Consider the following 139,180-nt stretch of genomic DNA (forward strand, 5'->3'; position numbering starts at 1 on the left):
AGAAGTAAACAGCAGTTTATTGGAACTGATATGAGCCTGGAATTGGGAAGAGTGCAAGTCATGCTTTAGAAATCTAGGGAGAAATGCAACGAATCTGGAGTGTCCAATGGCCTTAGAAGATAATATTTTAAAATGAATTTCTATTTTTATCTGTACATGGTTATTGAGAAATCAAATAATCAAAGCTTAGAATAAAATATAACAATCCCCTCCCCTCATTTTTCTCATTCTACTTTCAAGTCTTTTGGCATTTACCTCTGAATATCTAAAAATATGCCTATAATGCATATTTCTGGGTTTGTCAATTTTAGACATGACCTATTGATTTTTTCTTATAGTAAAGACTTAAGTATTATACACCCGCCCCTACTACTCCCACTGCATCCTCCCAAGATAGTAACAATAACTTTGTGTTAAATCAATAGTGGTTACCTAATGATGACTATGTAAATATGCTCACTACACAGCCAAGCAGTGTACCATGATTAGATTTGCTTTCTTGAACAACTTTCTGTTTTTCCTGTTGTTAATCATTTTCCTCCTTCACTTATTTTTCTATCTTCCTTTCCTTAGCTTTTTTCCCCTAAATAAGCAATCAGATCTGACAAATATCTGTTCATGTTATTTCCCAAAAAGTTAACTCAGTTAATGTATAATTTCATTTCTTCCCTGGAGACCTGCCTCCCAGCCATTTGTCTTCCTCTTTCAACCTGGACAGGTTGCTTTCTAAGCCTGCTGCACAGTTGTCAGCCTAGGACTCCTATTGCTGCTCCTTTATTAGATCCCCTGGTTCCCGAATATCATGTCTTCCCCTTTCATATTTTACCCCCTTGTTTTGCTGGAGCACATCCTCTAGTAGTATCCCTAGAAACGGGTGCATGAGAAGTAAAAATATATTTAGTCCTTATATGTATGAGAATGTCCTTAATTTGCCCTCACACTTTATTATATAATTCTTCTATGGAAATAATTTTCCCACAACTTTTGAAGGCCTGGCTTCACTATTTTATGGCATCCAGTGTTATTGCTAAAAAGTCTGAGGATATTCTGATTATTGAGTCTTTGTGTTGACTATTTTTGTTTTTTTGGGTCCCCCCCAACCAAAGCTTTTAGGATCTTCTCTTTTTCTTTAGTATTCTGAAATTTCACAATGACTTGCATTGGTGTGTTCTTCTGGCTTTTTATTGTGTCTTTTTAATCTGGAGACTCCTGTGCTTTGGTTTGGGAAATATTCTTGGATTATTTATTTAATAATTTCCTTCTGTCTATATTCTCTTTTCTCTCTTATGGAGCTCTTATTAGTCTGGTGACTTCCTGGATCAATCTTCTGATTTTTCTTTTCCTTTTTTTTTTTCTTCCACTGTCTATCTCTTTGATTTGTGTTCTATTTTTCTGGGAGAATTCCTCAACTCTATCTTCTGACCTTTCTCTTAAATTCTTAATTTCAAAAAGTGCATTCTAATTCTCTGAATGCTTCTTTTTTAATTGTGTCTTGTTCCTGCTTCAATTCATTTTTTATCTCTTTGAGGATATTATAGTTTCTTCTGTTACCTGTGAGCACTTTCTCTCTCAATTTTGGACTCTGCCTTTTATGTGGGAGACTTTTGCCAGTGTCTGGTGATCTTTTAATATTTAGGAGTGAGGCACTAAAACACCATTTGGAAGTTCTGTGTGCGTGGGGGGCAGTAGCCTGATTGACCTCAATGGAGGGTGGTCAGATGGGGAGCCAGCTGTTTTGAGGCCTCCAGATGTCACTATCTGTGGTTCTTTTCTCCGGGACAGCTCATTTAGTTCAGAGGCAGATCCTCTGCTTCCTGCCTCGGGATTATTACTTGGAGACAGTGTTCTGTGAACTCGAGTGGGAAGGGGCTGAGGAGGGCCTCACAGGTTAATGGGAAGACTTTCACTTGGTTCTACTGTTTTCAGTTGGGTGCCTCATCCCTGTTCTACTTGGGCCTAGTGCCCCTGGGGTGGAAGCCTTTCAGTTCAGTTTCCAGAAAATAAACCCCTGGTCGGCCACAGTGAGGGAGGACTTGTCACTGGCTTAGACTATGAACAGGGGACAGGAGATATAAATTCTCCTTATACAAACTTTAAATTAATCCTCCTAGGATTTTTTTTCCCCCAATGTGTGTGTGTGTGTGTGTGTGTGTGTGTGTGTTTGTGTGTGTGGTAAAATACACATAATATAAAATTTATCATCTTAACCATTTTTAAGTGTACAGTTAAGTAGCATTAAGCACATTCATTTATATTGTCATGCAACCATCACCACTACCCATTCAGAACTCTTTTCATCTTGCAGAACTGAACTTGTACACCCATTAAACAGCAATGCTCCATTACTGAGTCTTTGCCTTGCGTTCTTGGCACATCCAGCAGGAACATGCAGGGACACTCAAGGTCTGTGGCAGATGACCATATCCCACACCACCACACCCCTGCCTTCAGAGACTCCCCATACCTCTAGCTCCTAAGACTTGGCAGGGCTCTAAGGCAGGGATTGGCAAATGTTTTCTGTATAAGGGTCAGATAATAAATATTTTAGGCTTTACAGGTAATTACTCAACTCTGCTATTGTATGAAATCAGCCATAGACAATATGCAAACAAACGAGTATGACTGTACTCCAGTAAAACTTTATTTACAAAAACAATTTACAAAAACAAGTTGTGAGTCCGATGTGGCCCATGGGCTATAGCTGAATGATCTCTGCAAGACTAGGGCAAGAATCTGCTTGCTTCTGGTTGTAGAAAGGTTTTTAGCTTTATCTGTTCTGCTAAGTCAATCATCATCTGACTTTTCATCTTACAAAAATCTGTTGACATTTCTCCTCTGCTGTTATCTTTTCTCCCAATCACTTTCTCCTGGTGGAATTTATAGCTTTTCTACCCCTCTGTAGTTATTTTCACGGCGTTTTCAGTAGGGAACTGAGATAAATGTACATGTTTATTTAACCCACATTTTTAAAAACTTTTAATTTCAAAATAATTTCAAACTTAACAGCAAAGTTGTTGCAAGAATAGTATAAGGAATTCCCATATATGCTTTACCCAGAGTTACTAATTGTTAACGTTTTGTTGCATTTGCTTTGTAATTCTCTCTCTCCATATATATATATATGTGTGTGTGTGTGTGTAGAGTATATATAGTGTATGAAATGGAAGGACATTTCAGCCATGACTCCTTAAATAATTCAGTGTGTATTTTCTGAGATCAAGGATATTCACTTAGAATTCATTCTCAAAATCAAGATATTTAACATTAATATAATACTATTATTTAATTTATAGACTTTCCTCAAATGTCCCCAGTAGTCTCAATAATATTCTTCATAGAAATGGTTTCTGGTCCAGGATCCAGTCTAGGATAGAGCGTTGCGATTTGTTTTTATGACTCTTTAGTCTCCTTTCATCATGAACGTTTTTATCTGCCTTTCCTTTCCTTTCATGACATTGACTTTTCTGACATTGACATCTTTGAAAAGTACAGGCCAGTTATTTTGTAGAATGTTACTTAATCTGGGTTTTGGTTTTTTTTTTTCCTGATGTTTCCTCATGATTAGATTCATATTATGCATTTTTGGCATAAAAGATGTTGTTTCCTTCCAGTGACTCAGGAATTGATCTACAATTTTTAGCCAAGATTGTTCCCCCCAACACATTATTCTTCATTCTCCCTGATGTACCTGGAAACTGTCCAGAAGTCTGTACAGAAGAACAGCCTTTGTTCTGACTTTTTAAAAATACATAGTTTATTCTAGAGATCACTTTATACCCATTCTTTCACTCCATAAACCTTTCAACAGCTTTTGACCAAAAGCTGAAATCTGATTGTCTAAATTTTGCCCTGCTGAGTTGGACTCAGTGTTTTATTTATTTACTGACTGTGTATATATAGACTGTACTTTGAAATATCTTGCACTGTCCTGGATTTCATAGTCTAACACTGGATGAATATCTAACCAAGGAGGAGGATATTAGGATACAGGAGTGAGGAGTGAGGTTACAACCTCAGTGCAGTTTTTTAATATAAAAATAACAGTTTTCTTGAGATATAATTCACATACCATAAAATTCATCCTTTTAAAGTGAACAGTTCAGGGCTTCCCCGGTGGCGCTGTGGTTAAGAATCTGCCTGGCAATGCAGGGGACACGGGTTGGAGCCCGGGAAGATCCCACATGCCACGGAGCAACTAAGCCCATGAGCCCGCGAGCCACAACTACTGAAGTCCGCCCACCTAGAGCCCGTGCTCCGCAACAAGAGAAGCCACCGCAAGGAGAAGCCCGCGCCCCGCAAGGAAGAGTAGCCCCCGCTCTCCGCAACTAGAAAAAGCCCGCGCGCAGCAACGAAGACCCAACGCAGCCAAAAATAAATTTTAAAATTTATATAAAAAAATAAAGTGTACAATTCAGTAGTTTTTAGTATATTAACAGAGTTGTGGTGATACACCATCCTCAATATCTAATTTTAGAATGTTTTCATCATCACTGCAGTTTGAAGAGTAACAAATTTGAGTCCCTTGGTAAAATGGCCAGAGGCAGAGCAGCTTCTGTCTGAAAGATGTGGGGGAGGGATGGAGGGATCTCACAGGCTGCACGTTTTCAAGGAGCACAGAGATGCCAGAGACTGCAGGGATGAGAGAAGGCTTTTGTAGGAGGGTGTGGAATTCAAGAACAGTAGGATTTCATGTTTGGATGCAGGAGAGCATCCTTTCCAGGCATGCTGCACGAGCAAAGTTTGGAGATGTGATTGAATTGAGTGTGTTTGTTAGCCAGGAACAGCCTCTCTTCATTGAAATGGAGAGTTCTTGGGCCAGGGTGAGCAGTAAGTTTGGAGGCCAAGGGGGTGAACTTTATCCTGAAGTTGTATGCAGGGTGACAGTCAGAAGCTTAATATCCCTGTAACAGGCCCTGGTTCTGGTCTGCCGGCTGTGATCTTGAGGATCTCGGGTGTTGAAACTGCATCTGTGAGCACATAAAAGCGGTGTCGGAGGAGTTGTGAGGCGGTGACGAGGAGCGATGACGGAGGTGACAGGGTAGGTTTCCAAAGGATGAAGATCTGGGGATTAACGGTTGTTGCAGAAGTCAAGAGCCAAGCATCCACCGGCCTGAGCGCCCAGCTTCTGCTGAACGGAAGTGGATTGATTAAGTGCTACTCTCCAGGGGTTGAACTACCCGTTGTAGACCTCATCCTCACCATGAAGACCTCTTTGGGTTTTGTTTGTTTGTTTTTGTTTTTACATCTTTATTGGAGTATAATGGCTTTACAATGTTGTGTTAGTTTCTGCTGCACAACAAAGTGAATCAGCTATACATATACATATATCCCCATATCCCCTCCCTCTTGAACCTCCCGCCCACCCTCCCTATCCCAACCCTCTAGGTTTTCGCAAAGCACCGAGCTGATCTCCCTGTGCTATGCGGCTCCTTCCCACTAGCTATCTATTTTACATTTGGTAGTGTATATACGTCAGTGCTACTCTCTCACTTCGTCCCAGCTTCCCCTTCGCCCCATCCGTGCCCTCACGTCCGTTCTCTACGAGTGCGATGAAGACCTCTTTGAATGGGTCGTACTTTCACCCAGACTAATGCTTCTCAGACTCTTTGTGTTGAAAGACAGATTTGTTTGTTTTTAAATTTCCCAATCTGTCCTGGACCAATACACGTGTAAAATACAATAGCAATGAACGGCTAGAAATATGAAACAAGTCATACAACGTGCAACCTTGGGGTTTGTTTGTTTTTTGATTCAGTGGACAAAGTTACTGCCTGAGTTACTAAACACTTCGGCTTCGTTTCTCTCCTCGGGTCAGCGGACAGCACTTTGAGAGCCCTCTTCCAAAGCAGAGGCAGAGCTTAGGGAGGTGCAGAGATTCGCCCGGGTCGCTCAGGTAACAGGGGCGGAGCGCGACTGAACCCGGGTCGCCCCGCCGCCCTGGGCCCGGCCCCGGCCCGCCCCTCTGGGAGGCCGAGCCGGGGCGGGGTCAGCGCGGGGTTGGTAGGGGACGTGCGGATAGGGAGACGGGGAACCCGGGGAGCCAGAGCCGGAGGGACCGCGTACCTGCTGCCGCCGAGCCCGGGAGCCAGGAGCAGACGACCGTAAGCGCCCGGGGGCGTCGTGCGCAGTTTCCGGGGCCCGGGCGGCCGTGACCGCGCTCCCAGGGTGCAGGGGCGGATCGCGATCCCGCGGGCTGGGGGACGCTGTCGGCCGGCGCCGTCCGGCCAGGGCTCCAGGGAGACTTCCAGACAGGCCTCCGCTCCCGCCCGCTTCCCCGCAGCCCGCAGCTCCGTCCAGACCTAGGCTCCGAGCGCGCCGCTCGGTCCCCGCCCCCTCTGGCCCGCAAGCGCTCCGGACTCCGGGAGAGGCCCGCGTGAGCCCTGCGAGCGGGCTCGGGCCAGCGGGGGAGAGCAGCGGGGCCCCGTTGCCTAGTTCTCCTGGGGAGTACTGCTTCCAGGGTGCGTCTGGCTCACGCAGTGCAGCTGCACTTGTTTGTCACCGGTGCACTAAAACCGATCTCAAGTCTCTTAGCTGAGACGTGCTCTCTCGCCATCTCTGTGCGCCGCCCCAGTTTTTCTCTCCCTCCCCTTGCTCTTCTCTCGGGAGAGAAGGCCAGCCTGCTCAGCTCAGCGCACAGGAGAGGAAACCTGGGCCCGGGGTTAAGAGTTCACCATGTAGCAGGAGCCCAGGGATGTGATCAGTGTAAGCGCAGCAGAGACCCGAGACTCCTTTAGCCTCCCTCCCCGCAGGAAGCTGGGGAACTTAAGCCTCCGGCCCCTCACTTGCCCGGCCCTTCTGACGCCTTCGGGGTGGAGGCGCGGTCAGAGACTCTAGCGATGTTGTGATCCTAGTTTTGACTTCTTTTAAAGCTTCGTCTCCCACCCCCTTCACTCTCCTCCACTATATAAACTTCAGGCTCCACAAAGCCTGGGTGGGCCCCTGGCGCCCGGATGCGCAGACAGCCTTCTCTCTGCCCTGCCCGCCTCCCCGCGCTGCAGCTCGGTGCCGGCTCCGCCGTGGAGTAGGGGGGGGACCTCTGCATTCGGCACCTCAGCACCCAGTACATCGGATTTACGAGCTGTTGCGGGAAATTGCTGAGAGCATTGGGATTTATGCCTGTCTCAGTGCCGCTCTGCAGACTCCTCTGAATTCAGCATTAAAAATAAACTTTGGCAAGAAGCGGTACCGCTCTGGGAAGTAGCATTGTCTTCTGGTATGGTGGTTGCTTCCTTCAGGGAGTGGGGGCTTGCGGACGTTGTAGGAGCCTTTCACTAGCCCCAGCAGGTTTGATTTAGCAAAAAGCAGTTTTTTCCTTCCCACCTAGGCGTGGGCAATGCGAGCAGACTGACCACTGTGTGCAGGCTCTGCCCCGGCTCGGGGGCTCAGCAGGGAGCATGCCTTCACGGAGTCTACGTTCTGCTGGGGGAAAGATGGATGATACGCACAATAAATTTGTAAAATATAAACTATGTTAGAAAGCGATGTGGGAGCAAAATACAGCACTGAAAAGAGAAGTGGGGGGGGCGGGTAAAAGAAGGCCCCCCTGAGAGGGGATATTTGAATAATACTGAGGAGTAAGGGGGTGGCAGACTGCTATCTGGAGTGATGGTGCACAGGTCAAGCAAGTGCAAAGGCCCCATGGCAGGCATGTGGCTGGCATGGATGAACTTTATATCTGTGTTTGCTGAGTGTGGGCCAAGCTGCCACCAGGGTCCTTTGGTGTGAGTGAGCTACTGGATAAACGTAACTGGCTCAGCCTGAGAACAAGAGGCTCCCCCCACATCCAGTTCCAGGAAAGGAAAGTCTTCCATGGGAAATAACTGCTCAGCAAGGCCACCAGGGTGAACTTCAACACCACCTGCTCCAACCCACATGCTCCCTGTGTGATCCCACCAGCCTCCCGGCTATCCCTTAAGTGCATGGGCTGGTACAGACTTATGGGAGTGGGATATCCGTGGTAAGAGACTGAATGGGGCCTCTTTGGGCAGAGGGACCTTTAGAGAAAGGGCATCGGATCACTGGAGGAAGTGGAGTGCCTCCCCCAGCCCCCTCCTGTGGTGTCCTCATTCATGTCTGAGGTCTAAATCCAGCACCAGCTGGAGGGCACAGGAGGCCCCCCTGTTATCAATACACGGTGACCCTCCCATTGACATAACCCAACTCCCAGGCTTAGTCATTGCTGACTTGCACCTTGACTTTCCTTCCAGCATCCTGGCCTAGCCCAGACATGGAAAGGCAGGGGCTGCTCAGATTCCAGTTCTCCATCCTTGAGCTGAGATACTCAAAGACATGGAACCCAGCTGGGCTTACAAAATAAGGCAGGGCTCAGTGTGAGCTGCTCACTACTGCCGAAGAAGGAGCCCAGAGCATACCCACTCAGGCTGGAGTGGACACAGACAGAGCAGGCCTGTGGTGACTTGAGGGGTCTCTAGGATCCCATGCTCAAAACCCACCTCTGATAGGACCCTACATCCCATCATAATGATTCATTCCTTTGAGAGGTGATACAGTGATGTGGAAAGAGAATTGGCATAGGAAGAATATCTGGCTGGTGTCCCAGCTCTGCCAGTAAGTTCCCCTCTGGGGACCTCATCCATGAAATGAGGTTGGGCTATATAATCTGCAAGGCTTCTTACAGATCTAATATGTGATGATTCTGCGGTTAAGAGTCCAAAGGGATCTTCAGAAAAGGAAAGAGGTTAGTGGGGAGCTGTCAGCTTTGATGGGGCCTGGGTGGTCCTGCAGCCTACGCCGGGTTCGCTGCGGGCAGCGTCAAATAGAGTGAAGGGCCTGGCCAGGGTGTAGGGGGCAAAACCCCAGGCAGAGGTCGAGGGCCCAGGGTTGAGGCAGAAGTGTCACTGCCCAGGCCAGCTGGCCCCATGGGTCACCTGTGGGCTGCTGGTGGGTGGTTCTTGGCCTGAGCCCAGTGGTTTAGGAGCAGAGGCTCCAGGGGCTGTATGGTCAGGTGGGGAGGTTGCAGCAGGGAGATGGCACCCCAGCAGTTCCCCCAAGAGGGAACCAAAGCTTTGCCAAGGATCCAGCACCCCCCCACCCCCTTCCCTGAGGAGGGAGTGCTGGACGCTGTCTTGTCAAGGAGAGAACGGTACGATCCTGCCCTTGGTTGCCTAACTGAACACGCCATTGTGCAAACCAGGTTCAAACTGAAACACAGCCTCTTCTGCCATCAAGGTTACAGTTGGCCCTCCGTATCCCTAGGCTTTGAGGCCGTGGATGTGGAACCCAGCCATGTGGAGGGCAGACTGCACTCTGCCATTTTATATAAGGGACCTGAGCATCCACCGATTTTGGTATCCGGAGGGTGCTGGGACCAATCCCCCACGGATACTGAGGAATGACTCTATGTTTACTTCCTGAGGGAGGTCATAGTTCATCCTTTGTCACCAGAGAGCAGCTGTTTTCACTGTCTAAAGTCTAGCCTGTGAACGTTCCTCTAGACAGGCTCAAGGACCTGGAGTGGAGTCTTCCTGTCCACTGGAACCCATTGTCTGTCTTGGCTTTGCTGTCAGGCAGTGGGCGCTGTTCCCATGAGGAGCCATTTGAGTGCACGGTCCAACTACTGCAAAGCCACACCTGTTAGGCTCAACTGAAAGTGCTTGCATTAGGAAAAAAAAAATGCTCTTCTATTTGGGGATCTCAAGGACTCTCTGGAGGAATCTATAGCTAACTCACAAATGGGAACCATGGGTCTTGTCCCGAGTCAGGAGCAGGAGTTTTTACTACCTTTAGCGTTTGGGAAGATTGATAAACAGACTGAATTAAAATATCTTCTTGGCACTTGCAAGCTGGGTTAACTTGGGCAAACTGTTTAGCCTCTTGGAGCTTCATTTTTTTAAATTTTTTTATTTTTGACTGTGTTGGGTCTTCGATTCTGTGCGAGGGCTTTCTCTAGTTGTGGCAAGCGGGGGCCACCCTTCATCGTGGTGCGCGGGCCTCTCACTATCGCGGCCTCTCTTGTTGCGGAGCACAGGCTCCAGACGCGCAGGCTCAGTAGTTGTGGCTCACGGGCCCAGTTGCTCCGCGGCATGTGGGATCTTCCCAGACCAGGGCTCGAACCCGTGTCCCCTGCATTGGCAGGCAGATTCTCAACCACTGCGCCACCAGGGAAGCCCTGGAGCTTCATTTTTAAATCGCTTTAAAACAGAAAACAACTCCGCCTTACTTCTTAGGGTTATCGTAGCACAGGGGATGATGTGCTTATGGAGTCGTCCCACCACCATGCCCCGGTCCAGGGCTTCGTTGGGCTTCCTCAGAGGAGGTGGTGCTGCCCAGACGTGTCCTCATGTTCTGGAAGGGTTCTGAGCGTCCCCGCCGTGGGCCTATCGGGCTGGCTCTAGCCAGGCTGTGGCCTGCAGTGAGCCGTGAGGGCTGCAGGAAGCCAATGACCAGGAGCGGGAGGCCAGGTGCCTCCGTGTCAGAGACCCGCGTGGTGCTTCTCAGTGGCTGGGCGTGGGCCTACACCCTTCCCCGAGGACCACCACCTCAGGGTGTCCCCCCAGCGGCTCAACCTGGGACGTGGCTTTCCAGGTGGCATGAGTGACCTTTGCGATACTGGGGGCGACTTTCCGATTGTACTACCCTTCTCGTTAGAACTGGAGAGACTTGGGCCTTTTGGAAAATAAGAGAAACGCTGATTCCAGCACCAAGCTCCGTGATTAACCCCTGAGTGCCAAGGGCTCAGGGAAATCTGACGCTGTTACCAACTCTTAGGGAGAAAATGGATGTATTTTCCTGCTCTCCAGGTTTTCTGCCTGTGAACCAAGTTGTCGCTGTGAGGAGGCCGGAGCCGGCAGGCTGGCCACCGGGTGGGGGAAGGCGGCCCCCTGCCCTCGGCCGGTTCTGTGCCCCCTTCCCACAGGTGGGTCTCAGGGTCACAGTGATACTGTCAAGATGGAACACCTTAATTTCAGAGTTGAGCCCTGGACCTTTGGTTGAACTTCAGAAGTATTTTTAGCCTTTTTTGACTTTTTATTTCTTTTTGCAACCTAGACATTTCCACAAGCAAACTGACCCCACCAAGACACCAGCAACCCAGAATATTCCTCTGAACTCAGACCCTAGTCCTTAGGGCTGCAGTATTTGAAGCACAGGGACCCTTTCAGTGCGTTTCAGACAATAAAGCCAGCTCAGGTGACTGTGCTGTGGCCCAGCTCGCAGTGCTATCCTGTTACACACTATTGAGGAAGCTTCCAGACCGGGAGCACATTGCTGAGGAAAAGCAGGCTTGGGGAGGGGAGGGAGGAGAGAGAGTGTGGTTAATGGTGGAAAGGAAATCAAATAGGTGTATTATATGGCCCACGCCTATTATCTCCTGAAATAGGAGTCTTTCTCTCCTCAAGTAGAGAATGCCACGTATTGAAATTCCAGGAAGGTAATGTTTTTTCCTCATAGGCAGTGAACTGTGTTCCACTTGGGTTTTTTCTCTGGTAATTTAGAACCAGTGGACAACCTGACAGAATTCGAGATGGAAAGGATTCAAGTGAAACTCCCAGAGCGTGAGTGTGTGAACCCTGCAGGGTGGAGAGAGTCTGCTCCCCGCTTGTGTTGTTTAACTAAAAGTCTGCATGGCAGCTTGTGTAAATGAGTTTGTGGTGGCCCCTGCTCCCCCAGCTCAGGGGCATTTAAAATCTGTGGAGGTCAGCATCCCCTCTCTGAAGGTGCTCTGGGCCAGCCAGCCCACCCATATGATTCCCCCCCTTCACCCATCCAGACCCTCCAGGCAGGTGCTGAGGCTGCCTTCACTCAGGCCCCAGAGCCCAGAGCCCCCTCCTTATCCTAGGCCGCGCTTCCCTCACTTTCTGCCTTCCAGCCACACTGGCCTTCAGGCATCCTATCTGCCCTGGAACCCTCTGCCCTTCCCTCTTTCAACTTTTCAACTCCTAACTTCCCTTCTTGGTTCAGGTAACACTTCCTCAGGGAAGGTTCCCTCAGCTTCAGGGTGGGCCTCTCTCCCCGACCTTTAGTGTCCTCAGGATTTAAAAACAAAACGCGAACGCCTGTGACAGCTGTTCCCTGTGCGGCCACTTTCCCTGCATTCATTCAGTAAGGGATGTACTTTACTCCACCCATTTTGCAGGTGTGGAGACTGAGGCTTGGAGAAATGAAAGCACTGGTCTAAGTTTACCTAGGCTATGGCTGGTAAGGGATAGGGCCAGGATTCAAAGCAGGCCCTGAGGGCCTGACCACCAGCCAAACTGGCTCCTGAGTCCATGAAGATTTTCATCAGATCAGATTAGCAGTCAGTAATTGTATTCTTTCTGTCTGTCTATACAGGTGTGTGTATGTGTGTGTGTGCATATATATATATATATATATATATATATATATATATATATATATATATCTCGTTGGGGGCATGGGAATGCAGGCAGGGGGCGGGTATGACCCTCCAGGGCACACAGCGATGTGCCTTCACTCAGGCCCCGGAACAGGGTTCCCCATAAGAAGGCTGCCCCCCACACTGTTTTTACGTTTTTACCTCCCTTTGTTTTTGCCTACAAACGTCATGTTTCTTTTCCTGCCAGGCTGCTCTCCCGGGGCTTGGCTCCAGATCTTTCAGGGAGATAAACATGGCCCTTGTCCCAAGTGCAGAACATTCTAATCTGTCCAGCCCAGCTGACCTTGCCCATGGGCCTCGTCCACCCCAGCACCGCTGGCCACTGGGGTTCCGGGAAAGGCCTGTGGGTGGAGAGGCTGGTCGCGTGCTGGGCTGTGCAGAGTTGGGGAGGCCCTTCACCCAGGGTTTTCCCCCATCCATCCTGGGCCAGAGCGGTCTCTGCTACAGTGAGCTTGCCTGGGAGTTTCGGGCATCACTGTTGGGGAGCCCCTGGGAGCCCCAGGCTTTGGCCGGCCTTCGGTGCACGTTGCTGGAGGGACGTTCCTGGTCTGGGCGGCCTTCCTTGGCATGCCCACCTGGAGTGGAAGGGAAGCCATCTGTTTTCCCCTTTCTGCTGGATATGCCTCTCCCCAGGAAGGAGCAGCAAGGCTGGGTAGGGCGGCGAGGGGCCGAGGCTGAGGAAGCACACAGACCCCCAGCCCCACCTTTCTCTGGCCTGGAGTCTGGGGGCACACAGTGTACCCCTCTGCCCCGCGGTTGTGGACCGCTGGCCGACTACTTCCCCAGAAGGAACACGAGGTTATCACGCTCCTGAGTCTGAATCCCTGTCAGGAAGACGTCAGACAACAGGGTGGAGGGAGGAATCCCCCGTGCAGGCCACAGGTGGGCCTTCTCCTCGGGCTCAGATCTGTGTCCACCCTCTTCGGCCTCTTCTCTTGAAGGACATTTGGGCATCCAGCCCAAGGCCAGGTACGTGGTAAGAGTTGGAGTTAGCTAGTAGCTTTCTATAACTTGGGGAGCATTTTCAGATTGTGAGGTCCTCACCACCTGCCTGGGTCCGAGGGAGGAGACTCTCCGAGGGCAGGCTGGCCGACCCGCCCCTCCCCCCATTGTATTCAGCAGGATCCTGAGGCTGATCGTCATCTTTCTAGGTCCCAAACCCTGACATGTACAGTGCGCCTGGGATACAGGCCCATCTCTACAAACTAGGCTCAGCAGTAGGTCGTCTATAATCCCTCAAGGAGAATTCAGCCATCTTTCTGTTCAAAAGGTCTGATAATGTTCAACGCTGTCATTCAAAGAACTTTTAAATTCATTCATTCAACAAATTTTTTTTTATCACAAGTTGTCAACAGCACTTTATTTTGTTCTAATGCTTCTTGTTGGCAGCTGCCACTTGTCCAGCGATTCTGTCCAGATCTGTCTGTCCCTGAGGTGTGCGTTTGTAGCTCCCATCTTGGTCCTTCCCACCTTTTTCAGCCCCTCCAGGGCTTGGAGAACCCGACGGGCCATGCTCTTGGAGCCTCTGCCGAAGTGGCTGGGCATGACACCCTTTCCCTGACGCCCACCATAGATCTTGGTCATGGAGCCCCGCCCCGCGCTGCCCCGGAGGTACAGGTGCCGTGCTGTGGAAGCAGCTCGTGTGTAGAACCAGTTCTTTTTTTTTTTTTTAATTCATTCATTCATTTATTTATTTTTGGCTGTGTTGGGCCTTCGTTTCTGTGCGAGGGCTTTCTCTAGTTGCAGCAAGCAGGGGCCACTCTTCATCGCGGTGCACGGGCCTCTCACTATCGCGGCCTCTCTTGTTGCGGAGCACAGGCTCCAGACACGCGGGCTCAGTAGTTGTGGCTCACGGGCCTAGTTGCTCCGCGGCATGTGGGATCCTCCCAGACCAGGGCTCGAACCCGTGCCCCCTGCATTAGCAGGCAGACTCTCAACCACTGCGCCACCAGGGAAGCCCTAGAACCAATTCTTATCGTAGGGAGTGAGCTCTTTGTGCTTGGCCAGCTTGACAGTGTCCACCCATTCAGGGACTTTCAGCTTCCTGGACTTTTTGAGGAAGACAGCCAGAGCTCTGACGAACTCCCGCTGGTTCACGTCTTTTACAGTAACTCCAAGCATTGTGTGGCCTGCGAGCTGCCGGCCGGGGGAAAAGGCCATTCAACAAATATTTACCGAGCATCCAATAAGTGCCAGGCACTGGGGACCCAGGGGAGCCAAAGCAGCCCTAGTCTCTACCCTCAAAGAGCTTCCTTCCGGGGGGGAGACCCCTACCAGTCACACAACCTCATGGACAAACGTGACAGTGACAAGGGGTAGGAAGGAGGGGTGCATGGTGCTGAAATAGGCTTGGAGGAGGGACACGATCTGAAATCGGAAGGATGAACACAAGTTAAGGAGCTGAGAGAGGACGGGAAGAGCATTGCAGACGGAGGGAACCAGCATTTCCGCGAAGCCCTGCAGCAGGAGGGAGCAGGTGAGCACACAGGCCTGAAAGGACATGGGGGTCGGGGCTGAAGCCTGGGAGGGGTGTGGGCAGGTCAGACCACACAGGCCTTGAAGGTCCCCTTAACCAGTGTTGCTTTGTCCCCAGAGTAGCAGGAAGCTATTTAAGAGTTTTAGCAGGGGGCGCGACAGGGCCAGATTTGCATTGCCAAAAGATCGCTGTGGCTACAGAGTGTATTGGAGGGGGCAGAGCAGGGGTGAGTGGACCAGCTGTAGTCCAGGGAGAGACGGGCACCTGGGCACCTGGGCGGGGTGGTGGTGGTGGAGAAGGATTGGGGATATAATTTGGGAGGTAGAGCTGCCGGAACTTGCCGAGAGATTGGATGTGGATGAAATGGAGGAGGGGGGTTTCAAGGACATCGCCTGGGTTTTTGGCTTGGCAGATGGAAGGTGGCTACTGCCAGCTACAGTGAGAGGGAACCCCAGAAGGAGACAAAGCTTAGGGAGACAAGTGCAACTTCAGATGCACTGGAGGAGGTTTTGAGACATTGAGGAACTATCGAGTTGGCAGGTGGGTGCCTGGGTCTGGAGCTCAGAGGAGGTCTGGGTTAGAGATGCTCACGTCCGTCATCTGTCCAGAGGTGGCAGCGGGAGCCATGTGCACAGAAAGGACAGCCCCGTTTGGACACCAGTTCTTCGGCAGCCAGTGTTTCTCCCACAGCCCAGCCAGCTTTCTTCACCCTGTTTCATATGTTCGCCAGGGCCCCAGCCCCCAGATGCCCATGGGTTTCTGAGTTTCTGGATTCACCTTTGTCTCCAGGGCTTCTTGGCCACTGGGAGGTCACACCTCAGCTGCTGAGTGCGTTTGCGCAGTTCTGGTGCTGCGAGGTGTCTGACTCACTGTTGGAGCCGGATCACAGGGAAGACTCACTCTTGTGGTTGTCCATATTTTTTAAATGTATAATTATTTTGTTTTGGGGTAGATAGTACATGCATTTGGTTAAAAAAATTTTTTTTTCAACATGCAAAAGCATATTCAGTGAAAGTTTGTTTCCTCTTTGCTGTCTTTTGAGAACATACCTTTATGTGATTGGGGCAGCAGGAAAATGTTTATTTATCATATAAATGTTCCAGAGACGGAACAGTAATAGAGCATTGAAAATTTTGAAGACTGGGCATTTGTTCTTAAGAGTGTGTGCCCTGGGGGAACTTGATATATTTTCTTTCCCCCCTGACTTTCTCAATTAGTTGGGATTATGTTAGGCTTTATATAATAGAAAACTCAAAATAACAATGGATTAAACAATATAGAAGTTTATTTTCCTGTCATACAAAGGAAGTTTGGGAGTAAGCAGTCCAGGCCTGGGCTGGTGGCTTCGTGGTGAATGCAAGATCCTTCCATCATCTCTGATTTCCATCCTCAAGATCACTTCATGGTCCAAAATGACTACCAGGGTCCAGCCATCATGTCTGTGTCCCAGGAGGCATGAAAAGAAAGGGGAAGGGCAAAAGGGTGTGCTTCCCAGCTGAGTCAGGGCTCTCTACATAGTCTTCCACACACATGCAGGACCCATGTACTCTTGTGTAGGTTGTTCACTGGACAAGGATGCCATTCATATCATCAACATGGATTTATATTTTATTTACAAGTGCTTTCTAGCATATGGCAAAGCAGTATATTAGGTTCATCTTCTGATGGTATTTTGAAGAATGGATGCCTTTTCCTAATTCACACAAAGGTTCTGTCTGGGTCACAGATGGCTCTGCCTCAAATACACTTCCAGCTCTTTGTCAGCACCTAATCACCCTGTCATACTGAGTTGCAAAGAGGGCCAAGAAATGTAGTGTTTAGCTGCGCTTCTCCAACTAAAATAAAAATTCCAGTGCTGAGAACAAAGAGGAAAACATAGCTGGCAGTCTGCCACACTATCAATCTGAGGGCATATTTGCTGGAGAATCCCAATCACTAAGGGCAGCTGGGGTGGAATGTTGGTTTTGAGTAATCTCCTGCCCTGGCCACCTTTTTCTCATGCAACCATGAAATACTCACCTCCCAAGTATATTTCCTTTCCTCACTCTCCTTGGCATCTAATTTACAGAAGGGTCATCTGAATTGCAAACACAATTTCTAAGTTAAACTCCTGGGTCAGCTTCAACATGATGAAGTAACAATTCATAAAAGAGATAAGGTAGGGACTCCTTTCAGCTAAATAGAAAGAAATTAAATGACTACACTCCAAAGTTTGTAATCATCAACTCTACACTGAACATGGATGTAGATTCTTGTGTTTCTTTGCTTACACCACGCACTTTCTTACTTCCATGCCTTTGCACATGTTCTCTTTTCTCCCTAGATTTATCCCCATTCCACCATTATTTTCTGCCTGGTAAACTCCTATTCATCCTTAAAAACCCTACTCAGTGACACCCTCCTCTGTGAAACCTTTGTGGCAGACTTACCACTCTAACTTTGCACACTTCTCTTCCATCTGTGCAGATATATTGTATCTATCATTAGAAAGGTGTTATTTGTTCATCTGTTTATCTGTCCTACTAGAGCATAAACTTCAGCAGGTACAAGACTGTGTCTTCTTCCTTGTGCCTGCAAAGACCCCAGCTCATAGTCATGGGTAGCGTCTACTAAACTGCCCTTTGATCCAAAAGCAAGTTTATACTTACTTTTCCAGCACCAATACAAATCTCTTATTTACTTTAAACGAACAAAATGACTTCTTGATACTTTACATATTCAAATTACAAGAAAAGAGTTTTCACTTGAACTTTCAGTATCAATCTAAAAGTGAATCGTGGGTTTCCCTGGTGGCGCAGTGGTTAAGAATCTGCCTGCCAATGCAGGGGACACAGGTTCGAACCCTGGTCCAGGAAGATCCCACATGCCGCGGAGCGGCTAAGCCCGTGCGCCACAACTACTGAGCCTCCGCTCTAGAGCCCACGTGCCACAGCTATTGAGCCCGTGCGCCTAGAGCCCGTGCTCTGCAACAAAAGTAGCCACCGCAGTGAGAAGCCCGTGCACCGCAACGAAGAGTAGCCCCTGCTTGCCGCAACTAGAGAAAGCCCATGCACAGCAACAAAGACCCAACACAGCCAAAAATAAAATAAGATAAATAAATTAAAGAAAAAAAATAAAAGTGAATCGTATGTTTTTAATTCCATTGGTATTTTTATTTATTTATTTATTTATTATTTTTGGCTGCCTTAGGTCTTCGTTGCTGCGCACGGGCATTCTCTAATTGCGGCGAGCGGGGGCTACTCTTCGTTGCGGTGCGTGGGCTTCTCACTGTGGTGGCTTCTCTTGTGGAGCACGGGCTCTAGGTGTGTGGGCTTCAGTAGTTGTGGCATATGGGCTCAGTAGTTGTGGCTCATGGGCTCTGCAGCACAGGCTCAGTAGTTGTGGTGCACAGGCTTGGACCAGGGCTCGAACCCATGTCCCCTGCATTGGCAGGTGGATTCTTAACCACTGTGCCACCAGGGAAGTCCCAATTGTATGATTTAAAACTTGTGTTTTTGCCCCAAGCATAACAGAAATACTATACAGTCAGTGAAATTATTAGACTGGGTTTCCTTTTAGCAATCTTAGAGAACTAAGCACCCCTTTTACTTGATCTCCTATATTTAAAATTGTCCTTTGTGAGTAAGACCCAGAAAGACAAAAGAAAAGTAAAATAATAAATTGCTCTATTTGCATCTTTTAAGGGTAAAGGTCACCATATTGCACAACTGACTTCTTCAACTTGAACTAATTCCTAATTTTTTCCCAAGTTTCAGAAGTGCATGCTCAAAGCTTCAATATAGAATGTGGGGACTTGACTTAAACTTCATATAATCCCATTTCTTATCAGAGTAGTCAACTGCTGCTCAGATTTACCTCTAAGCTCAACATTTTAGAACTAAATGACCACTGTCCTCCAGTTACTGTGTCTTTAAAAAACTTAGGCTAGTTTACAACAAAAACTGCATTTTCCTTACTAGACAAACTAATCATTTTTTAAGGAAGGGTACTGTGGCTCCAAGAAAAAAATGCTTTCATTCTGAAAGGCTACTCCCCGCTCTCCAATTCCCTCAGCAAAGTATTTTGCCAGTATTCTGGAAAAGTGCATTACAAACAAAACAAAACAAAACAACAACTTAATCAGATAAAATATATTTTCTGAACTTTTGGAGTAGATGAATTAACCTCCAGTTTCAGGTGCTAGCATAATAAAGCAGGCACTCTTGTTTTGCATTGTATTACTTCTGAATTTTTCATGGTGTCTCCTAAATATTGATGTTTTGACATAGATAGAATATTTTCTACACCAGCAGGAGCGGACCACACAGAAGAGATAAATATAGCTTTCCTTGGAAACGGGAAGGCTTAGTAAACAGAATTCTGCTCTCTAACGCTGAGAATGTAACTTCTCAGAAGAGTGGGGACTACCCAGGTACACGTACTGCAAAACACTGGTAGCCAAGATGTATGTGGCCTTGTGCTTTCCTTATCCTTCAAGTCCGTCCTTGGTGAGGGCACATGGGGAGGCCAGCAGACGCCCACGCCATGCACTTTCCTGCTCCCAGCCTGCTTATACCTAAGTCATCTAATAGGGATAGGGGTCCTCTGGGGTCTCTTCCTGCATGAAGATTCTGCACAGTAATAAGGGCTTTGGGGGAAGGGGAAGGAACACACGTTGGTAGAGTACCTGTTTTGAGCCTGTGAGGTCGGCGTTATCCCCATTTTACAGAGGAGGCCACAGATGGTCAGAGCAGTTTGGTAACTTGTCCAAAGCCCCTCAGCTGGTAAATGGCAGAGCTGGGCTTTTTTTTTTTTTTAAATATTTTCTCATATCATAACTTTTTCTTTGATCCATGGCTATGTAGAGATGTGTTTCTTTTTTAAAAAAATTTATTTATTATCTATTATTTATTTTTGGCTGTGTTGGGTCTTCGTTTCTGTGTGAGGGCTTTCTCTAGTTGTGGCAAGTGGGGGCCACTCTTCATCACGGTGCGCGGGCCTCTCACTATCGCGGCCTCTCTTGTTGCGGAGCACAGGCTCCAGACACGCAGGCTCAGTAGTTGTGGCTCACGGGCCTAGTTGCTCCGCGGCATGTGGGATCTTCCCAGACCAGGGCTCGAACCCGTGTCCCCTGCATTGGCAGGCAGATTCTCAACCACTGCGCCACCAGGGAAGCCCAGAGCTGGGCTTTGAACTACTCAAACAGGGAAGCAAGCTAGAAGATCCTTTACTGTAAACTCCAAAACGTTCCCGGTTCTTAAAATCAAAGGTAGTCCAAGTTGCTGTTGGTGGGGCGATGTCTCATGGAATGGGGGTTCTCCAGGAAAGCCAGGCTGGCTGTTCAAATGGGAACACCCAAGTGGGCCACCAGGCTTCCCCAAACTCACAGGGTGTATGCATTTCCTTGATGTATGGCAGGATGGGGTGACACCTTGTTCCCGGGGACCCAGTGACTAGGTCTGCCCTCTAATGTCCCACCCTCCTCCAGCAATCAGGCTTACCTGCGGCTGACTTCTGAGTCAGTAGTTCTCACTGAGTAGAGAACCAGAGCCCGGGTGGGGTGCCACAGTTGAGGGGAAGCATACAGGCTTATGGGGAGGCCTGTGACCGTGGCCACCCCACACTCGTGACTGCTCAGTGCACCCCTGCATTGTTGAGGCACATGCCCAAGTCTTGCTCTTGAGGCCTCTCTTTTCTGGGCTACATACGGACCTGTCCCCTGTCTGCGCACTGTGTTCACTGGGGAGTTTAAAAAATAGCGCTTGGGCTCCAGCCCCCATACCAAAGGAAAGCGCTATTCTCAAGTCTCTTACTATAGATTCGTTTTGCTTGTCTTTGTCCTTTATGTAAGTGGAGTCATGCGGTGTGTGCTCTTTTGTGTCTGGCATCTTTGGCCCAGCACTGTTTGTGGGATTGATCCCTGTCACTGTGTGTAGTTACAGATTGTCTGTTCTCATTGTATGGTGTTCCCTTGTGTCAAGAGACCATCATCTGTGGTGGAAGGACATCTGGATTGTTTCTAGTTTTTGGCTTCTACAGATCGGATTGGATCGTGCTGTTACGGACATTCTCGTTTGTGACTTTTGGTAAACACGTGGACACATCTTCGTTGGATCTATACCTAGGAATGAATTGCTGAGTCACAGCGTTTGTATCTGCCCAGTTTTAGTAGATTCTGCCAAACAGTCTTCCAGAGTGACTGTATGAAAGTCTCCTGTTACATTTTGATTCATCCTAGTTTCTCTCTAGCACTGTTACCTCAGTTCCAATTTTGAGGGGACCCTCCACATACGCTTCCATCTTAAAGGTCAACGTCTTACCTGAGTCCAGTGGTAGGACTGAGGCCCACCAGCCACCCCAGCCCTGCAGCTTCAAGTGTGTGCCTGCGCTGACACTGAGCGCCTGTGTGGGCAGAGCCCCGTGCTTGGAGCCAAGGGGAAGACCGAAGAAACAGAAGATCGCATTCTAGCTGGAGGGGGCGGAGGGGTCAGGGGAAGATAGGAAAGACGCCTGCAAGGAAGGTGACTTGGACAGCACGGCAGCGTCTCCCAGCTTCCTTACAAGCTCTCAGCAGTCCCCCTGCCCCAAGCAGGCCTGAGCTAGCTCATAACCCCCGGTGACCTTGAGCAGAGCCATGTGGTCTCCCTGAGCCTCCGCCCTGCTCTCTTTGTCACAACGGGCTTGGCTATTACAGTATTCAGTTCTGTGGTTTATCGGCCTCCTGTTACAAACAAGGCATGGTGGGGATTTGGGGCTGAAAAGGACAGAATCCCTGCCTTTGAGAAGCACACAGTTTCATCGTACAGAAAAATCCTCCCCAAGTAACAAAGCATAAGGAATAGAGGTGGTCTGGGGAAGGGTGGGTTGTGGGTCTGGCTGTCTGCATTAGAATCCTGCCACATTTCCCCTCCAACCCCACCCCCTTTACTGGCTGTGATCTCAGACAAGTTACACAACCTTGGTTTTCTCATCTGTAAAGTGGGACTGTTGTGAGGATTAATGGGTCAGATGATACAAACTGCTCACAGCAGTGTCCGAGGAAGCCCTCCCTAAGATACCTGTTACCCTCAGACCTTGAGCCCACTGGGGTGAGAGTTCAGGGGCGAGCATAAATACACACTGCCATGGGGGCAAGGGCGGCTCACGGACAAGAGATTTTGCTGACTCCTGAGGAGGGAAGAGCAGGGTTCTGATAGGGAAAATGGAGGGTTGTCCCAGGATTTGGAGGTCTGTTTTTGGGGGACAGAGAAACTGCTTTGTATGGCTTCAGGCTCCAGAGTCGGGGTGCCTCCTGGGGCTGACTAGGAGTTTAGCCTGTAGCTTGCAGGCTGTGCGAAGGACAGATTATGGAATTTCTCCTCCCTAGGAAAAGAGAGTTGGTAAAATGTGAGAGTTGGGCTGTTGAGACTTTCACAGGCCTGGCTGGGGGCAGCAGGCCCCTGGAACTGTAGCATTTTCTTCAAATTTCTACTGGGATCTTGGACACCATGGATGTGGAGTCATGGGTCCACCCTTCCCCCTGAGGGTTACAACCAGGAGGGCAGCTTGGGGAATCCAGCTTTCTGCACGGGACCAACTTACCAGTCTGTGCGCGGAGAGAGGCTCTGGGATTGTCTGCTCACCTGTTATCTTGGAGATGGCATTTTCTCTTTGCTTCTTGATGCTACAGAAGGGCCACAGTCCCTCCCACCTCAGTCAGGCCCAAGTGTTTATTAAACAGCTGTTGGTGAGATTCCTGCATCTGCCGGAACTGGGCTCAGTGCTCACTGGGATACCTTGGGGAGCAAGACAGATAGCCAGCCTTCTTAGAGTTTATAATCCAGTCTAGAGCAAGGGTTCTCAAAGTGTGGTCCCCGGACCACCAGCAGCAGCATTACCTGGGAACTAGTTAGAAATGCAGATTCTCCGGCCTTACCCCAGATCCCTTGAATCGTTTAACAGCTTCTCAGGTGATTCTAACACATCCTGAAGTTGGAACCGCTGATCTGCAGCATGGGTTCTGCACTGAGGGCAATTTCCCTCCCAGGGAACACTCGGCCATATCTGGAGATATGTTTGGTTGTCACACGGGGGGTGGCGGGGGTGGGGGGGGTAGGGGAGGAGGTGGAGCTGGTATTACTGGGTAGAGGCCAGGGATGCTGTTAAACACCCTACAATGCACAGGACAGGCCTCATAACAAAGAATTATCTGGTCCAAAATGTCAGTTGTGCTGAGATTGAGAAGCCCTGCCCTAGAGCAGTTACCACAGAGGGCAGGGAGGGCAGTGGTCCTTTTCTCCCTTTGTTCCAGATGCGTTGCTCCCTGGCCACATGACCTGGGGGGAGTCACGGCCACCCCCGGCCTCAGTTTCCCCAGCTATGAAGTGAGGGGGGTGAACTCACGTTGCTGAGTTCCTCTTTAGCCTGGAGGTTCAGTGGTTCCAACCTAGCAACTGGCCGACCCAGGGAGGTTGGGCTGATGCAGCCCTACTCTTCCTCTCAGGTGCCAACTGGCCTAGAGAGGCCTTGGGGGAGGGGAGGCAGGTAAGGGCTGTGTCATCTGCCTAGTGCTACCGCCTTCCCAACCCAGGCTGCGGCAGCCAGAGTCCAGTTGGCCTTGGGTTTCCCGGTGAACAGCGCTTCTCCCCATTGGGGGAGATGGGGAGCCCAGCCCCAAGGAGCCCGCCCTGGGGAGGAGAGTCACCAGCTAGCTCCACGCCCTCGCCTGCACTGTGCAGGGAGCTGGGCAGGCAGAGCGGCGCCTTCTCTCCTGAGCCTCAAACTTCCACTTTCCTCATACTCTAAGTAAACCAGCAGTCCTGGCCAGGGAGGGCCGGAGGCCTGAGAATAGCCGCGGCACCCTGGTGGCCGTCCCGCCGGCGCCCGGAACGCCCAGACTCTCCACGCCCCGGGGGTGGGCGCCTCGGCTCTCCCTCCCTACCAGGGAGCGTGGGGGCGGAGTTAAACCCAAGGACGCAGGGGGCCCGTGAGCTCTGATTGGTCGGACTCTGAGGCCCCGCCTCTTCTTGGAGCTCGCTGACCTTCTTCATGGACCTGCAGCTCCTGTGCACCAGGAAGGGGAAGGTCTTGTTTATTATTATTTAATTTTTCGGAAAAAAAATGTGCAGGCCTGAGAGACCCACTCGGGTAGACGGCCGCGGCCCGCGTGCAGTCGTGGCTCGCCTGTGCTCTGAGGGTCGCAAAGAACAGGTATGAAGGCTTGAGGCTGAAAACATGCTGAAGGGAGACAAGATGGGCTGGGGGCGGGGTTGGCAGGAGCAACATGCCCAATGACAGACAGGGAATGAATGCTTTGACTACAAATTCTAATCCTCATAAGTGAGATGCGATTTGGGGCAAGTCCCTTGCCTGCTCTGATTCTTACCTTAAGTGAAAAGGAAAGTCAAGTTCAATGAACTTTGACTCCTTAGTGGGTGGATTTGCATGGGCCATGGTTTATCATATCCCTGGAAAACCCACCTGCAGACAGTCAATGCCTGTTACACCTGGCTAACCTAGAGCGCCCTACTTCGTGTGCATTTAGGACCCGCTATTAAATAAAGGGCGGTTAATAGGTGGCAGATTAACACACTGCAGTAAAGCTTGCTTTGTAATCTGAGATCAGTGGCTCTAAAGCGCCCTCCTTGAACCAAGGACTAATATTCTTATTATCTTAATTAGGATGCAAGAGAAAGGACTTTAAACTTTCTCCTTGAATCTGTTATTTTGCCCTGGGCCGTGGCCCATCATGGTGCCCCTTGTCCTGGTTCCCTCAGTTTAGATGCAGTGCTTGAACACTGATCATTTCAACATTCTCTCTCGTGGTTCTGTTTGCTGTCCAAGTCCGGGGACATAACTACGCTGCACACACATCGGATCTGCTAAGTTGGTAGAACCCAGCAATTGTTAAAAGGCAGTGGGGGGGCTTCCCTGGTGGTGCAGTGGTTAAGAATCCGCCTGCCAATGCAGGGAACACGGGTTCGATCCCTGGTCCGGGAAGATCCCACATGCCGCGGAGCAACTAAGCCTGTGCGCCACAGCTACTGAGCCCACATGCCACAACTACTGAAGCCCGTGTGCCTAGAGCCCGTGCTCCGCAGCAAGAGAAGCCCCCTCAATGAGAAGCCCGCTCACTGCAACAAAGTGTAGCCCCCGCTCGCCGCAACTAGATAAAGCCCGTGCGCAGCAACGAAGATCCAATGCAAACAAAAATAAATAACTAAAAAACAAACAAACAAAAAAAGGCAGTGGGGAGTAAGGGTGGCGCCTGTAGCGCCCCTAGCATGTGTCTGGGTGCAGAACTCCACCGCTCTGCTTCCCTGGCTGCTTCCCAAGGAGCTGATCAAAGGGTGAGAACTCAGAGCTCATGTGGACAAGTGAAAGCACTGGGATAATTCTATGCAGAAAAGGGAAAGTTGGTCATTTATATCCCAGCAGGAAGTGACAGCCGTGCTCTTGGCCTCTCTGTGCTTGACAACATCCTGCACAATTTATCTTATTTGCTTCTACCGCGTATGCTGATTTCACAAATATTGGCAAAGTGCCTTTCTGGGCAGGCATTATACTGGGCACTGGGGTCAGGGCAGGGACCAGGATAGACACGGTCCTTGCCTTCCCAGCTCCAGACTATTGTGTTGTGACCCTTCCACCGGGTGAACTGTGTCCATCTGCTCCTGCTGCTGGGGGCAGCTCTGCTCTCTGCCTTCTGCCTTTTCCCACATGCTCCCCAGTGCCCCACAATCCCTAAGCCTAGTCCTGCCTTCCAATACCACAGAGACTAGCAGCTGGCTTTTCTCCATCTTCTCAAGGGGTAGGATTTCCTGGCAGGGACAGAGCGTCTCTCTGTGGGAGGTGGGAGAAGCCTGTGCATGTTTTCTTTTCTTGGCAGGAGCAAACCTCAGAGCCTCAGCAAGCCCCCAGCAGAGCCCTGTGGCAGATAGAGGGCACCCTAGGGTGGGTTTGCTAGCAGCGTCCTCCTCCTGCCCCAGCTTTCCAAGAGAGAGTCTGGATGGGCCTGGGAAGCGGGTCTGCTGAGGCCTCACCTGAGATCCATGCTTTCTCCTCCGGTTGGGTCCTGACTGGCCTGCGTCCAGCAGACCCTCTGCTGGCTCAGGCCCGAGGACGGTGCCCGTATTCACGCACATTTCTCTGAATGTGAACCTCCGGGGGGTTACTTCCCTGGGAATGTGCAAGATGAGGAGCTAGATGATAATGCTGGGCCAGCCTGGAACTGGTTTGCAGGAACTAAGTTCTTCTTTCTTGCCCTTCTGAGAAAAAAGCAGGGGAATCAGACAAATGAGGGTTAAAAGAGCTGAGCTGATATGAAATGTAATAGGCAAGTCTATAGAGACAGAAGGTAGGTTAGTGGTTGCTTGGGGCCTGGGGTGGTGTGAGGGACAAAGCGGGGTGATAGCTAAAGGGTACAGGGTTCCTCTTTGTGGTGATGAAAATGTTCTAAAATTGTGGTCATGGTTGCACATATCTGTGAATATACTAAAAACCACCGGGTTGTACACCTTAAACAAGTGAATTACATGGTATATGAATTATATCTCAATAAAGCTGTTGACAGCCAGCTGAGATATGTGGCCATGTTTGGGCCACTGAACACTCCCCCACCCCGAATGAACTTAGCCTCCCAGCTCTTCAGACCTCCCCTCGTACCCCTTATGTGTACCCTGAGGACAGGCCCCCCTCAGAGAGAGCCAGCAAGGGGCAAGCATGGCCCCATCTCCTCTCCTGAGCCCACCACTCAGAGAAGCCCCTGCGCCTCCCGTTGCGGAGGGTGTCACGAGAGCGGAGAGAAGCTTCTCCGAAGCGTCTGGAGCCAGAGGCCCCTCAGAGAACCATGAGGCCTCAGAAACGCAGCCCCACCACCCAGGGCTGTGCGGAAGCCAACGCAGCTTCATCTTTTCCAAATTTGATTCATGAATTTCATAGCTCAGTAGGATCATGGGTGATTTTTGTGTCTTTTTCTGTTGTTTTCCAGTTTTTCCATACTATGCTTATATTATTTTTTTCAGGTCAAAAGTACCTAAAGTCGAGGGTTGGGTGGGAAAGAAGTCGGGGATCTGGTGTTTCCGGCCAGAGGTCAAGGTGGATTCTTTCCCCCTTGCAGGAGTCATGTGGCTGGAAATACTCCTCGCCTCAGTGCTGGGCTTTGTCATCTACTGGTTCGTCTCCAAGGACAAGGAGGAAACTTTGCCACTTGAAGATGGATGGTGGGGGCCCGGGGTGAGGCCCACAGCTGGGGAGGACGAGAGCATCCGCCCGTTCAAGGTGGAAACGTCAGACGAGGAGATCAATGTAAGGCACCTCTTTCCAGGCGAGGGAGCAGAGGGGAGGGCGGGGAGGCCCCTTCTGGGGCTGGGACTCAGGCTGGGGCTGGGATGCGGAGGGGCTTGGGAAGTGGTTCCTCTCGGTGGGGGGGTATTTTTCGCCTGCTCTTCTCCCACTGGGCTCGCCCTATCTGCCCACCCATCCCTTCTGCTCCTTCCCTCCCCTGTTTCTGCCTTCCCCTTCCCAAGGCCCAGCAGTACCCAGGCCGGCGAGTGGGTGCCAGCCGGACCCAAGGGTCACAGAAAGCAGCTGTTTTTGCCTCCTTGGTGCCCCACCTGAAGCCCTGGGAGTGAGCTTGTCGGCTCAGGGCCTGGGTGGAGATCGTGAGTGAAAAGCAAGGCCGTGGTGACATAAATGCTGCTGCACAGAGAACCTGGCACAGGGCCAGCCGTGGCCAGGCACCTACTGTGTGCCAGCCCCCTTGTAGTCACATGCAGTCCCTGCGGTCATGCAGAAACTGAAGCTCAGAGAGGCAAAGCAACTGACCCAAGATGACCGAGATAATAAGCAGAGGGTTTAAACCCAGATCTGTCTAACTCCAAAGCCTATGCCCGTCCTCTGCACGGGGCTGGAATCGGGATGGATGGACATGATCGTGGGGTGGGCTGATCTGAGAGCGAGGCTTGAGCAGGGCCAGGAGGGTGGGTGGGACCTGGGATGTCCCTACTCATCCTTTTTTCATTTTGTGGGTGTGGGAGCACCTACTGTGTGCAGGCCCTGTGCTGGGTGCTTGGAAGAAGAGGGAGAGCCTTCCCTCAAAGAGCTCCTAGTCAGCAGTTGAGAAATGTGGACAGAGAAACGTTAATGATTAATAGAGATAAATGCGGTAAGAAGTGCCGATAAAAAGTCATGGGAGCGCTGAGGAGGACGGGATTAAAGAGTGGAGACAGCTGTACCCAAGAGAAACCAGACTGAGGCTCCCTTGGTAGCACTTGATGAGGTGTCGCTATTGAGGACAGAGGCTGAGCCCTGTTGATACCTCCTTTAGTGGGTTCCTAGGCTCAGTGTCTGACATTCCTAAAATCTGTGTGGAGGTTACTGCAGTGCTTGGGAGGACACTCTGGGAAGGGTAACACTTGAGAGGCTCCGTGGACCAACTTGAACTTCCCCAGCTGGGGCTGCTCTTTCAGCTTGATGCACGCCTGCCCGTGAGACTTGTACCTTCTCTCCGGGTCTGTCATTTTTATCCTAACTGAGTTAGGATATACTGTATCGTTCAATGCTGCATATCAGAGTCAGCAAATCCATCCTGCCACCTGTTTTTTTTTAAAATTTAATTTTTATTTTATATCGGAGTATAGTTGATTTACAAGGTTGTGTTAGTTTCAGGTGTACAGCAAAGTGATTCAGTTATACATAGACATATATCCATTTTTTTTTCAGATTTTTTTCCCATATAGGTTATTGCAGAATATTGAGTAGAGTTCCCTGTGCTATACAGTAGGTCCTTGTTGATTATCTGTTTTATCTGTAGTCTGCCACCTGCTTTTGTACATCTCCCATGCTAAGAATAGTTTTTACATCTTTAAATGGTTGGAAAAAAGTCAAAAGAAGAATAATACTTTGCGACATGTGGAAATCACATGACATCAAATTTCAGTGTCCATAAATAAAGTTTTTCTGGAACACAGCCATGCCCATTTGTCCATGTACCATCCACGGCTGTTTCCACACTACAAGGGCAGAGTGGAGTAGCTGCAGCTCAAAAAGCCTAAGATATTTATGATCTGGCCCTTTACAAAAAAGTTTGCCAACCCTTGCTGTATATAAGCCTCGATAAATTAAAGATCCGTATTGTTCATACATTTAAAAACTGAAAGATGAGAAGTAAACCTGAAGTCGAAAGTGAAGAACATATGTTTGGGGAACAGCCACTGCTGTGGGAAGCCCGGAGGTTTCTTCTGGGATAAACCTAACAACCCAGAGCGCGAGTGTGCAGACCAGGAGTCTCCTCACCTTGTCTGGTGAAACTTTGCTTTGCCTCTGCTATACATATTATATATAATGTATATTAATATAATTATAATATATAATACATATTAGATATCATATATTATCATATATATTAACTATACTAATATATATGATTAATATATAATATATATTACATATAATATATAGGATATAATAATATAAAATATATAATATACATTTTATGTAATATAATAATGTTATAAGATATATAATATTTGGGTCTTGTGGCTGCAGGTCTTCTGGAAACAAACTTTCTCTTGTGCTCTGCCTCATTCACCTTCTCTACTTGGGGTCCTGCATTTTGCTCCAGGATTTACACCAGAGGATTGACAAGGTCCGTTTAACCCCACCTTTGGAGGACAGCCGCTTCCACTACGGTTTCAACTCCAACTATCTGAAGAAAATCATCTCCTACTGGCGGAATGAATTTGACTGGAGGAAGCAGGTGGAGATTCTCAACGGATACCCTCACTTCAAGACTAAGATTGAAGGTATGTTTCCAGAACACCACCTGGAGGGGGATGTATATCACACGAAGGGCCTTCTTAGGTACTGGACGTGACTTAGGGACTTCCCTGGTGGTCTAGTGGTTAAGACTCTGTGCTTCCACAGAAGGGGCATGGGTTCGATCCGTAGTCAGGGAACTAAGATCCCACATGCCTCCCAGTGCGGCAGAAAAAAAAAAACAACCTTCCTTAGATACTGGACATGACTTAGATAAAGCCAGGAGACCCAGAATTCAATTATTGGTCACTGAGATGTATTTGGAAGGTATAACGCCACGAGGATGCAAAAATAATGCAGAATCCCAACATATCCAATGGTCTAGAGCTAAACAGGAAAACATATAAATAAATTAAAAACCAAAGAAATGCACAATCCACTTCAGTGATGGAACAGTCTCTGAGAGGATGGAGATAAGATTTAGATCTGGACGTGGCCTTGGTCAATCAGCCCCTCCTTGAAGCTTTGGAGTACATGATGCTGTGACTGTTCAAGGGTGCTCAGCCTGTCAGTCAAGGTCTGAATAAAAACTGTCCTGTCTCTGCAGCTCTAGACCTCCTGTCCCAACAGTATCACAGGTTGTCACCCAACTTCATCTGGAAGGGAAGGTATCTCTCAAAATGTTCTTGGGAAAGTAACCTAAGATCATTTGGGATGAGATAATAGTTTCCTAAGTGGAAAAGCATTTTTTTAGCCCCAGAAAGATTTAGAATCAAATATAGAAATGCTTAAGAAAATCAAACTCATGCTGTTAATTTTTACAAATTTATCTGTTTTTAATTATAGTAAGATACACATAACATAAAGTTGACCATTTAAACCACTAAGTGTACATTGTTACGTGTAACGCCACAGTGGATTAAGTACTTTTATATTGTTACCCAGCCAGCACAGCCATCTATCTTCAGAACTTTTTTTATTTTGCAAAACTGAAACTCTGGGGACTTCCCTGGTGACGCAGTGGTTAAGAATCTGCCTGCCAGTGCAGGGGACACGGGTTCGAGCCCTGGTCCGGGAAGATCCCACATGCCACGGAGCAACTAAGCCCGGGTGCCACAACTACTGAAGCCCGTGTGCCACAAATACTGAAGCCCGCGTGCCACAACTACTGCGCTCTAGAGCCCGCGAGCCACAACTACTGAGCCTGCGTGCCACAACTACTGAAGCCCACGTGCCTAGAGCCCGTGCTCCACGACAAAAGAAGCCTCTGCAGTGAGAAGCCTGTGCACCGCAACGAAGAGTAGCCCTCGCTCGCTGCAACTAGAGAAAGCCCGAGCACAACAATGAAGGCCCAACGCAGCCAAAAGTAAATAAATAAATAATAAATAAATAAATAAACTGAAACTCTGTACTCATTAAGCAATAACTCCTCATTCCCTCCCTCTCCCTAGCCTCTGGAAACCACCATTCTGCTTTCTGTCTCTATGAATTTAAATATGATTCTGAATCTAAGTATCTCATATGAATGAAATCATACAGTATTTGTCCTTTTGACTGGCTTATTGCGCTTAGCATAATGTCCTCAAGGTTCATCCATGTTGTAACATGTGTCAGAATTTCCTTTCTAAGGCTGAATAATACCCCATGGTATAGATATGGCACATTTTGCTTATCCATTCATCCGTCAGTGGACACTTGGGTTGCTTCTGCCTTTTAGCTAGTGTGAAAAATATTGCTATGATTATGAGTATACAAATATCTGTTTATGTTCCTGCTTCCTGTTCTTTGGGTATATACCCAGAAGTGAAATTGCTGAGTCAAGTGGTAACTCTATGCTTAATTTTGGGGGGAACTATAATACTGTTTTTCCTAGCAGTTGCACCATTTTAAATTCATCTTCTTAAAACATGTTCAGAGAGGTTGTATTTACCTTCCCAAGGCTGAAAAGTGTGGGAATTGCCCAGTTTCCTAATTTTCCACAGAGGAATATGTAAGTAGAAAAGTCCTAACTGCTTACATATATTGTGTGTGAGTATATATAAAACTGCGTGTGAAAGAGCTGCATACTGATTTTCATATGAGAATGTTTTGTAATGTAAACGTAATAAATACTACATTATAGGCAAGGGCCTCCCTGCATCTGAAGAGTAGGTTTTCATTTATATGTATTTGGGGATGAAAAATAATACAATGAGTAAATATTTTTTGAAGTGTACAAGATTCCCAGTTTCTCCATATTCTTGCCAATACTTGTTGTTTTCTGTTTTTGTTTTTGTAATAGCCATCCTAATGGGTGTGAAGTGGTAGTATCTCATTGTGGTTTTGATTTACATTTCTCTAATGATTAATGACGTTGAGCACTTTTTCATGTGCTTGTTGTCCATTTGTATTTCTTCTTTGGAGAAATGTCTACTCAAGTCCTTTGTTCATTTTTGAATCGAGTTGTTTGTTGTTGTTGTTGTTGAGTTTTAGGAGTTCTCTATATATTCTGGATATTAATCCCCTATGAGATAATGTGATTTGAAAATATTTTCTCCCATTCTGTGGGTTGCTCTACCAATAATTTTTCATGTTGAAGAAATTGTGCATGTTTGGAATTTTAGATATTTGTAATGTTTAAGAGAATTTTGGCCTTTGCAAGTAACAGATACGACTTTTCAGTACTAATTTAAAGTGGGTTAATTGAGTCATGGATTTAGACCTGTGATTTTATATGAAAATCTTCCTGAGTTTATATGCAATATTGGAAGATTTAAGCCTCACCATATTTATAAATTTAATTTATTAAAATTCTAAGAGTTACTTAAAGTTTGTGGAAGATATACTGGTTAGTCAAATCAAGTAAAGTTCTTATAAAGGAAATTGAAATTATACAGTGTTTAAGGGAGTGTCATAAAGCAAGTATAGACATGCAGCCCCATTAATCAAAGGTTCCTGGAGAATGACTGTCAACATTTGCTAGATTAAGAACTATATAGAATAATATTTTTAAGTTGAACTCAAATGCTTAATGAAGAGCTTTAAATTTGAAATTTGTAACTTCAGTAAGTTGAAGAATAATTTTTAAATCTGTAACTTCAATAAGTAGGAGAATAATTCTAAATATAAACCAGTTGTTGCTGTGCACTTTAGAGGACTTTGATACCTTCTGTCGTGAGCCTAACAAGAGGATCTAAACCATTTTATCTAAGCCAAAGTACCTACAGGTCCTTGTATGTAATTCACAAAGGTTGCCTTTTGGATCCCTGGTGCCAGATGCCTGGCTCCCTTGGGTTTGACTCAGCTCCTTCGGTTACCCCAGCTCTTCAATGTCCATCCGGCAGATATTGACAGGGCACCTCCTGTACCCAAGCATTCTGCTTGTGACACACAGTCAGAGAAGACAAGGTCCCTGCCTTCCCAGCTCACAGGCTCTTGGGGGTGATTATAGCATGTGGTAAGGGGTGCTATGAGGGAGGAGGCTCCGGGAACTTTGTGAGCCCCACATGCCACCTGGGAGTATAAGGGAAGGCTTCCTGGAGGAGGTGGCATCTAGGCTGAAACTTAAAGGATGGATGGGAGTTTGCCAGGTGTGTGGGGAAGGTTGTCCAGAGGAGGGAACAGCATGTTCCAAAACCCAGAGGCAAGAGGCACTAAAGGGCTGTTTCCTTCCTGGAGGCTTGCAAGCTTGAGAAAGCCTTACCCCACTGGACTGTCTCAGGGTTCCTCACGACATCACAGGATATCAAGTGTTTATAGCACAAAACCTTCTCAGGGTACAAGTGCTCCAAAGGGGGTAGTTTCTTGCGTGGAGTTTATCACGGAAGCAGCCCACTGTGACTGAACCCGTGTGCAGTTCAGTCACTTCCCTAGGCCTGCAGCTTGGCCTTGGCCCTGGGCCCTGCAGTGTGGGTCCTCCTGCTGGACCCGGCTTCACATGCCGTCTGCCCCCCCCGCCACAGTGCTGAGCTGGCCACCTCCCAGCCCTGGGCCCAGCACGCCTTCAGCGTGTCTCTTTTCCTGGCTCCCCAGCCCAAGGAAAAGCCTTCTTGGCCCAAGAAGGCTCCCTCATCACTCTCTCTGCTGCCATCCTCCTCCCTCACTTTTGGACCTTTTCGGGGTCCTTTCTGTCTCTGCACTGACCCCTGTGCTCCAGGCTGCTCAAGGCTCAACCTCTGACCCCTCCCCGATGTTCTGTCCTCATCCCCACTGGCCTCCTTATTCGGCCTCCCTGTTCCTGCCACTTCCTTGTTCTGTGATGAGCTTCTGACTCCAGCCCATGTCCTGGGCCTCCTGCCACAGATCAGCCTCTGTTCTCAGAGAGTCTGAGACATTCAGGGGCTTCAGAGGCCTCCGGGGAATGCAGCCCATCACCTCCAGACGGGAGGGGGGAGTTGCCCGAGTCACAGGGAAGTGGAGGTTCAGGGCCAGAACCCAGCTCTCCAGCCTCCCAGCCTGTCTGTTCTTCCTTCACCTGTGGCCACGGTTTCAGCTCGGGCCCTAGGCTGTGACCACCGCCTCCCCTCACCCCATGGCCAGGCCCAGTGCTGCCCTCTGAGCCCAGTTTGGCTTCTCGATTCTGACCCAGCAGCCTGGGCACAGAGAACCTACCGGTACCATGTAGGGCAACCGAGAGAACGTTTCCTCCCCAAAGGGAAGGGGGGCCCATAGGGCATATTTTAACATTTTTTTTAAATTTTAAAAGTTTACGTATTTAAAATTCAAAAAGTACAGAAGGAGACAGAGCGAAAAGGAAGTCTCCCTCTTGTCCCTCCCCAGGGACAGTGTCTGCTTCTGTTAAACATACGCTTCCAGGGGCTTCCCTGGTGGCGCAGTGGTTAAGCATCCGCCTGCCAATGCAGGGGACACGGGTTCGAGCCCTGGTCTGGGAAGATCCCACATGCCGCGGAGCAACTAGGCCCGGGCGCCACAACTACTGAGCCTGCGTTCTAAAGCCCGTGAGCCGCAACTACAGAGCCCACGTGCCACAACTACTGAATCCCACACGCCTAGAGCCCATGCTCTGCAACAAGAGAAGCCACCGCAATGACAGCCCGTGCACCGCAGTGAAGAGTAGCCCCGCTCACCATGACTAGAGAAAGCCTGCGTGCAGCAACGAAGACCCAACGCAGCCAAAAATAAATAAATAAAAAATGAATAAATACACAAATTTATTAGAAAAAAACCAAAAACATACGCTTCCAGGGATAGCCCATGCATACACAAGAATGGATGTATATGTGTGTTTTTTCTAACTTTAAACTCAAATGATAACGTGAGTGATAGAATTCGAATCAAAAATAAATAATCTCACATCATGCTCTGTGTTCCAAAGGAGATAAAATTACCTACTAAAACAAACTTTAGGAGTAAATTTAGCAGCATAGAAGGACACCCAGGATATACTGTCAAGTGAAAAAAATGAGGTTCCAAAATAGAATGTATGTAGGGTTCTATTTCTGTTAAAAGAAAGTTATGTTCTCTCTTTTCAAAAAAAGTCTGAACTGTCACAGCCAAAGAGGAGCCTAAGGAGACATGACAGAGAAATGTCATGTGGTGTCCTGGATGGGATCCTGGAATAGAAAAAGGACATTGGGTAAAAAACTAAGGAAATCTGAGTAATATTCCACTGTTTGTATGTACCAATATTATTCAGCCTTTAAAAAGAAGGAAATCCTGCAATATGTGACAACATGGATGAACTTTGAGAACATTATACTAAGTGTTATAAGCCAATCACCGAAGGACAAATACTGCATGATTCCGCTCATATGAGGTATCTAAAATTGTCAAAGAGAGTAGAATGGTGGTTGCCAGGGTCTGGGAGGTGGGGGAACTGGAGAGTTGCTAATTACTTGGTACAAAGTTTCAGTTACACGAGATGAGTAAGTTCTAAGGATGCGCCGAAGGACATTGCACCTGTAGATAACGATACTGTACTGTACACTTAAAACTTTGTGAAGACAGTAGGTCTCATGTTAGATGTTCTTACCACCATAAAATTAAAAAAATTAAAACTTAAAAAAAAAAAAAAGCTAAGGAAATCTGAATACTTAAAGTATGGACTTTAGTTATCAATGTATCAGTACTGGTTCATGCATTGTAACAAATGTACCATCCTAACGTGAGATGTTAGTAGTAGGGGAAACTGAGTAGTGGTATATGGGAACTTCCTGTACTAGCTTCACTATTTTTCTATAAATATAAAATTGTTCCCCAAAAAAATTTGTTGCAAAAAGTTGGACAGACAACACAATGTTCTCTTCAGATCATGGGATTACAATGTGAGTTTTCCCCCCTTTTGATTTACCTTTGTTTCCTGTTTTCTGTAGGAAACATGTATGATTTGTATAATGAATAAACAACAGACCTTGCTATCGGTGCCAGCCCTCATGGTAGAGGGTTACAGGTGTGCCAGCAGCCCTGGCTGTGTTTGCCGTGAACACCCAGGCACAATCCAGGCCACTTGCCTGGGAAGGGGCTGCTATCAAAGGGACTCTAGTGGGGCCTGGAATCCATTCACCTGCCCTTGGCCAGGATGGTGTTCCAGTGCCCAGCACTCTACCTTAGAAAAATTTTCTCCACTTAAAAAAAAAAAGTTATGCATATGTCCATTGTAGAAAAATTTAGAAGTTCGTATAACACAAAAAAGACAATAATTTACTTGAAATTCTATTGCTCAGAGAGGACTACTTCTTATATTCTTGTAGTTTATCTCTTCAGACTTTAAAATTCCTATGTACACCGTGTAAACATATGCATACACATGACTGTTTACAAAAATTGGGTCATACAATGGATATGGCTTGGTAGTTTGCTTTTACCACTTAACAATGTGTAAGGAACTGATTTCCATATTCAATACACGTCGACACTGTCATTTTATTTTATTTATTTACTTTTTGGCTGCGCCGCCCGGCATGTGGAATCTTAGTTCCCCGGCCAGGGATTGAACTTGTGCCCCCTGCAGTGGAAGCGCGGAGTCCTAAGCACTGGACCGCCCGGGGAGTCCTGACCGCCAGGGAAGTCATTTTAGATGACTGTGTCGTATTACAGTATACTGTTAAACTATAATCTATTTCATTCTCTACTGCTGGATATACAGGGCTTTTTTCCCCCGCAATTTGTAAATTATTAAACAAGTATTCACTGAGTGCTGCCACGAGCCAGGACCTATTCTGGCCTCTGGGAATCCAGCCGTGCGTGAGCAGCCTTGCCCCGGGCCTTACAGACAGAGCTCACGTTCTCACGTGAAAGGCGGGTGGCTGCAGGCGGCCGTGAGGCCGAGCGAGCTACCCGGGTATCTGGAGCTCCGTGTAAGCACTCAGCCAGCACTAGCGGTGGTGACCGTAGTCAATACCGTGGGGGCGCCGAGGATGGCAGCCCTGCTCTGGCGGCGCAGAGCCTGATTGGCTACCCTGAGAGCTGGGACTGTGGCCTCCACAGCCTCAGGGCCCTCTCCCCCTGACCCTACCTGTGCTCTGTCTCCCTAGGGCTGGACATCCACTTCATCCACGTGAAGCCCCCCCAGCTGCCCTCCGGCCAGACCCCAAAGCCCTTGCTGATGGTGCATGGCTGGCCTGGCTCCTTCTACGAGTTTTATAAGATCATCCCGCTCCTGACTGACCCCGAGAAGCATGGCCTGAGCAATGAGCTTGCTTTCGAAGTCGTCTGTCCATCCATTCCTGGCTATGGCTTCTCAGAGGCATCCTCCAAGAAGGGTACGGGCTGCTGCAGGCTGTGTCACTGCCCCAGGGGTGGGGAGTCGGCTGGGACAGCTTCCTTCAGAGCCTAAGGAGGCTGAGGAAGGAGGGGTCTGAGACCAGAGGGAAGAGAAGCAATGGGGGCGATTTTATTGCCAAAGGGCCAGTGCATCTTCTCAAGATGTGAGGGGCGTGGCAGGCGGGGGACCGGGCAGAGTCACGACTGTCCAGAGCTGGCTGAGGGCCTGGACTCTCGTGTCCTCAGGAGCTGCCCACTCAAGGCAGGTCCACATCTGGGCCCTGCACTGTTCTGGGCCAGCAAGGCCGACTAAGCCCCACACACAGTGTGGGCCCACGGACGCTCAGCAGGACCGGCCTGAGCCCATCACACGCCCTCAGTGTCTCCTGCACCAAGGCCAGCACCAGGAGCACTGCCTTCTGGGCACTGGGCACCCCACCCTTGGGCTGCAGGAGTCCTTCTCACCCCCTGTGAGCTGCTCTCCCCTCAGCCTGGGGCGAGGGGGGATGAGGAACCTCAGAGGACCTGGGAGGACCCAAGGCGTGACCTCTGCATGGTTCTTCTTTCCCCTTTACAACCAGGCTTCAACTCAGTGGCCACTGCCAGGATCTTTTATAAGCTGATGCTGCGGCTGGGCTTCCAGCAATTCTATGTTCAAGGCGGGGACTGGGGAGCCCTGATCTGCACCAACATGGCCCAGCTGGTGCCCAGGTGAGGGGGGCTGTCAGGTGTGTGTGTACGTGTGCAGGTGTGTGTGCACAGCCCATGTGAGGTGGATGTGCGGGGAGGCGGGTTATGCACGCCAGGCCCTGCCTGGACGTAGTGTCTGAGCCTCGGAGCAGGGGCCACACAGGCAGGATATGTGTGGGCCCAGGGGAGACAAGGGAGCTTGTCATTCAGCTCTGCCTGGGGCACTTCGACGTGGATCTTCCCTCCACTTGGTGTCACACAGGATTGGTGACTCTGGGCCAGGTTCCCAGGCAGAGGGCCAGTTAGAGGAGGGGAAAGTCGGGGAGTAGACCTTTCTGATGGACCAAGTCCTGGGAGAGGCCTGACCGGGACCTGCTTCTCCACCTCATGTGGTCACCCCAGGGGGCAGATGCCGAAGAGGGCCGGCCCTGTGCTCCTCAGCCCTGTGGCCTCTTCCTCCTCCACCTCCGCCCCTGTCGCTTCCCCATCCTTGATGCCACCCAGCCTCCCCTGGCCCTTCTCTGCCCTCAGCCACGTGAAAGGCCTGCACTTGAACATGGCATTCATTTTAAGAAATTTCTACACCCTGACCCTTCTCCTGGGATGGCGTTTTGGGAGGCTTTTTGGCTACACCAAGAGGGATATGGAGCTGATGTCCCCCTTGAAGAAGATCTTCTTCAACTTAGTGAGGGAGACCGGCTACATGCACATCCAGAGCACCAAGCCGGACACCGTAGGTGAGTGAGCAGGCGGAAGAAAGCCTGGCTCAGTGGTTCGGGTGGGGTGGGCTTACATCCATTCCATTCAGCAAGGCTCCCAACCGGGGGGAAGCCTCACCCACCCCAGGAACACGGTTCACGGGGTGAAAACCTCTTGTGAGAGACTCAGAGCTCCTTCCACCCTTACCCGGCATTTCTCCACAGACGTGAGTGGTGCGTGGTCATAAAATTCCCAAACAACTCCACTGAGCGGCATCAGTGTTCCTGTTGGCTTTGACCCCTGGTCCCTCCACCCCTGAGCCCAAGTCCTACAGTGAGAAGCAGAGGGATGGACAGGGATGGGGGGAGGACGAAGCCTAGGGCTCATCAGGTCTGGGGCTTTGGGGGCAGGAGGGTGCCCCAGGGCCTGGGCGGAGTGTCCCCAAGACAGTGAGGAGGGCCCAGCAACCGTTTCTGCCATCAGAGCCCTGTTAAGGAATAATAATTTTTTAAAGATATTAATCACACAGCTATACTTTGTGTGTGTGTGGGGGGTATACCATATATTTTGTCAATAAAGTAATTTACAAATGTAAATAAAAACCCCCAAAATATTTAAAAAGATAAAATCATACAAATAAAAATGAACACGTGTCAAAGATTTTATTTAACTCATTAATTAATAAAGGAACTAGTAAAATGTAAAACAGAACAGTTCGAAGGCAATTGGGAACACTAAAGTAAATTTGCTAATAGATGCAAAACTTGTCAAAATCCACAGGGTAAAAATCAAGTAAATCTCCACTGGACAAATTTTTTTTTTTTTTAACAACCAACCCACAGGTTTTTTTTTTTTTAATTTATTTATTTTTATTTATTTATGGCTGTGTTGGGTCTTCGTTTCTGTGCGAGGGCTTTCTTTAGTTGCGGCAAGCAGGGGCCACTCTTCATCGCGGTGCGTGGGCCTCTCACCATCGCGGCCTCTCTTGTTGCGGAGCGCAGGCTCAGTAATTGTGGCTCACGGGCCCAGCCACTCTGCGGCATGTGGGATCTTCCCAGACCAGGGCTCGAACCCGTGTCCCCTGCATTAGCAGGCAGATTCTCAACCACTGTGCCACCAGGGAAGCCCCAAATTTATTTTTCTTTTAGTTTTTTTGAGATATAACTGACATTCAGCACTGTATACATTTAAGGTGTACAGCATAATGACTTGACTTACATCTGTTGCAAAATGATTAGCACGATAAGTTTAGTTAACATCCAACATCTCATAGATACAAAAAAAAGAGAAAAAAATGTTTTTTACTATGTGATGAAAACCTTTAGGATCTACTTTGCTTCTCTGTGAACAAGAATCATTTGCATTCCTATTAGTTTTCAACAATTTAGAGCTGTAAAATAGCTCTAAGACAAGGGAAGAGGGGTCCCCTTGACAATCACATGACCCCAGAAGGGTCCGCTAGAAACTCCCTGAATCCCACTCAGAGGACACCCGGAAATTGTTTTGCCCATTTCCAAGTCTTTTAGAGTTTCCATGACAGTCTCATGCTCACACACGTTAGGCAGCTCATGATAATAGTAACAGTGTTTTATAAAACCAGTTTTTTTCCTCTGATTATAAAAGTAATCCATGTTCATTGTCAAAAAATTGAAAGATGCAAAAAAGCACAAAACAGAAAAGACAATCGCCTGAAACCTCTCGTCCTTCCCTACCTCTCCTCTCCCAGACCTGCAGAAGAACTTGCTAACATTTTGGTTGATGAATTTTCGCAAATGGGATCTGTCCATATAACCAGCACGCACTCAAGAAACAAAGCATGACCCCCCAGCCCAGAAGCCACCTGTACCCTCTTCTGGGCACTACCCACCACGCCCAGGGCAGCCACCCTCCTGAACTCTGACAGATAGATTGCTTTTGCCTGTTTTTAGACTTTATATGCATGGGAGTCCTCAGATAGGTGCTCTTTTGAGTCTGGCTTCTTTTGCTGAATGTTTTGTTTGTGAGATCCATCCATGCCATTTTTAATGCTTGCTCAGTCTTTGAGCTTATGAGTGGATCAATACTATCTGTAACTGATTCCCTATTTTGGACTTGTAGGTTGTTTCTAATTCTTCACTAATCATAGAATAGAAACCAAAAAAACCCCACTTTTAAAAAATAGCATTCATATATATTTCTCATTTGGATCCTACAAAACCCGGAGTCGTAGCCTCTTCAGTTTGAAGGAAGCTGCCCATGTAGCGTATGGATCCCTAGGAGGTAGTGGGAGAGGTGTTACCCCCTTTGTCATTAAGGATTCCAAGGCCAAGGGTCAAGGAAGTGAGGTGCAGGAGCACCCCGAGAGTTAGGGCAGAGCTGGGCTCTGACGCGGGCTTCCTGCCCACGGTGCCGCTCTGTGGACCCAGCACCACACCTCTGTCCTGCTGGCCAGCTCCCTGGCCCCAGGCCTGAGTCGCTCGCTTGCTTCTTCCCATGTCAGGCTGTGCTCTGAATGACTCTCCCGTGGGACTGGCTGCCTATATTCTGGAGAAGTTTTCTACCTGGACCAATCCAGAGTTCCGAGACCTGGAGGATGGAGGCCTGGAGAGGTGAGACCCCATCCACCCCTGCTGCTGGCACCACCTTCCTCACCCACCTCCCTCCTCGCCATCTTCACCTCTGCTTGCTTTATCCGGGCGGGATGGTCAGCAAGTTCCATCTGCTGCTGGATGTCCCACAAATCCTCACCCTGTGGCCAGCCTAACCCTGATCTTTGGAGGAGGAAGCTGAGGCCCAGAAAGGTCTAGCCTCACAGTGGAGGGGTCAAGAATAGGATGCAGGGCTCAAGAATAGGATGCAGGGCTCAAGACTGTTCCGCTTGCTAAGCAGCCTCCTGGGACCGGGGCGTCCAGAGGGCGGCAAGAGCCTCTTTTTGGCCAAGACGTGGGAGCAGCCCACGGCCCCTCCCCCCTGAACCCCGGAAGAGCCGGGCCTCATGCCCGAAGGAACGCATGCTCTGTGGAAGCCGGTCCTGCAGGGTGGCTGCAGAAAGAGTGGGGAGGCCGTCCTGTCTCCCGAAGCCTTGGAGGCTGCAGCCTCGACAGCGCAAGACTCCTGGGTCCCTGGTCTGACTTAAGCTTCATCAAGGTTGGTCTTGACCCACCTTCTCCAGGGCCCATCCCTTTTGTTATTCCTTCAGAGACACAGAGAGTGCCAGATACAGTGCTGAGATGTGGAAAAGAGTGAATGGATCTGGCCCTGGAAGTAGGGACTTTGTCTAAGCCATGCCCTAGCCCCAGCACCTGGAACAGCACTGGGCATATAGTTGGTGCTCAGTAAATATTTGTCTGATGAAATGAGCTCTAAAGATACATGCCGAGGACTGTGGGGCACAGAGAAAGGAGGATTCACTTTGTTTAAGGGACGGGGAGGGGAAATGACTGGGAGAATCTATTTGATCTGGGCCATAAAGGATGAGTAGGAGTTTGCCAGGTGGAAAGGGCGAAGAAGGGAATTTAGGCAAAGAGAGAAGAGCAGAAGCAAAGGTTGGAGTGATTAAAATGCCTGGTGTACTTGGAAGGGGTAACTTGTCCCGAGGCTGGAGCAGGTACAGTGGAGCCAGACCACAAACTCATTCCTATAGGCGGGTCCTCCAAGAGCCTCACCCTGGGATCTGTCTCCCCCGCCCCACACTGGGCAGCACCCAAAGGTCAATGGAGTGCCACCGGGAGCACCTTGGCGAGGGGTCCGGCCCTGCTCCTTGCACACAAGTACCTGGAGCCAGATGTGAGGCCGGCCAGACCGCCCGTGGGCCTCCCCCTTCAGCTCCTGCTTGGCTGCATACCAGGAGCACCAAAGCTTTGAGAAGGGGACACACGTGATCAGATCTGTGTTCTATAAGGGACACAGATCTTTTTGCAGGAGGGTGGAAATGGTTGCTGTGGTAGTTTTCAAGCTGTGGTCAGAGCTGTAGGGGAGATGGAAGCACTTGGCCAACTTGCCAAAAGCCAGTTCACCAGTTTATTTATTTATTTTTTAAAATTTATATATTTATTTTTGGCTGCGCTGGGTCTTCGTTGCTGCACACAGGCTTTCTCTAGTTGTGGTGAGCGGGGGCTACTCTTCGTTGCGGTGCACGGGCTTCTCATTGAGGTGGCTTCTCTTGTTGTGGAGCACGTGCTCTAGGCGCGCCGGCTTCAGTAGTTGTGGCGCGTGGGCTCAGTAGTTGTGGCACGCGGGCTCTAGAGCGCAGGCTCAGTAGTTGTGGCGCACGGGCTTAGCTGCTCCGAGGCATGTGGGACCTTCCCGGAGCAGGGCTCGAACCCATGCCCCCTGCATTGGCAGGTGGATTCTTAACCACTGCGCCACCAGGGAAGTCCCAGTTCACAAGTTTAAATGCTTCTTTTAACTGTTCAGTTTCCATTGACTGGTTTTCATTTTGTTATCAAAATTGCATTTAAAAAGATGTTCAGGACTTCCCTGGTGGCGCAAAATGTGGTTCTAAGGATAAAAATATAATTGACCAACTGCATCTAAATAGCTGAAGCAAACAAGTAAATTAAGCAAACTGACCATTTTTGGCCAATTGGCTTCTGATGAATCAACGAAGCTAACTGCATACAGCTGAGGAGCCCGGCAGGCGGAGCAGCAAATGTTCTTTACTCCAGGCAGCGAGGACGGGGTGGGAATGCAGGAGTGAGGGCAGCAGGGCTTGGCGGGGACACAGAGAGGCTGCGCTCATTTTCGTCGCAGACACGCCGAGTGGGAGATGCTGGCAGATTGCCCGGGCGGAGGCGTCCCCTTGGTAACTGGGCTCACAGGTCTGGAGCTCAGGTGAGGGGTCGGATTGGAAGGAGTTATTTCCACTGTTCTCTTGGCGAATTAGTAGCTGGAGCCACAGGGTCGATCTCCTCAGACAGAGAGCAGCAGGCACCATCCGGGGATGCTGGGAGGGGCCTTACTGGCTGCAGGGCCAGAAGCGAGAGTCTGGGAGGACAGACCTAGTGAGAGGGCCCTACCCGCGAGGGCTGGGCAGCAGGGACAGTTCCGGTGTGCAGGGTGAGGAGGCATGGGAGAGATGCAGGGGCGGGAGAGAGAGGACAGGGGTATGGAGGGAGGGGAAGGCCTGAGGGCATTCGGGGTTGTGGGGGGCGGCGGGTGACTGACGTTGGTGCCTGAAGAGGCAGATGGAGGCATTTAGGGCCCAGGACAAGGGGGCGACAGCTCTCCTCAGCCCCAAATCTGGAATCAAGCAGGGAAGGATATGGGGGGCGGGAGCTGTTGCTCCGTGAACTTGGATTTCCTCAAAGAGGAAGGCAGGGCAGGCGGGAGGCTGTGGGTGAGCACACGGCCGTCAGGACCTTCTGAGGAGGTGGCAGCTGAGGTTGGAGCGCGTGGCGTCAGTAGCGCTGGAGTCCCCTCACGCCTGTGGACTGTCGGGTGGGCTCAGGGTGGCAGAAGGCCCCCAGGGTAAGGGCACTGAAGGGGCGAGGGATGTCAGGGGAGCGAGAGGGTCTGGGGTGCGGTGGGCAGTTATTCCAGGGCCGAAGGGCAGATGCTGGGGAGTGGAAGATGAGTTGGGGAGCCGTGGGGAGATGGAGGCCCAGGAGGCACAGCCAGTGGAAAGCAGCAGCTGACGTGGGCAGAGGGGGGGCCATGGAGGGCTCCGGGGGCTCTGGACGCAGGCCGGGCTGAGGGAGCCCAGCAGCAGGAGACGGAGAGGGCCCAAGGGCCGGGTGGGCCCAGGAGGAAGTGGGGCTTTCCAGAGTCCACAGGCCACGTGCTCCAACATTAGGTACCAAATGACTATTTCCTTCCAGAGTGTGGGGCTCTGCAGTCTGGGTGGGGTTCACCTGCTCAGCAGTTCCCAGGCTGGAGAAGAAAAGGGGTGTCCCATGCTGAGTGGGTGTGGCGGGTCTCTGCAGGACCCCATGGCTCCCTCCTGGGGTGACACAGGTTTGGCGGGAGGCAAGCTGCGGGCTAGTGAATAAAAATGCCCCAGGAGCTGCTGACCCTGCCCTGCTTCTCCTGGTGCCCGGTCAGGACAGGATCAGGGCTTCTAAAGCCTGCCTGGAGATCAGGTTTTGCTCAGGGCCTGGCAGGGGTGGGCGCCCCTGAGGATGGTCTGAAGGTGGCCTGCACTGAGGTCCCAGGAGTGGGCACCACCTCTGAGCAGGGTTTGCAGCACCCTGCCCACAGACCTCCTGGCTACCCAGCAGTGACCAGCCAAAGCCTCTGGGTTCAGTTGACCTCACCTGCTTCATCCCTTCTGGCCTGAACCGTTAGGCAGATCGGGGAGGGGGTTGGCTGACACCACCCAAGATGACAGCCTGCCGTGTACATGGTCATCACTCTGCATTGCCTGTCGTCACGGTTCTGGTGACCCTGGGCCAGGCCTGCCTGTGGCACGGGGATAAGATCACCAAGCTGGCAGTGAGGCCTGAGGAGGGAAGCCAGGCGGGCATAGCGCCTGGCATACAGCTTGAAAGTGGCAGCTCTTATTTGTCATACAACTGCCCCTGGCACTGAGAGGGGCCTTCCGGTCTGCTTTCCCAGGAAGTTCTCCCTGGACGATCTGCTGACGGGCACGATGCTCTACTGGACGACAGGCACCATCACCTCCTCCCAGCGCTTCTACAAAGAGAACCTGAGACTGGACAATACGCATGAGGGGTGAGTCCGGCTGAGCCCGGGGCGGGGCTTCTGAGGAGGGTGCCTCCGAGGCAGGGAGCAGGGGGACGGCCTGGCCTTGGACTCAAGGGAGGACGTGTGATGTGGAAAAGTACAGCCTAGCCTTGGGTGCGCGCCGGGAGCGTAAGGTGAGAACACAATTGAAAGGTCAGGGGTGTTGGGAGAAATTCCTGTCATTAGAAGTAGCTCACGGAGGGAACACCAGGCCTGGCCCCCAGACATCCCGAGGGGCTCCCCCAGGGCCAGGAGGCTGTCCTAGGGTGGCAGTGATGGCTCTGGGACTTCCCTGGAGCCCTTTCCAGATCTCACAGGGAGACTCTCAGGCAGCAGCAAAGGGAAAGGGGAACAAAGGTGGGAGTTAGAGGCTGTCCCATCCCACCTCGGTGACACTGTCCAGCTGGGGCAGCCGTTCCAGAAAAGAGGGACCCAGAGAGGTTTGGAATTGAGGTGGGTGGTTAAAACCCTGGGTCTGTCCTTCTATGGCCCCACGTGGGTGAGTGAACTGAACCCCCAGCCCCCTGAACCCCTGCTTTGGGGGAGAGGGGGGCCAGGCCACAGCTTCCCCCTCAGTGGGATCTCTGTCTCTTCCAGGATAAAGGTCCACGTGCCCACGGGCTTTGCTGCCTTCCCTTGTGAGTTAGTACACGTCCCAGAAAAGTGGGTGAAGTCCAAGTACCCGAAACTCATCTCTTATTCCTACATGCCCCGTGGGGGCCACTTCGCTGCCTTTGAGGAGCCAGAGCTGCTCGCCCAGGACATCCACAAGTTCGTGGGGCTGCTGGAGCGGCAGTGACCCTGGCAGCAACCGGCTGTCACCTCGCAGGCAGCCCCTGCCCTGGCATGGCAGGCTTCCTCCTGACACCCGCCCTTTTCCCCGGAAGCCCCCAGTCTCCCAGCCCAGCTCCCAGTAGAAGTGAGGCTGGCAGGGAGGCCCCTTCCCAGTCCTCTGTTGGTGGAGTTGCCCCTTTTCCCAAGAATGTGCTTGCTTCCGTCCCCTGCCCGTGCTGGGACCCCATGCTCTCCCCTCCACACGCACTCCCCACACACTCTGTTAAGCAACAAGCATGGCTTTGGTGATAAATGATTTTCCTTCTAAGAGCGGCTGGAACAAGTGACATGTCGAGCCCCAACCCCACGTGGGGTGCCCCTTCCAGCAGAGCTGCCAGGTCTGCACTGGGGCTCCTGCTCCACCCTGGCTGGGAGAGGCAGGACAGGCCGTTGGGGCCAGCGGGAGGCCACTCTGTCCTCCCAGGTGCCCGCCCGAGGCAGCTCTGAGCAGAGGCAGTGAGGCCGAGTGACTGCCGGGGACCTGCCCGCCTCGCCTCAGCGGGGACGGAAGCGGCCTCCCAGCTCTGCCCACCAGCACCCATCACGCCGGCTTGTGCCTCTGGCAGTAGGGAGGCAGCTTCTCCGGCAAGCGCCCAAAGGTGCGTCCCAGCCGCGGGATCCCGTGGGGAGAGAAAAGCAAGAGGCTGCGCCCCTCCTTCTGTGGCCATAGTTCTCTCTTGGCTTCAAGGAGGCCCCGAGCACTGTTCCCTTTGGAGGGGACAGACAGATGGAATCAAGGGCTGGAGGCTGAGCCCCACGCACTGGGCCCCGAAGAGGCTGCATCTCACCAGTCTGGCTGAATGGGCGTTTTATTAGTGGTCCTCATCGTCCCTGCCAGCTGCAGGTGACCCTGACCCAGCCACGGTGTCACTGGCAACGTGACAGAAAAACACAGAACCATGGCAGGGATGTGGAGGAGCCTGGGGCGGCCCAGCACTGGCCCGCTCCCGTCCTGCTCCCTGCAGCTCACTCCTGGGGGGCGGGGGCAGGGGCGTGAAGGGCCTGATATCCAGAAGGGGAAGCTGGGAGGGACCCGGACCATCATCTGGCACCCATCTCAGGCCTGCGGTTGCTGCAGACTCTTTGGTTATCAGTTGCGTGTGTGCCCGGAGGAGGGGGGCAGTGTCTGCACGCTCAGAGGGAGAAGGTCTTCCACACGGTACCTCCCCCTCTTACTTGATACAGTCACCACACTAACGGGTTGGAGGAACACAGCGCCAGCACGCGATCCTGCTGAAAATCATCAGGGGCGTGCGTCATCCCGGCCACAGAGCCGGGCACTTATGCAGAAGGGGGACTTGGAGATAAACAGAGCCTCGGGCAAGCAAGGGAGAGTCCAGAGCTGCACATCCTCCCCTTACCACTGCTAGGACTAGAAAACACCACCACCTGATGGCAGTCCCGCACTTCCGCCTCAGCCAAGGGCCAGAGCCCCTTTCTGCTCCCATCGTTTTAGAGCTGTTGTGCTTAAAACAGGTGGAAAGAAGTCCTGACTTGGTTGAGGTTGGAGTCAAGCCACTTCTCCACCTGTGTCTCTTCCCCTCCCAACTCCCCGGGTCTGGACCAGCCCGGCAGCTCCCCGGCCCTCAGGCCTCCTGGCAGGCGGCCGTCACGCTGTCCGCGGGGCTCTGATCCAGGCACTGCCCTGGGACGGTCCCACTGATGTTGTGGATGGCACCGTAGGTCTGCTGCTGCTGTGGGGACAGGGCTGTTTTCTCCGAGGACAAGCTGTTCAGAATCCGGGGCACGTAGGACTGCCAACAAATGGGGGTGTTAGTGCTTGGGGGGGTGGGCATGAGAATCCCTATCCTGTTCCTCCCCTACCGCCCCGCCTCCCTCCAGCCGGAAGACACACAGAATGCTCCTGACGGACACATAAAGAAATAACATCAACCTAGGACGTCAGGACCTAAAATACGCCAACTGTAAATTTTCCTAACAGCCAGAGCAAATCAGAACACACAGTCACAGAGTTCTCGTGGTCATAGAGAAGAAAGCACACACACCAATTTCTCAGAGGAAACAAAACTCTTCCTGGCCCTGGATTCTAGAAGAATTTCTCACTTTATGTAGGAAACAGGTCTGTCTACACAGGGCAGGCTTAGAATGCTGTCAGTGGGACTTCTGAGCAGCTGACCGACGCTGTGTAGGTTCTGTTTCCTCTCAATCCCAGACTCCAGCTGCCGACCCTGGACCAGGCTGAGAATGAGGGATCTGCGTCATCCACCTGCCCTGTCTGGCAGGCATAGTCACAGGTGTGCCTCTGGGTAATGAATCTTCCTGAGACCTTCTCTGGGGCTGGTCCAAAGACAGACACTGATAAGAGCGCCTGAAACCTGAGAGGGAGCCACGGGAAAGAATGCTGCTGCTGATCTAGATCGGCGCTGTCCTGGCCCCGTCCGTCAGGCCGGCGGTCACAGCTCCGGGAGCCTGTGGCTACCTTCCTTTCCCAACCCCACCCTAGGAGCAGGACCCTGGAGGCCGGGAGCAGGGAGAACCAGGAAGGAAAGGAGTCCTGGTGTCTTTCTAACACGGTGCCCCGCTCCATAGCAGGTAAAATGTTCATTTGTTGAATTCAGAGGGGAGTTAGTGTGACACCCTCTTGGTGCCTAGCGAAGGACCTCACACAGGCAGGTGCTGGCGAAATGCTCTGATAAAGCTTCATCAAACCGCAGGGCCTTGCGATATGGCTTCACTAAAGGCCCAAGCTCACCAAGCATTAAATATGCAGACAAGGAAAGTGAGCAGGCAACTGAAACTAAGGGAGGTGGGTATACATCATGGCAAAACTAATTATCTTCTGGTGCCGGATGTGGCTTCGCACATGCAAGAGAAAACATCCAGAGGGACCAGGGATTCCTTCTCAAATGACGTTAATTCAGAAACCCGCCTGGCACGTGATCAAGGGACTTCTGTCTTAACAAGAGAGGGTCAAAGCAGGTTTGCAGGGCCCATCTGGTCGGGGCCGTTGCAGGTGCTCATGCGCGGCTGAGAACCACACTTACTGTGAACGGTGAAGGCACGTGGGCCCCAGCCTCACTTCCTTTGTCACTTGCCGATTCTTCCGTCTGCAGACAACAGCAAAAACTTGCGATGATAAACAAAACCGATCTTCCTGAACTAACACCCTCTAAACAAACAGACTATTAACACCCAGAATAATAGTACCAGCTGGCACAAAGCTCCCAGCGGCAGCCCAAGAGAGGACGGTGTGGGCAGGGCAGGGAGCAGGGAAGGGGGCAGGGAGGGAAGCTACACATCACACCCAACTACCCACGCCTTCCCCGTGGATAAATAAAACCTGGAGAGGGCTGTTGATCTGTTGATGTGGGAAGAGGTGGAGGAGGGATGGAGAAGGAAGCCACCATCTTCTCCTCCCACACCCTGGCTGGGCAGCAGTGGGGGAGGGGCCCTTTACCTTGTAGTTCAGAGGGCTGAGGTGCTTGAAGCATCCAAAGCAGGTGTAGGCCAGGCAGACCAGGATGGTGAGCAGAAGCGCCAGGAAGGTGAACAGGGTGAGGGGAGCCTTCAGACCTGGGGACAAAGGGATGCCAGCCTTGGCGGGGGGAGCTCACCCCTGGTGCAGGAACTGTGTGTGGCTTCTCTCTCAGGCCGGAAATGAAGAGAAGGCATCACCCACCCCCCCCCGCCTCCCACCATCTCCAGCAGCTGGGATGGTATCTTCACAGGCAGGAGCACAGAGAGTGACCCACTGAACAGCTGGCATTATCCCTGGTCAGATTTCAGGTACTGGGGCACCGAGTCAAAGGCAAGTTGCCAGCCTCCTTGCTGAGTCGGTTCCCTCCAGTCTCCAGTGCCCTCAGCAGAGTCACACATCTCTTCTGCCTCTTCCTTTTTCTCAAGAGTGGCAGTTTTCCCTCCGGCATGTCCCCACTGCCTCCACACTGTGAAGCGTGAGGACCTGGGCCCATCCACACCCGCAAAGAGCATCGCGGACTAGCTTCCCCCTCTCTGGTTCAGCCCCTTCATAGCTGGTAAAGGGACCATCTTCTCTGTAAGGCTGTCTGGGGCAATCGCCCTGGCCTTCCCCAGGTTACACTTGACCTCAGGATAGCTTGGAACTGGGCTGTCAGTGCTGCACCCAATCAGCCCTCACCCTTGGGGTACCACCTTCTGATTGGACGAGTTGATGCTCTTAAAACAGGAAGGGATTTGACGGGCTGGTGTGGATGCGGGAATAGGAGGCTGGGTGTTGCCTCCTGCCCTCCACCCCCGCCCTAGTCAGAAGGGCCACTCACCCAGGCGCAGGAAGGAAAAGAAGTAGAGCCAGAAGAGGCACAGGATGGGAGCAGCCAAGGCCTGGTTCACGGCTGCGAAGTGGATTCTCTTCTCCAGCTTTGCCGGGAGGTAGGCGAAGTAGAGGTTGTGCCGGTCGACCATGTGCTTGAGCAGGATGTAGATGAGGCCTGCAGAGCCAGGGCTGTGAGCTGGACAGCGGCTGGGCCGCAGGGGCCACTCTACCCCCTTCCTCCCGGAGGTGGCTGTTTGTGCCGGGAGCTGGGCTGGGGCTGCGGCTGGTCTACGTACACACGTGCATGTCCTGGCTCCTACTGTTTTTCCTCCTTCTCCTTCTCTCCCCCCGCCTCCCTGTCCACCTCTCCCCCTCTCTCCTCTCCCCACCTCCCCTTCCTCCCTCCCAGCCTCTTTCTGACCCAGGGAGTAGAGGCGTCCGTGCTGCTGTCCCCACGGAACATTGAAATTCTAGGACCATTCTGGGGGAAGAGGCGATTTTACACCCAGAGGCCTGGCCTCAACTTCCTCCCACGCTGAGCCCCCCTCCCCTTATCCCTCAAGGAAGGCCCGTGGAAGGAATCCATGAGAAGTGAGATTACATTTGGTGTCCCCTGTGGCTCCTTGGCAGCTTACGGTTCCTGTGGCTACAAGAGGCCCTCTGTTTGTGGGGCTCCATGACGCCCTGCTGATGGCTGTCCTGGGGTGCTCGGCCGAATCAGCCACCCACCTGCCCTGGGACCGGCCCCAGGGCCACTCACCGAACGGCACGATGATGGGGCAGGTGATGCTGTAGGCCATGATGACGGTGAAGACACACAGCATCCACGCGTACATGGCTCCAAACTCGTACTCGAAGGCCTGGTTCTGGGAGCGGGAGGTGGTGAGGGACTTAGGGGTTTGGTCCACCCCAACCCGCCTCCGTGCACTCCAAGCGGTCGGGGAGAACACAGTGCGGGAGGACTTCGGAAGTGGGAGCCTCACCGCGCCCCTCACCTCTCAAGGCCCCTTCTGTCCCTCCACAAGCCTCCTCCAGCTTCACCTGGCTCACACCCAGACCTCGAAAGGCACAATGACTCGTGTTTTCGTAGTGTTTCTCTTGTTCTAATCCTGTCTACACAGCAGGCCTGTGAGCCCCCAAAGGGCAGAGGGGGTACATCTCACTGTAGAATGACCCTCCACAGACTCTGTCAGACCCAACATCACTCCGCCCCTTCTAGCCGTGTGTCCTGGGCCAAGCACTTGACCTCCCGGTGGCTTAGTCTGTGCGTCTGCAAAGCAAGCTCCAGTAGCGCCCATCTCACAGCGGGCTCTGAGGATTAAATGACAGGATGCAGGGCTTCTCCTCTTCTGGTTCCCACAGTGGCAAAGGAGAATAAAAGAGAACCCCACACACCCAATCTAGAGAGTCATGGAACAAATGCCACCAGCCCAAAATGCTTTGACCTCTGTAGTAATCTAAGAACTTATGCAAATGAAGGTCCATGGGAAAGAAATGCATGTGTATGTGTGTGTGTGTGTGATCAGCCCGGTTAAAATGCAAAAAGCCCCACTCTCTCCTCCAGCCCGAGAGTCAGCGTGGAGGATGACGTAGCCAGGCCACCCTCACCCAGGCTCCTTACACCTCCTCTCCCCACAGCCCTGGGCCCAGGTGAGAGCGCCCGGCACTCAGCAGGAGGCTGGGTAAACGCGGGCGGCGGGGAGGCTCTGGGACGAAGGCGGCGCCCACCCCCACCCTCTGTACCTGCTTGATGTTCCTGCGGTCGGCGGCAGTCTTGGCCATGACCATGCGGAAGGTGTAGAGGATGAGGCCGGGCAGCCGCAGCAGCTCCATGCCGTTGCCAATGAAGGCCGAGGCGATGACATAGTTCACAAAGAAGGCTCCCTGGTCGGGCAGGAAGACGCACCTGGGGAACCACCGGGTGTGTGAGCTGAGTGCCCCGAGAGGGAGAGGGGCCCGTGACTGAGCAGAGACGGGACTCACAACTGACCACGGATTTGGCCATCTGGAAGTCACTGTCAACCTAGACCCCAGCTGGTTGGGTATGGGTGTGTCTGTCTGTGGCTGCCAGCTCCCAAGTCCTCAGTTTACCCAGCGAGAACCCATTTAAGAAAATTCATTCTATCCTTTCAGATAGCCATGGCCAGGCTTCCCTGTGAACAGTCCTTTGGAAAAGTCTATCTTGAACATCCGGGCCTACGTTAGGACTTAAAGTATAGTACAGTAGGGGCTGGGGATGAATCTCAGCTCTGTCTCTTAACTAGCTGGGTAGCCTTTTTTTCTTCAGCATGTCTGGGCCTCAGTCTCCTCATCTGTAAAATGGAAATAGTCAAATTTCTGACTCATAGCTTGTTTAAAGATTAAATGAATAAAAGAATCAAGCATTTAGCATAGCATCTTCTTAAATAACAGCTATTACTGTTAAGTGGGTTCGGTACAAGTTGAAAATACTAACAAGGACACACATTAGAAATAAGTTCAACTCCTCTCTCCCAGCGAAAATAATCCTGGACCAGACAGTCATTCTGGTTGCAGTGTTAATTATTATTCTCCTTCCCCCTTCCCCGGCACCACTGAGACCCAGCAGTTCCTTCTCCCCAGGCGGTTCTGTTCTCAGTAAGTAAGTTTCAAAGAATGAATGAGATTGCCACTAATTGAGTTTCAACCTAAAAGATTAACCACATTTCTGCACTTGTAGCACAAAGTGGGTCAGTTCCCCCGGTGCAGCCCCGCCAGGAACCTGTAGTGGTGCGGGGAGTCCACAGGCCCTGAAGGACAGACAACCCTCCCCCCCACTGCAGCCCCAGCCCCAGCCCCTGGGGGACGTGGGTCCAAAACTCAGCGTGGCTGATACTTACTCCAACCTGATAGAGGCCTCCGAGGAAGTTTTATCAAAGAGCCACCGGAAGAAAAAATCCAAACTGAAAGAAAAATGAATCCCGTAAGAACTCGTTTCCAACAGTCCATGTGATCACTGCATATGTTTTCATTTTTTTCTGCTTTTTTTTTAAAAAAAGGCCAAATCTCAAGATCTACCCTGGTTCTCTAAGATGCTACTTATTATACCATAACTCATCAGGGCCTGCTTTAACAGAAACTTCCTTCCTCAAAATAACCAAAGCCATGATCAGACCCTCTCCCTAAGTGGAAGGTCCATGGTAAGTTTCATTTTCAAGCTTTTTTTTTTTTTAAGGCAGAAAGATCATATCTCTGGAAGAATCAGTGGGCCAGCACAATTGCACACCAAGTGAGTGTGACAGGTTTAAATGTTGTCAGGAATTTGCAACGACTCCCAAACCATCTGCATTTTCTTGCGGACAGTGTTCTCTGTCGTGACCCTGGTTCTGAATTTAGAGCAGGAGGTGGTAATATGTACCTGGTGAGGCCCAGGGAGGGCAGAATCAGCACCATGAAGATCAAGAATATGTAGACCTTGGTCATCATGATTCGGTTTTCGCCTGACCTGCAGGAAGTCAGAGGTGAGCCCTCACAGTCCCTCAGATGCACCAGGCGTCCCCAGTAAGGGCCCTGCTGTATGCCCATCGCGCTGGCGGGGAGGGGGCATCAGAGACACCCACCTCAGGGGCGAGCCCCAGGGAACTCACTTGGTCCAGTGACGCTCCAGCAGCGTAGAGTAGTAAACGACGGTGGGCAGCAGGGCTGAGAAGGACCACAGGAGGAGGGTTGGGAAGAACTGGCTGATGATGGGGTCCTAGAAAACAGTCCATAGCAGAGAGAGCTGTGAGCCCTGGGGGCCTTGGGCCGTGACCTGTTGGCATGGTGACTCAGTGACCTCTGGGATTTTGGTCACTTTTGTCCCCTAGAACCAACGTTGTACCTGGTACAGGGTAGATAATGTTGGCTGAACAGACAATAACAGCACCTGACATTTGTACAGTGCTTTATTTTTCTTATTTTTATTTTTAAAAATTTTTTGGCCACGCTACGTGACATGTGGGATCTTAGTTCCCCCACCAGGGATCGAACCTGTGCCCCCTGCAGTGGAAGCACAGAGTCTTAACCACTGCACCGCCAGGGAAGTCCCTGTATAGCTCTTCAGAGCGAAGAATGCAACTTCACATACAACTGAACTCCACTTGTCTTACTGACCAGAGAGATAACCTCCTCCATTCCCTATAGAAAGCCAACGACGGACACCAAAGGAAGACAGAGCACTGACAGCCAGGGCCCTTCCCCAGCTGCCTGCCCACTCAGCTCCCACTGGCCCAGTCGTAGCTTCCCAGAACTGCTTCGTGTTTGTTCCCAATCTCATCTATGCCTGTTGTACCTGTTACTGCAATTACATGGTTCGATTAGCTTATTACCTTCTCTGATAAAATGAGCATAGCAATAGAGAGATTTCTTTGAAAACTAAGTTGGATACATTGGAAAGACTTGATAAAGGCCAATTTCTCAAAAATGCTGCTGAATTAGATGAGAGTGAATTAACTGTAAAAGACCAAGGGAAATGAAATCTAGGAGGGTTCTATACTTTGAATGGCTTTGCAAGTATCTCTAAGTTCTTGCTTGACTGTAAGAAACCAAAACTAGAATCACAAACAATGAAATAAGTGTGTGTTTTATATAAAGTACACAAAGGAGAAATCTTATCAGCAGATCCTTCCTCAAAAGAACAGGCCTTGACCATATATCAAAAGACTGGCAAAGGAATACACATTTAGATGCTTTAAATCTAAACAAAACTTACGTATTTTTTATTATCTATTGAGTCATTTGATCATCACAACGGCCCCATGAGTATAACATAGCAGAGTGTTATAGAGGACAAAGCCAGTTTTTAGAGGAAAATCCAAGGCTCAGAATTCATCAGCTAGGGAATGGCTGAGCGAGGACCAGGCCCTCAGGGCCTCCAGCCCCCTGTGCTTTCCCAGAGTGTGATTAACCGAATGCCAAGTGGAACTGAAAAAAAGAAAAGGATGTGGAGTGACATTTCAGCAAAGCCAATTATAGGAAACCAAGTAGCTGCCATTTTAGGGAGTGTTCAGCTGTTACCAATTCATCTAAGATCCTTAAAAATCATTCATTACCTATCTAGAATAAGTAACTTTACAACAGGATGATCAGAAACTGAAATATAAAAAGAAAAATTGATTCATGATCCCGCCACCCCCATCAGAGAAGCGCTTTGTATTCTTTGCTACCCACTCCCCGTAGCAGCCATCCTGCACACACATCACTGGTACATCACTATAACCATCGCCGAGAGACAATTTTATATTCTGCTTTTATCATAAAACCCCATGTCTGCCACAAAGTCTATACAATTTTTTAATGGATGCTTAACAGTCTGTCAGACTGAATATACCTCATTCAACTCAAATTACCCCTACTGTTGAACATTTAGATTGATTCCACTGTATCTGTGTCTCTATAGTAACAAATATACACACACATATACATACACATACGTGTATACATAAAGTATATACACATATGTATATCTACATAACATTACTATAAAGACATTGTAATAAACGTGGCCATGCCTGCTCAGGGCTTAAAAGCACATGAGCCGAGCGACACGGCCTCCTGGTTCAGTGGCCCCCACGGCTCTTGGTCTCATTCCTCCCCCACCCTCCATGCCCTCTTGCGAGAGGCCCTACAGGATGGTCACTCACGTTTAGCGCATGGATGGGTTTGGTGACGTTGAACTTGTCCATGGTGGACAGGATGATGGAGGGTGTGGTCAGGAAAAACAGCCCCAAGGAGAGAGTGAAGTTGATGCCCAGCCATTGGAACCACCAGCGGAGGCCCTGGATAGAGAGGTTCTTCCTGCAGAGGGGAGGACACAGGCCCTGGAGGTTTATCTCTCAGGCTCTGGCCACCTATGACACCTACAGTGCCCACGGCTTGGGTGAGTCAGAAGGTCAAATTTACGCAAGGCAAGAGACTAGACTGAGGGCTCTGGCTGAGGGCCCATCTTGACCTTGGGAGCACAGGCAAGTGTCCTGCACTGACCTTCAGCTACAGGAAGGTCGAATTTGGGGTCCCTGTGAACTCAGAAGGAAAACAGGTTATTTGCAGCTAGAGTCTGGGAGCCAGACCCTACTCGAAGAGATGCCATGAGCCCCCCAGCAGGCCAAACAAGGCTCCAACATGGCATTTTTCAGACACGCTAAAGACACGTGACTCCCCACGGGGCCGTGAGCTGGGGTGTGAGTTGGAAGGGGGTGGGGGACAAAAGCAAAAGGCCCAGCTGGAACCCGCCCTGGCTTCTCACCCCACCAAGAGCAGACCGGCAAAGCAGTCCCAAGTTTAGAAAGCTCAGTGAACCAAAGAGCAGAACTGCCAGGGGCTGAAATACAGCCCAGTGGAGATGAGCGCCCAAACCCTGCTCTGGATCAGGAACTGAGGCCAGGCTGGATGGCGAGCCATGCTGGGGCCTCTGCCGGGCTGTCCTCACCCTCGGCATTGTGCTTAAGGCTCCTGGGGACACAGCTCAGCTCACCAGCTTGTGCCCCAGGCTAGAGAGGCGGCTGGCACCTAACCCAGGGCCCCATTGTCTGGTACAGTAGCCTCGAGCCACAGCAGGCTACTGTGTGTTGAAATGTGGCTGGTCCAAACAGAGATGGGCCAGAAGTGGCACATACACACTGGATCTCAAAGACACTACGTATGAAAAGGAGACTGTAAAACATCTCAATTTAAAACAATTGACTACATGTTGAAATGATAATATTTTAGATATAGAGGGAGAACTCTTATTAAAATTAATTTTAACAGTTTCTTTTACTTCTTTTCTTTTTTTTTAAGACCTGTTTTTTTGTTGTGGTTTTTTCTGGTGTTTTTTGGCCTCGCCGTGCAGCTTGCAGGATCTCAGTTCCCTGACCAGGGACTGAACCTGGGCCATGGCCGTGAAAGCCTGAAATCCTAACCACTAGGCCACCAGGGAACTCCCCAGTTTCCTTTACTTTTTTTAATGTGGCTAAAGGGAAACTTAAAATTGCATACATTGCTCCCATTATAATCCTACCAGACACCGCTGATGCCGGGGAGAGAAGCCCTGGGTGTGGACACACCACCCACCCCCATCACGCCTCCCACCGCGGCCCGGAGGGGCGCAGGAGCGTATGAGTGTTTCTCTGAGTGCCAGGTCACACCTGGGCTGCCAGGGCACACCTGGGCTTCCAGGTGACTTGGGCAGCCCTGCAGGGCTCCCAGGCCCCATTCCCGCCCCTTGCCGGCCTGGGGGCTCACCAGCAGATGTCTTCGGGGTAAGCGGCGAAGCTGACCGTCCACTTGGAGACGCAGAGCTCTCTGCTGTGGGACGATGGCTGCGGGTCACTTTTGCACTGAAGGCCCTGACACTTGCAGGCGTTGAAGTCCTTCAGGATGCTGCCAGGAAATGTAGAAATGGCCAGGGTCCAGACCCCTCGGGGCACCATGTACCCACACAGCAAACAGGACCGTGTGAGAGTGGGAGCCCCATGGCACAGGACCTTTGCTTTATTATTAGTTTATTATACTTATGCTATAATTAGTGCTATGAATTCTTAGCGCATTATGTGCAGAATTTTGCTTAATCCTCAGGACAACCCTCTAAGCTGGGGATTACCATTCCTATTTTACAGATGAGGAAACTGAGGCTCTCAGAGTTAGGTTTTGTACCCTGTCTGTCTGACCCCAGCTCCCATGCTGTTGGCATTGCCCCAACATAGGGCTCCTCCTTGCGGCCCCCCTCTGCCCTGCCCATGAAGCCGGACATCCCGCTGCCAGGCCCGGGGCCCCACTTTTCCACTCCCTCGCCTCTTCCCAGGCCCCATAGCAGCATTAGACTGCATCACCTATGACTCCGAGATGCCCCTCCCTAGGACTCCCACCCCCACACTCTGCACTCCTTCCCCCTTTAGTCTCCCACAAAGAACCCACCAGCCCCCCTACTCCTGTCTCAGAACACTCTTCCTCTTTCCACTGGCCTCGTCCCCACCCCAGCCTCACTTGAGAATCTGCAAGGCACAGCCAGGAGTCTGTTCCCAGGGTTCACGGTGCCCGAAGCAGGGAAGGCAGGGAAGGAGCATTTGCTGGGCCAACTCCTTTCCGCCTCCCTCTACCGACCCCACCCCCGCTGCTCCCAAGGCGAGACGACATGGAGATCCCAGGCATGAGAGCGTTTTCGGAGCTAGAGCTCACGCCAAGGTGCACTATGAAAACCCACTCCCTTGGGCCAGGCTCTCAGCAGCAGTGAGCATCCTGGAGTGCCCGGTGGTATTCCCCCACGGCAGTGCATTTGTAGGGAGATGGGAAGGCCACGCACAGAAGGAAGATCTGTGGTTCCAGAGTGGGTACGTGAAAGAGGGTGGCATCCACCCCACCTGGCGAAATGCTGGGTCATAGAGGCAATGGGACCCCTGGGGCAGCTGGTGAGAGCCCCGCAGTGGGGTAAGGCCATATCAACCCAAGAGGGGCTCAGCTGGAATCACCCATGCTCAGCTGGCACACAAACATCGGCAGGGCTCACCAAGGCAGTGGGTGTGGATGTCTGCCCCCAATCCCAGCCACACCCGCAGAAGAAGATGGAAATGCTACAAACAAATCCCAGCAATGGCGGTTCAGCAGTACCGTCTCTATCCAAGAGGGACAGCAAGTTATCTGGAGGCAGACAAGGGACATGCCCACACTCACTAGGTGGCCATGGACTTTTCCTGGAAGGTGACGAAGGCCATTCCCAGGGACTGGTCCTGGACCCTGCATTCCTCCTCTGTGATCCTCTCCATCAGCCTGTCCTTCATGCGCGTGTAGTAGGAGATGGCGTCCTCCTACCAGAGGACACATCCCCTTGTGATGACGTGGTCCTGTGCAGGTCTCGGGGGACCCAGAGCCCACGTTCCCGGGGGGTGTGGGCCCTCACCCACTCACACCCCTGCACTTCACAGCAGCAGAACTGGCCGCAGGGCTTGGGGTTGATGAGGGTCCGCTGGCCTGTCTTCACCTGCAGGTTTGTGTAATAAGTCAGGCTCTTCTCTGTCTTTTTTCTGCAGTGGGAGGGACAAACTTCAGACTCGAAATCCTGTGGTGTGACTCACGGTCCCCACACCCATCATCAACCACTGGTCACACCAGCTTTCTAAACAAGAAAGCGGCAGAGCCGCTCCCCTCCCTTCCTCGCTAGGGGATCTGAGGCCAGCAAGGAATGAGGATGGCATCTCAGAGAGAAGGAGTCAGAAAGATGCAGGCCATCTCAGCCCACGCCCACCCGCCCTGCCAGCCCTCCCTTACCTCTCCCTGCACAGGTAAATCAGCTTGGCCACGTTGTAGCACAGCTGGACCTCCACCACTTCACACGTGGGATACGCGTCCCTGTGCCCAGGGCAGATCAAAAGCAAAAGATAGCCATTGGAAAAGAGAACCCCCCAGGCAGGAGAGACCCCCAAGACTCCAGGGGTGGCAGAGCAATTACACTGCTCATTTCTGTGCCAGGGGAGACCTCTTTCCTCTTTGTCTTTTACCAAAGGGGGAAATTTTGAAATGTAATACAAAGAGGTCCTTTTAAATAGCATGAAAGTAACTGCCTGAAACTGACAAGTTTATACCCACTTGGCTTTAAATCAGTCAGTACTTCTCCTGAAGAAAAAAAATAACACTATTCATTACCTCCTCTACCCATGCAAAGGAGTAAATTTATTGTTTGCTCTAGGTCATTTCTACTCTGGACCATCACCGAAATCCTATTCAGTTTGTGACCCTTTTGAAGATCACAGACCTTTTCGGTCTCATGAAAGCAAAGGACCCTCAGCCCAGTAAATGTCTACACATGCATTAACAATCATAGTAAAATACTGTAAGTATGCTGTATGTATACTAATTCTTGGCCAGGTACTGTTAGAGCATTAACTTATTTGATCCTCACCATAACCTGTGAGGTTTTTGTCCCCATTTTACAGATGAGGAAAATAAGCGTCGGAGAGGTAAAATGACGGGTGCCCAAGATCACGCAGCTAGTGAGTGTCTGAGCCAGGAAGTAAATCCAGGCGGCCCAGCTCCAGGGCCCATGCCTGTACCCAGCGTGTGATCCTCTCTCACCATATACGCAAAATCCTATGTACAACTCCTGGGCGTTCCTGAACCGTGTAAATCCCCACCTACTACTTGCTGGGCACTGGGATGGAGCCTGGATAAGTTTACATTTTAGTGAGAGAGAGAGACACAGCCCATAGACATGTCAGGTAGACAATTTCAGGTCCCATTACGAGCTTTGCGGAAGAGAACAATGGTGTAAGCGTCCCTGCTACAAGGCAAATTCACGCATCAATCCCCATGGATTGCAGCAGTGTTCACTAAAAGGGCTTCCTGAAATAGGAGAAAGTGTGATTCAGTGTTTGTAATGGGAATGAGAGGACTTGTTTTTCTCTTTAAGGTAATACATTAAGTGGAGCTACTGTTTCCAAATGTTGCCTAACAGGCAACTTTGGGGAGCTGTTTCAAGGAATAGAGAAAAATGATTCCAGTACCCAGTGTTTACATATAGAAAAATATTTCTAAAATACTTAGAGTTTCTAAAAGAGAGGTTAGTCGATACATTTTAAACATTCATTTCACAATTCTGTTTATACTAATAATTTGCTTAGCAAGTGTTCTTCATAAATAGTGCAAAGCCAAGCCATAGCCAACCCCTAATCCATACTACAAATTAATGACTGTTGATGAGGAATGAATACAGACTGAAACCTCAGCTCCCTAGCCCAGGTTCAAGCCCTCCAGCCCAGGGTCCTGGGAGCCTTCCCGGCCTGCTCTCCCCGGACCATTCTCTTTCCTGAAGCTCCATGAGATGCCCTGCGTTCATCGCCCCGTACACACAACTTCCTTCTCACAGGAAAGCCCTTCCTCTAGCCCCCACCTGCAGGTATCCCTGGTGCAGGCGCTCAGAGGAGGCTGCTGGAAAGGAGGTTCTGCTGGGAGAGCCGTGAGTGAGCTCTGTGAGGACAGGGCCCCGGACACGGAGTGCTCACTCAAGAGACACGTGCTGAGCAGAAGAATGAACCACGAAATGCAAAGCGGGGCCCAGGTCCCTCCCCGCCTCCAAGACTGCTGTCTCTCGGGTATCTCTTACTCTGCAAAGCTGACGCTGAGAAGCCCAGGGTGAATCCTTTTCTTTTTTTTTTTTTTTTTTTTGCGGGGAGTGTGTGGGCGCGTTGTTTCTATAAATCTTTTTCTCTGCCCCTGAGCTCTCAAGATGTTTATCTGCCCCACACCCTGGCCTGTATTCTGGCTACTGTGGTCACGTGGGCAGCCGTGGCTGCTGGCAGAGGACGTGCCGCCCCAGCCCAGGCCCTCACAGCCCCAGCAGAGCCTGCCCAGAGCAGCATCTGCGGCTCGGTGGCTGGGCCAGGTCCTCCTAGGGTCTCTCTCCCCTTCCCTCCCAGCGGAAGCGGCCCTGCTCACTGGAAGTGGCTCTCCACAGTCTCCTTCTTCACGTCTCTGGGGAGTCCTGTGATGAACAGGGTCCGCCTCACCTGCCGGAGAAACACACCAGGGAGAAAAGTCACCAGGGCAAGCCAGTCGGCCAGGGGAACACCCTGTTCAAGTCTCCCCAAGGAAAACGATGGGGACTCAGAGGCTCAGGTGCTCGCCTTCCTGGCCTGACAGAGCCTTGAAGTCTCTTCTTTACATAGCATCTTCTTCTAGGCAGTCAAGAATACGTTTCCAGGGAATTCCCTGGCGGTCCAGTGGTTAGGGCTCTGCGCTTCCACTGCAGGGGGCATGGGTTCGACCCCTGGTCAGGGAACTAAGATCCCACATGCCACGCAGCATGGCCAAAAAAAAAATACATTTCCAAAGCAATTTCGATGAGCCTCCTTTGCATGACAAGAGACTGAGAAAGAACTCAGAAAGGGGAAGTGACTCAAATGAGGTCACACAGCAGATCAGAGGAGGACCCAGGCTTGGAACCAAGTAATAGAAACTCCCTCTCCCTCCATCAAGTTATGGGTTGCAATGAGAGAGGGAGTTGCTCTCAATTCAAACTTCTTGGAAGTTACTTAGAATCAGTAACTACAAGCCCAAACGCCACAAATCTAAAGGCTAGTTGGCAAAATGGGGGGAAATAGCCAAATCTTAAAACAATCTACCAGAAAAAAATGTTTAATGCCGATTCTGAGCACACATTTGCAAGCCTGAGGCCCCTCCTTACACTCACGGCCATCGTGGTGCGGGGGAATAAGCCTGGTGCCACTCCTCCCCAGCTCCCACCTGAGCCCCTCCCCAGCACACGCCCAGCCCCCCACCGCCCCTCACTCACCAGGTTCTCCTCTTTGTACTTGATGGACTGGGTGTGGTGCCGCATGAAGCCCACAGTGAGGATGAGGTAAAGGATAGAGAAGACGGTGTGCAGCCAAAGCAGGTCGTTGCTGGGGGGGAGGGGAGGGACACCACCTGCCATCAGGGCTGGGCTCCCAGGCAGGGAGTGAGGGTGCAGGGCTGGGCTTGGTTACCCTCCTGGCACTGAGCTGAGGGCCGAAGGCTTCCTCACAACAGATCCTCCAACAGAGGTTGAGTGGCCAGTGCCCTTTAGAGAAGGCACTGTCCTGACAAATGAACCCCACCCAGCTCCACGGGGCCCTCTGTGTTTCCTAAAACCCACTGCAGAACAACAGCGGCCTGGGGCGTGTCCATGCCCATAGCCCAGCAGCAGGCACTAGCGGCAAAGAGGCTTTCAGACATTAACTCGCTCACTTTGGACGACCTCTGGCCTATCCCGGGCTCCAGAATCTGCCCTCTCCTTGGTCTCACCCATCAGCACCCTCACGCCCTCCCACCTCGAACTCACTCAGTCTGTAGGTTTGCGACTGTCGTCCTCCCAAAGCTGTAAGGGTCTTTGTCTGCAGGGAAGCACAGATACTCAGTTGCAGGGTCACACTAGGGAAGTGGGAGGGGGGCAACACAGCCTTGGTTTGTGGAGCTCTAAGGAGGAGGAGCATTAAGATGTCCGAGAAGCCAGAGGACTGTGACGACCGTCCACTTTTCAGAGCTACACCAACCAAGGCCTCTGCTTTACTCCAAGACGCTCCTGACAACTTCTTCTCAACCTCCCATGTGGGTAAAGTCAAAATCTGAATTCATCTTGCTTTGAGATTCTTGTGGCATTCCTTGAGAAATCTAGAAACACCCTAAGCTGTTCCCAAAACCAAGGCTGGGAATCACTGGGCATAAGAAGTGGATTCGTGATGGTGACGCTGGATTCCCGTGGGTGTTTGGAAATAGAATTCCACACTCCGATTTTCACTTAGAGCATCACAAACATCTTCTGGATCCACTACTTGTGGCCTCCTGATTTGGGTGGGGGCAGGAAACTATAAAACACACTCTGAAAGCCCCTGATCTTATCAGTCTTGGGGTCTTCCTCCTACTTAGATATTAGGGGCCCCAGCTCTTGGCCCAGGTTTGGGGTGGATTCTTCTCCAGATCTTTAAGCAAATGGAAAAGTTCAGAAAGTCACCCTGAGACCTTCTCACATCTGAATGTGAGCATGAATCCTGGGGTTCTGATCCACCACATTGAGGCCCTTTCCCCAGGGCTGCTGCTCTGCCTGGGCCCAACTCAGGCAAGATGAGGAGTCCTTACCCAGCAAGCTCCCCGAGAGGTTGACGGGCAGGATGACACACAGAGACAAGAAGCTGACCACCACCAGCAGGAAGATGATGTGTCTCTGGAACGACAGGTAGTGGATGGCGTCCTCCCCACACCACTCCATGATCTGGTCATCTCTGCGCAAGACACACATGGAATCCTAATGAGCAGTGGTAACAGGCTGGGCCCTTTGGGCCTTGCATGGATGATCTCATTTAACCCTCGTGACCGTCCGTGAGGTAGGTCCCAATTTGATCTCCATTTTTTTAAATATGAGGAAACAGGTACAGAAAAAGCACATTAACTTTTACAATCATCCAGCCTGTAATGGCAGAGCTATGATCTCCAGAGCCTGCCTCTCAGCCCTCGCCCCGTACTCCTGGACGAAGGAACCTGCCACTGCTCCACTTTAGGTCTCTAGAAACATTTGTGCCCACGTTTGTGTGTAAATACAATGATCCCTCAGCCCTTTCCTGCATCTATGGACAAGCAAAGCCACTGACAAGAGGGCTGCTGAGAATCTCCTGAGCAAAGCTGTGTGTGTCCAGGCTCATGGTTCCCACCCTTTCTCCCATCTCCTCCTCAGGGAAACTGGGAGACAGAGGTGGAGCCACTGCTTTATTTTATTTATCTTTTAATATTTATTTATTTATTTGGCTGTGCTGGTCTTAGTTGAGGCATGCGGGATCTTCATTACCGCGTGCGGATCTTCATTGCGGCACGCGGGATCTTTAGTTGCCGCGTGTGGGATCTTTTAGTTGTGGCACGCGGGATCTAGTTCCCTGACCAGGGATTGAAACCGGGCCCCCTGCATTGGGAGCACAGAGTTTTAACCACTGGGCCACCAGGGAAGTCCCTGGAGCTACTGCTTTAAACATTCTAAGGCTCAGTCCATCCTGCTGGCCCTGCCTCTTCCCTGTGTCCCTGCTGTGGCCCCAGAGGTGGGGGGCGACCTGCTCCACCCTTTCCCACTCTCAGTGCTGTATTTGGAGGCTCCAGGTCATTTGGCGACCCAGAAAATTCTGGGTTCTGACAGCCAGACTTCCGTGCTGCAGAGGGATAAGGGGAGGGGGGTGTCTCCTGCTTTCCCACTCTCCTGACAGGGAGCTACCCTGAGGATCCTGCTTCCAGAAGGCAGGGAAAGCCCTACACTGGGAAGAGAGAGCTCAGGGAAGCAAGGGCCACAGCATAAAAAGGCAGGTGTGAAAGGTGTGGCGTGTGGGCTCTGCAGCCAGCCAGACAGGCCACAGTGGAATCCAGCTCAGCCGCCTCCAGAGAGGGTCACAGCACCCACCTGAGGCTGGGACCTAAAGCAGGGAGGCTACTACCCGCTAGCTAGCTGGTCACTCAGCAGGCGCACAGGAGGCAATGAGGATCCGGGCCCAACGCCGTGCCTGGTGCCGGGTGGACGCTCGCAGTGCGCTTGCTAATGTTACTCCTTTTTACTGCTTACCTGGAGGACAAAGCTCTGCCGCTGACCACACTGTTTTCACTTCTAAATAAACTACCAAAATGCATATACTTTGCCACAATACGTGCTTACTAAACAAACACTGGTGAAGATTAAAATCAGTAAGTGGGACTTCCCTGGGGGGCCAGTGGGTAAGACTCCACACTCCCGATGCAGGGGGCCCGGGTTCGATCCCTGGTCGGGGAACTAGATCCCACGTGCACGCCGCAACTAAAAAGATCCCGCATGCCGCAACGAAGAGCCCGCATGCCGCAACTAAGACCCGATGCAGCCGAAATAAATAAATAAATATTTTTAAAAAATAAAACAAATAAGTGAGCAATTTTCATCAACAATTTTTTTTTGAGATACACCTCTAATTTCCGTATCTTGCTGGGAAAGGCAATTTGGATGGAAACTGAGAGGCCTCTTTAAATGTCAGTTGTAACGCTGGGCGTGAGCAACTGTTAAAATTTAATTGCAGCCTTAAAAAAAGTCAAAGGGTAGTCCTTTCTGTGGCAGGAACAGAAGAGAAAAAACAGTGGGAGTTGAAATGGAAAAATATGTCTGATACAGCATTAAAATGACAAAGCAGAATACGCAGCTGTATGGGTATGGCCTCACTCAATGAGAAGTGAGGTCCACGCGGAGAGGGCAGGAAGGGGACATGGAGTGATAGAAACAGTGGGTATTGACTCCAGTGCAAACCGTCAGCAGCCTTTGCTAGTTAACATGAAGATGATGAGTCAAAGTTTCTGGCTTTGCCCCACCCGATCCAGGGAGAGAGTGGGGGGCACAGCCCAGGGTAGGGGAATGGCCTGAGTCCCAGCCAGCGGTGTCATGGGGAGTGGCTGAGCAGAGGAAAACACGCCAAGGGCATCTTTCAGAGGCAGGGGTAAGGGTGACTTAAAATTTCTTCCTATTAATTCTGTTCTGTACGTGATGGATTTTTGCACAGAATATGCATGACTTCCAACACACGGAGGAAACGCTGACATGATTTTGGAGTGGGCAGGGAAGGGCGAGGCTGGCAAATCCACCTCTCCCACCTCTGTCCCCTCTTCCCTCCCAGAAACCTCCCCTCCTGCTCCAAACCAGAGTTCACTGGTTTCTTCTGCACAAACTGCCTCCTGCCAGTTCCCCTGGGAACAACTCTCACCAGCCTGGACTGTTTATAACACGCTCACACGTGTGAATGCATTTGAACTAGACAGAGCAGGTGCTATTCTCAGCCTACTTTTATAGTTGGGGAAACTGAGGCCCAGAGAGAGGGACTTACCCAATGTCCTAGAACTATCACATTTCATCACTTCTAAGATGTCATTTTCATATTTCAACACCTCTGAAATGGGGGAGCACCCTGGGATCACAGCCAATCACAGCATAATAGGAAGCATTTTCTCATTTCTGGTGCTGTGCGTCTCACAACGGTGGTTTCTCAGATAGGATGCAATACGGCCGCAGGCAGCAGAGCTGAGACTCGCAGCTTAGCTCTGCCACCACGTGCAAGGGGAATAACTGGCTTATAATCACCAAGCACCTCTTTCAGGATTTCTCTCCAAAGGGCCCAAGTTTTAAGAAAAAAAAGAAAACTTTTAACCAAATGAGCTGAATATATTAAGCAATCATTATGTCTCCACTTTCCACTAATTCAAAGACATGACACTGCCTAGAAGAGCTTCCATCCAAATATATCCGTGTTACACAGTACGTAGCTATAATTCCTGCCTAAAGCAAAAAATTAGCTTTAATTAGCTTGCACAGGGGCTCCCTGGGCCACCTTTATTCTCAGCCCCCAACTACATCTTTGGGTCTGAACTGAAAAGTATCTGAGAGACTCCAGCTCAGGATCAGGCATCTTGGCTCTCTCCTCCTGATTGGCCAAACACCCAAACAAACCCACCCAAACAAAGACACCTCCAGCCACCCGCGCTGTACTCACTGCAGGCGGAAGATTGCAGTCAGCCAGGGGCAGCATCCCTGGAAACGGAGAACAGGGATTAGCTTCCAACAATCTCTGTTTTTCGGAGGCAGATATAATCATCATCTTTGACTTTAAACAACCATCTAACCTCCCGTTTTATAAAAAGCAGTGCTTTTGTCCCAAATTCAGCAAGCAGCCCTCTTGTCCAAACACGACAGAGTCGGTGTGCCCCCAGTCCTTTGTAACATGCATCCTGTGCCTGGAAATCTTGTGAAAGCTTCTCAAGTTTTGACAATTTGTGGAATTAATACAGGCTCCTGGGTCAAATGGTGCAACTTGAATGGAGAGTTGATGAAAGTTCAAGGCTGCTCTGGAGAAGCTGATGGGGGCTTCTGTTTGTTTCAAGATGACTGAATGAGATGCAAGACAAAAGCAAGGAACCAAGCCCACTCAACTGGACAGTTCCCTGGGGCGGGGTTTAGAGAGGGAAAGGGTTTCATGGGTTTTAGTGTCCATTGTATCTCTTAAACTCGATACCCCTTAAAGCTGGACTCTCACCCAGCTGGGAAAGACAAATATTTGCTCGTCATTCATTTGACAGTTACTTAGCACCTACTGGGTGTCAGGAGGTGGGGAACAGGGCTGGATAAGATTTGGTTCCTGCCCACAGCTGGCTCATAAGCTAGCAAGCAAGTCAATAATTAACTGTCACACAAAGCCGCTAAGTGTGATAACACAGACAAGAGCTGTAGCCAGGTGCCTGAGAATTAATCAAGTCTCACAATCCTGGATCACCCAGCTGCCATCTTTGCTGTGGTATTTCCCAAGTTCAGGTGTCTTTGTCAAAGCAGAGAAGAGCTCTCACCAGCAATGTGCCACTCAAGGTCAAGGGTATTGAGTTAGCGGCTCAGCAGGAGTACAACTGCCCTCTCCCTGCCAATTCATTACTGCCCATCCTTGCAAGCCCCCATCCCGCAGCCACAACCATACCTGCCCCTTAAATACCAACCAGCTCGCTTTCAAAGTCCTGCTGCCCTGAGGAGGAAGATGACAGTCTCTGGAATCTGGACTCACTAGAAACACAAAAGGGAAAAATGGCAGATAATTCTTTTAAAAGGTCTAAAAACTTATGCCTAGTATCTCGCTGCCTCTTAGAGCTCAGGACCAAAGCTACTAGCGCTCAGTGGCTGGGACAAAATATAACTCACCCTGTGAAAAATATAGGGAAGGGCATCGACCATTCCAAGGTTTGGTGAGACATCAAACTCTATGTTACGTGGGATGCATAACAGGGGGTCAGGGCATCAGTGCACCATCCTGTGCTCCACACCCTTGAACCTCAGCCCTGTGACTGGTCTACATAAAGTGACTTCAAAGTGTTGCCTGTTTACAATATATTTCCCAATATAGCAAATAAAACTTGGAATACTGTATTTTATCAAATCTAACACACCACTGGTTGTAAAGGGCACAATTATTTTTTGAACCACTAAGAAGTAAAGGATGCTGTCAATTAACTATGATCACCATTGATAATAAGTGGCACCCAGTTTCATAGATGAGAAAATGCCAAAAATGCGCATTTTAGACTTGATGAACTGGGGCATTTTACGTTGCTAATTTGGGCAGATCCTTTCTTCTGAGTAACCCATAAAAACACCCGGTGCGCTGTGAATTTGAGGTGTTTGCGGTATGCTAAGTTTTGCTTTTCTCTCCGTTTTCCTACTCCTGGCTTCACCATCCCACTTCTAATGGCATAAGGCCTGGTGAAGCTCAAGTTTCAGAGCCTTTCCAGAGAACTGCCTCATTTGACCTTCATGGTAACCCTACAGGCAAGAAAAGGCCAGAGGAAACAACCCAGCGAGCTCAGGGTCCTGACCAAGATGACACAGCCATGGAAGTGTGGAGGCTCCTGATTTCCAGGTGCTCTAGTCTGTTGTAGTACTCAGCCCTCCTAGGAGTGAATGTGCCAAAAATGCACCAGGTGTTTCAGAAGTTTCCCCCCAAACAGTCCAAGGCTGGCACACACCTGAAGCAGAGGCCCCAGCACCTTAGCCCAAGGTTAATACCCTTGGGCTTTCGCAAACGCCAGGATGGAGACCGTGGGGAAAGAAGGTGCATTTACAGACACCCCCATCGCCCCTCCCGCACAGACCGCATTTCAACACGGGAGCCCCCTGTGGAGCAAGAGTGGGGGGTCTGCCTGCGGAACCCCCGGGGAGGCTTGGGTGGGGCAGCCCGGGCCAGTCTCTGTTTCCCCAGTTGCTTCCTATTGCTGCATCTGACACAAGATCCTGGGGTGAGGGACAGCTAGCTGGAGCTGGAAATTCCAGTTGTGCAGACGTGGAACTCATTCTCCCCCTTCAAGTGACATGCGTAGAGAGCCCAGGGTGGAGGTAGAAGGACGTGAGTCCTGGCCAAGGCAGTCTGTGCTCTGTGACAGAGCGTCCGAAGCTGGCGGATTAGGGCCACTGGCTGACCCTGACCCAGAGGAAAGGAGCAGCTCACCTACGGCCCTGGTGCCCTTCTCAATCCAGCTCGCCTCATCCCCAGCCCCGAACTAATTAATCTCAAAGAAGATACACTTGAAAATGTCCAAGGCGAGAAAGAAAGCTGGCATCCTCCTCAGCTGATGATGAAAGCCTTAAGTATCTAAGGCAACTAGATTTCTTCCGTAGCCTGAAGCAGCTGGTTCACAGTCACGCCAGCTCCAAGCCCCAGGGGAAAGCTGGGTGTGTGGGCAATGGTTTTCTTACCACCACAAGGAAGGCACCAAGGCTAATCTCACAGGTCTGTGGTAAAGAGGAGAGGGAACAGTTTCTGGTACAGGCCTGGCAGACACACTAATGAACACAATCTAATATGAGCATCATGTGTGGGCTGTGCCTGGTGGGCTTCACAAGCCCCCAGCCCCATCCCAGCCTCTGTCTCTGTCTCTCTCTCACACACACACACACACACACACACACACACACACACACACACACACTTGACGTAATGAGTCTTTTTTACCTGTCTGCTTCTGACACCAGGGCAATGCGGCCATAATCCCAGAATTTTCTTCTTATGATGGAAAATACCAATATTAAAAACTAAAAGTAGAAAAGAAATCAAGTCTTGTAAATGCATATTGGATGGCTTCTAATTAGGGGCAATTGTCTTAGGGGCAAAGCCCACCCCTCCCCAACCCCCGCCCCCCAGACTCAGGAGGGCTAAAAGGGCCAGAGAAGGCACGGAGCTGCCCAAGGCCACACAGCTCAAGGGCTCAACGCTCACCCCCTTCACCAGCTCCTGTCCCCTGTGCCCAAGCCACAAAGGCTGTCAACGCTGACACGGAGCTCGCCCTGGCAGCCCCCCAGTCAAGCACGCAGGCCCTGCTCTTCACTCCCAAGGCAGCCCTGACAGCCACGGCCGTCCTCGGCCCTGGTGTGCCTGCAGGGTCTCCTGAGCAGGAAGGGTCCTCACAGCAGCCCTGGGGACCAGCTCCCTCCTTCGCTTTACATAGAGCTGCATTTTTAATTATAGAACAGAGGTAGCAGAGCTCCCGGAAGCTGAGCCAGAGGTGGTCAGACCTTTATCTTGAGTTTGGTTCTCCTGGAGGCAAGCCCTGGGTGGTCAGACCTTTATCTTGAGTTTGGTTCTCCTGGAGGCAAGCCCTGGGGACGGACTCCGGGCGCAGGGCACGCAGGGGCAGCGCCCACTGAGGGCCTGGGGCTCTGTGTGGCTCCGCCTCCACAAGCAGGGGCGCTCGGGCGGCAGGCCCGTGCGCCCAACAGCAACGCGAGGGGCTGCACTCAAGTCTAACCCCCTTCCCGCTCTAAAAGTCTGTCGATTCTAGGCTGTCTCCTCGCTCCCTCGGTGCCCACCTTTGCAGGTCCTCTGCCTTGCTCCTGTCTCCCCCCCCCCCCCCGGACAGGCTCCCTCCCTTCAGGGCTCAGCGTTTTAATCAGTATATCCCTGCCTGCCCTCGTCAGGAACTGTGGTTTTAAATGTGGGTTCTGGACCCCAGAGGGGCTGAGTTCCAGCAGAATTTTCTCAAGGTGAATCTGGAAGTTGGTGATATATTTTCAAAGGCAGGTGAGTCCTGCTGTCGGATAAACGTGAAGGCGGCTCGGCAAGTGCCTGCGCTCTGCCCTGGCTGCTGCCCCCCTTGGCCCGAGCGGTGTGGACATTTCCCGTGCATCTCTCTCCTCCAGGCCCCTCTGGCTCTTCGGTGGGCCCCTTCCTCCACCCCACCCCCAATCCCCGTAACTTCCCGCAATACAAATCCACCCCCACCGGCACACTCCACTGGAGAGCTACTCTCTCTTCTCAACCAAGACATACCCACCCCAGCCTGCCTCTCAGGACTTCTCTCCTTGGCCCAGACCCTCCCCTCCCTGCAGACGCTGGATCACAGCTCTAGGGCCACCCTCCTCCACGAATCCCACCAACCCTCAAATCCGTCACCACGCTCCTGCCTACTCTCTCCTCCCAACCAAGGCTGGTAGATATGACTGTTCTCAACCTACAAATGGGTTTTGGCTCCAAGACGTGGGTTATTCGGCACTTAAAGAGCCCTTTTTCGTAAAAGCAACATGAGTAGCACGCTGGTTCCCACATCTGCCCCTAGAGGACCAACAATGTAGCAAAAGTCTAAGGCAACAATTTAGACTTTAATCCTAGGGAGGAAAACGCAAAGAGGAGTTAGGACTCCCTTTCCCTCTTCCTATGAACATTTTCCCCGCAAGCAAACTTGGGTTGGATACCCGCCTCCTTCAGGGACAGGGGCCCTAACCCCCCTCCCCCAGGCCCCCACCTAACCTCTGGCACAAAGCAGTCCAAGGGGTCTACTCCCTCCGCCCACTCTTACCCTGTTTAATCAGATGGTCTCCCCTACATGGGAGGAGAAGGTGACAAGAGGGACCAACCATCCCATGGGCACTTGTCAAAAGAAGGTGCCCCTGAGCCCCAGTAAATCTCACCTAGCAAGTCTGAGTCAGTCTAGGGGAGAATACGGCATATTTCAAATTGGGTTGGGGGGGCGGTCTGTGGGAACAAGGAGGTCTGAACTAAAGAAAGGCCACCTGTGAGGGTCGGCACTGATAAGGTATACTCGCCTTTCCCCAGTTTTCTCCTTCTCTCGTCTGATCCTCTAAAGGCCCAGGGACCCCAGTGGGGAGCAGGGGGGTGACATTTATAAATTGGGAATTGCAGCTGCTCTAATTCTCATTCACATCTCTCATCCCTGTGGACTGACCCTTCCCAAGGGCCTTAGACACATGACGGGCTGATAACTCGGTAACAATGGTAATAATCAAAAGAATCGTAATGTGTATTCTTTACATACATCGCCTTATTTAATCTTGTCCCAGAATCTTCGAGGTAAAAATTATTACCTCCATTTACAGAGCAAACACCTGAGGCCTAAACAAGCTATGTAACACGCCCAAGGTTACAGAGCTGCGAAGTAGCAGAGCTACGACTTAAACCCAGGGATGTCTGCTGGCTCCTCACCTGAGTCTCCCAGAAAGGGGAGTGGTGGGGGGGGGGGTGGTGGAGGTTAAACAAACAAATAACTGACACGATTCCCAAGGAGTCTCACCAGGAAGCAGGTGACGTCTATGAACAGGACAGTGGGGATGCCACCGAAGGTGACCCCCTGGAGCACGGTGCTGTTTTTGGCCGAGTTGTAGCAGTAGGAGTCATTGGGCTGGTCCCCGACGCCCAGCCGCTCGCGGATGGCCACCGCCCTGGATTGCCACAGCTCCAGGAATGGGGAGTCGGTCATCGTGCTGGTCCTCCCTGGAGAATGGGGCCCGGCGGAGGGTCAGGGCTCCAAGTCTCCCGTGGTTTCCCCAGCCAGCGCTGGCAGAGCCAAGGGCGGGTGTCTCCTCCAGGGGCTGGTGGGGCACAGGGATCGGGGAGAGGCGGACACTGGCCCCGAGTGCCCGGCAGAGCCTACAGAGAATAGCTCCATTGTGGGAACAGCCCGGAGGGTCAGATGGACCGGGCGGATGGCTCACCCAGGACACAGCTGGCCGCCTCCCCAGCGTGGGGGGTGAACAGGAGGACAGGGAAGGACAGGAGCTGCTGTGGTGCCCGCCTAAGGGGTGCCAAGTTCCTCCAGCCTCAGGAGAGACTCCTGCCGGGAAGTCATTCCTGCAGGGGGACCCTGGGAGGTCCAGAGGGCAGGCAGGACACAGGGACCAACAGAGGAGGAGGAAGAGCGTCCACGTGCAACAACTCTTGATCATCTGAGCCACAGACGAGAGCTCATGGGATGTCAGGCCGGGGCCTCAGAGACAGGCCCACTCCATACACTTGGAAACCGAGGCTCAGAGGCTTGAGATTTCCATTAAGATTAAGGAACTGGTCGGGGCAGAACTGGGTCTCAGACCCAGCCTCCCGGGTCCCAGATGACAGCTCTCTTTCTACTACGCCACACTCCCTCTGCAGCCGTCTACACACATGCGTTAGTTTAGTGAGAGAGTAAAAGCCAGGGAAGGGGCAGCGGAGAGGAGACAGAGAAGGCAAAAGGGGGTGGTCTAGGGTAAGGAGGATGGGGTCCCAGGCCTCCTCAGGGACCCCTGAGTCACCCACCGTGCAGCGCTGGAGCACTCCCCAGGCTGGGCCCTCTCATTCCTACACCCCTAGCCTTACTGGAAGGTCCAGCATTTCCAAAGCAAATATCGCTCCAGGCTGGTTGTTGACTTTTCCTTTGAGGCTCCTGGTAACCCAGGTGAAACTAATGGAAATCTCCAAACACCAAAGGCCCCAGTGTTAGTGGCCAAGTTCTGGCCTGCTTTTCACACTGTCTGTGGCTGAAGAGCCTGGAGAAATGCTCAGCAACACCTTCTCTCAAGGTCCCACCTCCTTAAATCTGGTTAACCTAGATTCCCAGGGGACTTCGGCTAAGTCTGGTCTTTCTACCTGTTAGAGGGACAAAAATCTTGGGGACAAGAAGAGGAGGTACAGAGAACAGACAGATATTTGGACTACCTGGTAATACTGGCAGGATGTGTGCTGGGGGAAGGTGATTCCCAATTCTGGCCCCTGGGACGGCTGGGTTGGGGACAGTCTCACACACACATGACAGGAAGTGCAGGGTGGGTGGGGGGAGGTGGCAGGTCAAGGGCATGGGAGGACTCTCCAGAAGGCCAAGTCACTCTCTCATCCCTATAAGAGACTGGGCAATGGCCGGAGGGTGTGATGGCAGAGCCACAAAAGCTGCCTCTGGCAGACAGATGGTCTTAGCTTCCCTCCTTTAAACCCCACCCCCTGGCACCACCCCAGCGGAACGCCCAGCCTGACACTGATTGGCAAAGGCCTGCCCCTCCTTCCTGTCCCCGCACTTACCAGATGCCAGGGGAAGGAAGTGTGGGTGAATGCCTTGGAGAGGACCTCAGTTGATGCAGGCTCTAGCAAAGGCAGTGGCAGCCCTGGCCACCTCCCAAGCTGCCTCAGGTCCGCCACTCATTTCCTGCAGGGCTTTCCTGACTGGGGTCATGGGGCACCAGCCTTTACAGACCTCCCTGAAGGAACACAGACAGTCAGAGTCACGTGGGAGCTGCCCTCTTCCAGTTCAGGGCTTCTGGCCTGAAACCCTGCAGCACACTTCCCCTGCACTCACACGTGCCCCAATGTGTCGGCACTCAAACGCCCATACGGAGCCTGTGGTTCTTCCCAATGCGCTCCCTCCTGCCCTGGCTCTCTCTCCCCAGACTCCTAGCACTACGGAGGGTCCACACTCCTCTGTGCTGCCCTGCTCCTCTCTCCTCTCTCTTCCCCAGCATCACCTGAGGGTCCAGCCTCTCCCCTCTTGTCCAGCGGCTCAAGGCCCTACTGAAGCCAGGGCAGTGGACCTCCCCCCACAGAAGCGCTGGCAGCTGTAGGCTCCAGGAAGACTGAGTCCAGGACCTCATGCGGGCCCCAAGAGGCTTCCCCAGGGCCCCCAAAGACTAGAATCAGGAAAAAGGAATGCAGCAGAACAAACAAGGAAGGCTTGAAAAGTGAAGTGGAAAGAAAAAAACATCCCCATAAAATGGTCACAGAGGGAGCATTGTCCCTGGAAAGGGGCGGCTGGTGCAGTGGTGCTGCGGCAGGATGAGCCTCACCAATGCTGCTTTGTGCTGAGCTTTGGGAGAGCAGAGGCCCCATGGGAAGCAGGTACCTATGCTCCTCTTCCCCCTTCAGCCCCAGTCACGCCTCTAAGTCAAACAGGCTCCCCTGGGTGGTTTTACAAAGTTTGATAAGAAGGACTCAGTGAGGTCAGCCATCAAATCCCACCAGCCTGGGATGGAACCTCAGGGCTCCCCAGAGGTGGCCTGTCTTGTCTGCCCCCTCCAGGTGAGGGCACAGCTTTGGGGGCCCGCATGCTCTCTCAGAACTTTCTGCTTAGTTGTAGTCTGTTACACATGGAAAGTCCAGATTCTGCTGAACCATCACGGTCCCTCCAGGGCCAGCCCCCTGCATCTTCCCGAACGGGCACACTCTGAGAGGGCAGCTGGAAACACACGCACCACAGGGTAGCCCCGCCAGGCTCAGAAGGAACGGGAGGGGGAGAGAAGGGAACTCAGCTGGTGGTGACTGGGAGAGAGTTGGCTCAGTGGGCAAAAGACTGGTAGTGCTGGGCAGGGGCCAAACCAGCAAGTAGGCCCTGTGGCCAAAGGCGCCCTGCCTGGCAATGTCCACTCATCCCATATTTGTCAGATATGCATGTGTGAATGCCTAGTCTTATCCATGCCTTCCAGAGAGCTCTCTGCTCATCGTCTCATTCAGGAAAGGCAAGATATACTGCTGAGGCCCAGGTGCCAGGTGAGCAGCATGTGACTCAGGCCCCAACGCAAAGTTCAGCCCACATACACCCTACAGTCTGGTTGTGGCCAGTGAGACTGAGAGCTCAATGCCATGGCTGGTCCCAAAATTGCCAAAGAAGTCAGCCACCAATGCTAACCCCCTGCCCACCTGAGCTGGTAGCTGCTGGCCCCCACAGCACACCTGAAGATCTCTACGCCTCCCCTGCCAGGAGTGGCAACAGAACGCTGCAGGAAGTGTGTGAGAGTCGTCAGCTCTTGCAAATTCAGGGTATTTTTATCATCACCAAATTTTCTGACTTTGTTAGGACGACAAGCAGCTCCAGGCCTTCTGCCACAGGAGGTGACTCTGATGTTGTAGATGGCAGGTTGCAAACTTCTCCTTAAAGCCCCACCAAACAGGGCCCAGGAACCTGGACAACCATTTACCTCCACAGACACAAGCCCTGGAGCGCCAAGGAAACGGCACAGAGTCTGGCTGCACGGGGAGGCAGGGCAGCCGGCAGTCACCTGGGCAGGCTCTGGACTTAGGGTCTCAGCACCACATGCCTTTAGACACGTGGCTTAACCACTCGGTGCTTTGGCTTCCTTCTCCATAAAATGGGCACAATGATGTCTCTCCTGCAGGGCTGGTGAGAGGCAATGCTCATAAAGCACTGAGCCCTCGTGGGCACTCAAAATCTGCTCTCATTTTGTCACCTCTCCAGACAATGGGAAAGACAATGTTAGGCATAGCAGGACCCCATCTGATATTTTTCCTGTTACAGCCCAGTGAACAGCCAAGGGAGACCTTTGCCCCCAAACTAAACAAACAAGAGGCGTATGAAGGCGAAAGGAGGCCTCTGCTTCTGTACACATCCACCTCAATGCAGAAGCAGACTCAGGACTACCTGACAGGTGTCAGAGGAGGGGAGAAGGTAGAAAGACAATGGGCATGCAGAAGGGAGAAGGGAAATATGAGTCGTTTCTCCAATAAGCGGTGACCTGGAGTCTTTCCTTCTCCCCAGCGACTGTCCACAGCCCTGCAGGAACCAGGGCCTGAGAAAGACCCCAGGATGCCGCCTTGTACGCACTGGGCCTGAACTGGTGAGCGCAACCCACCGGCTTAACCTCACACCCTGCACGCTGTGCGGCTGGGCCACAGCCACGCGACTTCAGCGTGGAGGGAAGCCGGCGGGTCATTCTGTGTACCGCGGTGGCCTCCTGCCCTTCAGGACACCGCCTGAGCTGAAAGACAGAGCTCACCCCCGAGTCTCAGGTGGCCGGGCTTATCAGGTACTGGCACCTCTGCGTTTTGGGTTTCCTAGCAGAGCTCTCCTCACCCTCCCCACCCCTCCCCAAAGCCCCAGCTTCCCTCCTCAGGACTCCAGCAGGGCTGCAGGGAGTGGTCACTGAGGAGCAGCCCCAAGGTGGTTTCTACCTTCCCAGCAGCAGGTGACTCAGATGCCTGGCCCCTTCCCAGGCCCACCTCGCAGAGTCGGAGAAGGAAGGGCCCCCAGGCTGCGCTCCGGGTTAGGCTGGGGGGTCGACTCCAGCTGACAAATCCCCAAAGAGAGGGGTGGGAAGAGAAAGGGATCAGCCATAAAAGCGAAAAGCTGGAGCCTTGGAGGGGGAAGTCCCGAAAAGCCGCTAGGAAAGCTGGAGAGGCGCGGCGCTGGAAGAGGGGCGCGGGGTGTGCGCGGCCCAGGGACGGACCTTCTCCTCCCACCCACCCGGTCACCCCTGCTCCGGAGTCGGGTCTGCGGAGGCCGGAGGGCCGCACCCCGGAACCGGACACTAGACATGGCACCCTGACGTAGACCCCAGGTCCTGCACGCCCCGGGAAAGGCGGAGGGCGACATTCCCCCCTCCAAACGCTTCTTCCCCTTTACCTGCGGCGGCGTCGCTGCAGCCCGGCGCGGCCCGAGGAGGTTGTCTGGCTCCACCTGGCCGGGCGGGGCGGTGTCCTGACTACTTAAAAGTTACAAAGTGAAACTCCGGCGCCCGTGCACATGCGCAGACCCGCATCCACTGCTTGCTCAAGTTGCAGCTTCGGCGGGGCAGGCGTCCGCGCTGCCGCCCGGCTCCCGGGCCCTGGACCGTACGCCCCTCGGCGATCCTCCGCCCTGGCCTGGCCCCGGGGCGGCTGCTCAGCCCGCGCAGCTCCTCCTAAAGTTCTGCAGGCCCTGGCCGGGCCGGCTCGCGTCCTGGGACAGAGGAGGGCGCCGCCACGGCTAATTCCTCTCCCCAGCCCCCGGCGCGTCCCCCTCCCCCCGGCACCTCGGGGAGCCCCGGGCCTAGCACAGGGTGGTCGCGTCCGGGGGATGCGCGGGGAGAGCATCGGCAAACGTTCTTGATTGTCCTGTATTGCACTGAATTTCCGCGACCGGCTCTTAGGCCCGCCCGGGGGAGTGGGAGGATGGGGAGCTCGGCTGGGCTCCGCCCGCACCTCGGCTCCACGCAGTACGCGGTCACCCGGCTCCCAGGGTGAAAGGCCGCGGCTCCCCTACCGCTCTGGGCAGCCGAACAGGGAACACCCTGTGGAGGGTGGGTGGGTGCGTCCTACGTTTGGCCCCAAACGGAGGTCGCAGTATTTTCAGCGGTCCCCTGGAGCCAAAGCGGGTACTGCCAGGACCAGGCCGCCGGGAGCACCCATCTAGCTCAGCTCCCTAAGTGTGGCTTGTTTCCCCGGGCTGAGTCCCAGGGTGTTTCCTATGAGCCAGCGGCCTCCGCAACTGGACTGTAAGCTCCCCGGGGGGCGCCAGGGTGTGTCTGGGCCACACGCAGGACGGGGTTCAGTGAGGACTGCGCCCCCTGTGAAACCGAAGACCACCGCCTGCCTGCGGCACCAAACTGCCCTCTTCCGAAGGCCTCGGTTTCCGTCCGAGTCTGCAACACGAGGGGGTGGGACCGAAGCTTCCCCTCAGGTCCCTTCCTGCACTAGAAATTAGTAAATCCTGAACAGGCCTTCACTCCGCACGTGTACAGCTTTGCAGGGCCTCTGACCTGTCTTCCATTTCTGGGCTTTCTTCTTTCCTGGAAATGGTCAAAGTGTTCTCCTTCCCTCCCTCCCCACGCTTCCAGCACCAGCCTGGGGCTCTCTGGAGTGGGGTGGGGTAGGGGATGTCTCCTGCTTCTCTAACAGCTCCTTTTGTCCCATCTGGCTTCCTCCCTCTCCTCCACCCACAGCCGCTAGTTATTTCCCAGTTTGCCCTTGGCCCCTGCGCTCAGCCCGGCCCTTGTCCTTCTGCACAGGTGCCTGACCATCTCTCCTGCTCTTACCTCCGACTGCCAAGGGCCCACGCCTGACCTCCAGCAGGTTCCTGGGTGTAGCCGCCGGACTTGCCCCTGGCTTCTCAGACTGCCTCTGTCCACTCTCTGCCCCCCCATACGCCCCACCTGCGTGTCCCTATTCCTCCCCTGCCTCAGTTAATGGAGCCACCCCCTGCCTGGTCTGTACCCTGGGCCCCAGGGGAGTGCAAAGTTCTAACCCCTACCCTGGTGGAGCCACTGACAAAGAGAAAAGTTAGGATCCTTGATTTCAGAGAGGGAAGGGATTTCTAAACTTGACTTTCAGTAGGTTATTTCAAAATCAAGAGAAGGCCAAGATAGATCAAAATGTGAGTTGAGATAACCATAGCCCCCATTATGTGTCAGGCAGTATGTAGAGTGCTTGTAAAAACACTATTTCTGGGACTTCCCTGGCGGCGCAGTGGTTAAGACTCTGTGCTCCCAATGTAGGAGGCCCGGGTTCGATCCCTGTTCAGGGAACTAGATCCCACAAGCATGCCACAACTAAGGAGCCCACTGCTGCAACTAAGACCTGGCACAACCAAATAAATAAATATTTAAAAAACAGACAAAACACTATTTCCTTAAATCTCCAGTAAAAGTACAGGAGTCAGGGATTGTTCCTATCTGACAGAGAAGAAAATGAAAATTTAGAGGATATAGAATTTATAGCTAATAAGAGCTGTGCAGCCTGGCTGGCAAGGAATCCAAGACATCCACGCCCCAGGCCCAGATCCTACATCAAACTCAGTTTAAAAGCCAGTGTAATCTTGGCATTCGAAAATCTTATGTTCACCATTTTATCATTTGCTCCCTTTATCTGCTCCCAAATCTAAAGGAGTGACCCACATTCTTGTAATATTGATGATTATTTTGATCACAGATTTTTAAAAATTTTGTATCAAGTAGAATTGAAATAAAGCCCACTCCCTGTGCCCAGAAAAGTAAAAATGTCAACAACAATGATCAAAAAAAATTCTGCCTTAATCCTAAGAGGACAGGCACCTTAGAATCAATGCATTTTGATCCTAGCACCCTGTATCACTTAACTGAGACCTTGAACAAGTCTTTTTAAGCTTTTCCCTTAGTCTTCTAATCTGGTTGACCTAATCCCTATAGAACTTTCTGTTCCCTCACAATTTGCAGGATTCTGGGTAAAACATAGCAATACAGAATAAAATCTGTTTTATTTGTTTCTTGCAGAATGCCCTTATTATCTGAGTTGGGAACGCACAACCCACACTTGACCCTAGGGTTTAGGCCCAGAGTGGCAGCTGCATCTCCCACCTATACCACAGAGCTCAGCCCAGATCCAGTGACAGGACAAGGAAACAATGACAAATTGGGGTTTCTCCTCTTAGGTTACAAAATCTACACAGATAAGTGCTTAGGATACAGTGCAGTGAATAATGTCAAGAAAAGAGTAGACTGGGCAGGGGTTACCCAGTGGCCAGGGAGTCTTGTTCCTGGGAAACAAAAATCAGAAGGTGAGCTGACTGGTCAGAAGAACTCAGGAGAGAGCACTGAGCATGTGCCATCCACGGTTCAGTAATCCCCATCTCTCCTGGTGCCCTGGAACACTTCTGACACACACACAAGCCAAGTCCCTCGATGGCTACACCCTGTGCCTACGGCTCCAGCTTCCTTGGTACAGGCACCCCGTCCCAGGCACAGCTGCACTTCTGCACCCTCATGTTGGGCAAGCTGACCACCTGGGTCCTGGGCTTGCCTCCCTCCGGGATGCTGACAATCATGGGCAGCGAGGTCGTCTCTGAGGCGATGCACTGTCTCGGCCCCAAAAATGGCCACTTGAAGGTCAGGGGCTCTGGAGGCTGCTGGCAGGGGCCCACACACTCATAGGCCAGGAAGCCTGGGGGCTCCAGGACCCAGTTCTCAGCCCACTTCATCCCCTGCAGGTCAATGTACACCTCCCGGCGGCAGCAGCGGGTGCCCTCGGTCACTGGTGCCTTAGGATCACAGTTTCCCTGAGCTCTGTGGGGGAAGGAGAGGCAGAGTCAGAGGTCAGCTGGGAGGGCAGAGGTCAGGGGGCCCAGGGCGGGGCTTAGTGGGGCATCTGGAGGGAGATTTATGGTCCATCTCTTGTTATGTTCAAAATGCTGGATATCTGTGATAAGGATGGATAACTAGAAATAACCCCCAAATAAATAATTAGACCTGATATTACTCCTAAGAGCGTTAGGAGAAATTTTATATATTCATCCATTCCCATAGCACCCTGTAAAGTTGCCCATTTCAAAATAAGTTTAATTCCGCCATTTGCCTCATTATTCGGGTTCACCCATCTGACCCACAGCACCTACCCGTAATCCCTGAGGTCCAGGGTGTGCAGCTCCAGCTGGGGCTCCCGCTGCCCGGCGCCCGACGGCCCCTGCGAGGCGAAGCGGACCAGCCTGTGGGCGCTGGAGGCCAGCGGGCCCAGGTGCTCCCGCTGCACCGTCACCTGCAACAGCAGCGGCTGCCGGGGCCGGCGCAGCTGCTGCCAGAAGTTCACGGCATCCGTCACGTCCAAGGCCTTCCAGCCGCTCTCGTGGACGGACACCAGCCTGCGACACCACACGGAGACACAGGCCCGCGCTGAGGGGTGGGACTGGGACGGCTGGGGTGGCCCCGGGGCGGGAGGGGGTCCTCTCCCCCCTCCCCCCCCCCCAAGGGGCCCGGCCGGGACCGCGCCGCCCCTCCTCCCCCAGGCCACCCTTCCTCCCGCGCCGGGCCCAGCCCCCCTCCTCATCCCCCGCCCCGCACCCCAGCCGCCACCTCCCCACCTGGAGTCGATGAGGGAGGTGCGGTTGGAACCGTCGTGGCGGACGTGCAGCCACTGGACGGTGACCCGGGCGCGGTCGCTGTGCGGGAAGAGCCGCTCGTGGCTGCGGAGCGCGGCCTTGGGGACCGGCTCCTGGAAGAGGCGCAGCACGGCCTGCACCAGCTCGCTGTGGGGCGGCAGCCGCTGCTCCATGTCGAACACCAGCAGGTGCGAGGAGACCTCGGACACCAGGAACCTGCCGGCCACCTCTGGGGACACGAGTGGGGTCAGCGGGGCCCCTCCGGGCACCAGGGGAGCTCTGAGGGCGGCAGGGCCCAGGGCCAGTGAACAGGGTTTCCACAGTAATCCCTAGGGAGAGATTGGGGGCTGGGAAACTGATGGGCCTGGCCAGAAAGAGAGCACCTCCACTCCTAGAAAAACTGCTAGGGCCAAGCAGGCTCTCCCCCATCATCTGAGGCTGGGGCTCTTTTACTAGTGGCGTCTGCCCTCACCTGGTAGGGGCAGCTTTGAGACGCTCTGCAAGGACTGGGGCTTCCAGTGAGGGCTACAAACCCACAGCCTTCTTTAGGCAAAGGGGCAGGAGGGGGAATGGAGGGCGGGAGGCAGAAGACCCAGGTAGTGAAAATCTATGGTCACCAGCTGAAACTGGCTTTTCCTAAGAACCAGAGGAAGAGCCCTGAATTTACTTTCATTTCCCTGCTCATGCCCAGTGAAATGTCCCCCAAAGGAGGAAGAGGAGCCAGGGGCCTGTAAACCACTTTTGTGGGACTACTGAGCCCTGAGGGAAATGGTGAGGATGGGTACAGCACCCTCTTCAGAGGCACCAGCGACATGTCCCCAACAGCTGAGGCTCCGGTTGGGCAGCATGATCACCGGACCACCCAGCCACGTGGCCACAAGCAGCCACCCCTGCTGAGGTGTCCAGGACCGGTCTCCTCATCTCCCCAGACACCTGGCCTCGTCTATCTCTGGGCACTGAGGAGGTGAGCCCCAGCCCCAGGGAGGTGACAGGCTGCAACAGGATTCAGACCTGGTACCTCCCATCTCATATAACGCCCACAACTCTGGGAAGTAGTCAGAGCTACTTTAATCTCATTTCCAGAAACGCAAATAGGCTAGAGTTGTTCGGTGACTTGTCCAAAGTAAAACAAATATCAGAACTGAGAACTGAACTCAGCGGTCCTTTCTCTCTGAGGCAACAGTCTCTGCTGAGGCCAGCCTTTTTGTCCACCAGCACGAAGTCCCCTTGACAGCCTGTCTTCTCTTCTCTATTCTCCCCTCTTTCCACTTTGCTTCCCTACACCATGGTATCTGTTCTTGCCTTGGCCTTGGCAGCGGGTCCAGCCTGGCCCAGCTCCTCCTGGCCCCGAGGGGTGGGGCCCTCAGTGCAGACAGAGACCAGGGGCCCGGGCCCAGCCTTCCTCACAGTCCGTGGTCCCTCCCCATCGCCCTGTGGACCCTGCGCCCCCAGACCGCCTCCCCAGAGCAGGCCCTCCCCCCCCACCACGAGGACCAGGCTGCAGCAGGGAGGGAGGGCCTCACCTCGGAAGTTCTGGCTGAACCTCTTCCCCCGGGAGCGGGCCCCGTGACTGCGCTGCAGCAGGGCCACGTACTGGGCCCTCACGTGCGCAGGGATGACCAGCCTCTCCACATCGGCCCCGTCCAGGACGGGAGCCTCGCTGAGGCGCAGCTGCCGCAGCAGGCTGCCCAGGACCCGCTCCTCGGTCAGGGCCGCCCCGGGGCCGGCCAGGGGCAGCGTCCAGAGCGCCCAGCAGAGCCAGAGGGGCCGCATGGTGCTGCTCGGGAGAGGGAGGGGCAGAGAGGACGTGTCCCCGGAGGAGGCTCCGGGAGGGTCCCAGCTGGGTGTGCTGAGGGCCCGTCTGGGCCAGCTTTATAGCCAGGCCTGGGCTGGGCCTGGGGGGTGGGAGGGAGGGAGCCCGGGAGGGAGGGAGGTCACACCCCTCGGACCTCCTGGGAGTTCGGCGGCCAGACAGGTCCCTGAGCCCCGAGGAGGGGGCTGTCTGGACTGTGGACAGATGGCTATTGTTGTGGGTCAGAAGCCTCTACCTTGGCTTGGGGTCCCTGACCAGTTAAATTTAAAAGCTTGTTTCCTGAAGAAGAGGCAGGGATCTCATTCTGTGCTAGATCCCCTGTCCCCCAAGTCAGAGCAAACTCCCGTCCCTGGAGTGTGGACGTATAGTCCTGTTCCTTGCTGCAGCTAAACTGCCAATTCAACAGCAGGGCTCTCTGCCTAAGGACCGATCCTGCCTGCCGGAATGAGCGTCTGAGCCTGGGGCTCAGAGGGCTCCTGGGAGCTGTTGGGCTCCTGGGAGCTGTTGAGCCCCTGGGCTGTCCACGGTTGGAAAACCCATTATTTTCCCTGGTGTTCTGGGGGGTCTTCCTAGGCAAGGGAGCCTGAGATAATTTAGTTCCAATGGGGTTTTGTCCAATAAGGAACCCCATCCTCTCCCTCTTCCTGGCTGTTCATGGATTCAGAGGTCAGAGTCGAAAAGACAATCCAGGCCATCCCCTCCTCCAGCTTTTGAGCCAAGAAAACCAAGGCTCAGAGAGGCAAAACATCCCCAGCCTCACAACCGTTCATGATGGACGCCTGCGTAAAGTCAGGTCTTCTGATTCCCAGCCCAGAGTTCTTTCCACAGCCTCAGCTATTTCCAGCCAGAGTCCTGCTCAACCCCCTGAAGCTAGCCAAGTGGACCCAATCCAGGTGATCAGGGCTGGGCAGGGGCAGGGGGCATGTCCCTCAATTTCCTGAGACTTCTCCACGTGAACGTGGATTTGCCCGGTTGACAAGTTTCACTGGGGAAATAAAACAGTTGGGCAATCAGCCAGGGATCGGGCTGCCAGATGAAATACCCAACACGGTTTGGGATGTACTTTAACAAATTATTTGTTGTTTATCTGAAATTGAAATTTCACCTTTCACCGGGAGTCCTATATTTTCAGTTGCTAAGTCTGGCAACCTTAGCCAGAGGCCAAAAGAAGAAATCGAATGTGGATTGGGAGACTTTTGACAATGGGCTGATTAGCGGGCGGGCGGGAGGGCAGCCCCCATCCTTTGTCATGCAGAAGAAGGAGCCAGGCCTCCCCCACTTCCACCCCAACCTGTGTCTGGCCTAACACCCTGCCAGGTCAGGTCGGCTGGAGATGGTTAAGTGGCCCCTGAGCCAGATCTTCTGTCTTGAAGGGAGGAGAGAAGCCAAGGGAACAGGGCGTCACTACCCCTGATACGGGCCAATCTGGACCTGGCCCACAGCTGAGGGTACCCCGGAGGGCAGTGGGCCGGCCGTCTTGGGGTGTGGGCAGCAGACCTGGCCCCCAGAGGGTCCAAGAGAGATGGATGATAGGGACTGAGGCAGGAGGGCAGGTGAGGAGCGGGGCCAGGTGCCCACTACCACCCTCCTGCCCCTAATAGGCTGGGATTTGACCCCAGCCAGAGTCCAGACTGCCAGCTGAGGGCCGTGGGAAAATGTGAGGTCAGAGGTCATCCTGCAGACTCTGCGGATGGGGACAAACTGGACCAGAGCCTGGGCTTGGAACCAAAGTGAGCTGTGAGGTTGGTGAAGACTGGAGGCCAGGAGCCAGTTCACCTCTGGATTAGAGCATCTGGGGGTCTTTGGGGGGATAGAGGCTCCTGTCCCCTTCCTGATCAGGGCAGGCACTGCTGTGGTGCTCCCGAAATTCCCAGAGGCCCAGCCCTGCACTCATTATCCTCCCCGACCCCAGACCTGGGGGCCCATGTGGCTCCTTGGGGTCTCCAGACACGCCTCTGGGTGGGCAGTGGGCCCTCCCTGTCCTCCCACAGCAACTTGGCCTCCGCGTTAGCAGGGCCAACCCTTCCCTGGGGCTCCCTGGGCTGAGAAGGGTGGGGAACAGGAGAGGACTAAGGACCCATGTTTCCGTTTACCCACACCCTTCCGGCAAGGATGAGCCCTGGGTTCAGTCCTTGCTGTGCCACTAATCGGCTGTGTGGCCTTAGATGGGTTTTCTATCCCCTTCAGTGTAAGTCTCCTCCTACAAAATGGGGATAATGTACTTTTTTTTGCAAAGAACTTGTCAGTATTAGTGGGGATGTCAGCAAAGTGCCTCTCACAAACCACCCCCCCCACACACACACACACAATAGGTGCTCAATAAATGGTAGGGGTCTTTCAACTGATACTAACTTACCATGTTTAACTTTTTAAATTTTTAAGTTAACAATGTTTCTTAATTATTTTCTAGTTAATACACATAGTACAAGAGTCAAAAGGTGCAAAAGGCGTTCATGAAAAATATCAGCCTCGGGAGTTCCCTGGTGGTCCAGTGGGTAAGATTCCATGCTCCCAATGCAGAGGGCCCAGGTTTGAGCCCCGGTCCGGGAACTAGATCCCGCATGCATGCCACAACTAAGAGTTACCATGCCACAACTAAGAAGTCCACATGCTGTAACTAAAAGATCCCACATGCCGCAACTAAGACCCGGTGCAGCCTAAATAAATAAATAAATATTTTTTTTTAAAAAGTCAGCCTCCCTGCCTTTGCTGCTCATCTCCCACTTCTCCTCCCCAGAGACAGTCTGCTTACAAAGAAACTCAGATATTTTTCCCACCATACGAATCTTACTACCCCCTTTTCAAAATTATAATTTTATGCTGTAAATGGTACAGTAAAAAGTCTCTCCCATCCCTGGCCCCAGTCTCTCTATCCACCACCACCCCCCCACCACAGAGGCACCAGTGTTGTTAGTTCAATTGATTCAAAGGGGTTTATTGTTCTCTCTGACATGTTGCCTCTTTGAAATCAGAATTTGTCTCATAATCACTGACAGCCAGGTGGCAGTTGGGACACTGTTGTGCAACAACCTTCTGATGACATTTGGTGTCTCAGACTGCTCTGGCGGCCATAACAAAATGTTAGTGGGGAGAGGGGAGGGGGCGGTCTTAAACAGCAGAAATTTATTTCCTCACAGTGTGGAGGCTGGAAGTCCAAGATCAAGGTGCCAGCAAATTTGGTTTCTTCTACGGCCTCTCTCCTTGGCTTGCAGACGGCCACCTTCTTGCTGTGTCCTCACATGGTCTTTCCTCTGTGCACACACATCCCTGGTGTCTCTCCAAGTGTCTAAATTTCCTCTTCTTAGGACACCAGTCAGATTGGTTTAGAGCCCACCCTAAGGGCCTCATTTAATTTAATCACCCCTTAAAGCCCCCTGCACCACCATTTCCAACTACAGTCACACTCTGAGGTACTGGGAGTTAGGACTTCAACATATGAATTTGTGACACAGTTCAGCCCTGGTCAGATGAAGGAAGCTCCAGCATCAAAAGCTCTTAGGTTTGAGGAAATACTATAATTTCTTAGGTATCCTTCAGAGATATTCTATGCAAATATATGCAGATACATTTCTTTCTTTCCTTTTTTAACTCAAAGATTAGCATACTACACATATTTCCTACAGTTTTCTTCTTTCACTTAACAATATGCCTTGTAGAATCTTCTATATAGTACTGCCACATTCTTTTATTTTATTTTACTGTTACATAAATTTTTTATATAGATGTACCATAATTTATATAACCAGAATCTTCTGAGTGAATATTCAAATTCCATTTCAATCCTTTGCTATTACAAATAATGTTGGAATAAATCGCCTAGTATAAATGACACTTATACATATAAGAATGTATCTTTTGGATAAATGTCTACAAGTTGATACACTGGGTTACAGTGTATGTGTAGTTTTCATTTTGATAGTTAAATCAGTTACTGATAGTTTATATTTTGTATAGTAGTTTATAGTAGTAGTTTATATTTTTTTGTTTTTGAAAATGGGATCTTTTATTCCACAGCACTGCCAATTATTGTTTGTATCATTGAAGAATATTGATTTCTGTGTACCAATTTTGAACCCAGCCTGCATACTGAATAGTCTTATCATTTGTAGTAGTTCTTAGTTGATTCTCTTGCATTGTCTATGTACAAAATCTTTTTTTTTAATTAATTTTTATCGGAGCATAGTTGCTTTACAATGTTGTGTTAGTTTCTGCTGTGCAGCAAAGTGAATCAGTTATATATATATATATATATATATATATATATATATATATATATATATATATATATATATCTCCACTCTTTTTTAGATTTCCTTCCCATTTAGGTCACCACAGAGCACTGAGTGGAATTCCCTGTGCTATACAGTAGGTTCTCATTAGTTATCTGTTTTATACATAGTGGTGTATACATGTCAATCCCAATTTCCCAATTCATCCCACCCCACCCACCTTGGTAACCATAAGTTTGTTCTCTGCATCTGTGACTCTATTTCTGCTTTGCAAATAAGTTCATCTGTACCATTTTTCTAGATTCCACACATAAGCAGTATTATTCGATATTTGTTTTCCTCTTTCTGACTTACTTCACTCTGTGTGACCATCTCTAGGTCCATCCACGTTTCTGCAAATGGCACTGTTTCATTCCTTTTTATGGGTGAGTAATATTCCATTGTATATATGTTCTAGTACATTTTTTTTTTTTTTTGTCCACGCTGCCCACAGCATGTGGGAGCTTAGTTCCCCAACCAGGGATCCAACCCACACTCCCTGCATTGGACGCTCAGAGTCTTAACCACTGGACCGCCAGGGAAGTCCCTAGGTACAAAATCTCAATGTTCGCTCATAATGATAATTAAATTCTTCTTTTTAAAAATGTATTCCTTTGATAAATGCAAATCAAAACTACAATGAAGTATCACCTCACACCAGTCAGAATGGCCATCATCAAAAAAATCTACAAATAATAGATGCTGGAGAGGGTGTGGAGAAAAGGGAACCCTCTTGCACTGCTGGTCGGAATGTAAATTGATACAGCCACTATGGAGAACAGCATGGAGGTAACTTAAAAAACTAAAAATAGAACTACCATATGACCCACCAATCCCACTACTGGGCATAGACCCTGAGAAAACCATAATTCAAAAAGAGTCATGTACCACAATGTTCACTGCAGCTCTATTTACAATAGCCAGGACATGGAAGCAACCTAAGTGTCCATCGACAGATGAATGGATAAAGAAGATGTGGCACATATATACAATGGAATATTACTCAGCCATAAAAAGAAACGAAACTGAGTTATTTGTAGTGAGGTGGATGGACCTAGAGTCTGTCATACAGAGTGAAGTAAGTCAGAAAGAGAGAAACAAATACTGTATGCTAGCACACATATATGGAATCTAGAAAAAAAATGGTTCTGATGAAACTAGGGGCAGGACAGGAATAAAGACGCAGACGTAGAGAATGGACTTGAGGACACAGGGAGGGGGAAGGGTACGCTGGGACGAAGTAAGAGAGTAGCGTTGACATATATACACTACCAAATGTAAAATAGATAGCTAGTGGGAAGCAGCTGCATGGCACAGGGAGATCAGCTCGGTGCTTTGCTACCACCTAGAGGGGTGGGATAAGGACAGTGGGAGGGAGACGCAAGAGGGAGGAGATATGGGGATATACGTATGCATATAGCTGATTCAGTTTGTTATACGGCAGAAACTAACACAACACTGTAAAGCAATTATACTCCAATAAAGGTGTTAAAAAATGTATTCCTCTGGTTTCTTTTTATTGTCTTATTTCATTAGCTAGTATCTTCAGAACAATGCTAAATAAAATTGATGATAATAAATATCATTGTCTTGTCCCTTGTTTTAACAGGACTACTTTACTATTTCCCCATTAAGTATGAGCTTTACAGTTGAGATAAACACATTTTATCATATTAAGGAAGTATCCATAGTAGGAGTTTTTAAAAATCAAGAATGGATCTTGCGGAAGATTGGTGAAGATCTGGAGAAGCAAGAACTCTCCTGTGTTGCTGGTGAGAGTGTAAAGTGCTACAACCACACTGGAGAATTCTTTCCCAGTATTTACTACAGTTCAAGATAGCACATTACCCAAAGACCTAGAAATTCCACTCAGTTGGACAGCAATGCATGTGTATGAGTGATTATAACAGCATTGCTTATAAGAGCCCAAACTGAAGCAACCCACCAAAAATATCCATCAGCAGTGTAATGGATAAATAAAATGTAGTATAGTCCTGCAATGGAATATCCTGCAGCAAAGAAAATGAACCAAACTATATACAATATTGGTGATGATCACAAACAGAAAACTGAGCAGAAGACGCCAGACCCGAAAGACATATGATTCCATTTATTTAAATTCAAACCAGGCAATACCGTAGTGTTTAGAGATGTATTCCTTTGCTTTCTTAGGAAAGAGAAAAATAGTTATTTGCTAATAATGATAATTTTGCTCCTTGTTTCTAATATTTACCTCTGTTTTCTCTCTACAGTCACTCACTTGAGTATTTGCAGTCATTGTGTACAAACTTTTTAGGAAATACCTTCAGGCTAGCAGTGATTTTGACTTATCAATTTCCTTCTTCATACTTTATACTATAATTCTATGATACACATACTGTACCACTGTTCTCTTACCCTCTACCCACCAGTGGCCTGAAGAGAAGAGGGGAGTCAGCCCTATGAAAGCCCTGAACCCCATACCCATCTTCTGTCCATGGTCTACTAAGAGCCAAGCTGTCAGCAGTTGTGGTGGGGCCCCATTCCTCGTACACCACTGTCCTCCTGGGGCCTGGCTGAGGACAGGCCTGGCTCCTGGACGGTGAGTGACACTGGTTCTGCCCTGGTGGAGAGCCTTTATCCTAAGCTCTCCCTCTGAGCCCCCAGACACAGGGGGTTTTACCCTGGCACTTGGGAAGAGGGGTGGTGAGCGCCCTTCACATGGCACCCAAGACCTTCTGAAAACCCCAGGCTGCCCTCCCTCTTCGCTCCACTTCTCCAATATGCTCCCGCAATTCCCCATGGAAAGCAAGCTCTTGAAGGAACAACCTTGAATTGTTCACTGATAGATCCCCAGGACCTAGCATGGTGGCAGGCAGCAGTAGGGGCTCCATCAATATTGAGTGAAAACATGTCCTGCCCTCTCCTGCCTCCAAACATTTGCTACCATTCTCTGTGAGTCATGCTACCATGGACTGTGTGAGTCATCTGGGCCCGCAATTTAAAAACTGTACATCTTCCAACTGAAATCTCACTGTCCTGCATGGAGCAGGACATGCTTCTACCAGGGGACACATCAATGGTTCCACTGAATCCTCGGATGTGACATCTACCTGGCCATTTTAGGCTCCTTATCACTGAACCACCAGGTCAAAAAAGGAGCTACTGCCCTGGCTGGCATGACTGGTCCCGACTACCAAGGGGAATAGGGGACCGTCACACAGTGATGGCAAAGAAGACTATGTCTGAGGGCTTCCCTGGTGGCACAGTGGTTAAGAATCCGCCTGCCAATGCAGGGGACACGGGTTCGAGCCCTGGTCCGGGAAGATCCCACATGCCTCGGAACAACTAAGCCCGTGCGCCACAACTACTGAGCCTGCGCTCTAGAGCCCGCGAGCCACAACTACTGAGCCTGCGTGCTGCAACTACTGAAGCCTGCACACCTACAGCCCATGCTCCGCAACAAGAGCAGCCCCCGCAATGAGAAGCCCGCGCACCACAACGAAGAGTAGCCCCCGCTCGCCGCAACTAGAGAAAGCCCGTGCGCAGCAATGAAGACCCAACGCAGCCAAAAATAAAATAAATAAATAAATAAATTTTTTTTTTTAAAAAGAGGGCTTCCCTAGTGGCACAGGGGTTGAGAATCTGCTTGCCAATGCAGGGGACACGGGTTCGAGCCCTGGTCTGGGAAGATCCCACATGCCGCGGAGCAACTAGGCCCGTGAGCCACAACTACTGAGCCTGCGCGTCTGGAGCCTGTGCTCTGCAACAAGAGAGGCCGCGATAGTGAGAGGCCCGTGCACCACGATGAAGAGTGGCCCCCACTTGCCGCAACTAGAGAAAGCCCTCGCACAGAAACGAAGACCCAACACAGCCATAAATAAATAAATAAATAAAATAAAATAAATAAAAATTTAAAAAAAAGAAATGTGACATTAAAAAAAAAAAAGAAGACTATGTCTGAGATCCAGGGAATTCTCTGGGGACCCACTTGGTACTTGCTTCCCCAACAGTAGAGGTGAGTTGAAAACTACAGCAACCCCAAAAAGGCAGGATAACTGAGGACTCAGACCTTTGGGGAATGAAGGTTTGGGTCACTCCAGAACCCAAAGCAGCTGAAGTTCTGGCTGAGGGCTAGGGAGACACGGCATGAGTCGGTGAAGACGCAAACCACAGATACCAACCATGACGTGGTGACTATTGCAGGAATGAGCGTGGTGGTAGCTTTGTCTCTCTATGCTTGTTTCGTGCATGTACTGATCTGTAAAAAGTAATCATTCTCCTCTCTCCTGCTTCCCTTTTCAAAAAATTTTATACATGAGTTATTGAAGGTCAATTTTACAATTTAGTAGGAAACAGAATATTTAGTGAGACCACCACCAAATTTGAGGAGGAACTAATATAGCCCGTGATGGATACAATAACTATTGGGATGGTGGGTCTTCTTATTTTGGAGCCGAGAGAGAATTGCTTCACGGGTAGGAAGGACAGGTGGATCCTGTTAGGGGGAAACATACCGTCGTGTTCCTGTTGTCAGGCAGTTCCCATGTGTAGAAGGGAGCATGTGGAAGCTGAGTTACAAGGGGTGGGCTGTGTGAGTCACCAGTGTATCGCCTCAGCTCTGGGTGCAACAGACGCTCTGTGATGAACAAAGGAATTTCGTTAAGCATTTCCTTGAAAGTGAGCATGATACTCAGCTTACTGAGAGAGGGCGCTGGAGGGACCCGGCTGGAAGAGGCTCTCCTGCAGCTTCCAGTGCAGGCCGAGGTCAGCGGCGTGGGAGTCCACCCGGTGGAACACTGCCCCAGCCACAGGCCCAGAACGAAGCCCCTCTGTGGCCTTGTGGCCTTGGCCTGGCGACCCCCTTTCCGCAGCCCTCTCACCAGAAGGCAGCCACGGAGGCCTGGAGGGAGAGCATCCGGCCAACAGGACCCAGGCCCTCGCTGAGTGAGATGCTGTGCCCTGACCTTGGGAGTCTCAACGGCTACAGGGCAGTGGGTGGAAGGTCACTCCAGCCGCAAGGCGGGACCCACGTCAGACTAAGCGGGTCAGGGGCACCATGGAGACGCGGTTGTGTGGGCGTCCGGGCACCCATTTTCCAGGGCCAGGTCTTCCAGTAGGGCTGGGCAGGCTGGGCAGCTGGAGGGGGTGGGTGACTGTGTCACAGGGAGACGTCCAGACCCAGATTAAAGCGACGGCATCGCCTTCACTGCCTGCTGTTGCTCCCACGTGCAGGGAGCACTTGTGATCGATTATTTATTTATTTATTTATTTATTTTTGGCTGTGTTGGGTCTTCATTTCTGTGCGAGGGCTTTCTCCAGTTGCGGCAAGCGGGGGCCACTCTTCATCACGGTGCGCAGGCCTCTCACTATCGCGGCCTCTCTTGTTGCGGAGCACAGGCTCCAGACGCGCAGGCTCAGTAATTGTGGCTCACGGGCCCAGCTGCTCCGCGGCACGTGGGATCTTCCCAGACCAGGGCTCGAACCCGTGTCCCCTGCATTGGCAGGCAGACTCTCAACCACTGCGCCACCAGGGAAGCCCCAGACTTGTGTTGTTTTTCCCCAGCACGAGACGTGTCTCTCAAGAGTTCATCTTTTCCTTTCTTTCTTGTGAGCGTTACTGGGAGAGCTCTCACTCTACACGGAACAAGAGTACAGAAGACCTGGGAGGCACCGGAAACGGGTATGCGTGCAGAAGGGCCATGTTTACCTGCACAGAGGAGCCTCAAGACAGACATCCCTACAGGCTTGGTTTGGTTTGGCTTTGTGTGTTGGTTTGTTTTTTCTTTTCAGGGCTTAAAGCTCCATCTGCCGATGAACATTTTTCCGTTGGAGAAAACACCTCGAAAGTGCATGGTGAGGGTGAGCGTTTGATTCCCTCCCATCTCCCGTGTCTGTGGTCGGCCACGCCACACACGCAGGCTTTGTCCCCAGAACAAAAGCGAGGCCACTGATGGTGGGGCTGTCGCCTGCCGTCCTCTGTCAACAGCAACAAATTCAGCTCCAACTCCTCCTCATCCCGCACCTGCAAACACGCCTCTCCATTTTTAAAGACAAGAAGTTCCCGGATTCAGAAAATCACAGTTGTGATTGTAATACAAGTTGTTTCCTCCCTTCCCCTCTCCCTCTCCCTCTCTTTTCTTTTCTTTTCTCCCCTCCCCCCTCCACCAACCTGCCCTGAGGGAGTCATTAGCAGTATCAGTCTCTGATTTGCCCCCCAAATAAAAAACGTCCGAAAAGAAAAACACCCACGTAGACTATCCTCAAATCTTGCCCTGAGGAAGGACCTTCTAGAAGCCCTGTGTCTCCATATGCTCCTCTTCCTGCCTCTCTTCCTCTTCAGTTAATTAAGCAAATGTATATTGATGATTGTGCCTCTTCTCTGTAACCTGGGGGCAGCTGAGAAGACGAAGGGGCAGCTGATACAAGAGGAAGCTTGAGTTCAGCGGGGCTGGAGGCCGGGCGCCAGGGGCACCCTCAATGCCATGCTTTGGGTGGTTCCACAGCCTCACCCCTGCCCCGGCTGGGCTCTCCCTTTGCCTCACTCACCTCCCACTTCTCCCTCACACCCCCTCACACCCTTGGGAGGAAGACATTGTTGACACTGCAGGAAGGAGGCTCAGAGCAGTTAAGACCCTGGTCCAAGGTCATAGATCGTTAATGAGAGCACGGAAGGGGGCCAGTCCTGGCCAGTGACCTTGGACAAGTTCATCACCTTGCTTGCACCTTGGTTTCCTTATCTGTGAGGTGGGAACACTAATAATATGTATTCCACGAGCTCACGGTGGGAGTTCATTGAGGTACAGGCCCAGAGTAAACACTCAATCCAGACCAGCTATTGTTACCTGGATGCAAAGGTGTCCTTCCTGGCCCTCCTTCCAGAAGCCAGGCCTCTCCTTGCCTCACCCAGCTGACCAGCAGACAGCTATCAGAAGGAGGCTCAAGGATCCTCCTGAGGCCACACAGCCGCCCAGCAAGGACTGAACCCAGGACCCAGCCTCGCTGGGAAGGTGTGGATGAAGGGAAACACGGGTCCTCCTCCACCCCCCCACCCTCTTCAGCCCAGGGAGCCCCGGGGAAGGGCCGGTCCTGCTGATGCTGAGACCAAGCTGCTCTGGGAGGACAGGGAGGGCCCACTGCCCACCCTGTGGGTAGGGGTGTATCTGGAGACCCCAAAAAGCCACATGGGCCCCCATGTCTGGGGTCGGGGAGGCTGAAGGGTGCAGGGTTGTGGCAGCACAGGACACCTGGGGCTGGGCCTCGGGGTGTCTCGGGTTCCCAGAGTGGTGTCTGCCCCCGGCTGGAAAGGGAACTGGACCCCCCTGGAGCCCCCAGATGCTGGGCTCTAATCTAGAAGGGAACCTGCTCCTGGGCTCCAGCCTTCACTGACCTGAGTCCTCTTTGGTTCTGAGCCCAGGCCCAGGTCCAGCTCATCCCCACCGATGGAGCCCATGGGATGACCTCTGACCCTCATATTTTCTCATGAGGCCTCAGCTGGCAGCCGGGACTCTAGTTGGAGTCAAATCCTGGCCTCCATGGGCAGGAGGGTGGTCATGGCTCCCACCATCCATCTCCCCACAGTGTTCTCAACCTCAGGCCCACGGCCAGGCCCGCAGTCAGGGGTGGTGAGCTTTCCCCCTTCCTCCCGACTCGGCTCCCACCTCCTGTCCTCTGGGACAGCAGATCTGGCTTTGGGATGAGTTCACCACCTCTGGGCCTTTTAGGACAAAGCCAGTCTGCAGAGGGCCAGACCCTCCCCCAGACCCACAGCCGGAAGCCAGTCTCCTTCCTCTGCATGACAAAGATCACCCCAGAGGGCTAATCAGTCCATTGTAAGAAGCCTCCCAATCCACACTGACCTTCTTCTGGCTGATTGCCCAATTATTTTACTTCCCCAGCAAAACTCTTGAACCCAGGTGGAATCCACATTCAGGAAAGGGGCCTGTGTTTGCAGAGGGATAACAGGTCTGGGGGATTTGCTCATTGTCTGCTTCTACTGATCCGCTTGCCAGGTCTGCACTCAATCAGTCCCCTGTATTAATGGTGTCTCACCGTCTCTCTGACCTCAGGCCAGAAGGGCGCCGGGGCTGACCTGCTATTACAAACAGCCTGAGGTCATGGAAAGAACCTGCTGCTCTTTCTTCCGCAGTGCTGTTGTCCAGTCTCCTGGCTTCCCTCGCCATCCAATCGCTGATGGCTCTAGGCTCACACTTTCAGCCTGCCCACTTCACTGGGTACCAGAACCACATATCCAGCTGCCCTTCCACCCTGACCTGTTCCCATCTCAGTAAATGGCTCCACCCTACACCCAGCTAGACCTCCAGACCTAGGTGTCATTCTTGATCCCTATCCCACATCCTTCAGAGTCAATTCCCAGGAAGACCCGTTGGTCTCACCTGAAAAATAAATCTTGTATTTGTTCGCGACCTTCCATCACTTACCTGAGCAACTGTCACTGCCATCTCCCTGCTCCCATTCCCCACCCCCTAGTCAATAGTAATCTTAGGCAAACTTTAACCAGATGAACTCTATCCATTAAAATCCTCCAAAAATTAACTCAAAATGCATCATAGGCCTAAATATAAAACCCTAAACTATAAAACTACTAGAGGATAACATAAAAGAAAATCTAGGGCTTCCCTGGTGGTGCAGTGGTTGAGAGTCTGCCTGCTAATGCAGGGGACACGGGTTCGAGCCCTGGTCTGGGAGGATCCCACATGCCGTGGAGCGACTAGGCCCGTGAGCCACAACTACTGAGCCTGCGCGTCTGGAGCCTGTGCTCCGCAACAAGAGAGGCCGCGATAGTGAGAGGCCCGCGCACCACGATGAAGAGTGGCCCCCACTTGCCGCAACTAGAGAAAGCCCTCGCACAGAAACGAAGACCCAACACAGCCATAAATAAATAAATAAATAAATAAATAAATAAATAAATAAATAAATAAATAAAAATTAAAAAAAAAAAAAAGAAAATCTAGATGAACTTGGGTTGAGCAATGATGTTTTGGACACAACAACAAAGGCAAGATCCATAAAAGAAAGAATTGATAAGCTGGACTTCATTAAAATTAAAAACTTTGGCTCTGCAAAAGACACTGTCAAGAGAACAGTAACATGGGACTTCCCTGGTGGTCCTGTGGGTAAGACTCCATGCTCCCAATGCAGGGGCCCAGGTTCGATCCCTGGCCAGGGAACTAGATCCGGCATGTGTGCCGCAACTAAGAGTCTGCATGCTGCAACTAAGACCTGGTGCAGCCAAAATAAATAAATAAATAAATATTTTTTTTAAAAAAGAGAGAGAAAGAACAGAAACACAAGCCGCAGACTAGGAGAAAACATTTGCAAAGACACATCTAATTAAAGACTATTATTCAGGGATTTCCCTGGTGGCGCAGTGGTTAAGAATTCACCTGCCAGTACAGGGGACACAGGTTCGAGCCCTGGTCCGGGAAGGTCCCACATGCCGCAGAGCAACTAAGCCTGTGCGCCACAACTACTGACGCCCACGCGCCTAGAGCCCGTGCTCCGCAACAAGAGAAGCCACCACAGTGAGAAGCCCGAGCAGCGCCACGAAGAGTAGCCCCCGCTCACTGCAACTAGAGAAAGCCCGCGTGCAGCAACAAAGACCCAATGCAGCAAAAAATAAATTAATTAATTAATTAAAAAAAACACTATTATTCAAACTATAAAAAAATCCCTTAAAACTCAATAAGAAAATGAACAACTTAATTAAAAAATAGGTGGAAGATCCAAACAGACATCTCACCAAAGAAGATATGCAGATGGCAAATAAGTATATGAAAAGATGCTCAACATAGTATGTCATCAGGGAAATGTAAATTAAACAACAATGAAATACCACTACTCACCTATTAGAAGGCCCAAAATCTTGAGCACCAAATGCTGGTGAGGATGTGGAACAATTCCCACCTTCATTGCTGGTGGGAATGCAAAACTGTACAGCCACTTTGGAAGACTCTTTGGCAGTTTCTTTCAAAACTAAACATACTCTCTTGCCGCATGATCCAGCAATTATGCTCCTTGGTATTTACCCGAAGGAGGTGAAAACTTACATCCACACAAAACTTGCACATGGATGTTTACAGCAGCCTTATTCATAATCACCAAAATTTGGAAGCAACCAAGATGTCCTTCAATAGGTGAATGAATAAATAAACTGTGGTGCCTCCAGACAATGGAATATTACTCAGCGCTCAAAAGAAATGAGCTATCAAGTCATGAAAAGACATGAAGGAAACAAATGCATGTTACCAAATGAAAGAAGCCGATCTGAAAAGGCTACATGCTGTATGATTCCACTATATGACATTCTGGAAAAGGCAAAACTATGGAGATAATATAAAGATCAGAGGTTGCCAGGGGTTGGTGGGGGGATGAATGGGGGAGCACAGAGAATTTCTAGGTCAGGGAAACTACTCTGAATGATACTATAATGGTGGATACATGTCATTCCTCATTTGTCTAAACCCACTGAATATACAACACCAAGAGCGAACCCTAATGCAAACCATGGACTTTAGGTGATTATGATGTATCAGTGTAGGTTCATCAGTTGTAACAAATGTACCACTCTGGTGGGGGATGTTGATAAAAGGGGAAGCTGTGCATTTTGGGGCAGGGAGAGGGGATTATAAGGGAATTCTATTGTGTTTTCCACTCAATTTTGCTCTAAAATAAAGTCTATTTCAAAAAACAAAAAACAAGTAAGCAAACAAAAAACCTCCAATGAGTTCTTACTACCCTTTGAATAAAATTCAAATTTCTTACCATGTCACCAAAGCCCAGGCTGACCTGGGCCGGGTTCATCTTCCCATCTCAGGTCCCACCACTCCTCACGTGCTCCCCAAGAGCCAACCACACCGGCCTTCTTACTGTCCCCAAACATGCCATGCTGGTCCCACCTCAGGGCCTTTGCACTAGCTGTTCCCTCTGCCTGCAAGGCTCTGCACGCAGACCTTTGCAGGGTTAGCTAGCTCTTTTTTTTTTTTTTTTTTTTTTTTTTTAATTTATTTATTTATTTATTTATTATTTATTTTTGGCTGTGTTGGGTCTTCGTTTCTGTGCGAGGGCTTTCTCCAGTTGTGGCGAGTGGGGGCCACTCTTCATCACGGTGCGCGGGCCTCTCACTGTCACGGCCTCTCCCCTTGCGGAGCACAGGCTCCAGATGCGCAGGCTCAGTAGTTGTGGCACACGGGCTTAGTTGCTCCGCGGCATGTGGGATCTTCCCAGACCAGGGCTCGAACCCGTGTCCCCCGCACTGGCAGGCGGACTCTTAACCACTGCGCCACCAGGGAAGCCCTAGCTAGCTCTTATCATTCAGGACTTAGAGCAAATGTCACCTCCTCGGAAGGCCCTCTCTTGCCCACTCATGGATACCTGTGCAACCCTTCCCGTCTCTTCCTGTCACTATCTCTCCTATCACCCTGGTTTATTTTCTTCATGGCACTTAGTACTATCTACAGTTACTTTCTTCATCCATTTGTTTAACTGTTTATTGACTGCTTCCACTTTAGAATGTAGATTCCAGGAGCTCAGTGACTTGGTCTACCTGTTTACTGCTGTGTCCCTGTGCCGAGAACAATGTCCAGCCCTTGTGGTGGGTACTCCAATACTTGTTGGATGAATGAGTTAATTAAAAAGTGGGAGTTTTAGCTGTGCAAGCTTTGTTTTTTGTTTGTTGTTGTTATTGTTTTTTAATAAATTTATTTGTTTATTTTATTTTTGACTATGTTGGGTCTTCCGTGCTGCACGCAGGCTTTCTCTAGTTGCAGCGAGCGGGGGCTACTCTTCATTGTGGTGCGCAGGCTTCTCATTGCGGTGGCTTCTCTTGTTGTGGAGCATGGGCTCTAGGTGCTCAGGCTTCAGTAGTTGTGGCTTGCAGGCTCAGTAGTTGTGGCTTGGGGGCTCAGTAGTTGTGGCGCGCGGGCTCTAGAGCACAGGCTCAGTAGTTGTGGTGCACGGGCTTAGTTGCTTCACAGCATGTGGGATCTTCCCGGACCAGGGCTGGAACCCGTGTCCCCTGCATTGGCAGGCAGATTCTTAACCACTGCGCCACCAGGGAAGTCCCTGTGCAAGCTCTGTGAACGTCTCTGGATCTCAATTTCTTTGTAAAATGAGGGAGATAAACTAGATTTTCCTTATAGCTCCACAGCACTGGAAGAGAGAAGAAGGGTGGATTGGGCGTCTTCCTGGACAAACAGCCACCAGTGTAAGATGCTGCCAGACTCCTGCCAAGGCTGGTCTCCCCAGGACCTGGAAGGGCTGAGCATTTCCCAGCTGTGGGCTTCCTACCCGGCAGCCCTCTGAGTGTCAGGCCCGTGCCCGTGGGCAGGACTCTTCCTTGAGCAGCGAGCCCCGCTGCTGACGGGGAAGTTTCTGCACCTGCCCAGGGCTCAGGTCCAGCAAGGAATGGGGTGCCAGCCCCACACAGTGGCCCCAGTTGGTTCTGTGCTGTAAGGCTGACCCAGAGCCTGCAGGATGTGTCTGGTGAGGAGGTGGGCTCAACTTCATCTCCTCAGGAAAATAAGCTCTTCATTTGAGTGGTCGGTCTCCCTGGGTCCAGGAAGGACTCTGGCCACCCAGGACCTCCCAGAGTCACCCTCCACCGAGGCATCTCCTGACAGGAGGGCACCCTGTGCCTTTTGTGGAGGCCTCGCTTGGTGAGGGAGACAGCATCAGGGGCCTGGCCTCCCTCAGCCCCAGGGTGGCAGGTCCTCCTGAAATCAGTCTGTGCTACGGCCACGGAGGGCTCCCGGGGCCTGAGGTGCTGAGGGGCTGGGGACAGGGCATGACATGCAGAACAGCCCTGGACACCCCAGGGGCAGGAGTCTGGAGACCTGGCTTTGACCTGACTCTTCACCAGCTCATAATGAAGACACTTCTGCACTCTGGGTCTGAGGGATAGACATCCTGGAATTTCAAAAATAAGTATCTGTTCCCATCTTTTGGAGCAAGAAAGCTGCACTGGGCACAGAGAAAGGAGGAGGGTCAAGCTCCTGGGGGGAGAGCGGGGAGGAGGGTCCTTCCCACCCTGCGGCAAGGCCCCATCCTCCTGCACTCCCCTGGGGCCCAGGGCACAGACCAGGCAGGGGGTGGCTCCATTAACTGAGGCAGGGGAGGAATAGGGACACGCAGGTGGGGCGTATGGGGGGCAGAGAGTGGACACAGGCAGTCTGAGAAGCCAGGGGCAAGTCCGGCGGCCACACCCAGGAACCTGCTGGAGGTCAGGCGTGGGCCCTTGGCAGCGGGAGGTAAGAGCAGGAGAGATGGTCAGGCACCTGTGCAGAAGGACAAGGGCCGGGCTGAGCGCAGGGTCCAAGGGCAAACTCTGGGAAATAACTAGCGGCTGGGGGTGGAGGAGAGGGAGGAAGCCAGATGGGACAAAAGGAGCTGTTAGAGAAACAGGAGACATCCGCTACCCCACCCCACTCCAGAGAGCCCCAGGCTGGTGCTGGAGGTGTGGGGAGGGAAGGAAGGAGAACACTTTGACCATTTCCAAGAAAGAGGAAAGCCCAGAAATGGAAGACAGGTCAGAGGCCCTGCAAAGCTGTACATGTGCGGAGTGAAGGCCCATCAGGATTCACAGAGTTTTAGTGCGGGAAGGGACCTGAGGGGAAGCTTTGACCCAATGCCTTACTTCACAGATGGGGAAACTGAGGCCTGCCAAGGCGGAGCCAGGCTGGAGTCCAACGTCTAGGTCACAGAATCCCCCGCATCTCCAAGCTCCAGGCTGCACTGAGCCCCTCACTCCGTGTTCCATGCAGTGGGCCTGCAAGGCTTTCCATCAGAACAAAAATCGAATTAAAAAGCTGACTATTTCTGGCTCAGCCTGGGAGGCTTTGCTGCCTCGACTCTGTAATTAAAAATGAAAGAATATGTGAAGTGAGGAGGGAGCCGGTCCCCAGGGCTACCAGGGGACCAGCCTCTCATTTCCTGCATGGGAAACTCCCTCCCGGGGCCTCCCGAAAGAGGATGGAGGCTGTGTGGGAGGCCGGAGTCCCCACCTCGAATCAAAGCACCGGGTGGGAGCACCCCAGCATCTGTTTGTGGGTCAGCATTGACAAGGGTAGACTTGGGGCTGGCCTTCGTGGCTTGAACTCAAACCAAGAGGTCCTGAAAGAGGGAGTGGACGTAGGACAAGCCTTCGAGCTGTGTGATCTTGGGCAGCCCAGGACCCTCTCTGGACAAAGAGGGATTTGACCTGCATAATCTTCACATCCCTCCAGAGACTGGTTCTTGACCATGGAGGTCTCCTCTAGCTGGGAATCATCCAAGATGTGTCTCTGTTTTATTTCCACTCCATTTTTACTGTTGCTGTTTTTCATAAGAAGATCCTGAGATGTGTTAGTTCGGCATCAGCAGCAACTGGGTAAAACAGAAGCATCCTCTGGGTGTGCACGTGTGTGTGAGTGTGTGTGTGAGAGTGTGTGTGCGTGCATGGGTGTACAAACCCCTCCCTGACTACAAGCTGACCAAGGGTAGGACCTCGGGCTCTGTAACTGCACGATGACCACAGAGGAGCTCATGGTCGTCCCAGGAAATGCTTTGTTTGTGTTTTAGTGGGAAGGCCAGGTGCTCCTGGCAGGTACTCCTGAGGCCCCCAGAATGCATCTAATAACAAGGCCAGGGTCCCTTGGTCTCCACATGGGAGTGGCTATAGGTAGATTCTAGATATGGACAGGATGGGGAAAGAAAAGGAACCAAACTGGCCCCTTCAGAATTGGTTCACATACCTGGGTTGGGCTGGCGTTCTGGGTCTTGTAGTCAGTAGCTCAGCGGCTCAGTGATGCTCGGACCACCTTTGTCCCAGGCTTGGGCTGTGCTTGAAGCAGACTACGCGCTGATGGGAGTGGACACACCTGGAGAGAGCCTGCTTCCCTGTGGCCTGGCTTTGCAGCTGGTCACGCCAGCAGGGGCATGGTCAGTGCAGCAGGCGCCCCCGGCCCCCAGCTCTGGGGAGTGGCCTTCATCCCCACTGATGAAGACACCACAGTCCCCGATGGCAATTGACCAGAGGTGCCTCCACAACTGCGTTGACCTTTGTCTGAAGCAGGTCTGACTGATGCTTTAGCTGGAGGTGGCCACTCCAGCCACATCCTCCTCCTCCTGAACATCCACCCATTTCTCAAAGTTCTGGGTTCAGGAACACAGCCCCGGTCACCCTGGCCCCTTCTCCCTGGATCACCCGGGGCCTCCGTCATTTGCCAGCCTCAGGTCTTCTGTTCCGCCCCGTCCTACAAGCTGCCACTACACTCCCAGGACATCCTCTCCCGCCTCCCAGGCTCTCTCTGGTCCTTCTCCCCTCAGCCCTTGAACCTTCATGATCCCCAGACTGTGCTTGCTATGGGCTGAATCGTACCCCCAAATTCACATGTTGAAGCCCTAACCCCCAGTGCCTCAGAATGTGACTGTGTTTGGAGACAGGGCTTTTATTTATTTATTATTATTTTTAAAATATTTATTTATTTATTTGGCTGCACCGGGTCTTAGTTGCAGCACACGGGATCTTTGCTGCCGCATGCAGGATCTAGTTCCCGGACCAGGGATCAAACCCAGGCCTCCTGCATTAGGGGCACAGAGTCTTAACCGCTGGGCCACCAGGGAAGTCCTAAGACAAGGCCTTTAAACAGGGAATTAAGGTAAAATGGGGCCATTAGCATAAGCCCTAATCCAATCTGACTGGTGTCCTTATAAGGAGGGAAAGTAGAACACAGACACAGGGAAGACGCTGTGAAGACACAGTGAGGAGGCAGCCGTCTACCAGCCTAGGAAGAAACCCACCCCGCAGACACCTGGATCTGGGGCTTCCAGCCTCCAAAGTTATGGGACAATAAATGTCTGTTTCTTAAGCCGCCCAATCTGCAGTGTTTAGTTAGAGCGGCCCTAGCAAACTACTATTCTGCTTTTCCCACACAGATGCCCACAAAGCTCCAACTCTGCTCAGCTCTAAAGCATGGTGCTGGGTCGCAAATCCACACCTGGCTCTAAAAGCTTCTTCTGAGGCTGCACCTCAGGGGTCTCTATCTAACCCTCACTTCACCCCAAGTGGAACCCCTGACAGCAGAGTGGGGTGAGCACAGGCTCTGGCCTCCACTGCTGCCCGCCACAGCCCCAGGGCAAATGGGTGAGCCTCAATTTCCTCTTTGTAAAAGTGGGGATCAAAACACCCACTCAGCAGGGCTGCTTGCAAGGATTTGGGAAGACTGTGCAAAGGCCCAGCCCTGGGTCTGACCCTTACTTGGGACTCAACGAATGGCAGCTGTTATTTTTATTATTTCTCTCAAACCTGACCCAGTATTTCCCAGGTCAGCTCCTGGAGCCACCAAGCTGGGAGCCTCGGTGGGGCCTCCACACCTGCACCCCCCTACCTGCCCCCGCCTCCTGGATCTGACCTGTGTTTGCTTCATTAACTCAACAATCCTCATCCAGCACCTACTAAACAACAGCCATTGTGCTCTGCTGAGCACCCGGGCCTGAATGAAGCCTGTGGGCAGGGAGGAGCTTCAGCTTATCTGCACATTAATTAACAAATTGAGTTTTAAACAATCAATTACTATGGAGGGGGGTAGGCTGGGGGAAGAGGGGGAGGGGTCCGTAAGCCAGTGGATCACCTTCTTCTGCTGGCTCATCTTTTACCCAGATGGCTGCAAGACTCAAGTTACTGTTCCCAAAGGCTTCCAGAATTTCCTTTCTTAAGCAAAAATAGAACCCGATCCTTCCCTGCTTAAAATCCTCCCTGGCTGCACCTGCCTTCAGTGGGCCCTCCTCTACATGGTGCAGCCTCACCTGTCTTCCTGCCTATCTCCTCCAGCACATCCTTCACTCTTTTTTCTTTTTTAAAAATATTTATTTATTTGTTTGGTTGCGCTGGGTCTTAGTTGCAGCTCGTGGGCTCCTTAAGTTGTGGCTTGCCCGCTCCTTAGTTGTGGCATGCAAACTCTTAGTTGTGGCATGGATGTGGGATCTAGTTCCCTGGCCAGGGAGGGAACCCGGGCCCCCTGCACTGGGAGCGCGGAGTCTTAACCACCGTACCACCAGGTAAGTCCCACATCCTTCACTCTTGCCAGGTGAGAGACACTGGCCTCTGTCCACCTCTAGACCTGGGCACAGGCAGTGCCCATCACCTGGGTGTCACTCCTTAGCGCACCTTTGCTCTTAGCCATCTCTTTCTATCTGAAAAACTCCCCTTATCTTTCAAGAACCAGCTCCAACATCACTTCCTTCACCAGATCTTCCCAAACACCTCCTCTCGGCTCCCAAGTCTTTACTGTCTCCATCACAGCATTTATCACCTTGTAGTGTGGAGCTTGCAGCGATTTCTTTCATATCTGTTTTCTCCACTAGATCAGGAACCCCATCAGGGGAGGAAGAGATCAGGTCTGGTTACATTTGCTGCTCCAGTGTCTGCCACACAGGGGTGCTCCAGATGTGCAGAGTGAATAAATGACTGACAAAGTCAGGCGAGTCAGACTGAGCCAGATGCTTCTTACATCTCCTCCCATTTAATCCCCACACAGCTGAGGAAGTACAAGGTTACAGGAGAGCCAGCTTCCCTCTCTGCCCTGAATGGCTCAGGATACTGACACCAAACCATGGAGAGTCCTGGTACCAGAATAATTTGCATTTCATGTGCCCGTAATAAGCTCTAAGTGAATACGTGTTGACTGGTGATCATGCAGCTATTCTTCTCTGGTCGTCATTTTTTTCTGGTCTATCTCCATGGATACCTGGGAACGTTGGCTGTGGCCACAATCAGCTCAATTCAACAACCATTTGTCAAGTGCTGGGCAGTGGTTCCCACACTGGCTGAGGCTTGGAATCTCTGATTCTGAGGTTTTAGTGGGAGATGAGGATCTGCCACATTTAGAGAAGAGAAAAGAGAGGGAGAAGGCATTTCCAGTGCAGGAAAGGGGATGCGCAAAAGCCGTGGAGGGCATATGGGTAAGGGTGAGTCTGGGGGCCAGATTTTGGAGAGTCAAGAGTAATAAAATTGGAAATGGAAATTTAAAAATGCTAGTTTCCTCTACATTTCCCTTAGTTAAAAAGGCAGGTGACCAACTGGTTTGAGAACCAGGTCTGGAGTCAGTGGTGCCCAGGGAGCAGGGGCCATGCGCACACCCAGACCTGAGCCTGACTCTGGCTCCAACAGGCCCTGGCTCTTGGACCTGTCCTCCTGCTTAACTTCTCTGAGCTTCAGGTTCCTGAACAATTATAGTAAAAACAACAGCACCTCCAGTCCTTAGCACTCACCTCCTGCCAGACACCAAGCCCAGCCCTTTATCTCATTTAATCCTCATCTCAACCCTTCAAGGTGGGGACTGTTATCATCCTTATGCAGCAGATAAGTGCCTGGAGGATAAGTAACTTGCCCAGGGTCACAGGACGGCTAAATGATCTGACTCTCAAGGCCGCTTTTTTTTCTCCCCAGTTTTATTGAGATATAATTGACATATAGCACTGTGCAAGTTTAAGGTGTACAGTGTAATGATTTGACTTACATACATCATGAAACGATTACTACAATAGGCTTAGTGACCATCCATCATCTCATATAAATATTAAATATATTAGAGAAATAGGAAAAAATTTTTTCCTTGTGACGATAACTCTTAGGACTCTCTTAACTTTCATTTATAACGTACAGCAGTGTTACCTTTACCGTGTTGTGCATTATATCCCTAGTACTTATTTATTCAAGGCTTCTTCTTGAGCAAGGCTGGTGTGTATTGACTGAGACGACCTATGAGAAGCCTGGACACAGGGGCCCTCGAGAAGGCTCCTCTCCCTCAGCCCGGGATGCCCGGGGGAGGGACCCAGGTGTGGGCAGTCAGGTGTCCCGCTTCTCCCACCAGGAATGCCGCTGCGGAGGGAAGAGGGCAAAGGCTGCTCAGAGGAAGATGATTCAAGCGCTTCCCTCTGTAACCAACACTAAGCTGCTTTGTTATGTGAATGCATGAAATCACCTGCTGCAGCTGGCACGCGGGGCACCGAGCTGGATCCGTGTTTCTGACCGAGTTTCTCCCCAGGGCACAGGCGTTCTGCGTTTTGCAACCGGAAGCAGGCGGCCTGGGCGCTCAGCGGCTGGCGCCTGGCGCCCTCTAGTGGCGCGAGGGAGCCTTTCCTCTGCAGCTGAGCCGTGGGGGCCTGACTGGCCCGGGAAGCCAGGACAAGCTTTCCTCAGGGCCTACTGTGTAAAGGGTATTTTTAGGAGCCACCTACTGTCCCTGAGAACCCATCTGTGAAATGAGTGGGGGAAACCGGAAAGAGGACTTGGAATCCGAAAGCTGGCACCTAAGGCCTCCAGTTGCTTTAGCTCTTCCTGTGTGAGATGGGGATACTCGTACCCTCCCCACCTGCTTCCCAAGATCTTGTGAGAATCCTATGGGATGTGATGGGTGACAGCACCTTGCCAGCTCAATAGCACCACTAACGAGCAAATTACTGCGTTCATAAGAAAATTACCAGCAGAGTGAGGTCCAGGATGCTAAGGACCAGTGAAGGGCTGGGGCAGAGGGCTGAGGAGAGGGGAGGCAGTAGAGGGATGGAGTGAGCAAGACGGTGGGGGGCACGGGGTTCAGCAGAGACAGGCCCATGTGTGTAGGGCAAGGGGAGCCTTTTGGGGGAGATGTGGGCAATGGCGTTGGAAAAGGAGATGAGTAAATACTCATTTCTCATTCCTTTCTCTTCATTCAAAATGATGGTTATATTTGCTTCCATACTAAAACAAAAAAATTAAAATATCTACTTCTCTGAGTGGGTTTCCCGTGGCTTGGTACCCTCAAAAAAAGGTCCCTACCCCCACTGAAGGCTGTAATGAGGCCAGTCCTGACCCCGCCTGTGTTCCGGGTCCCCTTCCCCGGCACCCGCCAGGGACCCCTGCACATTATCCCCCGTTTGCATCCCCCCTCAGCCTAGTTTTCCTGTTGTTCCTTGTGTTCTGGCAGGAGGGCCCCTCAGTTAGAGCAGTGAGGAGGGCAGCCGTGCCCGCCTGAGGCAGGACGTTCAGTGCTTCAGAAAAAGAGTCTTGGTTTCTAGCACCCAGGCTTTTCCCTTCATTGGCTTTGTTCCTAACATCTCCAAACCTCAGTGTTCCCATCAGTAAAATGGGGAAATAATAACTACATCATAATTACTCAATTAAAGATTCAATGAGCTCACGTATATTGCATATATACTATTGTGCCTGGCACTTAGGAAGAAAATACATGTTAGTTTATTAAGGAAGTTTCTATGTTTTAGGTTATAAATGAGAAGCTGCTTGACAAGGAATGTCAGCCAGGCTTCCCATCTCAGGAAAGAGGAAACCTTGCGGTGTGGGATTGCAGAAAGGGGCGGGGGGCGGGGAATGAGAGGGAGACGGGGGGGGGGGGGGGGGGGGGGGGGGAGGGGGAGGGGAGGGCGAGGGGGGAGGGGCAGGAGACACACCACTGTGTCCGGGCAACACTGTCATCTGCCGAGGTGCCACCAGGCTGCGTGGTGACTCAGGCTTCACTAAGGCTTTACCCAAAGCAAAGACTACCCTGGGAGAAGCACATGCAATTATTATTATTTTTCCATTTTAATGTAATAATAATAAATTGAAACCAAAGCAGATGAATGACTTGCACGAGGTCACCTGGCCAGTGAAGATTAGAACCCAGACCTTTGCTCTTTCTGAATGCACCAGAAATGCATTAACCAAGCTGGCAGAAGGAAAACAATCTTTACTGTGATGTAATTGAAAACATACTACAAATGAAATTCCAGTTCAATATTCAGGTCTTACAATTCAGGGTGACCAGTAACTGAGAGGTGCTGGGGTTTCTCAGCTTCTCCAGGTCACCACTATTGACGTATCTTGATTGACAGGAAAAGTCCCTGATGTCTAACCAAAGATATTACTGCTCCAGCCCACCGAGTGCATCCCTGGTTGTTTTTATCTTCAAGGAAGAGAGAACACTTATCTATGTAACCCCTCCTAAAATTGAAAACCGTTATGAAATTGATTTCCATCCCAATCCCATTTTACCTAAACATTCCTGAGGTGCTTCCTTCTTACCTAAGGAACCCCGGAGCTGTATGAAGTTACAGATGGCTTTGAGGTGTCCACATGCTGGAAAAGCTCCCAGGCAGCCCTGAGGGAGGGCCAGGGTGCACTAATAGAGGTGCCCCCGAGACAGAGCGGCCAGGATAGAAACTCACGAAGAGTTCCCCACATCCCAGCCAATCCAGCACGAGCACAGCATCTCAGAAGTGCTCAGCAAACACTTGCTGATTGAATAAAAGAGTCGGAACTCAACAGCTGAGGGTCAGGCTGGGAGCTGCACAGGGCTTTCACCCCAGTAAACCAGAAGCTTCTCGAGGCACAGCAAGTAACAGCCCAAACTGACACTTAAGCAGAAGAGTTGTCATTCATTCATTCATGACTGTATGCATTCATTCAGCTGTGTTTACTGGGTGTCAAGCATTAGGACCGGGAGGGATGGCCTGTTCCCCACACCTGGAAGCACCCAAGTTGTTGGTGGAAACAGACAGGAAAACAGATGATTACCACATGACGTGGTCAGTGTCACTGGGGAGGAGTCCCAGGTTCCACAGGAGCCCAGAGCTGGGCTCCTGCCCACAGCGACACAGAAGGTGGGCTCAGGTGGAAGGAAGAGGCTGGGCCCAGAGCACCCATCTGTCCACCTTTGCCAAGGAGGACACACTCATGCCCAGAGTGCTCCTGGATGCAGCGCAGGACCAGAGTAGGGCGCTCGGGTCGCTCGGGGCCTGACTGACCGCCTGGGGGCAACGCGTCCCGCTAGAGCACTGCTCGGCCTGGCAGCCCCCTGAAGGTCTACAGAATGTATTTGGTGACTAGGTAACGCCCTCGTATGATTCCTAAATCAGTACACCCCAAAAAGGTTTATAGTGAGACGTTACCCCTGCCCCTGTTCCCGTCAGCCTCCTTCCCTCTGTCCCCCCACAAGTACCCCTTCTTGGTGTCTTGTGTATCCTTCTAGAGTTTCTTCATCCAATTTCCTATTTCCTCCTTTTCTTACATAAAGGTAGCAAGCTATCCACACTGGCTTGGACCTTGAAAAGAGGTGCATTTCATTTTCAGAACGCTACTGATTCCATGTAGACACGATATCCATTCTGCCTACGTTCTGGTTTATTGGTAAAAGCAGAGCACAGGTCAAGGCTTTAAGTATTTGATTAGATATGCAGAAAGGCCTGTCTACACCATCGCGAACGGTGAGGGAAGAAGCACAGTGAGGCTCTCTGGTGTCCCTCCCCAGAGCGTTGCTTAGTAATGGTCACGTGCGGACAAGGATGAAGAAGGGTGTGTTTGCGCCCCACGTGGCCTGCCGGTGGGGATCAGTGGAAACGTTTTAAAATCTTTTAACTATGGAGATCATGCCTGCTTATTGCAAGCAACAATCTAAAGCAAAATAAACAGAGAAAGAAATCAAGTGAGAAGTCAACCTCAATCCCACTTCCCCAAAGTAACTATTGCTAACATTTGGGCCGGAGGTCTGTGCCCCCATTTCACAGGAGAGCAAAACTGAGGCAATAGATGAGGGAGTGTTTGGGGGGTCCTGAGAGAAGCCAGTTATGAAACGAGGGCTGTGCCTGCTCTAGGCCTGGCTGCCCCCAGAGTCCAGGTGGGAGCAGAGAATGGGGGAGGGCGGGCAGGGGGTTAGTTGGCGCCCTTCCTCACTCTTACCCATCTCCGTGCTGCCTTTCCCTCTGCCTTCCCATGTTTTCCGCTTCTCCTCCCTGTGTCCACATCTTTCCTCAGCCCTTGTGCAACTCAGAACAAGGACCAAGTCTTCCTGACTGCGGCACGCCCAGGCCTCACAGGGCGCTTGGCGCAGAGTGAGTGCTGCGCACGTGCTTCTTGGGAAGGCTGCCCTAGTCTCTCACACCAGCTTTTACCCCTAAAAGGCATCAGGAGGCATTCACGGGCTTTCCTGGTGGCTCGGGCCCCAGCCTCTAGACCCTCTGTCCAGGGTGTCCTCCGCAGCTCCAGCCCCCGCGCCCATCAGCCCTGTGAGGAGGCGGGCAGCTGAGAGAGGCAGGCCTGAGGCCCCGCAGAAAGGCGACTGGAACTGATTTCCAAGGGGTGGCCTTCTTCGCCTACGCCCTGGAGGACTGGGGCCGCAGCCACCTTGGGTGAAATCTAGTCCTGACCACACCTGGTCGAAGCTCAGAAGCAAAGGGCAGGGGGTCCTGAGCAGGTGAGGACTCACCTGAGCCAGGTGGACCCTACACACCAAAGCATGAGCCAGGGCCTGGCAGTTAGTAGGTCCTCAGTAAATGTATGTTGGTGGATTTAGGCCTGGGAAGGAGGTGGCCTTGCAGGGGGGCGGAGATGAAGGGCAGTCTCCTGTCACCTAAGACAGCTTGCCAGCAGGCTTGGTGCAGAAAGGACAGAATTTGGTATCAGACTTGGATTTGAGTCCTGGTACCACTTCCTAGCTAATTAAACCAGGGATTGAACTCAGGCCACAGCAGTGAAAGCCCAGAATCCTAACCACTATGCCACAAGGGAACTGCTTATTTCCTTTTTTTAAAGTTTTATGAAGTGTAACTTACATACCATAAAATTCATGCACTTTTAAGTTTACAATTCAATAACTATGTACAGAGTTGTGCAACCATCGCCATAATCTGATTTTAAATCACTTCATCACTCCAAAAGAAACCCTGTCCTCGTCCCATTCCCACCCCAGCCCTAGGCAACCAGTCTATCTCTATAGCGTTGCATTTTCTGGACATTTCATATAAATGAAATCATATAATCTGTGGCCTTCTGCAAGCAACTTCCTTCACTTAACATGATGTTTTTGGGGTTCGTATGTTGTATGTTATTATCACTGAATAATATCCATCGTGTGGGTATAACACATTTTATCCCTTCACCAGTTTTTCAACATTTGGGTTGTTCTCACTTCTTGGCTATGTTGAGTAATGCTGCCACAAACAATCATGAGCAAGGTTTTGTGTGGACATCTGTTCTTATTGCTCTCGGGTAGGTATCTACAAGTAGAATTGCCTGGTCAGATGGCAACTCTGTCTAACCTTTTGAGGAACTACCAGACTGTTTTCCAGAGTTGCTGCACCATTTTACATCCCTACCAGCAATACACAAGGGTTCTCCCTTCTCCACATCCTTGCCAACAGTCGTTATTATCCTTTTTAACTAGAAGTCACACTAGTGGGTGTGAAGTGGTATCTCACTGGGTTTTGGTTTGCATTTCCCTCATAACTAATGATGTCGAGCATCTCATTTGCCATTTGTAAATCTTCTTTGGTGAAATGTCTATCATCTTTTTGGGCCACTTACTTAACCTCTTACTCTTAATTATACCCAGCTCCTAAGGCCATGAGACTTTATGTAGAGGGTTTGCAAAGGGGCTGCCATATAATGAGGGCTTAAAGATGACAGCTTTTAGTATTGTCGTACTCGTTGTCACTTTAGCCCCCTAGGAATACACTGGAGTTGGGGCCCAGCTGCCCTCCCTCCTCAGGGGAGGGTGAAGGATGAGCTCCACTGGCACAAGAGTCCACATGTTCTAGATGTTCTGCTGAACAATTCCACACGATCTCATTTCATACCCACCAGAACCTTTTGATGAAGCATGACCTCCATATTTCTAGGGATGAAACCTTGAGGTCCAAGATATTCAGTACCTTCTCCAAAGTCGCCTAGTTGAAAGTGGTGGGAACTAAGATGTGAACTCACAGCTGACGCTAAAGCAAATGCCACAGGCAGGAGCTGGTGGGGACAAGCGCCAGGCACACGGCCTGCACGGGGAGACTGCAGGCTCAGTCCAGCTGTGTAGACGGCCCCACGACTGTTGAACAACTCAACTGGAGTAAGCTGCTTATCCCCTTCAGGCCTCAGCATCTTCTATAAAGTGAGAAAAAGAATAGTTCCTCCCTCGGAGGGCACCTGTCTGGATCCGATGTGGTGCCTGGCCCACTACAAGCAGGCAGCTTCCTCCTTTGTGTCTGGGCTGCGGCCAGCCCCCCACCAAGGCCACTTGGCTCTTCTTTGCCCTGAGCTTTGGCCCATCCTAGAACACAATCTCCTGACCCTGACCCTGACCCTAGGGGCCGGGCTGGAGCAGGGTGTCATTACAGCTCTCAGGGCCTGGCCCCTTATTTCCTCTCATCCCTACTTCTTGCCTTTAGGCAGTACTCTCCCGAAGCTGGAGCACCTGGAGAGGGCCTCGAGTTCTCTAGAATGATGACTTAAGATAAAGCATAAGAAAAGCAGGGTAGTAAAAAATAAAGCTTTATTGAAGCAGCTAAGCTTAGCAGCACTGAATAACACACTTTCAATGGTATACCTCTGAAGCAAGAGTTAAATGTAACAGTCTAATATGTGCATTTCTGATTAACTGTGATAATTCTAAGTCATTCACTTCTTTTCCATTTACCAATTCAAAGAGAAAAGCTCTTGTCATGTTTTGTACCTCTCACCTCCTTGACTTGGCAACAAACTGACCCTGCCTCGGGCTCCAGCTGGAGGACCCCAGGTGAAGGGGTCATCAGCTGAAGGTCTCCAGACCTCCCTATGGAGCTGGGGCTCTGACTGGAGTCCCAGCCTCTCTCTCCTGTAACCGTGTGCATCTGGTTTCCAGCATCAACCACCCCTTCAGAGCACCTTCTAACCCGAGACAGGAGGGGAAACTAGTGCTGCTTGGTCTGAACAGACTTAAGGAGGTTTTATCACAAGGACCCGAAGACTGACTGAGCCCACCCCTGCACTGCACAGTGCCCCTCATCCGAGGGCTCCGGTCACAGAGAGAAGGGCAGACCGAGGCTGCCTTAGTCCTTCTTGCCTCCTGGGACTGGGCTTCTTGTGAGGAGCTTCCCTGAGCTGGAGGGGGTCAGTGAGGTCACTGTGCGGGAGTCCAGCTTCACTCTGTCCAGGAGGGTCTTCTTGAGGGCAGCTGGGGAGATCTTTTCTTGGTCGGCCATGGACTGCAGCTCTCTGCAGACAAAGCCCCAAGAGGTTGAAGGAGGAGCCAGAGCTGCACGAGGCTTCCCCATCCACTTAACCCCCAACCCTTGCTGACTTGGTACCAGCCAAACTTAGAACCCCAAACCAAAAACTCCCCTAAGCTTCCTAGAAGTGCTATTTAACTAATTAGGGGTTACTACATAGATGTAGAGCTTTAAGTGTTATCTGTGATCAGATGGGGAGAGAGAGTGTGCAAAAATCACAGGACTGGAGGTCAAAGACTTGAGGTCGAATCCTGCCTCCATCACTTACTAGCTGTTTGACCTTGGGAAAGCTGTATCTCTAAGCCTCAACTTCCTCATCTGTAAATCAAGCTAACCCCAGCTATCAGAACTGTGTGAGAATTAAATGAAGGCCTACAAACCCTTAGCTAACAAAGTCTAATAAATCGTGGTTATTAACAAGAGCACAGACTCCAGCCCTGGTAATAGGACCAAAGATGGCAGATTCTGCAAGACGGTGTGCAGCCCATACTGGGGCTGGCTGAGAGTAGAGAGCCTGGGCAGAGAAGGAGAGAGACCCACCGTGTCTGGATGCAGGAGGCCTCAACTGCGTTGATGAGCAGGGAGCGGAAGCCCCCACTCTCTAGGACGTGCAGGGCGTGGATGGTGGCCCCCCCAGGGGAGCAGACATTGTCCTTGAGCTGGCCCGGATGCTGCTCTGAGTCCAGCAGCATCTTGGCAGCCCCCTAGGGCAGGAAGGAAGTATTAGAGCAGAAAACTGCTGGTGCCCCTTGAGATGAGCTTCTCCACACCCACCGCTCCTCCCCAATCCTTATCCCAACTTCCCCACCAAGCCCTGCCCCGGCCCAGTGACCCCTAAGAACCCCATCCCCACACTGTGGTCCAGAACACGCAGGCGGAAGATACTGACCAGCAAGGCCTGGGCCCCCAGTCGGACAGCCAGGCGCCTGGGCAGGCCCATCTTCACCCCACCATCGGCCAACGCGTCCAGGGCCATGAACGCCTGTGGAGACACTCACTGAGCCCTGGGGCAGCAGGCACTCAGGGGCACGCCCTAGGGTCTACTTCTCCTGATGACTGGAAGTAGCTCCAAGGGTTGACCTCCTCCACCAGCCTGCCTTGCCCAAGACCCCCCCAGCCCAGGCCTGCCTGCCAGCCCATCTTGCGCCCCTGGGTCCCCGGAAGGCTGCGTAAGTATATGAGGGCCTCACATAGGCAGGCCCACTGCCGCTGAGCCCCGTGACGGCGTCAATCAGGTCCTCCTCCACCTCAGTGCAGAAGCCCACACTGCTCATGAGTTGCTCCAGGAGCTGCCCATCCTCCACCAGGGCGTGGGTGCCCGTGGCATACACTGTCGCGCCCTCTCGCACCAACACGGGCGTGTTGGTCATGCAGCGGATCACCTTGGGGGCCGGCTGGAATGCCATCAGCTTCTGGGGTTAAGGTAGAGGGCCGAGTGAATTGCCAGTCCCACTAGCACCCACCCCTCCTCCCCTCACACAGGACTGCCAGGGTCGAGATGGGCACCTTCTCGACAGAGCTGATGGTGACACCTGCCGCGCAGGACACCACAATGTGCCTGGCCTGAACGTCGGCCCCGATCTCGTCCAGGATGAAGGGGATGATGTGTGGCTTCACGGCTAGGAACAGGACGTCACTGTGCCTCACTGTCTCCTTATTACTGCGGGTCAGGTTCACACCCATCTTCTGCGGGAGGAGACCACTGGGCTCACGGTGTGCAGCAGCCTCACTAGGCCCAGGGCCTCCCAAGGAGCAGCTGAACCCCCCGACAAGCCTGGAATTCCCTGCCCCAGCCCCTCAGGGTCTGCCCCTACCGCCAATGGAACAAAGTTTTCCAATGTTGCTACCGGGCAAGTGAGCATAGGTGCTGGACGCGGACAAGCTTCCCCATGGCAACCAGGAAATAGCTGTCCCCCATCCCCACCACTTCTCTGGCACCCAAGGCACCTCTCTGCCAGGTAAGAAGTCTCCATGGCTGGAAAGTGGCAAAGGGAAAGGTGAAATGCTAGTAGTGCCCAATGGTCGGAAGCGAGGCCGTATCCCAACTCCAGACACTTGTTCATCAGCGTGCGGCCTCTGTGTGGTCCAGGGGTGGGCTGGAGGACACCCATCTCTCTAAGACTCCACACAGAAGCAGGGCCCTCCAGTGCTGGTAACATCAGCCGTCCCCGGCACAGACACCGCCTGTCGCCCGCCTCATTAGACGTCCCCTCCCACACTGCTCAGGTTTGGGGAGAAGACTTGGGATATTCTTTTTTTATACAGAGGAGCAACTAACCTGCCAGGTTCCTTCCCAACACGCTCTTTTACGCCTCAGAATAATTCAGCTAAGTGGCTACTGTGATCTCCATTTTATAAATGAGGAAACTGAGTCTCAGAGTAGCCGAGTACCATAAGGCCACTTAGCCAGTGGATGAAGAAAAGTGAGTATTTTATTGGATACCTACTATGTGTCAGGTGCTTTCCATACATAAAACCTCAACTAACCTTCTAACCACCCCAGTACCTGGATTGGAACCCAAGTCTGTCTGTCTGGGTGCTCCCACCACCCTGAGCTGCACCATGGAAGGTGGAAGATTATGATGCTCCTGGTGGGTAGGTCAGCGCCGACCATGGACCAGCACAGGGGCTCAGCTCATCAGGCCATCCTTCTCCTGGGCCTTCACCCTCTTCCCCAGTTACCCCCCTGCCCCACCTACCCTAAGCGCGGACACTGTGGGCAGGTCCATGTCCGGGGAGCTGGCTATTATCTTGTGAGCCGACAGGATGCCTGCAGAAGACAGGGCGTTTCAACTGGGGATCATGGCCCACCCGGTTCCCATGCTTCCCCTGGGAAAGCAGAGTCAAAACCCACGACGTTCTGACCGTTGTGGAGAGGGCTGCTAGTGTCCTTCTCCCCGCTCAATCCCTTATGCGGGCATGACTCTCTTGCTGCGAGTTTCCTCTCCCCCAGCAGACACAAATTCCCCTTTCTTCATTCATTCACGTTCGTGGGGTGGAGGGCGGTTCACAGGGTAGGCTAGGGACCGTCCGCACATCCGCCTCCCGCCTCCAGGCACTTACCTGCGGCCGTGAAGCCCCGCGCCAGGGCACAGGCCAGCTGGCCAGCGCCGATGAAGCCCACGCTCATGGTTCCAGGCTCTGCGTCTGCCGGGCCGCCGCAGAAGTCGGCTCACAGGTGCCCTAAAAGAAGAGTGGAGAACGGAGGGCCCAGCGGGCGCAGAGCCCCAGAGCCGAATTCCGTGAGCTGCCCGCAGCTTCCGGGCCGGATCCCGCCACTCCTCCTCACTCACACTCACCGACTGCGCCGCAGGGGCCCAAGTGTCCCCGCCCCTCCAGGGCGACCAATCCGCGGCCGGGACGAGGCCGTGTGCCCGCCTCCTGCACACGGGATTGGCGGGTGGAATCTCGGACGCGGCGCGCGAAGCCGGGATTTCCGCCTCGTGTGGGCCCCAGCCCTGCGGGCCCGGGATCCCAGCCATTGGAAGACGCCTGGGGCTCAGGGTAGAGGCCGGGTAGAGGTCTGGCTAATGTTATTCCTGGTGCTGGCCGTGAGTCGCACCTCGAGGGCTAGAGGAGTTCTCCAGGTTGCTGATTTGAGGGGACGAATGTGACGACGCTCTTGGCGGGGCTTCAGTCAGGAGCTTGGGGACCTGTGGGCTCCGAGCCAGGCGCCTCGGTGCGCCCGGGGATTATCCGGGTTGGAGCTGGGAGGCCCCCGGCTGCCGCCCGCTCCCTCCCGGCCCGCGCAGGGAGGCGGCGGGGGAGCCGCGGTTACTCACTTGAACTTCCGTGGTTAACGCGATTGGTCTTATTAACTAGATTGCGAATAGGGTCAGTTCCTCTGTTTAGGAAATAATGGGCTCCTTAGAGCCTGACTAAAGTAACCCCGACCACCGCCACTTGCTTTAAAACCCTCCACAAATGTGATGTTTACTTTTTCATCAGTAGTAAATATAAGTACTACGGGGAACAGGTGACAGAGGAAGAAGATGGCGTCTCAAGAGGAAGGCGTCTCAGAACAGCAGGAGAGACCGTTGGTTCCCCACCGCCTCTCTCAGTCTTTCTACAGGCCTTTCCGTATAATCCACACCCCACCCCCAGCAGTGGGCTGCTTTCTGCAATGTTCCTCAAGTTGATCACGTCCAGGAGGACAAGTCCCTGGTTCTTGAGTTTCTGGACCCTTAAAAGTGAGGACCAGGGACTTCCCTGGTGTTGCAGTGGTTAAGAATCCCCCTGACAATGCAGGGGACACCGGTTGGATCCCTGGTCTGGGAAGATCCCACATGCCCACATCCCGTGGAGCAGCTAAGCCGGTGTGCCACAACTATTGAAGCCGCGCGCCTAGAGCCCGCGGGCCACGACTACTGAGCCCACGTGCCACAACTACTGAAGCCACAGCAATGAGAAGCCCGTGCACCGCAATGAAGAGTAGCCCTCCCCCCGCTTCCTTTGGCAGCAAGGAAGACCCAACGCAGCCAAAAATTAATTAATTTTAAAAATGTGAGGACCAAATATTTACTATGAAGCAAAATTACATTTCTAGGGCTTCCCTGGTGGCGCAGTGGTTGAGAACCTGCCTGCCGATGCAGGGGACAAGGGTTCGAGCCCTGGTCTGGGAAGATCCCACATGCCACGGAGCAACTAGGCCCGTGAGCCACAGCTACTGAGCCTGCGCGTCTGGAGCCTGTGCTCCGCAACAAGAGAGGCCGCGACAGTGAGAGGCCCGCGCACCGCGATGAAGAGTGGCCCCTCTTGCCACAACTGGAGAAAGCCCTCGCACAGAAACGAAGACCCAACACAGCCAAGAATGAATAAATAAATAAATAATAATTAAAAAAAAAAAGTGCGTTGTCCGAGGTGGACCTTTTAAAAAAAAAAAAAAAAAATTACATTTCTATAACTTTCTCTGATTAGGAAAGTAATACATGTATATTGAGAAAAAATTTAGAAAATACAAAAAAAGTAAAAGTCAAAATCACCCATAGCCATACTTCCTAAGGATCATTTTCTGCAGACATTTTTTGGTGTGTTTCCTTACACGTTATTTTGTATGCATACATACCTTTTCCATCATTGGAAATAAATGATATACATGTGGTTTTGAAATTTCTATACTAGATATATAATAAATATTTTCCAATGTCACTGAAAAGTTATTCAAAACAAGATTTTAGTGACTACTTAGCGTTCCATTAAATGGATGCACTGTACTAATTTAGCCATGCTCTCAAAGATCAGCATTAGGTTTATTAATTCATTCAATATATATTTATTGAGCCAGTTTCTGGGGATCCAGCCACGAACAAAACAGACAAAAGTCCTTATCTTCATAAAACCTATATCAATTTTTAAAATTATTGTTCATACTACTGTGAGAATGTCTTTGCCTAACTCTTTGACTATTTCCTTAGCCTGGATCCCTAAAAGTGCGATCTCGTGGTTCAGTGTGTAGAAGCCTTAAATGCTTCCCATAGTGGCCATGTTGCAGCCCAGCCTAGTTGTCACCAGCATGGGCTCTGACACCAGAAACCCTACAGCTCAAACTAGCTGAAGGAAGAGGGGGACTTCTGACACAGCCCTTAGGAAAGGTGCCGAGGAGCACACTAACAGAAGGAGCATCTACACCATGAGGACCTTGGGGACGGGAACCAGAACTCCCTAACGGTGCCTGTGCTTCTGAGGGATGCTCGGCTTCCCCATGGTCCACTGGGAGGCTGCAGGGCCCCCTGGCTGTCTGGCTCTGGCCTGCAGTACAAAAGGTTGTGCGCCGAGTGTGTGTGTGCACGTGAGTGTGTGTGTGTGTGTGTGTGTGTTGGAGTGGGGTGAGGTGTAGGAGACACCAGTATCTCACACCTGTCAGTCCCCTTACACACATCCATCCCTTACCTGGTTGCCTTGGTAACTCCTGCCTCAGCTTCCAGGAGTGGAGGTGAAACATGAGGAGGACTGGAGAGCCTGGGAAAGGAGGCCGAGTCGGTGGCCCCCAGTGCTGGCTTGATTCCCAGCCAGGGCAGGCCACGTAAGACAGGGAGCAGCCAAAGCACTTGGTCCTCCTGACTAAGCTTGAACATGTGAACTCCTGACCAGAAACTGGCTATTTTTTGTGGTACTTTGTGATCTTTTTTTCACCTCCAAAGTTTAAAGTTTATGCGTACGAAGTTTTAAATATATTTTTTAATTGTAGGCAATCCCGTTTCATTTTCTTGTAATGACCTTGCTGACTCTAAAGGCTCATTTCGTCTGTGCAGCGGCCCCTGCTGTGGCTCCCATGGCCATTACGTTTGATGCCTGTGAAGTTCCTTTGGGTACAAGTGTTGGATGGATGAGATGAGATGAGATGAGACGAGACGAGACGAGACGAGACGAGAAGACCCGTCCTCCCCACCCAGCCACTTAGGATATACCCTCAGGAAGCCTGGTGCTGCCATCCTGCCATGGACATATACTCTCCTTCTCTGGCACCTGTCTTCTTGGGTGCCTACTCTATCACTTTACTCCATCTGAACAGACAGAGAAGTCCAGAAAGAAAACGGGGAGTTCACTAAGCTTCCAGGACTGACCACCTCACTCCTTTCCTCTGATCCTCTCATCCACCAGTCAGATGGGTTCGGCTGTTCCTGCCCTTCCTCCCTTCTCACCCCCCACCCCACGGTCCTGTCCCCTCTTCACCTCCAGCTGTCCCAACAAAGTGGACAGTGCTTCATTTCTGCCTTCACTTGTCCAGGGTCTTCACTCTCAAGGCTTCAGGGCATCCTTCCTGGTCTGTTTCCGGATAGCAGGCTTATCTTCCTAAGAATGGAGATGATCCAGGGAAGGAGGCGAATCCTGAGCTGCTCCCAGCCAGTCAAACGGCAGGTCCCCTGGACTCCTAGTCCTTCCTGATATAGGAATCTCCAGGGAGTCACACTTTGCATGCATTTTTCCCTTGTTGTTGTTGCTCTTATACCAATAATCCATGTTTATATTGTAGAACAATTAGAAATTAGATCAAATGGAAAAATAAACACTGCCTGTAATCCTACCACCTAAAGAGAATCAATGTGACTCTTTTGGAATATGACTCTACACCTCTTTTTCATATGCGGTAAGGCACACCTTAACCTTGATTTTTTTTTTTTTTTGGCCATGCCACGCGGCTTGCGGGATCGGGCTTTTTCCCCGACCAGGGATCGAACCTGGGGCCCTTGGCAGTGAGAGCGCTGAGTCCTGACCACTGGACCGCCAGGGAATTCCCTTAACCTTGATTTTTAAAAACAGGTACGTACTGATGTTGTATGTAAACAGGTCAGGTTGTGTATGAACAGGAGATTCAAAAACCGAAACAATTTTGTTTTAGGATGGTGGGATTATGGGTGGTTTTCAATTCATTCAAAATTATCTTTAATGTTGTTCCTTTATCTATTCAGTGGAAAAAAATTGTAATTACAGCTCACTTCTAATGGGATTTGGTTCACTGTCCGTATTAGTTTTCTGCTGCTGCCATAAGAGTTCACCACAAAGTTAGCAGCTTAAAACAAAACGGATTTGTTATCTCACATTCTGTGGGTCAGAGATCTGAGTGGACCCAACTGGCTTCTGTGCACCAAATCAAGGTGTCAGCTGATCTGGGTTCTTACCTGGAGGTTCTGGGGGGAAATCGACATCCAGTCTCGTTCAGATTGTTGGAAGAATTTGGTTCCATGTGGCTGTAGGACTGAGGTCCCTTTTCCTTGCTGGCTGTCAGCTGGGAGTCATTCTCACCTTCTAGAAGTTACTCACGTTCCCTGGCTCATGGTCCTTTTCATCTTCAAACCGGCAATGGCAGATTGAGTCCTTCTCAAGCTTTGAATCTCTTTGACCTCCCCTTCTGCCTCATCTCTCCTGCCTCCAGTTGGAGAGAGTTCTCTGCTTTCATGTGATTAGATTGGGTGCACCTGCATAATCCAAACCAATCTCCCTATTTTAAGGTGTGTAAACTTAATTACATTTGCGAAGTCCCTTTGCCATGTAACAGAACATAGTCACAGTTTCTAAGGATTGGGGGGCATGGACGTATTTGGGGAGAACATTTTGTCTACCACATTGTCTCCCTGTGCGGATGAGCACATCCTTACATTTTGAAACGAAGCCGATCTCCTAGATATTTTTAGCTTGCATGGGATGATGTGAGCAGGCCCATCCTTGCCACTGATTGCATGGGACTGGTTGGGAGTCCACAGACCTTTTAGAGCCACAGATACATCACTGAGAAGCTGGTAGAATTCTTTAGATGATTTTGATATCCTTCTTGTAGAGAAAGCGACTGTATGCGCTGGTACTCACAACATGCCAAGTGGCAGTTCTTCATTTTGATGTCTTAGAGAGGTAAAATAGCCATTTAAAAGTCAGAGACAAATCTTCTCTCCCCATCTCCAACAATATTCTTGCCAAGTCCTCAAGTCCTGGCTGTCCATAGACTAGCTCCTTTTCCCCTTTGCTATTCACTTGCTATTAATTAGCTTTGTACGCCAAAAGAGAAAATCCATGAACTTCAATAAGTCAGGCATAAGGAAACCCCGCTGAGCGGGAAAGGTAAATGTAGGGGAGTTGCCAGATGTGGCAGCTTCCAAATGACATGTTAATTAATGCCTGTGTCATCAGCAGAGCATGGGGCATGCTGATCTCTACCCCATAGATTTGCATTGCCTCAGCCTTGATTTCTTCATCTGAAAAATGGGAATAATAATACCTACCTCAAGGAGTAGTTGCAAGAATTAAGTCATATAATATATATGAGGTTGCCTAGCATAGCTCCCAGGTTCAGAGTGAATGCTCAGTAAACATTCGCTTGCCTGCCCTGTCCCCAGAACCACTATTGCAAAGGTTGAAGTGCTTTCTAAGGAGATGGCATATGTGAGTGATTGTTTACAATACTATTTTTGGAATGAGAGTTGGAGGGATATAAATATTACAAATGAAAGCAGAATCTAAACCGTTATTACAGTCTTCAGCGCCACCTAGGGGTTGGAGGACCTTGGTCACGCCGATTCTTCAGATCTTTATGTCGCTCTCATTCCCCATTATTGCTCCCTCTCTCCTACGTAAAGGACACTAGAAATTAAATACAGAGACACAGAGTGAAACATCACTTTTATTTCAGCAGATTATCTACATTCGATTGTTTTCTTTTTGCTAAGTTACAAAAAACAAACACGTAAATACATGTGGGTTCTGGTGATAAGTTCTCTAAAACAGTGGGGGAAATAACCTAAATATGCACAGGCAATGCTCTGTCTCTGGAGGAGCAGAGGAGTGGGTGAGGTTAGGGCTGTCTGATCCCCAGGGCAATGAAGTCCGAGAGCTGAATCCCAAATCCTCCTTTTTAAAAGGAAATGGTGGCCCAAAGGCTTCTGCATTTGTTTGAGGCCACAGTTTATGGCCCTATTAGATCCAGAAACCAGGTGTCCTGATACCCTGTCCACTGCCCCTAGCCTAAAGCCCTTCATCCTCCCTTCTAGCACTCTCTCAGGGGACTGGGGACCCAAGTATATGTACAAAAGCCTAGAGTGGATCAACATTTTGGTGAATGGGGGTTCTTTTTAGACCTCCTCCCCACCTAGGGGAAACAGAGGGATTTTTTGTTTTGTTTTAATTCATCACATAATAGAGTAAATCAGTCTATTTTCCCACTTCTCATTGTAGGGTCTGTTGTCCCATACTCGGTTGAGAATCTGCTAGAGAACAGAAGCTCCTAGCTGACAATCTGTCCATGCTCAGCTATATCCTTTAACAAGTAGGCTGGGATTTCCTTCTACAGCTCTGCAATCGGGTTGCATTAATTACTCATGTAAGTGCTTAGGGTGGGTGACGGACAGGAGAGCAAGAAATGGAAGAACACACGAGAAAGGTAAAATAGGGGCACTCAATTGGGGCAGGGGTAACTTGCTAAGTAGAAAATTAAGACCTATGTTAAGACCTGCTTTATGCATGTGTCTAGTCAGAGGCCTCCATGGCTGCACCCCACACCTACGGCTTCAGCTTCCTTGGTACAGGCGCCCCATCCGAGGCACAGCTGCACTTCTGCACCCTCATGTTGGGCAAGCTGACCACCTGGGTCCTGGGCTTGCCTCCCTCCGGGATGCTGACAATCATGGGCAGCGAGGTCGTCTCTGAGGCGATGCACTGTCTCGGCCCCAGAAATGGCCACTTGAAGGTCAGGGGCTCTGGAGGCTGCTGGCAGGTGCCCACACACTCATAGGCCAGGAAGCCTGGGGGCTCCAGGACCCAGTTCTCAGCCCACTTCATCCCCTGCAGGTCCATGTACACCTCCCGGCGGCAGCAGCGGGTGCCCTCGGTCACTGGTGCCTTAGGATCACAGTTTCCCTGAGCTCTGTGGGGGAAGGAGAGGCAGAGTCAGAGGTCAGCTGGGAGGGCAGAGGTCAGGGGGCTCAGGGCAGGGCTTAGTGGGGCATCTGGAGGGAGATTTATGATTCATCTCTCATATTAAAAAGGAACTGGTTATTTGTGATAAGTGGTGAATGAATAAACATATCCAAATATAAATTATAAATCAGTTACTGTTTACTAAAGGTTTCCTATTATGCTAGGCACTGAACTAAGTACTTTACATATATTATCTCAGATGATACCTGCATTTCATCCTCAGATGAACCTTGAAGAGGTTCCAGTATTATGCCTATTACACATGAGGACACAGAGACCCAAAGGTGTTAACTGACATGCCAGAGTTCCTGCAGCAGTAGACGGCAAAGCTACATGGACCCAGGCTGTATGATTCCAAAGGCCTGTTATTAATCACTCTACTGCACAGCTCCATCCACTCCAAATAGCTAACTTGTCCCAAGAAGAAAGAATTCACTAATGCCAGAGGAAAGCTGTTCAACCTTAGTAACCGCTAATGCTAATATTTTTCAAAGAATTAATCAGGGAAAAAGGTAGAATGAAAACAGATAATTACAATAATGTATATGTATCAATGACAACATAAAGCTCGTTGAAAATATCTGAAGTTTTTTGGTTTTTGGTTTTCGGTTTTTGGTTTTGTTTGGATTTTTTTGCCAGTCGGTTGGCTTGCGGGATCTTAGCTCCCCGACCAGGGACTGAACCTGCCACCCCCCCCTGCCCCGCTCCCCCTCAGTGAAAGCGAGGAGTTCTAACCACTGGGATGCCAGGGAATTCCCTGAAGATATTTTCAATAAAATATTTGAATAATAAAAATTTCTACCATTAGAAACTCTTAACATGTAGTGGGGAATCAGTTGCATCCTGGGGCTATCTGCATCTGCCCCCCAGCTGGACCCCGCCGCGGTGGGCGTGGACCACCCAGTCTACTAGAGTCCTGGCCCTGCACCTACCCGTAATCCCTGAGGTCCAGGGTGTGCAGCTCCAGCTGGGGCTCCCGCTGCCCGGCGCCCGATGGCCCCTGCGAGGCGAAGCGGACCAGCCTGTGGGCGCTGGAGGCCAGCGGGCCCAGGTGCTCCCGCTGCACCGTCACCTGCAGCAGCAGCGGCTGCCGGGGCCGGCGCAGCTGCTGCCAGAAGTTCACGGCATCCGTCACGTCCAAGGCCTTCCAGCCGCTCTCGTGGACGGACACCAGCCTGCGACACCACACGGAGACACAGGCCCGCGCTGAGGGGTGGGACTGGGACGGCTGGGGTGGCCCCGGGGCGGGAGGGGGTCCTCTCCCCCCTCCCCCCTCCCCCCCCCTCCGGGCCCGGCCGGGACCGCACCGCCCCTCCTCCCCCAGGCCACCCTTCCTCCCGCGCCGGGCCCAGCCCCCCTCCTCATCCCCGCCCCACACCCCAGCCGCCACCTCCCCACCTGGAGTCGATGAGGGAGGTGCGGTTGGAACCATCGTCGCGGACGTGCAGCCACTGGACGGTGACCCGGGCGCGGTCGCTGCGCGGGAAGAGCCGCTCGTGGCTGCGGAGCGCGGCCTTGGGGACCGGCTCCTGGAAGAGGCGCAGCACGGCCTGCACCAGCTCGCTGTGGGGCGGCAGCCGCTGCTCCATGTCGAACACCAGCAGGTGCGAGGAGACCTCGGACACCAGGAACCTGCCGGCCACCTCTGGGGACACGAGCGGGTTCAGCGGGGCCCCTCCGGGCACCAGGGGAGCTCTGAGGGCGGCAGGGCCACTGAGGCGGTGGCGAGGCGGGGAGAGACCAGCCCCTGTTCTGTCTCCCTGGGCCAAGCCCAGTTACCTGAAAATCCTCCTATAGGTCTGGGCATTGTTTGTAACAATCTCCGCCCGCCCAGCGGGAAGGCTGGCAGTGCCGACAGGGCTACCTCAGCTGAGATGCTGAAGATCAGAATCCTCACCTGGGGACACCTGGCCTTGGGTCTAGCTCTGGCCACTGAGGAGGTGAGTCCAGGCCCAGGGAGGTAAGAGGTTGAATAGGACTCAGGATGGCTGCATCCCTGACAGCTGAATAGCTCGGCGTTACGCTACAGTGTTGTCCCTACACCTTTTCATCCACAATAACGCACTTTAATATTCACAGCGCTGGGAGATGGGTCAGCTACAGTCACACCAGTGCTCCGGAGGAACAAACAGAGAAGCAAAAAGATGATTCTAAAACCATTTGCTCAAGGTCAGGCTACTAGTGGCAATGTGAAAATGGTACCCCCGAAGCCCTGACTACGCCGCTCCCTGAGACTTGCGCCAGGGCTCTCGGCCACACCCACACGCTCCCATTGGCTCTGCTTTCTCTTCTCCATCCTCATCTTCTCTGATGCCTTAGCTTTGGTCCAGCTCCTCCTGGCCCCGAGGGGTGGGGCCCTCAGTGCAGACAGAGACCAGGGGCCCGGGCCCAGCCTTCCTCACAGTCCGTGGTCCCTCCCCATCGCCCTGTGGACCCTGCGCCCCCAGACCGCCTCCCCAGAGCAGGCCCTCCCCCCCCACCACGAGGACCAGGCTGCAGCAGGGAGGGAGGGCCTCACCTCGGAAGTTCTGGCTGAACCTCTTCCCCCGGGAGCGGGCCCCGTGACTGCGCTGCAGCAGGGCCACGTACTGGGCCCTCACGTGCGCGGGGATGACCAGCCTCTCCACATCGGCCCCGTCCAGGACGGGAGCCTCGCTGAGGCGCAGCTGCCGCAGCAGGCTGCCCAGGACCCGCTCCTCGGTCAGGGCCGCCCCGGGGCCGGCCAGGGGCAGCGTCCAGAGCGCCCAGCAGAGCCAGAGGGGCCGCATGGTGCTGCTCGGGAGAGGGAGGGGCAGAGAGGACGTGTCCCCGGAGGAGGCTCCGGGAGGGTCCCAGCTGGGTGTGCTGAGGGCCCGGCTGGGCCAGCTTTATAGCCAGGCCTGGGCTGGGCCTGGGGGGTGGGAGGGAGGGAGCCCGGGAGGGAGGGAGGTCACACCCCTCGGACCTCCTGGGAGTTCCGCGGCCAGACAGGTCCCTGAGCCCCGAGGAGGGGGCTGTCTGGAAAGGGCACAAAGGGCTGTCTGGATGCCACACGGGCCTGGGGCCTCTGACCGCTGCTGTCTGGCAGCTCAATAATAATTTTAGTGCCTATTGAATTTCCCTGACCCCACCCCAGTCCTAGTCTATGAAAAAGTGAGCCGCTTCTGTGAAAACAAGTGTCCCATTAGCCGGCTGTTTAAATCTCTTTCCTGCAGGCCAGTCTGGGTCTAGGTTTGCTCACTGAGAGGAAGGAGGGAACGTGTTCTGCACTCCTGCCTGTTCCGGTCCAGGACCCATTCGGGGCACTTTCACAGAAGCCCCTTGAGTTGCCTCCCTCCATTCTCCAGTCCCTGCAAGCCCCCTCCCGCTCATCTCCACAGTCCCTCAGGTGACCCTGTCCTCCCCGTGACAGAAGGAAGCTAGACGCTATCAGGACAGGGAAGCTGGCAGCTCGGCTCTCTGCCAGTCCCAGGAGAAGCGATTTCTGCAAATGTCTTTGCAACCACAGGACTGCAGTGAGGGAGCCCCCGAGTGCAGCATCCTTCCGGAGAGCCCTCTGCACAGTGAGCCTGCCGCGGGCTCACAGCATCAGCGCAGTGTGAGCCCAGGTCATGCCCGGATTCAGAACAACAGAGCTGCCCAGAGTCACGTGGGTGGGAGCCCCCAGTGCCTCCTCGAACACACATTTGAGGCTGGCTGGGCTCAAGTAGGGGGCCTGCTGCTCGCTGGCTATTTGACCTGCTAACAAGTCCCCTAACTTCTCAGTGTCTCAGTTTCTCCTCTGAAGGAGGGGGCGATGACAAGTCTACTTCACGGGCTAGTGTGAAGATTGAACGGATTACACGCGTAAGACGCTGGGTGCAGCGCCCCGTGTCGTGAGCACCCTAGAGGGTTTGCTCTGGTTACCATCTGCCTGCTCTTGCAGTCTCGGGGGCACCTTTCTAAAAATTACTATGACAAGAAGAGCAGTCATTTCCTGAGTCTTGCTCTGTGCCAGGCAGTGTTCTGGGCCCTGAACGTGTATTCACAACAGCCCTAGGAGGCAGGTGCCAGCATCCGCAGATCTTCCAGATGCGAAGTCAGAACACACACGACGAAGGAAACTGCCTGCGCTCGCTCAGCAAGTCCCCGATGCCCCTCCTGGCACAGGGGATTTGAGTATGCGCAGGAGGAAGCCTTTCCCAAAACGAGACAGCCTTACCTCCCCCTGTCCTGTCACGTGGGAGGTGAGCAATGACGGTGGAAGAGGACAAGGACGGTGGTTGGGGGCCGAGGGGCCCAGTGCGCAGGGAGAACCCCTGAGCCCTTTCCCAGCAGGGGGCAGTCTGGCCTCCTCTGTGGGTATGCTGTGTCACTGACAGGTCTCTCATGCCATCCCCCTGCCTCTGTGCTCCTCACATGTCCCAGGCAGAGTAAGAGAGAACCTTCTGATGCTCGAGGGCGGAATTCCCCCGGATGAGAGCACAAATTGCCACCATACGCCTATGTCCGTACATATATATATATAGACGTATGCATATACCTGCGTGTGTGCATTTGCTTGGGTTTTAGCAGTAAGGTGGGGGGGGGCTTTGAATTCGAGGAAGGGGAGAAATAATAATGCTGATAATAATCATAATGGCTAATATTGTTTATGGGCTGCACACTGTTCTGAGTGCTTTATATACATTAACTCTTTATCCTCACAATTTGCCATTATCGTTCCCATTTTATAGATGAAGAAACTGAGGCATAAAACTGGGTACCTGACTTGCCCAAGGTCATACAGCTAGTAAGTTGCAGAGCTCGGGTTATTTGAAGGGAAGGAAACAAGGATTCTGTCAAACGCGCTCACAGGACAAGGTAAGAGGAAATACAGAAATCCTGACAGTTGAACGGGGTGGGAGGGGTAATGGATGGGGGAGAGCTGGGAGCCTCTCAGGGGGCAACACAATCATGACCTTTACTGCTTCTCTGCTCCCCTTTCCTCCTCTTGCACCTCTGTTTCCTCAGCATTTGTGTAATTCACAAGGCAGAATTCAAATCCCATCTTGGAGTTCATATATCACATTGTCCCGACACCCCCTGAAATATAAGGCGCCACCTGTGGGTCCGGCCTGAGGGGGCCCTCCTGCTCTCCCTGTGAAAAGTGTAGCCTTCTTCAAAAGGAGAGCTGTTGCCTTTCTTTGCAAGTGATTAGCAAGGAAAGGACTTACTTGATGCAAACATTTGGGCCTTAAGTCAGGCCAAAAGGTGCAGAAGTGTCACATTTACAGGAGACCCAGGACTTGTGGCCCTCAGTCCCTGGAAGTTGTTCCATAAATATGCAGTAGCCCACCACGCTCGCTGCTGGGTGAGAGGAAGAGATGTGGCTTATCACTGGCCAGGGTGGTGCCAAGGATATGACACCCAGGCTGCCCTTGCAAGCCGAGGCCCCCTCTCCAGGCTCCCAACATCTAGACCCCCCGGAGCTCCCCGGGGCTGGAAGCTCACGATGGGGCCTTGCGGGGCCCCTGTGCTGCAGCTCCCTGACAAGCCAGTGCGCCGAGGAGATGCCTCAGGGCTGAGGACCTCTCAGTCAATCCAGGGTCGCGTCTGGGCTGGGCAGGGGATGCAGGGGAGGCAGACAGACAGAGGGCGAGTCCCCCAGCCCCAGCTTCAGTACTTCTGAATATTTTCGCATTCAAGGACCGTTACATAGGACACAGGAGCGCAGGGTGCTGATTCTGAACCGTGCCTCTCTGCCCAGAAGCCGCTTCTGCACCTGGGGTAACTGACCAGTTAAACTGAAACTTAGTTTTTCAGATAAGAAAGTAAAGTGGAAGCACCCTCCTCTGCAGGATTCTCTGCCTTTCCCAGGTGTCTCACTGGGCTCCTGGGCTGGCCTCCCAGCACGGAGCCGACTCTAGAGCTGAGTCCTTCATGGGAACTGGAACTGACCGGGACCAGTCCTGTCTTCGTGGATGGGCTTCTGGGGTCCGGTGGTCAGGGAGCTCCTAGGGCCACTGGTGCCTGGGCAGATGGTCCACGGTTTGGAAACTGAAAATCCTTCCCAATCTCCCTTAAGGCGCAAGAGCCCGGGAGCGTTGGTCACCCTCAGAGGATTTGTCCAGCAAGGTGCCCCATCCCCGGCCTTTTCCTGGCTACTTTGTAGAATCAGAGGGCTTAAGGCTGAAGTGGACCATCCCATCCATTCTCCTGCCCCCTGGTTTTTAGAGCTAAGAAAACTGAGGCCCAGAGAGGTGACAGCATCTCCAAGCTCACACAGGTTATGATGGATGCCTGCATAAAGTCAGGTCTTCCGATTCCCGGCCCCAAATCTTTCCACACCTTCAAACTGTTTCCAGCACATGGAACTGCAGGACCCCCTGAAGCTGGCTGGGAGCATCCATAAGCCCCAGGCAAGCTGGGGACTCAGTCAATCCAGGGTCGAGTCTGGGCTGGGCAGGGGATGCAAGGGAGGCAGACAGACAGAGGGCGAGCCCCCCAGACTCCTGAGGCTTCCTGGACACAGGCTCCTAGTCCTGAATGTGGATTCCAGGCGGACTGAAGAGTTTTGTTGGGGAAATAAAATAATTGAGCAATTAGCTAGTGGTGAATGTGGATTGGGAGACCTTTTTCAAGGGACCTATTAGTTGCAGGGAGGAAGGGCAGCTGCCCTTTGTCATGCAGAGTTGGGAACCAGGCCTCCCCTCCGACTGTGGATCTGGGGGGAGAGTCTGGTCAGGCAGTCTGTGGGGTCAGGTTGGGCTTGAAAAGTGGAAAAATTGTAACATAGCCTCCACTGACCTTGTGGGAGGGGAGACTACTTACAAAACTGTCTGAATCAGACCTTTCTAAGGTAGAAGGAGTGCATACTGTTTACGAACCTGTGTTGTTAGGGGTTTGAAAAGTTTGTGAAGACTTTTTTCCCCAGAGATAGTATGTTGTGAATGCTCTAAGTGTAATCGTGTGAATTCTGTACAAGCATGCAATTACTCCGCCTCCCGTCTGTTTGGTTGGCATGTTGTTGGCATGCACATGCGTTAGGACTGGGGACATTTACGACCAGTCTCCTCCCCGCCCCCGGTGGCCTTTAGATAACCCAGACTGGCAGCCTTGCTCTGTCTTCCCCAGACCAGTCCACGGCTCCTGCAGCCGCTTTCCCTGACCTGGAGTCACCCGACCCGGCCATCCAGCACAGCTTGGCCATCATGGAGCCACAAAGCCCGCAGCCCCTGAGTGTCAGGGGTGGGCCCCCGCAGCCCCTGAGTGTCAGGGGTGGGCCCCCCCATGCCTCCCCTCCCCTCAGCCCCAGACAGCTTCTCTACAACCCCTGTTCGGGCACCTCCCACCTTCCGCCAGGTCTGGGTGTTTTTCCACAGGAGGCTCTTGGGGGCAAATCATCTGCGGAGCTGGTGTAACTACGGATTCCTGGACCCCAGCCCAGACCTCGTTAAAGGTCTTGGATGGGGGCCTGGGGCCAGGAATCTGAATGTTAGAGCTTCTGCGCGTGCACACGAGGGTGGAGGAGAGCAGGGTTGAGTGGCAGTGCGATAGCAGTCCTGTGGGAGAAAAGCATCCCATCCTACCATTAAGGAGAACCGTAACCCAGCCCTTTCCAGAGGGTTCCTCAGCTTCCTGATTGCCTGTGATGAGAGGAAATAAAGTGACCAGAAAAAAAAGGGAAAAGAATTTTTTCCCTGAGGTCTTTTGTGGGCTTTCCCTGAACATGTGAGAGTAAGAGCAGGCAAACAGAAAGGTTTTTTTTTCTCCCTCTGGCAAAAAGCCCTTTTGTGTCTTTCCCCACAGCTTCAGTACTTCTGAATATTTTCACATTCAAGAACCGTGACATAGGACCCAGGAGCCCAGGGTGCTGATTCTGAACCGTGCCTCTCTGCCCAGGTGACGCCTAACTTGTCACTCTCGTGGCCACACGGAGCACAGACAAAGGTTCCTCCCCCGAGGCCCAGCCCGCTTTCCCACCCCCGCGTCCTGCCCCTCACAGCCGCCCTCCACTCAGCATTCAGGCCTCTCACAGAACACCCCCTGGAGGGTCATCTAGTGGCTCATTCTTCATCTCTCTTTTATCTTTGAAATGTTCTCATCTGGCAAGTCTCAGCATAAATTTCACTTCCTTTATGAAAACCCTTCCTAATGTTCTGAGCAGCCCCATCTCTCCCTGCCCAGTTCATCACTATGTTCTCTGGATGCCCTTGGTCCCTCGTGAAAACAGGGGGATGACACTCCCTGTGACATTCTGGAAAGAGATGCTGGGGTGCAGCTTTCCCGATAGAGCACCTGCTCAGTGAGGGACGGACACCCTCTAGGTGTAATCATGCCTAACATGGTGCCCGGCAGATAGTTTGTGCTCGAACTGCACTTGCTGAAAAAAGAGAGAGGCAAGGGGTGGGCGGCAGGGGAAAAAGAGAAGAGTAGATGGATGGAAATTAGACACATGAGATCTTAGTCCAGATTGAGGCCACTATTGACTCAGGAAACTAATAACCAACACATACAACTTTAAAGTTGACAAACTTGGCAGATGGACAGACAATGAGAAGCGTCTCCTGTGCTCACCTCTAACCTCTGCTCTGCTTCCCCAAAGCAATACTAAATCTTGTATGAGCTTCCAGAACGTCTGGACCTGCACAAGCCCAGGTGTGTGATAACATCCGTGTGGTAACATGTTCTGTTTTCACCTGACAACACATCCTCCACTGCCTCCCTGCCCTTGGAGACACAGCCAGGAGTCATCAGGGCCAGAGCTGGGTCCTGATTCTCTTGATCTCACGTGATTCCCTTGGCCTTTTCTTTATTTTTTTTCAGTGTGTCAAGATTTGCTTTTATAAACTAACTTGGCCAGATTAAGAAACTGAACAATATTTACACCTCTGAACTTCAAGGATCTAAATCTTGTCACATACTCCCCACCCAAATCCCCACCATCTTTTTAGATAACATGACATGAATAAGTAGGTCAAAATCCTTTTGAAAAAAAATTTTTTTTCTTTATTTCTATTTATTCATTTATGCAAAGACAATATCAACATAGGTAATAGGAACACACTTTTAAGTTTAATTTTCCATTTTGAAAGGTTCAGAATTTTGTCTCTTCTTTCTACCTTTTTAAATACTTCAGTCCAACAAAACAGCACACAAATAAAAATTTATTCCCTTACTTTTCTTAAGGTCATATTGGGATAATTAGAATTGGCTGTTTAGAATTTAGGTATCATTTATAGTAAACTGGAGATTTCATCATAGAATAATACATGTAAGAATGTTATAGCACACACACACAAAAGTACAGAGAATTTGAAAAAGAACAAATTTCAGGGCACTTTCAAATTCTGAGGCATAAGAAAGCACTCTTGGGGATCCTTAAGCTAAAAGACTCTTTCCTTCAGATTCAGAATGAAGATTATTAGGAATTGTAAGACAATGGGCACTGATGATATGGCCGATGGAAGATTCATTAGGTTAGGGAAAAATGGAGTTTCCATGTTTTAGTGAAGCGGCTGGCCAGTGAAAGAAAACCCAGGAAGCCACTTTAAACTCATGTCCATGGCAGGTCAAATGATGCTGATACAAGTGTTTCCCTTAGAAAGGTATTATCCCATTGCTACCTTTCCAAGGCTTAGCCCTCAGATTGTTTATACTGATACTTCTCTTCTTCACATCACCTGTTCTAGGAGCAAACCTCCTGGAAGAATGGTGCTACAGACTGGAAAAGCAAGACTGTGGATACAGCAAAGGAGCTCTGGATCTCTAGTTGTTTGTCACGGTTTACACTGTCTAACGAGGAACCTAGCTGATCTAAAAATGGACTGTTAACTCTAAATCTAGTATATTTTTGGGATATGCTTATTGCTAAACAACTTTTGTGGTTTAGAAACACCAAAACTTCCTTGACTCTCCTGGACATATTTTACTTTAAAAAAGGAAATATAATAGGCTAAAAAACAAAAATAAAAATCTATCTGTTCTTTAACAAATAACTAATATTTTAATGTTTTTATAAAAACAATTCCTTTCAGGTACTCTGAGTAACTTTTAAGCAACATTAAAAAAAAGGTTCAGGGCTTGCCTGGTGACGTAGTGGTTAAGAATCCGCCTGCCAATGCAGGAGAAACGGGTTCGAGCCCTGGTCCGGGAAGATCCCACATGCCGCGAAGCAGCCAAGCCAGTGCACCACAACTACTGAGCCCACATGCCACAGCTACTGAAGTCCGTGTGCCTAGAGCCCGTGCTCCGCAACAAGAAGAAGCCACCACAATGAGAAGCCCGCGCACCGCAACGAAGAGTAGCCTCTGCTCACCTCAACTAGAGAAAACCCGTGCACAGCAACGAAGACCCAACACAGCCAAAAATAAATAAATTTAAAAAAAAACAAAAAAAAGTTTCAGCCTTCTTTAATACCAATATTTTGCACAACTTAAGATACAGCCATTGAGTTTAGCATTCCAAAGGAAAAAAAAGTAAAAGGAAAAAAGGAGAATAGTAACTTATCAGGAAGCTTATGTACTTAATAAAGTTTAGTTTGTTTTGGAGTCTTTAAAAAAAATTAGGCCCAGAATTTAATTATCCTAATTACCATCCCAATCAGATATCTCTATGTGTGGATTCTAGATAAGATAAAATATTTTGAACTAATACATGTAAACCCATTGATTGGACTGTTTGTTTGGAATCTGTTTTACTGGGTTTAGATAAGGAAAACTTCAATAAAGCTAACTATATACTGAGTTCCACTGATTAAAAATGCAGTTTTAAAAACTCTGCTTTTGTGGTAAATTTCTGGACAAATCATAAAAGCACAACATCATAGATATTGTACTGTTCACAGGTACTTGTTGGAGAAGTGAAGTGCTTGTATTTAAACTATCAAAATTCTGACCTTTCAAAATAGGTTTTCTAAAACAATTTTTTTTGAAAATCAGCATTTGCTTTTAAACTCTTAAAATGTCAATTTAAAAAAATCCTTACAGATAAATCTTAAAGTTATTCCTTTCAGTCTCAATTATTTTTTTACTTTTAACTATATATTGAACACAGAATCAGTTTCTAAGTAAATGTCTAATGAAAAAGTTTCAATGTAAAATAATACTAGGCAATCTAATATAACTTGTATAGAAAAGTCTGAGTGTGATTTATCAAAATTCAGAATTAAATTTCTATAATAGTTGAAAAACTTTCAGTCTCTTCTTACTATTCAAAATCTGCAACTTCCTGTGAGACTAGAAAGTCAGCAGAGAAGATCAAACAGACTTAAGCACTGCCCAACTTCTTCTAAAGTGATGAAGAACTCTTCACTTCTAAAGTGATGAACTCTAGGACTTCCCTGGTGGCGCAGTGGTTGAGAATCTGCCTGCCAATGCAGGGGACACGGGTTCGAGCCCTGGTCTGGGAAGATCCCACATGCCGCGGAGCAACTAGGCCCGTGAGCCACAACTACTGAGCCTGCGCGTCTGGAGCCTGTGCTCCGCAACAAGAGAGGCCGCTATAGTGAGAGGCCCGCGCACCGCGATGAAGAGTGGCCCCCCGCTTGCCGCAACTAGAGAAAGCCCTCGCACAGAAACGAAGACCCAACACAGCCATAAATAAATAAATAAATAAATAAAATTTAAAAAAATAATAAATAAATAAAAATAAAGTGATGAACTCTTATCCTACTCAAGTAGTCATCTTGAGTAACAAGGGAGTTTCTCAGTCTGTTCTCTGGATTAAATAGACACGATTCCACCGTCTGTATGCTTCAGCCCACAGATTTCTTTTGTGGGCCATTTCCAGAGGATGGAGTAACTTCATGAATTGAGCATTCACTTGGCAAAACTTCAGCTCCTGGATCAACTTCATCACAGTGGTAGTTAACAGCTGTATAATCCACAGGAATAACGTTAACTCCTTTGTTCCCCAGTAGGCCACTGAGGTGGCATCTGATAATTATAAACCCACAGCTGATATCTGGTCATAACCTGAACTGGTGAATTTGGTTTTTTTGTTTGTTTGTTTGTTTTCTTTTTTTTTTTTTTAATCAGTCATCAATTTTATAGACATCATTGTATACATGTCAATCCCAATCGCCCAATTCAGCACACCACCATCCCCACCCCACCGCGGTTTTCCCCCCTTGGTGTCCATACGTTTTGAACTGGTGAATTTGGATAAGGAGGATAAGCCTGAACACACTGATTCATTGTGGTTGGAGACTGCATGTAAGTTTCAGTGTTGGGATTATTCCAGTGTTTGGATTACACTGAAACTGTGGTGGAGGAGGAGGATTAAAAACCAAAGGACGTGGCTGTACGTGATAAGCACTTAAAGTTTGTCTGCTGATTGCGGGGCCCAGTTTCAGCTTTTTACCGTGGAAGTTTATCTGTGATTCTACTATCTTCTGCACATCCATGTCATTATAAAATGAAACAAATCCATAGCCTTTGGACACACCAGTTCAGTCCGTGATTATCTTCACTTCTCTTACTGAACCATATCTAGCAAAGAAACTTGTAATTTCGGTTTCATCCATCCTAACATCAATTCCACCACCAAAAAAAAAAAGGTATTTGGCATGATTTTGCCTTCTGGTAAAACATAGCCTTGGCTGGTCGTAGTTGATGAAGGCTGGGTGCTGGCCTCTCTGGAGGTGGTTGAGTTTGGAGTCTCAGGATTTGCAGCCTCAGGATGGCGGCAGCCAGGGTTCCGGCAGAGGGGCTTGAGGAGGGGCAGGGGCTGCTGTTAGGCCTGCTCGGGCCCGCCGCCTGGCTTGACTGGGCAGAGGCGGACGAGCGAGGACAGTCAGAGACGGGTGGCGAGGCCAAGGGGCACAGGCGGACTCCCTTGGCCTTTTCCTTAGGATCACCTGTTCTAGATGGAAAATTCTTTAAGGCCTGGATCAGATCATATTTTCTAGGCTGTCAGTACTAAGTTCATCCTAGTGGAGCCAGAGTTCTAACCAGTCCAGGGGAGAGTGTTAATGGAGGGCGGTGGTATTGATATTTGACATCATTAATTGATATTTGCTATCATAATCATTATTATGGTACTGATATCATTATCCTATTCTCTACCTGATTCTCTACCTCTCATACCTGATAAAGCAGGGAGGAAGCATTTGCACATTCTGACGGGTAATTGGAAAGGTGGCCTGAGTAAACAAAATACATAACAACGAGTGTGGAGTCATTTGGGAATCCCTAGGATTAGCTCTGTCCTGCTGAGCCAGATCCTTTTCCCAGATACTTCAGCATTTTGTTAATAGCTCAGCACTGCAACTGTCATGGAAAGGAAACGAGCTTTTGCCATCCACTCTGGTGAGAAGCCACTGGCGTGTTTTACCCGCTTCCTGCATGTTCATTAGGGAATGTGACACTCCAGCCACCAAGCAGCCCCGACACCTCCTGGAAACACTTTTTGCTTCCTCTGCAATGCAGCTCTAAGCTGTCCTTTGAGCATTTGGCCTGCTGCTTGCTCTTGGAGCTCTGAGAGTTTCCTGGTGGGAGCTGATGAGTTTTCTGAAGAGCCGTGTGTGTGTGTGTGTGTGTGTGTGTGTGTGTGTGTGTATTCAAAGACATATCTATGGTACTAAATCAAATAGCAAAGAAAGATTTATAATGAAAAGTAATAGTCTTCCACTCCATCCTTCCCCACTCTTCAAACATCACTTCTGACGGTTTACCTCCCAAACCATAAACAGTACGGTTGATTTCTTACCTTAGAGGTATCTGTTGACTCCCTGCTATGAAAAACAAGCATTTAGCTCTTTTCCCCCCTCATTCTGCATTCCATCCTCCTCTCAAATTTTTAATAAATGCATTGGTAATTTTAGTTATTTTCATCACTTTTGCAAATTTAAACAATATACGAAAACCTCTATTTCTTGCTCCCTGAGCTGCAGACAGTGTCTTACTTTTGCATCACATAAAACTAGACTATGAAGCGACCATGTCTTGCACCTCCTCACCCACCCTGGTCTCCCAACTCTGTACTAGCTACACCTTGGCATTTGCAATGGCAAGATTAGTAACCTTAACATTCTGTTTAGTCCTTTGCTGAAAACAAGTAAGTGACATTTATGTTACCATTATTATGTAAATATTCTTTATTGTAGAGCCAAAAAAAAAAAAGCTATGGGTCCAAAATAAACCCTGGGCCACTCATTCTAAGCAAAGTAAGTCAGAAAGAGAAGGACAAATACCATATGATATCACTTATGTGTGGAATCTAAAATATGACACAAATGAACTTATCTATGAAACAGAAACAGACTCACAGACATAGAGAACAGACTTGTGGTTGCCAAGGGTGAGGGGGTGTGGGAGAGGGTCAGACTGGGAGTTTAAGATTAGCAGATGCAAAATATTATATATAGAATGGATAAACAACAAGGTCCTACTGTATAGCACAGGGAACTATATTCAATATCCTGTGATAAACTGTAATAGAAAAGAATATGAAAAGAATATATATATGGGGGCTTCCCTGGTGGCACAGTGGTTGAGAGTCTGCCTGCCAATGCAGGGGACGTGGGTTCGAGCCCTGGTCTGGGAGGATCCCACATGCCGCGGAG

General features: G+C 51.3%; 5 protein-coding genes, 2 long non-coding RNA genes and 2 pseudogenes across 17 annotated transcripts; 3 read left to right on the forward strand and 6 right to left on the reverse strand.

Annotated features, from left to right (window-relative positions):
* Positions 1–5,944: 5,944 nt before the first annotated feature.
* On the forward strand, positions 5,945–46,401 carry EPHX1 (epoxide hydrolase 1). Of its 2 annotated transcripts, XM_082344590.1 has the most exons (9): positions 5,945–6,101; positions 26,908–27,095; positions 29,413–29,593; positions 37,019–37,246; positions 37,829–37,958; positions 38,469–38,674; positions 41,116–41,224; positions 45,171–45,287; positions 45,897–46,401. In XM_082344590.1, the coding sequence occupies exons 2-9, from the start codon at positions 26,913–26,915 to the stop codon at positions 46,096–46,098; spliced, it is 1,356 nt and encodes a 451-aa protein (XP_082200716.1). In that variant the 5' UTR covers positions 5,945–6,101; positions 26,908–26,912; the 3' UTR covers positions 46,099–46,401. The 2 variants fall into 2 exon arrangements, with proteins under 2 accessions (XP_082200716.1, XP_082200717.1); XM_082344591.1 differs by lacking the exons at positions 37,019–37,246; positions 37,829–37,958; positions 38,469–38,674.
* Positions 13,508–14,528, reverse strand: LOC309606905 (small ribosomal subunit protein eS19-like; annotated as a pseudogene). Its single transcript has 2 exons — positions 14,327–14,528; positions 13,508–14,011 (listed from the first exon to the last, which is right to left on the reverse strand). The product of its transcript is annotated as a small ribosomal subunit protein eS19-like (transcript).
* A 523-nt stretch (positions 46,402–46,924) lies between the features above and the next one.
* Positions 46,925–78,027, reverse strand: TMEM63A (transmembrane protein 63A; the record flags this gene model as incomplete). 4 transcript variants are annotated; one of them, XM_082344553.1, is made up of 23 exons in its annotated part: positions 46,925–47,887; positions 49,139–49,201; positions 49,552–49,667; positions 50,393–50,560; positions 51,146–51,251; positions 52,129–52,291; positions 53,244–53,306; positions 53,762–53,848; positions 53,991–54,097; positions 56,025–56,178; positions 57,604–57,741; positions 59,029–59,162; positions 59,255–59,378; positions 59,623–59,703; positions 61,786–61,856; positions 62,642–62,750; positions 63,170–63,221; positions 63,964–64,106; positions 67,362–67,399; positions 68,353–68,416; positions 70,356–70,435; positions 72,928–73,127; positions 74,682–74,821. In XM_082344553.1, the coding sequence occupies 22 exons, from the start codon at positions 73,111–73,113 to the stop codon at positions 47,720–47,722; spliced, it is 2,415 nt and encodes an 804-aa protein (XP_082200679.1). In that variant the 3' UTR covers positions 46,925–47,719. The 4 variants fall into 4 exon arrangements, with proteins under 4 accessions (XP_082200679.1, XP_082200682.1, XP_082200680.1 ...); XM_082344556.1 differs by lacking the exons at positions 72,928–73,127; positions 74,682–74,821 and adding an exon at positions 78,010–78,027; XM_082344554.1 differs by lacking the exons at positions 59,623–59,703; positions 74,682–74,821 and having other exon boundaries at positions 72,928–73,113.
* On the forward strand, positions 74,865–81,816 carry LOC309606915. Its single transcript, XR_014232122.1, has 3 exons — positions 74,865–77,055; positions 77,146–77,413; positions 81,723–81,816. It is a non-coding gene; the product is annotated as an uncharacterized lncRNA (long non-coding RNA).
* Positions 78,264–84,005, reverse strand: LOC309606902 (left-right determination factor 2-like). Its single transcript, XM_082344643.1, has 4 exons — positions 83,733–84,005; positions 82,192–82,438; positions 81,730–81,972; positions 78,264–81,400 (listed from the first exon to the last, which is right to left on the reverse strand). The coding sequence occupies exons 1-4, from the start codon at positions 83,980–83,982 to the stop codon at positions 81,037–81,039; spliced, it is 1,104 nt and encodes a 367-aa protein (XP_082200769.1). The 5' UTR covers positions 83,983–84,005; the 3' UTR covers positions 78,264–81,036.
* On the forward strand, positions 82,343–93,340 carry LOC309606914. 4 transcript variants are annotated; one of them, XR_014232118.1, is made up of 4 exons: positions 82,343–82,455; positions 82,918–83,173; positions 84,851–84,915; positions 85,642–93,340. It is a non-coding gene; the product is annotated as an uncharacterized lncRNA (long non-coding RNA). The 4 variants fall into 4 exon arrangements; XR_014232120.1 differs by lacking the exon at positions 84,851–84,915 and having other exon boundaries at positions 85,642–85,764; positions 86,433–93,340; XR_014232119.1 differs by lacking the exon at positions 84,851–84,915.
* A 20,198-nt stretch (positions 93,341–113,538) lies between these two features.
* PYCR2 (pyrroline-5-carboxylate reductase 2) lies at positions 113,539–117,576 on the reverse strand. Of its 2 annotated transcripts, XM_082397485.1 has the most exons (7): positions 117,334–117,576; positions 116,970–117,040; positions 115,777–115,956; positions 115,461–115,682; positions 115,160–115,252; positions 114,811–114,974; positions 113,539–114,256 (listed from the first exon to the last, which is right to left on the reverse strand). In XM_082397485.1, the coding sequence occupies exons 1-7, from the start codon at positions 117,398–117,400 to the stop codon at positions 114,091–114,093; spliced, it is 963 nt and encodes a 320-aa protein (XP_082253611.1). In that variant the 5' UTR covers positions 117,401–117,576; the 3' UTR covers positions 113,539–114,090. The 2 variants fall into 2 exon arrangements, with proteins under 2 accessions (XP_082253611.1, XP_082253612.1); XM_082397486.1 differs by lacking the exon at positions 116,970–117,040 and having other exon boundaries at positions 113,951–114,256; positions 117,334–117,561.
* A 1,585-nt stretch (positions 117,577–119,161) lies between these two features.
* On the reverse strand, positions 119,162–127,465 carry LEFTY2 (left-right determination factor 2). Its single transcript, XM_082398947.1, has 4 exons — positions 127,193–127,465; positions 126,073–126,319; positions 125,607–125,849; positions 119,162–124,621 (listed from the first exon to the last, which is right to left on the reverse strand). Exons 1-4 carry the CDS (start codon positions 127,440–127,442, stop codon positions 124,258–124,260), a joined length of 1,104 nt encoding a protein of 367 aa, XP_082255073.1. The 5' UTR covers positions 127,443–127,465; the 3' UTR covers positions 119,162–124,257.
* Positions 127,466–136,781: 9,316 nt separating this feature from the next.
* Positions 136,782–137,777, reverse strand: LOC309606285 (deleted in azoospermia-like pseudogene; annotated as a pseudogene). Its single transcript has 2 exons — positions 137,703–137,777; positions 136,782–137,325 (listed from the first exon to the last, which is right to left on the reverse strand). The product of its transcript is annotated as a deleted in azoospermia-like pseudogene (transcript).
* Positions 137,778–139,180: the final 1,403 nt, after the last annotated feature.

The sequence above is a fragment of the Balaenoptera borealis genome, assembly GCF_965194805.1.
Source record: "Balaenoptera borealis genome assembly, chromosome: 1".
NCBI lineage: Eukaryota > Metazoa > Chordata > Mammalia > Artiodactyla > Balaenopteridae > Balaenoptera > Balaenoptera borealis.

Excerpts from the sequence above, each read along its gene's own strand:
- EPHX1 (XM_082344590.1), top strand. The coding sequence starts at position 26,913 with ATGTGGCTGGAAATACTCCTCGCCTCAGTGCTGGGCTTTGTCATCTAC. Across the intron at positions 29,594-37,018 it reads CTTCAAGACTAAGATTGAAG|GGCTGGACATCCACTTCATC; the intron begins GTATGTTTCCAG and ends CTGTCTCCCTAG. Across the intron at positions 45,288-45,896 it reads CTGGACAATACGCATGAGGG|GATAAAGGTCCACGTGCCCA; the intron begins GTGAGTCCGGCT and ends TGTCTCTTCCAG.
- LOC309606902 (XM_082344643.1), bottom strand. The coding sequence starts at position 83,982 with ATGCGGCCCCTCTGGCTCTGCTGGGCGCTCTGGACGCTGCCCCTGGCC. Across the intron at positions 81,973-82,191 it reads ACCTCCCTCATCGACTCCAG|GCTGGTGTCCGTCCACGAGA; the intron begins GTGGGGAGGTGG and ends GTGGTGTCGCAG. Across the intron at positions 81,401-81,729 it reads CTGGACCTCAGGGATTACGG|AGCTCAGGGAAACTGTGATC; the intron begins GTAGGTGCTGTG and ends CTTCCCCCACAG.
- LEFTY2 (XM_082398947.1), bottom strand. The coding sequence starts at position 127,442 with ATGCGGCCCCTCTGGCTCTGCTGGGCGCTCTGGACGCTGCCCCTGGCC. Across the intron at positions 126,320-127,192 it reads GTTCAGCCAGAACTTCCGAG|AGGTGGCCGGCAGGTTCCTG; the intron begins GTGAGGCCCTCC and ends TCGTGTCCCCAG. Across the intron at positions 125,850-126,072 it reads ACCTCCCTCATCGACTCCAG|GCTGGTGTCCGTCCACGAGA; the intron begins GTGGGGAGGTGG and ends GTGGTGTCGCAG.
- PYCR2 (XM_082397485.1), bottom strand. The coding sequence starts at position 117,400 with ATGAGCGTGGGCTTCATCGGCGCTGGCCAGCTGGCCTGTGCCCTGGCG. Across the intron at positions 115,253-115,460 it reads GCGGCAGTGGGCCTGCCTAT|GCGTTCATGGCCCTGGACGC; the intron begins GTGAGGCCCTCA and ends GTGTCTCCACAG. Across the intron at positions 114,975-115,159 it reads TGGGGGCCCAGGCCTTGCTG|GGGGCTGCCAAGATGCTGCT; the intron begins GTCAGTATCTTC and ends TTCCTGCCCTAG.